The sequence below is a fragment of the Rissa tridactyla genome, unplaced genomic scaffold (genome assembly GCF_028500815.1).
Source record: "Rissa tridactyla isolate bRisTri1 unplaced genomic scaffold, bRisTri1.patW.cur.20221130 scaffold_29, whole genome shotgun sequence".
NCBI classification, from domain to species: domain Eukaryota; kingdom Metazoa; phylum Chordata; class Aves; order Charadriiformes; family Laridae; genus Rissa; species Rissa tridactyla.
Genome location: NW_026529507.1, coordinates 1,985,143 through 2,126,383, shown reverse-complemented (window position 1 = coordinate 2,126,383; position 141,241 = coordinate 1,985,143). Strand labels below are relative to the sequence as shown.

The 141,241-nt window shown below is 52.4% G+C and overlaps 5 protein-coding genes across 5 annotated transcripts; 3 read left to right on the top strand and 2 right to left on the bottom strand.

Moving 5' to 3' along the window:
- Positions 1-28,018: 28,018 nt before the first annotated feature.
- LOC128903323 (olfactory receptor 14J1-like) lies at positions 28,019-28,876 on the top strand (the record flags this gene model as incomplete). The annotated part of the gene is made up of 1 exon (XM_054187338.1): positions 28,019-28,876. A coding segment is annotated over one exon (858 nt), but the record flags the coding sequence as incomplete, so codon positions are not given.
- Positions 28,877-34,551: 5,675 nt separating this feature from the next.
- On the bottom strand, positions 34,552-45,972 carry LOC128903260 (olfactory receptor 14J1-like; the record flags this gene model as incomplete). The annotated part of the gene is made up of 2 exons (XM_054187274.1): positions 34,552-34,572; positions 45,478-45,972. Coding segments are annotated over 2 exons (516 nt in total), but the record flags the coding sequence as incomplete, so codon positions are not given.
- A 25,398-nt stretch (positions 45,973-71,370) lies between these two features.
- LOC128903259 (olfactory receptor 14A16-like) lies at positions 71,371-98,811 on the bottom strand (the record flags this gene model as incomplete). Its single annotated transcript, XM_054187273.1, has 2 exons — positions 71,371-72,255; positions 98,170-98,811. Coding segments are annotated over 2 exons (1,527 nt in total), but the record flags the coding sequence as incomplete, so codon positions are not given.
- A 24,746-nt stretch (positions 98,812-123,557) lies between these two features.
- On the top strand, positions 123,558-124,463 carry LOC128903376 (olfactory receptor 14J1-like; the record flags this gene model as incomplete). The annotated part of the gene is made up of 1 exon (XM_054187394.1): positions 123,558-124,463. A coding segment is annotated over exon 1 (906 nt), but the record flags the coding sequence as incomplete, so codon positions are not given.
- Positions 124,464-135,562: 11,099 nt separating this feature from the next.
- On the top strand, positions 135,563-135,940 carry LOC128903304 (olfactory receptor 14I1-like; the record flags this gene model as incomplete). Its single annotated transcript, XM_054187320.1, has 1 exon — positions 135,563-135,940. A coding segment is annotated over exon 1 (378 nt), but the record flags the coding sequence as incomplete, so codon positions are not given.
- Between the last annotated feature and the right edge of the window lie 5,301 nt (positions 135,941-141,241).

Below are 141,241 nucleotides of genomic sequence, written 5' to 3'. Positions count from 1 at the left end.
TCCCCACGGGGATCCACTGTCACTGTGGGGAGGAGGGGACGGTCACCCAGCATGGCGGTGGCAGGGGGGGAAGGGGGAGTGAGGGGTCGGCATACATCCCTGACGCCGTGGGAGAGGGCCTGGCAGGAGCAGGCGTGACGGCCAGAGTCACGGAGCAAGAGGTGGGTCCTGCTGTAACCCAGGAGGAAGAGGTGCTGCTGGGCAAGCGCCAGCTTGTGGTAGCCATGAGAGGGGGGAGACAGGATGGAGGCCATCAGTGCTCGCTGCCAGCCGCGGCCCAGGCTCTGCAGGTACGGCCCCTTGGTGTCTGGAGGGGGGGGACGCCGGCACGTTGTTACTGGCTGTGGGACAAAGGGCCACCACCCCCACGCCCCCGTGGCAACAGCCGACTCCCAGTTGAGGATGGCGGCCCTCTTGCAGGGCCAGGCACTGGCGGGGGAGAGGGGTGCGGAGGGGAGGCAGCGGCACGTCGGGTCCAGGCTCAGCAGGTCGGGCAGCGTCAGGAAGGAGATGATGAGCAGTAGCTGTGGGGAGAGGGGGGCGGAGAGCATCAACCCTGGGCACCCCCGGCTTTGAGGGGGAGGCCCCAGCACCGCCATCTCCCCCTGCTCAACGCACCGTCTCGGGGACGTGTCCCCCCCTCCTCACAAGCCTTCAGGCTACTGAGGCGTCACTTGGGCTGGAGGGAGGGGAGTGGGTGAGGTGATGGCGGGCGGCCCCACAGCCAGCATCCCCCTCCTCCTCCTGGGTGCTCAGGCTGCACAGCAGCAGCACCCGCCCTTCCCCTGAGGTGATGCTGCCTCCGATTGGTCCCCTCGGCTGTCACTCTGCCCTGGGTTGGGGCCTGCCCTGCCTGGAGGCGGCTCCTGATTGGCTCCCAGGTGGTCAGGCTGCCCAGGCGCAGGTCACCTGAGGTGGTGCACTCTCTGATTGGCTGTCTGGGCTGTCACTCTGCCCAGGATCTTTTCTTTCATTGGCTCTACTTCTGCCTTGCTCCTCCCATCAACTGATGGGTCAGACGCTTATCAATCATCTGTGTGCTGCTCGAACTCCAGCTGTGATTGGTGGAGCCCACGTGCCCCGCCCCCACAGGGTGCCAAGGGTTGTTTTTGACTCCTGCCACCTTCCCTGCACACCTTGAAGATTGATTGGTTGTTTACACATCAATCTTGTGCCTTGCTCCCGCCTCCTCAAAGGCGATTGGCTCTTTCGGGCAGATAGGCGGGACAGAGAGGGGAGGGCGGACGTAGCCAGGCGACAAGCTGCGCCTTTGGGTTCAGACCCTCAGGTTGGAACTGTGGGCCCTGAAGAAATGTTCTGTGTCGGAAAAGATGGTTTTGAGTCCCAAAACTGAGGATTTCAGCCTTAAACATGGGGCGTTGGAAATGAAATGGAAGCTTTGAACCCCGAAATCAGGTTTTGTGCCTTCAAATGACGTTTTTCTACCAAAACCTGAGGCTTTACACCCTAAAAATGGGGCTTGGGAGGCTCAAAATGAGGTTTTCGGCCTTCCAAATTGTGGACTGAATCCTAAAAAGGGAGATTTCCTCCCTGAAAATGAGGTATTGGAAGCTAAAAATGAGGATTTGGTCCTGGAAATGAAATTTGGATTCTGATAATGAGGCTTTGGCCCTCCAAAATCAGACTTTGAGCCTTAAAAATGGTGCTCTCGGCCCTTCAGATGAGTCATTGGACCTAAAAGTGGGTCATGGAACGTATAAATGAGGTCTTGGACCCTAAAAGGGAGGGTTTGGACCCAAAAAAGGAGCCTTTCAGGCCTAGAATGAAGGTGTTGGACTCTAAAAATGAGGCTTTTGAGCCTAAAAAATGTGGCTTTGATCTTTAAAGGAGGGTTTTGGCCCATAAAGATGAGGGTTTAGACACTTACAGTGCAACCTGGACCCTAAAAACGACTGGCTGGATCGTCAAGACCATGCTTTGGGGCCTGAAAATGAGGCTTTGGACACTTAAGATGCAGCTTTGGACTCTGAAAAGGAGCTTTTGCAAACTGAAACGGAGCCTTTGGACCATGAAAATGGTGCTTTAGAGCCTACAATGAGGCTTTGGAATCCCAAACTAAGACTTTGGAAAACAAAAATGAGGCTTTGGACACTGTATGTGTAGCTTTGGAGCCTAAACCCTCTCCCCTGCTCCTTTTGCTCTGGCAGGGCTCCAGCCAGGCTGGAGGGGACAAGAGGATAAAAGGAGTTCCCCGGGCATAGAGAAAGGCAGCGGGAGGGCTCTGGGTGGCACCCAAGGGCACACGGAGGGCCGTGGTGGGTACCCAGAGGCACGCCAAGGGCTCGGGGTGGGCATCGAGAGGCAGCCAGAGGGCTCTGGGCTGCAGCAAAGGGCACATCTAGAGCCCAGGGCCGCACCAAGGGGCAAGCAGAGGGCCTTAGGAAGCACGCAAAGAGAAATGGAGGTCCTTGGGAGGCAGCCAAAGGCCATTTGGTGGCCCCTCAGCTGCCCCGAAAGGCCCACACACTGGTCCCGGGGGGACAGGGGAAGGAAACAGGCCTTGAGAAGACAAGAGGAGGGGTCCCGTGGCAAAGACAACAAGCTGAAGCCCATCCATTGGCAGGACACCAAAAGGCCCAGCGAGGGCCCTGGGTGGGAACCCAAAGGCCCATCAGGGCTCTTGAGGGGACCAGAGGATAAAGGCACAGAAGAAGGCGCAGCCTTCAGCAGCACCTGCAGATGGGACTCGCCTACGGCATGAGTAGAGCTTTGCAGGGCTGGACCAGCCCCTCAGAGAGCCCAGCCGCAAAGCTTCCTACACAAGGCTAAAACCTTGGCTGCTTTTCTCTTCCCTACTTCACATTCCCTGTAAAACTGGGTCTTAGCCTGACCAGGGCTGTAGGAGGGAGGAAGACGAGGGAAAACGTTGCAGGGAAAATGCCCAGACACGGTGTGGCCTGGCGTGACTCCTGTAGGTACAAGCAAGCCCTTGGGAGCGTCCTGGTTTGAGGTAAAGCAGAACCAATTTTGTGTTCAGTAATTTTACTCTGCAGCTAAGCCTCTTCTAACCAACTGAACTCTCTGACATTAACAGCGTATTGTCCAGACGCTGTTCGCTCCCAGAGTGATAAGGCCTGGTTGTTTCTAATTTATGCCAAGGAACGGTGTGCAGAGAGGCTCCTGCTCATCCTTATTGCTGTCACAGCCAAGCTCAGCTCACTGTGTTATTTGCCCCGTTGGAGGGGGGGAAGCGGAGAAGCGTAGAGGGGCGGCACCTGCGGGGAGGAGGGGACAGGACGGGGGATCCCAAACTGACCCACGGGGTATTCCATCCCACCTGCCCCACGCTCAGTATAAAAGCTGAGGGATCACATGGGGCAGTCTCTTCTTTCGACGGCCGACGTCCCAGGAGGACTCTGTCAGTTCATCTGACTTTAATCCTGAACCGTGCATTCCCAAACCCAGATCGGGAATCCAGCTCCCGTCCATCACTGAGTCCAGTCTGGGACTTTCCCAGTGCCTGCCGGTGACGTGATCGTCATCCTGGGAGTCTGATACAGTTTTGTGCATATCGTATAGATTTCAATAGTTTCTTTTTATTTTATTATTCATATTTTATTAAAGTAGTTAGTTGCTTCTGTGACTCCAGAGGTGTAATGCCGGGACTGCTGAAGGCCTTCTGTTGGCCGGGGAGCATCTCGCTCAGCGCCTCAGGGGAGGGCTGGGAGGAGAGTCTGTGAGATCTGCTCTTTGATTTCTCCTGCTTCCTCTGCAGGTGGGACTGTTGGAGGGAGGCTGAGAGGTGGCAAGACCTTCCTTGGTTGAAGCTTCTCTGAATTCTGCTCTGACATCCTTTCTTCCTCTGACTTCTTCTTCAAGGTTTCCAGAACTTCAGGGTCAATGGTTTTGGCATACCCGACCGATTCTGCACCCAGCTGCTGAATTCTGGAGATGGCTTTTTGCATGCTCTCCTTGGCAGTCTCACGACTCACTCGGGAGATATCAACAGCCTTTTGCAGTGGCTGCAAGATGAGCAGCTTTGCCCAAGAAGAAGTGTCCAAAGGATCTGCCCCTCTGGCACTGGCAACCGAGCTTCCGCTGACCTCATCGGGAGCCCTCCTTAAGACGTGGATGGACTGGTCCAGCGCCTTCACCTGCTCCAGCACTTCCTCGACCATGGTCTTGGCCTTCTCTTTAACCTCCTGGTCTTCGTCCAGCGTAGCCTGCAGCAGCGTAGGCTGGATGCTTTTAGGCACCTCTTCTTCGGCCTCCTTCTTCGGCACACTTTGGAGACTAGAATGTTGCAGGTTGTTGCAGGGGATGGAAGGCCGGCAGCATTTAATGGGCCCCCTGCTAATGAGAACTGGGCTAATCAAAGACCGCCTTGAAGAGAAAACCAACCCACGAATGGCCAAGCACCGGCACTGTCAGGTTCAGGGACGCTGCATCTTTGGATGCAGAAGTCTTTGGATGAAAACCAGAGGTTTTCAACCAGACGCGAAACCAGCACCATGAACCATGCGGCCATTTAGTGCAGCTCACAGGTTCGTGCTAAATGTGCGAGTCCACGCGCAGAAGTGGCCACTGAGAGTGCCCAGGCACACTTTTGTGTCAGAAGGGGCTAGTGCCTCCTGTCCGAGATACACGGGAAGGAAAGCGCCCACTTCTTGGTCTCTGACAGCCACCTTCAAACGACAACAGGACACACACCAGCCAGGCACCACTTCCTCAGCAACCAAGCACGGCTCACAAGCCCCGAGGAGCTGCATCTGTGTGTGTGGCAGCACCCTCTCCCAAGGCCCGGGTACCAAGGCACTAGCGCACAGCGGAGGCGGCCCCCAGACCGACCCCCACCTCTGTACACCCTCCTTTCAGGGAGTTGCAGAGAGCGAGAAGGTCTCCCCTCAGCCTCCTTGTCTCCAGGCTAAACAGCCCCAGCTCCCTCAGCTGCTCCTCATCAGACTTGTTCTCCAGACTCCTCACCAGCTTCATTGCTCTTCTCTGGACCTGCTCCAGCCCCTCAGTGTCTTTTTTGTGGTGAGGGGCGCAAAACTGGACACCGCACTCGAGGTGGGGCCTCACCAGTGCCCAGTACAGGGGGACGGTCACTTCTCTAGTCCTGCTGGCCACACTGTTCCTGAGACAGGTCAGAACGCTGTTAGTCCAACCTGGCCTTGCGTCCCGGGATTCTGGGTTTGTTGGGTTGGAGTTTGGGGTGGATTTTGGGTTTTTTGATTTGGCTTTTGGATTGGATGTTGAGTTTCCTGGACTGGATTCTTTTTGTTGGACATTTCCTGTTGGATTTTTGGGGTTGTTTTTTTTATTTATTTAAGTTGTTTTTTGGGATTCACGTTTTGGGGTTGGATTTTGGGTTTAATTATGGGTTGGTCGGTTGGAATTTTGGGGTTTGATTTTTACCCCTGTGCGGGCGTGTCAGGCAGCCATTGTGACATGAGGGCGGCAGGGCCAGCGCTGAGCGTCTGGCGGTGGTGGCATGGCAACCGCTGATGTGCTGCCCGCAGTGGTGGGGCTGCCATCGGCAGGGACATGTTCAAGCAGGTCAGGTTCCTCCAATGCCATCCAAGCTGGCCTTGAGCCCTGGGATTTTGGGTCGTTTAGGTTGGATTTGGCATTTTTTGCGGTTTTTTTTAGGGTTGGTTTTTTTATGTTGGATTTTTTGGTTGAGTTTTCCATTGAGTATTTGGGTTTTTTGGGGTTGGATTTTTTAGATTGGATTTTGTATGGTTTTTTTGTTGTTGTTGTTGTATTTGGGGTTGGATTTGGGGTTTTTCGGGTTGGATTTTTAAGGTTAGATTTTTTCTGTTAACCGAGCTGAATTTCGGGTTGGATTTTGGGTTGGGTTTTTAATTTTTTTCGGGTTGGATTTTTCGGGTTAGAAATTTTGGGTTGGATTTTTTCGGATTGGATTTTTTGGGGTGGATTGTTGTTTTTTTTCAGTTAGATGTTGGGTCATATTTTGGGTTTTTTGGGTTTGATTTTTCGGGTTAGAAATTTCAAGTGGGTTGGGTTGAATTTAATGTTGGGTTTTTTGGGGTTGGATTTTTCTGGGTTCAGGTTTTGGATTTTTTTGGGTTTGAATTTTTGCGTTGGATTTTGGGTTGGATTTTTGGGGTTAGATTTTCACCCCTGCACGGGCGTGTCAGGCAGCCATTGTGACATGACAGTGACAGGGCCAGCGCTGAGTGTCTGGCGGTGGTGGCATGGCAACTGCTGATGTGCTGCCCGCAGTGGTGGGGTTGCCATCGGCAGGGACATGTTTAAGCAGGTCAGGTTCCTCCAACGCCGTCCAAGCTGGCCTTGAGCCCTGGGATTTTGGGTGGGTTGGGTTGGATGTTGGGGTGGATTTTGTTTTGTTGGGTTGGATTTTGGATTGGATTTTGGATTTTTTTGGGTTGGATGTTTGGGCTTGGGTTTTTTGGGCTTGGATTTTTTGGGGTGGATTTGGGGTATTTTTCAGTTAGATTTTGGGTTGGATTTTGGGTTTTGGGGTTGGATTTTTGGGGTTGGACTTTTTGGATTGGATTTTTGCAGTTGGTTGGGTTGAATTTTGGGTTGGGTTTTTTGGGGATTGGGTTGTTTGGAGTTGGGTTTTGGACTTTTTTGGGTTTGATTTTTTGGGTTGGATTTTGGGGTTGGGTTTTTTGGGTTTGATTTTTACCCCTGCATGGGTGTGTCAGGCAGCCATTGTGACATGACAGTGACAGGGCCAGCGCTGATTGTCTGGCGGGGGTGGCATGGCAACCGCTGATGTGCTGCCCGCAGTGGTGGGTCTGCCATCAGAAGGGACATGTTCAAGCAGGTCAGGTTCCTCCAACGCCGTCCAAGCTGGCCTTGAGCCCTGGGATTTTGGGTCGGTTGGGTTGGATTTGGGTTGGTTTTAGTTGCTTTTTTAGGGTTGGATTTTTTGGGTTTGGATTTTTTGGCTGAGTTTTTCGGTTGTGTTTTTGGGCTTTTTGGGGTTGTATTTCTGGGATTGGATTGTTTGGATTGGATTTTTTGTAGGTTTTTTTTTTTTTTTTGGTTGGATTTTGGATCAGATTTTGGGTTTTTCGCATTGGATTTATAAAGTTAGATTTTTTGTGTTGATTGGGTTGAATTTTGGGTTGGGTTTTTTGAGGTTGGGTTTGTTGGGGTTGGCTTTTGGATTTTTTTGGGTTCAGTTTCTGGGGTTGGATTTTGGGGTGGTTTTTTTGGATTTAGTTTTTGGCCTTGATTTTTGCCTTTGCGTGGGCGTGTCAGGCAGCCATTGTGACATGAGGGCGGCAGGGCCAGCGCTGAGTGTCTGGCGGTGGTGGCATGGCAACCGCTGATGTGCTGCCCGTAGTGGTGGGTCTGCCATCAGAAGGAACATGTTCAAGCAGGTCAGGTTCCTCCAATGCCATCCAAGCTGGCCTTGAGCCCTGGCATTTTGGGTCGGTTGGGTTTGAACTTGGAGTGGGTTTTTTTTTAATGGTTGGATTTTGGCTTGGATTTTGGAATTTTTGGGCTTTACCTTTTTTTGGCTTGGATTTTTTGGGCTTGGATTTTTTGGGGTGGATTTTATGTTTTTTGAGTGATATTTTGGGTTGCATTTTGGGTTTTTCAGGTTGGATTTTTGGGGTTTGGTTTTTCAGGTTGGATTTTTCGGGTTGGATTTTTCGGGTTGTTTGGGTTGAATTTTGGGTTGGGTTTTTTTGTTTGGGTTTTTTGGGATTGGGTTTTTGGGGGTTCGGTTTATGATTTTTTGATTAGATTTTGGGTTTTGGGGACTCGATTTTTGGGGTTGGGCTTTTTGAACCCTGGGATTTTTAGTTGTTTGGAGTGGATTTTGGGGTGGTTTTGGTTGGGTTTTTTTGGGTTGGGGGTGTTTGGGTTGGGTTTTTCTTTTTGGGCTAGATTTGTTGGGGTTGGATTTTTGGACTGGGCTGTCCCCAGGGCCCTGCATCCCCCATGCATTTAAACTTGGCTGTCTGATACCAACCAAATCCCTTTGATTTGGCTGAAAATAAAAGTATTCCAGTGCTTGACAAACCTTTCAGTGAAGAAATGTTTTTCCTACTATCCAATCTAAATCTTCCCTGGCACAACTCCTGGCCATTTCCTCTTGTCATGTAACTCGTTACTTGGGAGAAGACACCAACAGCCACCTCGCCACTTCCAAGCCTGTAGTGCTGCATTGGGTTTTCGTGACCCAAGTGTAGGACCCGGCACTTGGCTGTGTTGAACCTCAGGCCACTGGCCTCTGCCCATCGATCCAGCCTGTCCAGATCCCTCTGCAAAGCCTTTCTACCCTCAAGCAGGTCGACACTGCCAACCAACTTGGCGTCGTCTGCAACCTTATTGAGGGTGCACTCGATCCCCTCATCCAGATCATTGATAAAGACATTAAAAGGAACTGGCCCCAGTTGTAGGCCCTGGGGAAAACCACTTGTGACCAGCTGCCACCTGCATTAAACTTTGTTCACCACCACTTTGGCCACTCTTTGGCTCAGCCATCCAGCCAGGTTTTCACCTGGCATAGAGTACTCCCGTCCAAGCCACGGGCAGCCAGTTTCTCAGGGAGAATGCTTTGGGAAATGCTGTCAAAGGCGTTTCTAAAGTCCAGGTAAAGAACATCCACAGCCTTTCCCTCATCCACTAAGTGGGTCACCTTCTCATAGAAGGAGATCAGGTTTGTCAAGCAGGACCTGACTTTCATGAACCCATGCTGACTGGGCCTGATCACCTGGTTGTCCTCATGTGCCACATGATGGCACTCAGGATGATCTGTTCCATGATCTTCCCCACACCGAGGTCAGACTGACAGGGCGGTAGTTCCCAGGATCCTCCTTCTGGCCGTTTATGTTGATGGGTGTCACCTTTACTAACCTCCACTTAACTGGCACCTCCCCGCTTTGCCAGGACTGCTGAAAAATGATGGAAAGCGGCTTGGTGAGCATCTCCGACAGCTCCCTCAGTAGCTGTGGGTGGAACCCATCTGGCCCCATAGATTTGTGTATGTCTAAGTGCTGTAGCAGGTCCCTCACTATTCCCTTTGGATTATGGGGGCTTCATGCTGCTCCCCATCCCTGTCTTCCCGCTCAGGGGCTGAGTACCCAGAGAACTGCTGGTCTTACTAGTAAAGACGGAGGCAAAAAGGGTATTAAGTACCTCAGCCTCTTCCTCATCCATTTTCACTATGTTTTCCGCCATATCCAATAAAGGATGGGGATTCTCCTTAGCTCTCTTTGTGTTTCTAATGTAATCATAGAAACATGTTTTAGTGTCTGTTATGACATTAGCCAGACAAAGACCTAGTTGGGCATTGGCCTTTCTAATTTTTTCCCTGCATAACCTCACAACATCCTTGTAGTTCTCCTGAGTTGCCTCCCCCTTCTTCAAAATGTCATAATCTCCTTTTTTCCCCTGAGTTTGAGACAAAGCTCTCTGTTCGGCCAGGCCAGTCTTCTTCCCCACCAGCTTGTGTTTAGGCACATGGGGATGGCCTGATCCTGCGCCTTTTAAAATTCCTTCTTGAAAAACGTCCTGCCTTCCTGGACTTCTTTTGCCCTTCAGGACTGCCTCCCAGGGGACTCTGTCAACCAGGCCTCTCAAAAGGGCAAACTAAGATAACCAGGTCCGAAGCCCAGAGAGTTATTGCCATTAGGCACCTCCTGATGGTGGAGGGAGGGGAAGCCCAAAAGAAGGAACTCCGTGACACTGGTATGGTTCAATAGTTTGCATCCAAGCTGCAGTGTTCAAGGGCAGATGGTCAGTGGAGGAAACAATGCTTCAGGAGGTTAAAAGAAGATGAGACAGAGCGAAAGAACGTAGAAGGACGAGAAAAGAGGTTCATGGGGACAGTCGGGCACAGGCTGGAAGGAAAACAGAAGATAGGAGAGGAGAATCATCTGAGAGCAAGAAGACATCCTTTGATGTACAGAGAACAAACTTGCTAAGTGAGTCAGAGTAGGACTGCACTATAAAATGTATGCCAGTTACTGGATTCGAGCTCTTTACCCAAGAGCCTCTTTACAGTCGATGGAGAAAAAAATTGGTGTTTCTCAGTCGTTCTTACTCTAGTCTATTTAAATATATCTTTTAGGATGGGCTAAAAGGAATTCTACTGAAAGATAAAACACCTCAGCAAAGTAGCTTTAACCTTTGTCTCCTAACCTTAGGAGAGAAACAGAGAAAGCAGCGTGGAGATGGTGACAAATGAGGAGAGATGTGGGAAGTAAAGGTAAGCAGGACAGCCAGAGAAAAGGGGAAGGTTTGGTTTTCAGGGAAAACCAGAGCCAAAGAGGGCAAAGAGGAAAAGCCTGTGTTAAAACTATTCTCTTTTCAGGACTGTCTTTCCATCCATGCTTGAACTTTGCCAGGTAGAACAGAAAGCTTTGTAAACAGACTCCTCCTCAGTCACTGACCACTTTCTCGCTGAAAACCAGTTTTGGCAAATCATTCTGGCAGTGAGGGGGAAAAACAAAAGACGATTTCAAAAGCAACACAAAAGAGGGGAAGAACCAAAAGTGATGGCAGGGAGGAAGGCCCCTCCTGTGCAAACCAGGGATGAGAACAGCTGTTTCCAGCTTGTGTGCATGCCTCAGCCTGGCAAATGGGGAATGCCCACGGCTTGGGGTAGCCGTGCCCAAGGAGCTGACCTTGCTTGCCCAGGGAGAGAGCAGTGTAGGGGCAGCAGTGAGGGACTTAAAGGCAGAAAGAAGAAAGGAAATATCAGGGGGTGTCATGCAACAGTGAGCTAAGTTGAGTTTTGATCCTGAGGCAGAAGAAGAAGAAGGGGGATGTGCTCTTTGGTGCTGGGATGTGGAGCGACATACGGGATTCCAGGAACTCTGGGGCTTGGAAATCTTGCGCAATAAGTGAGCATTAGCAAGGATTTGGAAGAAACGGGATGGGTTGTGGGGAGCTCACAGGCACTGGCAAATCCTCAGAAACCCACAGCTTGGTGTTGGAAGCAAGGGAGCAGACCCAGGCACAGGAGAGTGTAGCTGTGTTTTGGGGATGGCCAAGGGCCTTGGTGGGGCTTTGACACCCCGAGAGAACGGAGATCCTTGTCTGCTCAGCTGTGGCTTCTGTCTCTTCCACTGAGCTCAATGAGAGGACACCAAGTCCTTACAGCTCCAGCGCCTTGTTGCCTCCTCACCCACCCTCCCCAGAGCCTGGGAGGTTCCTACTGCTGACCTGCACCTGGCACCTCATCACTGCCACATCACCCAAACAGAGCCCAGAGCATCTCAAGAGGCAATGGACATCCCTCCCCAGGGGATGGGAGTCCAGGCTTGGCCGTCCTGTTTGGTGAAGCACATCAAGGCCTTTCACAGTGATTTCCACATTTAAATTTCTTCCTGGCCCATGTGTCTCCGACTTCCTGCTTCACCACACCACAGGGACAGGAACTTTGTCTGCTCCTTCCCTGCATGGTCTGTGCAGTGAGGGACTTCAGCAGGGTCTGATAACACCCTCAGAAAGCTGGAGGTTTGCTGCTTTTACTTCTCAAGAGGACTAGTCAATCTTTCAGGATCTGCAGTTCAGGAACTCGGCACCAGAGCGCTCCTTACCACAAAAAACACACGAAGGAGCCAAGTCTGGGCATAAGTTTCCTTTAGTCTTCAGCTCTTCTCTGGCTCATTAGAGAGATTTCAGGAGCGCAGTCAAAATGAAAAGATCTCCAAGCAAAGAGGCCAAGTCAATTTAACGCTTGATTTTGAAGAGCCAGTTCTGCATTGATCCCAACACATTTGGCTTACAGAAATGTCTTCGGGAAGAGTCTGCCCCGTCTAGACCCATGTGGATGGACTGGCACAGCCACCCCCAGCAGGCGGAATCCCCATCTCCTAGGCTGAGGCGCAGTCAACATGCAAACCTCTGCAGTGCCCACTTGTTACAGGCCTCCAGGCGGAGTGTGACTCATTCCACCTGACCCTCTGAGCCTCTGTCAGCTCATTGTGCTTCCTCCACCCATCCCTGCAACTCTCAAGCCTCTGGGAGCTTTGGCTTTGGCATCCTCCCGACATCCTGGGGCCAGGTTTCTAAATGCCTCCTCTGCAGCTTCCCCGCCTTCCACCTCCTGTGTGCTGCCTTTTTGCCCTGCAGCCCAGTTCGTTTATACCAGCAGCCTCCTGAGATGAGTGTTTCTCTTCATGGTATTCCAAGACATCATTCCTGTGCTTGGAGGAGGCCGTCCTGTAATGCCTGTACGATTTCCCGAGCTCCTTCACCCTTCAAAGCTGCTTGCCATGGCACCGCTTGTATCAGTCCCCCGAGTACATCAAAGTCTTCTCCTCTGGAGCCACCCACGTGTGTTCCTCTGCTGGCCTTCCTCACTCCTCTTTGGCCTCTGGGACCCCGCTATTTCCTGGTCACTCCAGCAAGGCTGACACTAATTGTCACATCCCTGACCAGCGCTTCCTTGTTGGCCAGGACCAGGTCTAGGTGAGCATCGCCCTTCCTGGCCCACCAGGCAGCTCTGCTAAGAAGTCGTCTCATGATGCTCCAGGCTGCTGGCACCTTGTTTCTCTGCCTGGCCAGTGAATGCCTGGGCAATTACTGTTCCCCATAGGAATCTCCTCATTTACCTGGAGACTTCTTTGCGTTCCTATTTAAGACTTGTTCTGCCTACTGTGCCTGATCACGTAGTTTATAACTGCCAAGACAGTGTCACGCTTACTGGCTTCTCCTCCCATCCTCACTCACACAAGCTACTCACCCTATTGCCCATCTCATAGAGGAGCTCCATAGGTCTGAGCTGCTCCTTCACACAGGCGGCATCCCCCCATCCTCATCCTCCCTGCCGCTCCTTCCAGCAGAGCCCGTGTCCTTCCATTGCAGCACCACAGCTCAGCAAGCTGTGCCACCACACCTCATTGAATCCAAAATCATCACAGGGCTGGGACAAGACACGGGGATCCTCCTGGAAGGGCACAATTGGGCGGCAGCAGCTCAGCTGTGGCACCAGGGTGGAGCGCAGACTCCTCACAGGGAAACCTGAGCACCGATCCTGACCAGAACAACCATTGTCCATCGAGCAGTTTGTGCTGGGCTGGGCTGTGCTGCACGTACAGCGTGGCCTTCACACCCGTGCTGTGCTGCACAGGTCCCTTGGCTGCAGGACAACCTCAGCAGCATGTTGTCACACAGGAGCCTGCAGACAGGTCCCACTCTCTGCCGGACATTACGCCTCCTGCGAGGCCTTGCCTGTATGCGACCCTGCAGCAGGAGCTTCTCATGGAAACTTCCTTTCTGTTTGAGTGTAGAGATGGTGAATAGTGTTGTTCCCTGTAAGAAAATCCTACAGTAGCTTGAAAAACAGGAGACTGTCTTCTATGGGTGGGGTCTGCATGGTGTCCTGCACTCAGTTCAAAGCCCATTTAATGCACACATCCTGGAGTCCCCACAATCTAAAATGTCATAGGATTGCCCCTGGGATACTCTCCGTACAGTGCTAGACCACATGAACAGCGTTTCAAAACATACATTATGAAGTCGGAGTGCCTTTCTTACTGGGATCATAACAGACCAACACTTCCTAGTGAAAAATCACTCTCTCAGCACCCCTGGATGCAAACCTCTGGACCCGTGGACTGGTAAGGGTGTAGTTTGCTCCAGTAACCCTTGACTTGATCCCCACCCACTGCTGGTTGCTCTCCTCCAGAGTCCTGCCTCAAAGCACCAAGGCCTGGGAGACCTCGCTGCTGGTAACTGAGGCAAAGAGGACATTGAATATCTCAGGTCTAGTCCTACTCCTACTGAATTCGACAGTGCTCCTACATTATTCCCTTTTCTTCGTTTAACTATTTCTGAATTACCTAAAGCTCATCTCGGTGCCCTGGAATTCCTATTTGAGTTTCAGTTGAGTTTTGATATGGACCACTGCTGGATCTGGAGGATGCTGCCCTGGAGGACAAGATGTATCCAGGCACACTGTGAAATCTATTGGTCTTTTCATTGATTGTATCATCAGGGCAGTGAGTAAAGATCCCCGTGTGACGTGCTCCGTGTCCATGCAATGCCTGCAGCTGTTGTGTGGAGAAGGGACAGCCCTCGCCTCTCTGATGACACCTGATGACTGATGCCTCTGACTGAAGGCACCAGTCAAGGGAACAGACACCCAGCTGCACTCTCTGCGATGCCATTAGAGGCACTGGAGATCTGGTAAATTGAGCTGATGGAAAAGAGAGAGACCAAGCTCTCCCTATGGCCCAGGACGGCAGTTGTACATAGGAATTCCTCTAAAAACTGCCATGAACACAAAGAGGAGAAGATTCTTATGGCCCTTGTTTAGGCATCAGCTGTCATTTCACTTGGCCAAAGGGCTTTCCCACCAGGCTCATTCAGGATCCCTGAGACGATGCCCTGTCTCTATGAACGGCTCCAGCAGAGCTTGCGGTTATCTAATAACAACACCAAAAAAGGTGATATTTCGATGTAACTTTGAGAGGAGAATTAAAAGTTCTGGAAAGAAGTGTCTCTGCCCAGCTGAGGGAGGGAACATCAGTGGTGACTTCATCCTGTTTCCCAGCAGGTTCCCCTGGAGCCCCAGGGACACCTGGAGGGAGCCCCGAGGGGGCAGAGAAAGGGCTGCCTTGGGCTGGTCCTCTGCGTCTGAGCTGGGCTGGGCTCCTGGCATGGAGGGAGCTGATGGCAAGCGGGCAGCGCTGCAGAGAGACAGCTCTGCCCAGGAGCAGCTCCTCTGCCAAGCGCAGCAGGGCTGAGGGCACTGCCTGCAGGCACCCGAGAGGAGCCAGGCACAGAGAGGATAAAGGCAGCTGGGAGTGGGAGGAGAGTTCTGAGCTCGTTCTCGGGGAAATCTTCACCCCTGTTGACACAGTCAGTCTCTGGCTGTGGGGCAATGCAGGGGGGTCTCCTGGAGGGATGTTCTAGGGCTGGCTGAGAGGAGCTGTCAGGATGGCTCTCCTGGCTTCTCTGGTGTGGAGAAGGAGGCCGTGCTTCCGAGCAGGGATGCCCTGCTGCACCATGGCAGCGACAATGAAGGAGGGCTGCCTTCTGCGAGGGACTGTGGCAGGGTTTTGAAGACAGGTGGGTGTGCAGGCAGGGGTGCCCAGGGCTGTCCTTGAGAGCAGGGTCCCTGCAGCCCAGGGCTCTGTGTGCCGGGGCAGGGACTCTGCTGCTTGCCAGGGTCAGCTCTCAGCCTGCCCAAGGAGTTCCCCCCCGAGCGTCTGTGGGGAGAAGCTGTGGGGAAAAGGAGAGACTCCCCTCAGGGCAGGGTCCTTTGGCTCTTTTTCGAGTGTGTGCTGTGTGGGTCAGGGCTGCCCACAGCTGCAGATCTCCCCCAGAGCACTGGCAGAGGCAGCATTTACAGAGGAAAGGCAAGGCAGGGGCTGCCTGGAAGATGAAGACATTGCAGGGTCTGTGCTCTCAGCTGTCTCCTGAGGGAAAGGAGCTGTCACTGTTCCACTGAGGGATCAGCAGATCTGCCAGAAAGCTCACAAAGTGCCTTCAGCCCCTCCTCTCCCTACACACAGCACCAGCAGCACCTTTGCTTCCAGCATCAGGCTTTCTCTCCTCTCCTCCTGAGGAGCCACAAAGAGGGAGATGGCCCTGGGCAGTGCCCTGCTGCCAGGAGGGGTCTGCAGGGCAGAGCTGAGCCCCCAGCGGGTGGGATGGGCTGTGGGAGCAGGGACAGGGAGGAGACGTGGGCACAGAGCAGCAGCTCCTGGCAGGGGCAGCTCCAGGCAGCAGAGAGCCACTCCACCCGGCTGCATCCCTCTCTGCTCCGCTGCACAGGGACAGAGAAACCAGACGGGAGAAACCGACTTTGAAACTGGAGGTTACGGTTGGACTCGGTGATCTTGAAGGTCCCTTCCAACCTAAATGATTCTATGAGTCTATGACTCTTTAAACCTTCCACACTCACAAAAGGCGAATTTCATCTTCAAGTACGTTGTCAGGGAGACCATTCTTACAGGGAGAGCAGTGCAAGCACAGGACACCTGGGTGGTGCCCAGCAGGTCACTGGTGAGCAGAGCAGCTCTCCTGACTCTGCACTAGGGCACAGAGAGCCCTTTTGTCCCTCAGGGCTCAGCAGTGTTCAGGCTAAAGGCAATGGGAAAGAGAAGGATTTGTGCTCCTGCAAAGAAAGTGCCCGCAGCAGCACAAGCCTGATCTCACAAAAAGGAACTGAATGAAATTATTCCAAAGGAAGAGAAGTCATTTTGCAGGGATTTTTTGGGAAAGAGAATAGGATTGGCTCAACGAAGCCTTCCTTATCTTGTCAACTGCTCTTTCTTGTCATGCTCAGAGTGAACAAATGTCCAACAGCAGCTCCATCACCCAGTTCCTCCTCCTGGCATTCGCAGACACACGGGAGCTGCAGCTCTTGCACTTCGGGCTCTTCCTGGGCATCTACCTGGCTGCCCTCCTGGCCAACGGCCTCATCATCACCACCATCGCCTGTGACCACCGCCTCCACACCCCCATGTACTTCTTCCTCCTCAACCTCTCCCTCCTCGACCTGGGCTCCATCTCCACCACTCTCCCCAAATCCATGGCCAATTCCCTCTGGGACACCAGGGACATCTCCTATGCAGGATGTGCTGCTCAGCTCTTCTTTTATATCTTCTTTGTCACAGCAGAGTTCTGTCTTCTTACCATTATGGCCTATGACCGCTACGTTGCCATCTGCAAACCCCTGCACTACGGGACCCTCCTGGGCAGCAGAGCTTGTGTCCACATGGCAGCAGCTGCCTGGGGCTTTGTTTTCCTCTACGCTGTGCTGCACACGGCCAATACGTTTTCCCTACCCCTCTGCCAGGGCAATGCCCTGGACCAGTTCTTCTGTGAAATCCCCCAGATCCTCAAGCTCTCCTGCTCAGGCTCAGACTCCCTCAGGGAAATTGGGCTTATTGTGGTTAGTGCCTTGGTTGCTTCTGTTTGTCTTGTTTTCATCGTGCTGTCCTATGTGCAGATCTTCAGGGCCGTTCTGAGGATCCCCTCTGAGCAGGGACGGCACAAAGCCTTTTCCACGTGCCTCCCTCACCTGGCCGTCGTCTCCCTGTTTCTCAGCACTGCCATGTTTGCCTACCTCAAGCCCCCCTCCATCTCCTCTGCAGTTCTAGATCTGGTGGTGGCTGTTCTGTACTCGGTCATACCTCCAGTAGTGAACCCCCTCATCTACAGCATGAGGAACCAGGAGCTCAAGGATGCCATGTGGAAATTGATGACCAGATGATTTTCAGAAGCAATAAACAGTCATCTTCTGCAAATCTCTCATCATGTTTCTCATTGCCAGCAAAGCCCATCTCAGCTTGGCAAGCAAAGTTATTGTAATATTCGGTTTTGGTTTGTGGTTTGGGTTTTGGTGGTTTTGTTATGGTTTTTTTTTTCTTTTCTTTGTTTGCTTTGTATAATGTTGTCTACAAAGAAATATTGTCATTTGTGCTGCTTCTAATTATGCATCTTTGTAAATTTGTGAGTCCCACAGTCTCTGTAAATGAGGCCCCGCGCTCTCTGTGTATTTAAAAAAAGAAAGAAAGCACCTTCCAGCGACTTGTTTGCTCAAGATCCTTCGTTTGAAGCCCTCTCTGGAGCTGCAGGGCATGCCTGTGTGCAGAGGTGGAGGGGAAAGAACAGGACAGAGGAGAGGGAAGAAGAGGAGGGAGAACCAGCCTTGGTCTTCTCACAGCTGCTCTCTTCCCATTTCCACATTCTCCATTCTGATCCCTTGCGCTGTTGGAAGGCCTGATTGCTCTGGCAGCTCTCTCCTACTGCTGTGGTGTGGCAGCCCTGTGACCACAGGCAGGGGCAGGGATGGGTCAGTTCTCTGACAGAGCTGGCCTCCCTAACAGCACCTCCATCACAGCAGGGAATGTCCTCAGGGCAGTGCCTGAAGGCCTTCAGGCAAAAACACCTTTGGAAGGTCGTCTCCCAATGTTGCTGTCAAGAACATGCCCAGGAAAGTTCCCCACAAATGGCACCACCAGCGTAGAACTTAATTGTGTAAAGTGTGCAGGGGGGGACAAGCAGCAGGTCCCTCACCCAGCCAGGGTTCCTGGGAAAGACATGAAGGACCAGCAGAGCAGGTTCTTGTCAGGTCCTGTGTGTGCAGGACACCCCAGGGAAGCTGCCACAGGGCAATGGTCACACACCTGGGCAGTAACAACCACAGGCCTGAGCATAATGTGTGTGTGGTGAGATTAACCTGAGTGAGAACAAACACCATCCGCTGTTCCTGGGGGTTCCATTAAGGGCTGTGGGACAGACAGTGTCTGGAGGTGACTTCACTTGGAGAGTAACGTCCCCTGGGAAACCCCCTGAATGCAGCACTGGGATGGGCTTCCTTGACCCCAGGTCCCTGTGTCCATTCCTCACGCCGTGGGGCATCTCAGAGAGGTGCCGAGCAGGGAGACACAGCGCGGGGCTGAGGTGCTGCCGGCCTCTGGGAGTGGCAACAGGAGGCCATGGAGTCTGCTGCAGGGCCTCTGCCCGTGCCAGGGAAGGACTCGTGTCTCTGAGCAGCCCTGCCAGAGCCCTGACAGTGCCGTGTGTGTCTCCAGGAACACCTGTGTGCTACCTCACCCTCCCCTCTCTTCATGGCCTGTCCCTTTGATTACACGGTGTGACAGAAGCACCTCTGTGGAGCATCTCCCCTGTGCAGTCCGAAAGGGTTCTGCAGGCGTGAGCGGCATTGCCCTCTAGAAGATGGCATTTCTCACCTCTCACAGAGCACAGAGCACGTCTAGGGAGTAGGAATGCAGTGAGAGGCACACACCCTCCATGTTTCACCTCTCTGAACGTCCTTCACGATATTTTTAAGCACCTGACAGAGAAGCAAATGTCTTCAGAAATAGGTGGGCTGGGCTGTTTGCACCAATGCTGAAACTCTCCTGATGTGAAACCATTACATTCATCATGGACTTTGTTTTCATAACCTCTTTTTAGACCCAATCTTCCCCTTCCTGTTCATGCTGGAATCCTGTGTGTGCAGCAGAGCTGCACTTGGGGGCAGCTCTCCTGCCCAGCATGGGCAGGCAGAAGGCCTTCTCCACCGGCTCCTCTGCCCTCCCTGGAGCCACTCCTTTCTGCGGCACCCCCACCACTGTCAGTGGGATGCCCAGAACAGCCCTCCTGAGAGAGTTTAACAAAGCCCTGTTTCAACACGCACCTCACCCCTGCTCGATCCTCTCATCTACAGCCTGAGGAGAAGGAAGGATGGGGGTTGGGAGGAACTGACAGAAACAGCTTAGGAAAGCTGTCGGCTGCCGAGAGATCCCGTTGGAGTCGTGGGCTTGTAGGAAGAAATCACTTCTGGTTTTCTTCTGAAGCGGCCCCCAAGGATCTGGACAGCGAGTATTGTGTCCTGGGCACTCCTCTGGCAGCGTGTCATAGTGAGAAGACTTTTGGTGTCATGGAGATGGAGAAGGCTGGCCAGTGCCATTGTGAGACCTCTCTCCAACACCTTGGAAAGGCCAGAGCCATCTGAGAGCCTTGGAAAAAGCAGAAATAAACCAGTTTTCAAAAAAGCAGGAAGGAGGATTGGGCCAATGACAGACTGGCCAGCCTCACCAGGGAAGGGGATATGACAAGTCCTCCTGCAGCCATCTGCAGGCGTTTGAAGGACAAGAAAGGGATGGCAGAAGACATGTGGGAGGGAATAGAAGGGGTTGTTGTGTACCCAGATTTTAGCAAGGCCTTTAACATGGTCTTCTGTAGTCTCCTTATAGCCAGGTTGTTGACAGCCGGGCTGAAGAAGTGGACGATGTGGTTGGTGGAAAGCTGTCTGAATAATGACAGAGGGACATCATCTGTGGTACAAAGTCCTTCTGGAACCCACTTACTAGTGGCATCCATCAAAGACCAGCCCTTGACACCTACTATGGAACATTATTATCTCTCCATATGATGGCAGACAATGCACTTTCACCTCCTTTGTAGATGATGCCAAGCTGGGGGAGCCCTTGAGGAATCCCACCCTGTTAGCACTGTTGGTGGCAGGAGAGTTGGGAAGGATGACTGTGGTGGGTTAAACATGGCAGGGCACGGAGGGTCGGAAGGGAGAAGCGTAGAGGGATGGCACCTTTGGGAATGAGCGCACAGGAGAGGTGACCCAAAGCTGACTAACAGAGTACTCCATCCCACCTGCACCTTGCTCAGTATAAAAGCTGAGGGATCACAGGGCTCAGGCTCTTTTTTCAGTGTCAGATGCCAGCTGGAGGAGCGGTGCTAGAGGAGGCTGGGAAGCAAAAGCGTGGTTGTGATGTGACAATTCAGGGCAGCACTTGGCCAACGGCTGATCCCAGGGAAATGGTGCTGGAGCCCCGGTGGTCTCGCTGTGGCCAGGACAATAATGGCCCCTCCGAGTGGGGTGGGGGCCTGGGCTGGGGCACAACGAGATGCCCTGAGCAGGACAGGGACAAAACTGAATGCCCCAAGTGGGGCAGGAGGCAAACTCCCTGTCCTGAGCTGAGCAGGAGGAACTCAGTGCCCCGAGCAAGAGTGGGGAAAACTAGAGGACGCAGGCGGTGCAGGGGCCCAACTGGCGAGCTCAAGGGGGGCAGGAATAGCAACCAGCTGCCTCGTTGGGGCAGAAGCAACACTTATTGCCCTCCAGGCAGGTCGTGGGGTAAAATGAGATGCTAAAAAGCCACCCACAAATGGCTATTGGAGCAGCAGGGTGGGAGAGCAGCTGGGTGGGGGCCTGGCAGCCACCCAAGGTCCACCCAGCGCAGTTGCTCAAGGGGGTTCTTTGGTAGCACTAGTTCAGAGTCAGTCTGTGGCTGTATCTTTGGGGGTAAATAAAATTCATTGGAAACGAACTTATAAGACACCAAGTGCTTTGCTGCAGGAGTCTCACAGACGCAGTGCTGTACCTGGGAAGAGTGGAAAAGAAGTCCTCAGCCCCCTGACTGTGCCAGCCAAAGCTGTGAAGGGGCTCGCTGACAGCCCTGGGCAGGTTTTTATGCCTGGGGCTGGTGCGGCTCCAGGCAGAGGCGGGAGCTCTGTGGGCAGATGAGCAGCCCTTGGCCAGCAGTGCCTGGGGCAGCCCAACAGCTGCCGGCTGGTGGCTGCAGGAGGTGCCCCAGCTGTGGTGGCTGAGGGGCCACAGTGTGTCCCCGTGCATGTGGGGGTGGCCCCTGTCACAAAGGGGCAGTGATGCGGCACCCACCCACTGCTTGTGAGCTCACCTGGCCAGGGCTTGGCATCCTCAAGAGCGCGCCAGCCAAAGCTCCTTGGGCTGAGCTGGCCTTGGGAACACTCGGCTCCTTCCTTTGCCACTTGCTTGGCTGCTTTTTCCCAACCATTCATCGTTTACTGCCCTCTTCTCCTCACCTTCCATCCTCTTCTGAAGGTAATGATGATTTGACCTTCAGGACAGATCATACAGGAGGTAAATATGGGATCAAAGTATCATCTGGTCTATGCCTTCGGAGCTTTAGGATGAGCTGTTACAGCTTTATAGGCTGGCCAGATACGCACTGTGGGTAGAGTTCCTATTTGCTAATTGTTATTTCTTCAGCACATCCCAGGGTGGGTAAGTAGGGGGTGGCAGTGTACTCTGAGGCTTTGGGCTCCGTCTGGAATGAGAAGAAGCCCATCCTGACGGATGCGGTAGGAAGAGAGACAGAAAAGGAGCACAGCGAAGGCAGCTGTTAAGGCAGCGGCTGAAAGCCAGTCCCTCCTGTGTCCAAGGGGGCAAAGTGTGGGGTGGAGAACCAGAGGGCTCTGCTGCTAATGGCAGCCAGAGGGAAGCAGCAGGTCCTCTTCAGAGAAGGTGACACCCAGTGCAGTCTTCCCAAAGGGCCTTGGTAACTGCTGTCAGTTGGATTCCTGCGACAGGGACAGCAGGGCCGTCAGCTGCAGCTCTGCAGCGGCTGGAACTACCACTGAAACGGTGCTGGTGGCGGATGCTGTTCTCTGGGTTTAGTTTGGGATTTTTTGTAATTTATTTTGTTGAGGTGCAACTATTTCTTTGCACTCAGGTGTCAGGATTAGCACTGATCTTCTCTTTCTGGAGTATGTCCTGGCATCCTTCATCATCCAGAGCTTTCCCTGCTGTTCCTGAAGAGGAGCGATGGCCTCAATGGGGCCACCCATCACTCCTGTGAGTGCCGACTTCACCATCAGGCTTGGACTTTGTGAATCCCCAAAGGCAAGGGACGTGGCTGGTGCTCCGTCCCTGAATGGTGATGTACCGGCAATCGAGAGGGAATTCTGGGGTGAGTCAGTCATGACTTATGAGCCAGTTTTGACATCTCATGTCATGACTTCTCATCATGATGAGACGTGAGGGATGCCCCCATCCATCCCCCATGTCCATTCAGCACCCAAGCACATCATCAAGGCCTTTCAGCCTTCAGTTCCCTGAGTGTGTTCTGCACTCCAGTTTGGGAAGAAAAGGCCTATTTTCACCCATGGCACTGAGGAAACTCCCTTTTATTGCAGAGATACCACAAAGGAGGCCAGCATTACCATGGTTCCATCCCATCTCCTGAGTGTTCCATCCCATCTCCCATGCTCAGTGTAAAAGATGAGGAATCAAAAGGTCGGCTCTTTTCTTCAATGGCTCTCTTTGTTCAGTGACTGATGTCTGAGGAGGACCCTGTTTCTCTGCCTTTGATCCTGACCTGTGTGTTCCTGAATCTATATCCGATATCCAGTTCCTATCTGGTGCTGAGTCCAGTCCTTGACTTCCCCAGTGCCTGCCATTGACATCTCCCTGGGAGCCTGAAACGGTTTTGTGTGCATTGTATCTATTTCATTATTTCCTTTATATTTTATTATTAATATTTCATTAATGTAACTACTTTAATGAACTCTTACTTTTTTATTGCAGTAACCATTTTTTTCTAAACTCATAAATCTTTTCTCTCTTTTCTGTGTCTCCTTGGAATGAGAGGTGGGGGAGAGCATCTGTCATCTCACCATTGGCCAATCTGCCCCAAACCACGACAGCCCTCCTGTCCAGCTGGTTTTTACCCATCTATTTATCCATCCATGCAGACCATAGTGTGCTGACATTGAACATTGTGGGGGATGATGCTGAAAGCCTTGCTGACTTCCAGGTAGAAGACAATCATTGCTCTTCCTTGCCCAGAAATCCTCTCCTTTCTTCAGAAAACGTAAAAAGGATGGCCAGGAAGAAGCTACCTTGGGTAAATCCAGGGTAAATCACCTTCTCTTTCAGACACCCAGAAAGGGGTGTCACAGTGGGGCACAGCCTTCTGTTACCCTGCTCATCCTTTGGGCCTTTTTGCAAGGTGCATGCAATGTTTGGGTTCTTACAGTAATCAGGGAGTTCCCTCAGACTCCGTGACCTTTCAAAGATGATGGAGAAGGGCCTCACGGTGACACTGTCCTGCTCGCTCAGGTCCTTGGGAGCCTGCCCCTCCAGCCCCATAGGCTGGTAAGGACTATGTTTGCCCAAGTGACACCTGAATTGATCCGCATTCACTGCTGGTTATTTTCTTCCAGACTCCTGCCTTGAGGAGCAAAGGGCTGAGAGACCTTGCTGGGGAAGACTAAGGCAAGGGGGATACAGTATCTCATATTTCTCTGCACCTGTTCTTACTAAATTCTGCAGTGGCCACAGATAATCTTTGGGTTTTTTCTTGCATTGGTCTGGAAGTACTAAGAGATCCTCTTGATGTCCTCGAAGCTCTTGCAAGGGTCAACACTAGGGAAGCTTTGGCTCCTCTAAAGCCATCCCTATTTCTAAATTCCTGCTTGAGTCCCTGCATCCACGTTCCTTCCTTAGCCAAGCTGCTCTCCTGAAATGTCTGGTTGTTTTCCGGCTTATGAATGTCGACAGTTCTTATGCTTGGAAGATGCTTCTCTGAAAGACCAACTGTACTGAGCTCTGCTGCCTTTGAATACTGCTGCCCATGGGCCTACCACTGAAAGTCCCCTGAAGAGGCTAAAATCTTCTCCCAGTATTTCATGGTCCCTACAGCCAAAGCTGACACTGGTTTTCGCATCCCTGATCAGCACTTCCTCTTTTGCAAGGACTGGATTGGAGTGAGCATCACCTTTGTTGGTCTGCGCCTGTGCAAAGAAGTTGTCCAAAGAGACCCCAACACCAGCTGGACAGTATGCATCCTGCCATGCTCACCTGCCAGTGAGTGTCATTAAAGTCTCCAATAGCACTTGGGGTCATGGATCTGAGGACTTCCATGGCTTGCTTAAGCAAACCTTTCTCCACTTCCTTACCCTGATTGCAGGTGCTTTGTCTCCAATGAGGGTGTCACACTAACAGGCCTCTCCTTTGACCCTCACTCACAAGGGCTCACGCAACCTGCTGCACATCCCATAGAGGAGCTCCACACATAGAACAAGCTCCTGCACATGGAGGGCATCTCCCTCCTCATCTTCCTGGCCCGTCTCTCCTGAAAAGCCCCTATGCACCATGGCAGCACCACTGTGAGCTGTCCCACCACCCCTTGCCACTTATTCCACCAACGTACAAACTCTAGGATGGCACATGGGACTCCAGCTCCTCCGGTCTGTGCCCCAGGCTGAGGGCACTGGTGCACATTTGGTCTGCAGCACCTGAGCTGGAGCACTGGGGCCAAGCTTGGACTTGTCCCAGGCAAACCCAGTACCAAGTGCCCAAGACCCCACACCTGCTAATGCTGTGCTCGAGACCAGAGACATACTGGATGCGACGGCAGGCGGCAATGTGAAGGCACTAAACGAGGAAACGCTGCTCCCTACAACACCAGAAAAGCCAGGCTGGGCTCTGTAGCCCTGGAAGAAGCAGGCTTTGTTGTCTGTAGTGTTGCTGAAGACCTGTGCTGGAGGTGAAGCTGATCTCCAGGATGACAAGGTGCTGCTCAAAATGTCCTTGCGTGTGGATAAGCTGTGATCCAGGAACACTGTGAAAATCATTCACCTGTGTCGACTGTCTCATCAAGGCCTCAGGAAAGGATTGTTGAAAGAAGAACTGGGAGAGTTTGGGAGCAGCCAAATCATTTGAGGCCCCAGTGTGATAGGCTTCCTGTTCATGACCTTCTCTGCATCAGCTGAATGGAGATGGGTGAGACCGTGCCTCACTGCAGTGGTGGGTTTCAGTCGCTGATGCACGGAAACTGAACGTGCCTGAGATGCCACATAGGCTTGCACAAAGGAACCAAATCGGCCTGCAGTGCCCTCTGAGGTGTTCCTCAGGCATCTGCTCTGAACACCAATGGCTTTCCCATAGGTCCTGTGCGGTCCCTGCCAGCCTGTGCTGGAGAGCGCTGGCATCTCACTTAGCACCACAGGCCTGTGTTTGGCCATTGAGAAGCTTCCTGAATTGGGTTAAGCCATGTAGGGATGTCCCTGAAACAACTGCCATTACAGTCAGTGGAGAGCTAGGAACTACAGCTGATGGAGAAGAGAAAGAGAGGGACTTAGGTCTGTTTGCTCAGCTGATGACCTCTGTAGGCTGCTGTAGATATAAGGAAAAGGAAAGTTTTTAGTTGTCTTAAATGTAAACACCTCCTGTCATTTCCATCTGCCAAAGGAATTCCTCACAAGGCTCCAGGATGGTGCCCCCCGATGCTGCCTTGTCTCTCAGCATTGCCGCATTAGAGCTTGCAGTCACCTGCAAATGTCTTGGACAAGCTCTGGTGTCACCTCCAATGTCACCAGGTGTTTCCACCTGAACAACACCCTCAATCTCCATGAAGTAGCCTGAGAGCTGAGACAAGGAGCTCCCATACAGCTGCCTGTGTTTGTGCACTCCTGAACTGAGGCAAGAAGAATCCCACCTCCTGTGGGTTTGTGGAAGGAACAAGAGGGAGTCCTCTCCTAGCCCAGGACTTCAAACCCAGGATGAGATGCCTCAAATGATTCAGCTGCATCACTGCACCCACCAGGGGTAAAGAGCTGTCTGGGTGTCCTGTCTAATGGTGAGACAAGGAAAGGCTATTCTCATGCCTAACTCTGTCTCTGGGAATAGAAATGACACAGCTGGAAAGAAGTGTCTCTGCCCAGCTGAGGAAGGGAACCTCAGTGCTGACTTCAGCCTGTTTCCCAGCAGGTTCTCCCGAAGCCCCAGGGACACCTGAAGGGAGGCCAAAGTGGGCAGAGAAAGGGCTGCCTTGGGCTGGTCCTCTGCTGCTGAGCTGGGCTGGGCTCCTGGGACAGAGGGAGCTCATGGCAAGCGGGCAGCGCTCCTTCCACAGCACTGCAGAGAGACAGCTCTGCCCAAAGCGCAGCAGGGCTGAGGGCACTGCCTGCAGGTGCCAAGGGGAGAGGAGCAAGGCAGAGATGTTAAAGGCACTCTAGGAGCGGGGGGATAGCTGAGCTCTCACTGCGGGAGGAATCTTCACAGCCCTCTATATGGTAAGTCTCTGGCTGCAGGGTACTGAGTTTGGTGTTCTTTGGAGGACATCCTAGACCTGGTTCATCCCGCAGCCTGCAGGACCTGGCAGGAGGATTCTCAGAGATTCCCAAGTAGAGGAGGAGGACGTGCTCTGGAGCAGGGCTTCCCTGCTGCACTTCAGTAGGTCGGGGCACGGTGGTTTCCTTGTCTTTGGGATGACTGCAGGGGTACCAAACTGGGTGTGCAGCCAGAGGAGCCCAGGGCTGTCCTTCCGCAGACGGTCCCTGCACCCCGGGGGATCACTGCCAGGGCATTTCCAAGGAAGCTTTTCAAGAGGCTGGTCAAAGTGGGGATTACGTGAAAGGGAAGGAGTCTGTGCTTTGAGATGAGTCACCTTGTTTGGCTGGGTGGACAGTGGGAGATGGGACTTTATTTTCCCACTCTTGCGAAGGCACGGGGTCGCCCACTCCCTTTGAGTTCTCTGAGCCGCCCCTTTGCCCCTCTGCAGGCAGAGATGCCCTGGAGCAGTTCCCTGCTGCCAGGAGGTGTTTGCAGGGCAGAGCTGAGCACATCGCAGGTGGGATGGAGTTCTCTTTGTGTGAGCACTGCAAAGGAGGAGACCTGGGCACAGAGAAGCGGTTCCCAGCAGAGACAGCTCCAGGCAGCAGAAACATTGTCAGAGAGGGAGGAGATCCCAGAAACGTGAGGGGAGGGGGGATTCGGGCACCCCCCTGCCATCCGCTGCAGTGCAAGCACCTTTCCTGCAGCAGCTCCCAGGTCTCCTCTCCCACACAGTGCAGCCCCCCACTCTCAGCGTCACAAACACTCGGCCATCACTTTCTTTCCCAACAGCTCAACCAACAAAGAGGGAGATGGGGATTCAGCTTCAGCTGAGACACAAGCACTTGGGTCCTGCCATGCAGATGTTTCCATGGAGGAAAAGCAGCCAAATCCCCTCGCGGACTTTGGAGCCAGGCACCAGAGTGTGCCTGACTGGAAAAGACCTTTTAGGACACCCCATCTTAAAGACATTTGGCTCTTTCCCTGAGGGGGCCCTGCTGAGCTGCAGGCTGCCCTCCAGAAGGTCACAACTCTCCCATGGCATCTCTGTGTTTTCTAAGTACCCGACAGAGAAGACACCACAGCGCTAAGGCCAAGGAGATGCCACGGGACGGCTGTAGGTCGGCAGCTGCAATGAGGCCTCTGTGTCCCTGGCTGGGAGGGGAGAGATGAGATTCCTCTGCTCTCAGCAGTGTCCTGGTCTTCTGGGGGGAACACCTGGGTGTTACTGTCCTCAAGCTCAAAAAGGTGCCTGCCTAGGGCAGCTGGGAGCAGGGCTGAGGGACAGGTCAGCTCTCCACACTCTTCACTGAGGGACAGTCCCTTTGCCTGCCAGCACCCACAGGATTTCACTTGGAGTGCAGCAGGAATGCTCCAAAACTCCTCAGCTCTTGTGTGACAACTGGAACAAAATCCACAGAACAAATTCCCCTCAACTTTGCTCTGCCGTCGGGTGAATTAGGAGTGACAATGCTGGAAAGCTCTTCGATATCAAAAGTGGATGTAGGCTAAGATCACCCCGTCTTCCTATCGACCAATTGCTGTAGGCAGGACTGAATCCTGCAGAGCCCCCTGCTCCCAGCGGCACCCTCAGCCAGCACCAACAACAGCTCATGAAAGGGACCTGCCAAAGGTCTGCTTGAAAGGGGAGAGGAACTTTCAGAAGTTTTTCTGAGAAACTGAATAGACTTTGGTCTCTTCTTCGAACAGGTCCCCATGTCCAGAGGACAAATATCCAATGGCAGCTCCATCACCCAGTTCCTCCTCCTGGCATTCGCAGACACGCGGGAGCTGCAGCTCTTGCACTTCGGGCTCTTCCTGGGCATCTACCTGGCTGCCCTCCTGGCCAACGGCCACATCATCACCACCATCGCCTGTGACCACCGCCTCCACACCCCCATGTACTTCTTCCTCCTCAACCTCTCTGTTCTTGACCTGGGCTCCATCTCCACCACTGTCCCCAAATCCATGGCCAATTCCCTGTGGGGCACCAGGGACATCTCCTACACAGGATGTGTGGCCCAGCTCTTATTCTTTTTCTTTTTCATGTCAGCTGAGTATTTTCTTCTTACCGTCATGTCCTATGACCGCTACGTTGCCATCTGCAAACCCCTGCACTACGGGACCCTCCTGGGCAGCAGAGCTTGTGTCCACATGGCAGCAGCTGCCTGGGGCAGTGGGTTTCTCTATGCTCTCCTGCACACGGCCAATACATTTTCCCTGCCCCTCTGCCAGGGCAATGCCCTGGACCAGTTCTTCTGTGAAATCCCCCAGATCCTCAAGCTCTCCTGCTCACACTCCTACCTCAGGGAAGTTGGGCTTCTTGTGGTCAGTGCCTGTTTAGGCTTTGGTTGTTTTGTGTTCATCGTGCTGTCCTACGTGCAGATCTTCAGGGCCGTGCTGAGGATCCCCTCTGAGCAGGGACGGCACAAAGCCTTTTCCACCTGCCTCCCTCACCTGGCCGTGGTCTCCCTGTTTGTCAGCACTGCCGTGTTTGCCCACCTCAAGCCCCCCTCCATCTCCTCCCCAGCTCTAGACCTGGTGGTGGCAGTCCTGTACTCATTGGTGCCTCCAGTACTGAACCCCCTCATCTACAGCATGAGGAACCAGGAGCTCAAGGATGCCCTATGGAAACTGGCTCAATGGACGTTGTTTCACCATTAATAAATTGTCTCCCCTTCTCCGCATGTTTTCTAGACTTTCTGTTAGGCAATAAGCCTGCTTTTTTCTCTTGCAGTCATCCTGCTTCTGTATAATTTTCTGGGTTTGTACCACTTGTCTTGAGGTTTGTTCCAGTTGTGTCTGAGCCTTGCACAACACTGTGTCAAAGGTGACCTGCCTAATAGCAGCTCTTCAAGAAAAAGGCATCTCCCAGGTGCAGTGCCTGGATGCTAGGTGCTTCCTCCAAAGGTGCTGCCAATAAAATGTCCAACGAACTGGTCTTTCAAAGAGTCTCTTCTCCCTGTGTTCTCCCTGTGTTTGGGGTTAAGCTCACTGTACTATTGGGTTCCGTGGACCAAATGTTCTGGTTTGAAAGGCTCTCTTCTTGTCTCCAGTGGTAGTGGAGATGGTGCATGAGCTCCCGATTACCTCCTCAGGCTGCTTCACATGTGTCAGGACTTATGGCATACAGCAGGCTCTATGGAAATGAATTTGGACGTGTGAGGAGAGGATGGGGACTCACCACGTGCCCTGAGCTGGGAGTGAATGAAGACACAGGAGATGAAACATCCACAGAGGTGAAGTCCCCCACAAGCAAAACACTAAACTGAGGTATGCACAAACAAGGACTCTGCAATGCCCAGAAAGTCAGTGTGGATCCGGTAGGCGTGGGAAAGGGAGGCTGGAGAGGTGTGGGAGCTGCCGGAGGACCCTCAGGGCCAAGGAATGTCGTGCTGTCCTGGGGAGCGGGGCTGATGTGAGCAGAGGAGGGGGCAAATTCACTCAGGGTTGGGGGTCACCTCAAAAGGCTATCAGGAGAGGCAGAGAGTGACTAGCCTGTTTTCCTCATTGCCTTGAGGCCAGCACTAGCCTGGGGCTGATGGGGAGGCTGAGCTCCTTGTCTGCCCCCCAGGGGCTGTGTGCCCTTCAGAGGAGCTGGGGCTGTGGAGTGAGTGCCGAGAGCTCTGCAGCAACTGTGGTGGGCACTGCTGTGGGACCAGCCCAGACCGGGCAGCTGTGCTTGGCTGGGCAGAGGAGAGGGCAAGGGCTCTGGAGAGAGATGAGGAACAGCTGGGATGGGCTGGTAAAAGCCTGGGAGAGGAAAATGTCAGTGTAGAGCTAAGTTGTGTGAGTGTGCAGGGTGTGGGCACTCCAGGTGTGGCCTCACCAGTGCCAAGGAGAGGGGAAGGTCACCTCCCTCCATCTGCCAGCAATGCTTTTCCTGATGCAGCCCAGGAGGCTGTTGGCCTTTGTCATGGTGGTGCATTGCTGGCTCATGCTCAGCTGTTTGTCCTCCAGGACCCCAAGGTCCTTCTCTGCAGAGCCACTATCTAGCCAGTCAGCCCCCAGCATGATGCCCACAGTGTGCCTAGATCACAAGCTGTCCTCCCCCAGGGACTTTCTCAGCAGCAGCTTGTCCTTCTTGCAGATCAGCTCCACCTCTGCCATAGGTCCCACAGTGCTTCAGAGTAACCTGGGACAGCAAACCCCTCTCCTGCCAGGGCTGCGCAGCCAAGGCCTGTTTCTCTCTGGCCTTGGGGACTGCAGCTTTTACTCTCGTTGTGGGAATCTCATCCATCGTTTTGTGTCCACCTGCCATCCACTCCAGCATGCCTCTGCAGGGTTTCTGGCAGGAAGTGTGGCCTGTGGGGGACCCACACCGGAGCAGGCTGCGAGTGCACGTTGCTGGCTCACGTTGAGCTTCTCATCCACCAGCACACCCAAGTCCCTCTCCTCAGGGCTGCTCTCAAGCCATTCTCCACCCAGCCTGTATTTGTGCCTGGGATTGCCCCGACCCACGTGCAGGACCTTGCACCTGGCCTGGTTGAACTTCATGAGGTCCACACAGGCCCATCTCTCAAGCCTGTCCAGGTCCTTCTGGATCGCATCCCATCCCTCCAGCTTGTCAACTGCTTCACACAGCTTGGTGTTGAAACAAAGAACTCTACACAACAGCACTTGGATACTGTGAAGTCCGTGTTCTTTATTCGGCTTTCTTGTTGCCCTTGATGCCTCTGGCCAGATTTGACTCTCTCTGGGCTTTGGCTCTCCTGACATGATCCATGGCTGCTTGGACAATTTCTCTGTATTCCTCCCAGGCTACCTGTCCTTGCTTCCACCTTCTGTAGGCTTCCTTTTTCTTTGATTTACCCATGGTAAGTCCATGCTGATGGTTCTTAGCACAGCTGCCAAATGGGCCACACTGATGCTCAAGTGGAGCTGGTACTGCCAAGAGGCAGAGCTGGTCAGAGATGTGAAGACCAGTCTCAGCCTTGGCTGTAGTGACCATCAAATGGTGGTCTCCCAGATCTCCAGGGGAACAGGGAAGGAGAGGAGCAGAGCACAGACCCTGGACAGTACGGAAGGAGGCCTACTGAGGGCACTGGCAGGTGGGCTCCCATGGAAACCATGTCAGGGCCCTGAAAATATCCACAGGCCTTCATGGCCCTGAGCAGCTTCACCTGGGGCCTCCTCCCAGCCCTCTGTCCCTCAGCTCAGGATCCCCTTTAAGCCCAGGCCTGAGGTTCAGCCCCAGCTTGATCTACGCTGTAGGTGTAAAGGTTCTCCAGACACAGCCTTGCCTGTCCATGGACCTTGTTGGTTTGCTCTTGCAGGCTGACGTCCCAGCTTGATTCTTTATCGGGTGGACCACGAAAGAACTGCCATTCACTGAGCGGCCCTCCAAGTGCCAGACCCCAGCTGATTCACAGGGGCCTAGGGCCTTTCTGCTTTCTTTCTTCATGTCACTTGGTCAGGTTTGGGGAGGAGAGGAAGAAAAGCATGTGAGGTTTCTGGGTGCCAATGACTGAAAGTGGGAAGCAGAAGCATCCCATGTGAAGTGATTTAAAGGCTAGGCTAGTTCAACACTCTTATTTTCAACTCCTTTCTTGGAGGCCTTCAACCTTCCACAGGAATCTGGAAGCTCTGAGATCCCTCCATCTCACTCTCTTTTAGCAATTAAGTTGATAGTAACCAAGCCAGAGGCTTTGTTTCCATTCTCTTTACAGCCTAAATCACCACTTGGTCTGGAGATGTGGAGAAGTTTGTAGAAGAACAAGAAAGACAAGAAAGTGGCTGCTCCCAGGAATCTCAGGAGGCATGGCATACTGATAGCTTTGTTCAGGAAGCTGGTCAAATGCCTCAAGGCATGACCAATGCTGGTCAAATGTTGCTCAAGGCTTTATCCCGTAGGAGATGGAAAACATCCAAGGACAGAGATGGCACAATGTCACTGGGAAACCTCCTGCAATGCTTGGATGCCCCCACAGAGAAAAAGATTTTCATTTTCTTTGTCCTGAACCTTCCTTATTTCAACATCTGACCATTGTCTATTAACCTCCTGCCAAGCACCACTGTCACAAGCCTGGCTCCATGGCCCTGAAAATGTCCCCATAGGGACACACAGGCTGCAATGAGCTTCCCAAGGCCTTCCCTTCTCCAGGCTAAAGAAGGCCCTTCCCCTTCAGCCCCTAAGCATCTTGGTGGCCAACCGCTGAACTCGCTCCCAGCTATCACAATCTTCCTTGCTGTGATGTGTTGACCATGGCCAATAGCCAATAGCCCAGCAGCCACACAGTCGCTCACACTTTCTTCCCCCTTCACAAGTGGGACAAGGAAGAAATAAAGTGTGAAAAGTTTGGGGTCAACATAACAATTTAACTGGTGAAGAGAAGAGGTTAAAAAAACCTCAACAAGTGAAACGGAGACCATCACTCAACACCTCCCACAAGCAGACTAATGCCCAGCCAGTCTCCAAGCAGCAGACTCCTTAAACAATAAAAAACCCCACCATCTTCCTCCTGTGCCTCAAGCTTTTATTCCTGAGCATGAGGTCATATGGTATGGAATATGCCTCTGGTCAGTTTGGATCAGCGGTCCTGGCTGGGTCCCCTCTCAACTTCTTTCTCACCTCCCACCTACTCACTGGAGGGAGCAGAACAAAGAAACAGAGAAGGCCTTGACACCATGCAAACTCTGTTCAGCAATACCCAAAACACTGGAGTCTTCTGAGTTTTCTCAAGTCCCACGGGCATAGGAAACAGCCATCCTCCGGGACTTCTTGTGGTCTGGTCCAGAAGAGAAGCCGTGCTGGGCTGGCCTTTTTCCTTTAGGAGAGTTAGACCAGCAGCCCATGGAGGACCCCGGTGGAGCAGGCTCCTGGCAGGACCTGCTGCCCAAGGAGAGGAGCCCATGCTGGAGCAGGTTTTGCAGCAGGACCTGTGGCCTGTGGGGGACCCACACTGCAGCAGTCCACGCCTGAAGGACTGTACCCTGTGGAAAGGATCCACGCTGGAGCAGTTTGTGGAGAACTGCAGTCAGTGGGAAGGACCCACATTTGGGCAAGGTCAGAAACGAAGTGTTATGAACTGACGGCAACTCCCATTCCACAAGCCCCCTGTGCCACTCGGGGCAAAGGTAGAAGAGTTAGGAATGAAGTTGAGCCTGGGAAGAAGGGAGGGAGGGAGGGGGGAAGGTGTTTTGAATTGTGTTTTATTTCTCACTGTCCTATTCTGTTACAATCAATTGGAAATACATTTAATGAATTTTCCCAAGTTGGGTCTGTTTTGCCCATGGCAGTAATTGGTAAATTAATTGGTAAACAAATGATCCTCCGAGCTTATTGCTATTGACAAACGTGGCAAGAGTGCCCTCATGCACAAATGCAGTTACTACATCGTGAAGGCAGTCAGGTTGGCGAGGCATGATTGACCCTTGGTAAGTCCATGCTGATGGGTTTTGGACACGTTCTGCTGTTGGTGCCCACAGATGTCACCCAAGAGGACTCCAACTGATGGCCCGCTCCTCACCGATGTGAGCCTGTGCAGCCTCTGGTTCCCTGGGGTGCAGTGTTGGATTCTTCCAAAGACGGGTGCACCACTTGCTTGTCCTCTCTCACAAGAGACCTCTGCCAATCCCATGACCTCTCAGAAAGGATATTCCAAAGAAATATTGATCTTCCCTGTGACGCCATTACAACTATTCTCCCTGTTACACAGTGCAGTTAGTTTCTCTAATTTTTTGTCTACTTGTCCTGATACAGTGACCATTTCTAAAGTCACCTTTTCAGATCCAGACTGTCTAGGCAAAGGCCCTTTCCATAATTCTTCAGTTTTCTTCTCCATTTACTCTTTGTTCATCCAGGTACCTCTCGCCCACGCTGCTGCTTTCACCTTCAGGGACTGAACAGCCTGACTGTCTCTCAACAGTCTAATTGCCTCCTTAGCCAGCTCTTTAATTATGTTTATATCTATCGTTTTTTATCTAACTACCTAAGTTTATCCCTTGTAGAAATCAACTTCATTAGTGGTAGCTTGTACTTAGCATATGATTACAGAATATCATTTATTGTTTATGAAAACTGATTGTGCTTTACTTTTCTTTTCTGAAGAATGGGGAAAATTCTCCTGTGCCTGGGTGCAGCCAGGTCTCTAAGGGGCTCAGGTGGGAGATGGTGCAATGGAGCTGTAACCTGCAGCTGCAGAGACCAGTGGAGAAGTCTGATGCAAGGAGCAGTGATGCAAGTCCCAGGTGGGCAATGTCAGAAATGGTGAGGTTGGGGAGGTGAGGAGCAAGGCTGTCTATCCAGCGATGGACATCAAAGGACTGCTTTAAGTAGGTGTCCAGACTTCCTGAGGAAACACTCTGCACCAATATCAATCAGAGAATGCTTCTATCACCTCTTCTGCAAAGTGAAAGGTAATAAAATATATCCTTTAACAGAAAAGATCATTTTTATCAGATGCATTTTGAAATCTTCCTACTTCATTACACTATGAAACCTCTCCAATTAGCTGTACAAGTCTTGAAGAAAATTACAAAAAGAGAAGCTTGTTAAGGCTTTCTGTCTTTTAATGAGCCCCATGGGGTATTTGCTGCTGAGTCCACAGACCTCAGATACTGAGAGAAGGTTGAACAGAGTGCTCAAGAAATCAGAAGTCAAACTCCAAGTACCTGGAAGCATTAATGAGCCCCACTGAGGGCCATTCCTGACAAAGCCTCCCCAGGGACTCGTTAGAGCAGATAATTGGAGGCTGTGATTGCAGGTGGGCAAAGGCAGAGTGCAGGTGGCTGTAATGCTGAAGAAACCCTTGGTTGGTTTGATGCAGCAGAAAGGCCAAGCCCTCAGCCCCAGGCCCTGGCAAGGCAGATCCTGTCCCTCACTTGTGGCCCAGGGCTCTTCCTGGGGCAGAGGGATGTGAGGGGGAGCAATGCCAAGTGCAGGAAAATTCTGTGACACCTCCTGGCCTCCCAGAGAAGGGGCGAGGAGGAAACAGAGTCCTGAGGCTCAAAACAATCACAGACTCATGGAATCATCTATGTTGGAAAGGATCTTTAACATCATTGTGTCCAACTGTAAACCCAACCCTGCCAGGTCCACCACTAAACCACGTCCCTGTGTGCCGCATCTTGTGGCGCTGCGCTCTCCCGCTTCTGCCCCTCCCCAGCTCCTGCTCAAGCCATAACCATCAGTGGGAGGTGTGATGAGTGTCACCTGGACTTTGGGGGATGGCTGGCAACACAGCCAACACACTGTCTGGAGTGGGGGCCTAGGTATTTTGTTCCCATGCGAATATGACTGGAGGTCAATTCTCTTACTCTATAAATAGTGGACAGCCCAAGAGTGCTTGGAGCTCTCCTGCACGGCAGTGGGCTGCACGCCAGGATCTCCCCTTGAGCAGGGATGCTCGCTTAAGGTTCTCCTCCTAGACGTCGAGAGATTCCTTGCCACAACAGATTCTCAGTAGGTGATTAATAGAACGTTAAACTGTGAAATCTTAGCTAAGTGATAGAAAGGATTGATTGCACATATATAATCCTTTAGACATAAACGGTTAACCAAGGCTGGGACTAGCATTGGATCCAGCCTCAGGCAGACTCCTCTCCGAGAAGGAGTTTAGAAAGCAAGTTGAGCCTCATGACTCAACGGGAGGGTCTCCCTGACAGCTTGTCCGACCCTGTCCTCTATGCAATAAAGAATCAAGTGTACCTTGTCATCACATCCCATAAAACACTGTCGCGTTCACTACTAATTTTGTTAAATCACTGTTTGCATATTAATAAATATTTCACTCTTCACGCCCAGGCATCTTAGCTTTGTTGGACGCCCTACCAGTGAGCCCAGAAACCTCAACCCATGGAAGAGAAATCCCAAGACATTTCACTGCTCAGAAAGTAAAAGCTGGAAGAAGCCTTGGGACCATTAGTGTGGATGTCCCACCACCTATGTTAGAGTCCAGAAAGTTTCCAAGATGAAGAGACCACACAGGCTCCAAACACAGCCACAAGCCTCATTTTGGCCTACAAAGGTATTCAGAAGGAAATGACTTCACAAACACAGACGCCAGTCATGAGCCTGCTGCTGGATAATCATGTGCCCAAGCAGCAGTGATCCCACAAGCGACCTCTAGCTGCTGGTGTGTTCCATACATACTGGCGTGTCCCATACTGTGTCTTGCATTCATACGCATGCTGCTGGCATGTCCCATACTTGGGGCCTCACAAGAACCAAGCCTGGTCTTCAACCTGCTGGCCTAAGGGGTGCTCTGGAACACAGGGCTTCAAACACCCACGAGCTTGCTGATGGTCTCTCAGGTCCTCAGGCAGCAGCAGCCTCACAACTGGCATTCAGGCCATTTGCCTGCTGCGGGGCTATCAAGGACTCAGGCAGAAGTGACCTCCAAATCAATATCTGCCTGCTTCTGGCCTATCAGAGATTGTGGCAGCACTGACCTCATAACCAACATCCACACCACGTGCCTGCTGCTGGCCTGTCAGGTACTCATGGAGAAATGACCTCGTAGGCACTGAACCCAGCCTTGAGCCGGGGTTGGCCTGCCGCCAGGTTCCTGCCATTATAGCAGCGGTGACCTCACAATCAACACGCCAGGCCTTGGCCTGCTGCTGGCCTGTTGGGTTCTCAGGCAGAAGGGACCTCACAAGCATCTACCCTAGATGTTGCTGGACTGCCATGTCCTCACAGAATCATGTAGATTGAAAGGGATCTTTGGAGATCGTCTAGTTCATTCCTGCTGCCCTAGAGGGAGTCAGCCAGAGCAGGTCACTTAAGAAGATGTCCAGGCTGGGTTTTAGTATCTCCACGACAGGACACTCCACAGCCTCTCAGGGCAGCCCGTGCCAGGGTTCTTGATGCCAAAACCTGTTTTCTTGAGTTCAGTTGGAATTTCTTAGTTTTGAGGATTGGGGCTTAGCGCATAAGCCCTGTGTGGGGACGATGAGGGACATGGGCTTCTTCAACCTGGTGAACCTCCTCCAGCGAGGGTCACCAACCAAAAGGAATAACCTCACTCCAAGTATGGGAGAGATGGATGGGATATGACAGATATAAACACATGGAAGGATTTGGCTGAAGAGATTATCAGACTGCTGAAAGACCAGGGCATTCTTCCAACTGCCTGAAGCTCAAAGCAGCACCTGGGGAGTTTAGAGGGATGTGACTGAGCGAGGAGTAAGGGGATGGGAAACTGGAGAGCAATGGGAAGGCCGTCCTTGCTGCCCCATTAACGGTCCAATGGCCCCACCGTGCTGGAACCACATGGGACAGGTGTGCTCAAGGGTGGGGAGACATCTCCCTGGCAAAGTACTCCGGCAGCCCTAAGGGCTCTGTCCCCCTCAGCCCTCCTGTTTTGGTGGCCTCCCGCAGTGCCTGGGCCACAGATGGTCTGTGTCCCCTCAGTGCCAGCCCCTCTCCCCAGGCCAGCACAAGAGTCCTGCTCCAGGCACAGAGCAGCCTGCCCAGAGTGGGGGCCTGCAGGAAGAGGTTTCTCCTTCTCATGGATTCCTCCCTGCAGGCACAGAAATGCTCCCTTGCTCTTCTCCCTGGTCACCCTTTCTCCCCAGAAAGCCTTTCCCCAGGTGAGTGTGTCCAGGCTGGCCTGGCTGGACATTCCTGGTTCCCACCCCATGCTTCCTGCAGGGACCTGAGCTGGCGGTGCTGCTCTGCAGAGGGAGGGGGCTGTGGTGCCCTGGGGCCATGGGGTGACCCTGCACTCGCCATGCTGGTCAAGGTGGGGAGCAGCCCCAGCCAGAAAGGGATCACTGCTGCTGAGTCCCCTTCCATCTTCCCTGATTGCTCAGTAGACAAGGACGGGGCTTGGCAGGACAATGGGGTGTCTTTAGTGTCACAAAGGGCAGGGAAGGGCTGCCCTAGATCGGTCCCACAGGGTCTCCAGGACAGTGGGCTGAACCATTGTCTAGTCTTTTGTCCCTTTGGCCTGCTGGCTCCTGGCATTGCAGGGGCCTTGTTAGCCCATGGGCTCTTTAGGTTCACCTTTCCTTCAAGGACACTCCACCTTGGATGGTCACTCATTTGATGAGGTGCCACTCACTGCTCACCCAGACTCACATACTTTTCCGGGCGATCCCATGAGCTCTCCTGGCAACTCCAAGTTCCTCTCCAGGATAGCAGTGGCCATCACCCATACCACAAGCGGGACAGTACCAGGAAGAATAATCGAAGACCATGTGCACTCTGCTTGGACATGTGCCACCAAGAAGGGAACTCTCTTCGTCCAGCCCTTGGTCCCTAACAGATCCCCCTGCAACTCTGACCCTGTCCCCCTGAGTCTGTGGAGAACCCCAGAACACCATGAGGACTTTTCATGGAACAGTTCCTTGGGTGTGCTCCTGATACCAGCTTTGGGAGAGGCATCCAGCCTTCTGGCCCTGCCTTTCACACCTTTCATCAGTAGATGACAACTCATTGTATGAGGGTGCCACCGGGGCATGAGCCACCTCCTCATGAGATGCTCCAAAATCTATGCCCTCTGGAAAGTCCGTAATCTCTTCAAGGGTTCCTGGAGGTTTGGTTTCCCTGGTCGAGCTCACTGTGTGATCAGCACTACCCGCTTAGTCCATGTAGCGTCAGTCGCGTGATGTGTGGAGGGGATATCCAGTGTAGCACAGGCAACTGCTGTGCCAGGAGGAGCCGTGCTTGCCCATCAACAACTTCTGAAGTGGCTCAAACCCCCTCATACGCTGTCAGGATCTCTTTTTCGGTTGGGGTGTTGAGGGCTTCCGATCCTCAATACCCTCATCTCCAAAGCCTAGAGGTTGACCTCAGGTTTCTCCCGATGATTTCTGCCAGAGGCTCCAGGTGAGACCACGTGCCACAGCTGCACTGTAGAGACCATTACGCACGGCTGGTCCTGTCTGGACAGACCCAAGAGCTACCACACGAGCTATCTCCTGTTTGATCTGCTCAAAGGGTTGCTGTTGCTCAAGGCCACACTCAGAATAGATCTTCTTTCAGGTTACTCCATAGAGAGGGCTCACAAGCTGATTACAACCTGGAATATGCATTCTCCAGCATCCCACAAGGCCTAAGAAAGCTTGTGCTTCCTTCTTCTTAGCTGGTGGAGACATAGTTGCAATCTTGTTGACCGCATCCATAGGGACATGATGGCATCCATCCTGCCATTTTATTCCCAAGAACTGAATCTTCTCTGCAAGTCCCTTGACCTTGCTTCTTTTATGGCAAAACCAGCTTTCAGAAGAATCTGAATTGCTCTTTTCCCCTTTTCAAACACTTCTGCTTTGTTGCCCCACATGATGAGATCATGGATGTATTGTACATGTTCAGGGGTATCACGCTGTTCCAGTGCAGTTTGGATTAGTCCATGGCAAACCGTAGGATAGTCGATTACAGAATCACAGAATGGTAGGGGTTGGAAGGGACCTCTGGAGATCACGTAGTTCAACCCCCCTGCCGGAGCAGGTTCATCTAGAGCACGTTGCACAGGAATGCGTCCAGGCGGGTTTTGAATGTCTCCAGAGAAGGAGAGTCCACCACGTCTCTGGGCAGCCTGTTCCAGTGCTCTGCCACCCTCAAAGTCAAGAAGTTCCTCCTCATGTTTAGATGGAACTTCTTATGTTCAAGTACCTCTTGTCCTGTCACTGGGGGCATTCCAGGTGCATTGGACACCACGTGAAAGCAAACTGTGGCCTGCACCCTGCTGCCAAAGGGATTGAAAAAGAAGAATGCATTGGCAATGTCAGATGTAGCACACCACTTGGCTGCCTTTGGCACCAGTTCATATTGGAACTTCCACCAGAAGGTTCAAGCAAGTCGGGGGGCTAAGGCATCTTCTGTGCGAGGGGAACATTATCAGGGCTTTGGAAGAAGGTGGGTGAACTGTTGGAATCTCACAGGCTCTGGCAAATCCCCAAGGGACAGGGGACACGGTGTAGCTATCTCCATTGATGAAGTGCATCAAAGGTTTTCAGAGCCACCTCCACATTTGATTTTCCACCTATAACCAGTGCTTCTCACTTTCTGCTTCACCGGTCCCCAGGGACAGGAATCTTGTCCGGTCGTTCCCTCCATGGTGTCTCCAGTGATGGGCATCAGTGGGGCCTGGTAACACCCTCACCATCTTGGGGTTTGCTGCTGAGTTTTACTTCTCTAGAGGCTTGCCCAGTGTTTGAGGGTCTACAGGATCTTGGCCGGAGAGGACTCATTTCCATACAAAATGCCATAACCAGCCAAGTCTCTGTGCATAGACTTCCCGGATTCCTCAGTTCTTCTGTGCTTAATTAGAGAGTTCTCAGATGAATACATTTCAATACTAAACAACCATAAGAAAGGATTGCTTCCTTCTTATTTTGTTCTTTATTTTTTCTTCTTACACATGAAATGATGCCAGCAATCTCCAGTTCATATTGGTCCTGAATTTCTGCTAATGGAGCCTCAAGACCCTTTAAGGCAAGACTCTTTATTGCAAACACTCCATGGACAGGCTTTGTCTCAATCTCACCATGTCTCTCACCTGGCAACCAGGACTGACAGCAGCCTGTTCAAACCTGAGCTTTCTCCACTCCAGTCCGTAGCTGCGTGTTTCCACTCCTTGGCACCGGTTCCCACCTGCTTTACCTTGAAAACGAGCTGACACAGAATGGTGTTTCCTAATGGCCAACAAAGGAAATCAAAGGCAGGCAGAGTTCAATACAGAGAAGACATGCCTCAGCTGTATGTCACGTCCCCATTCCCTGCCCTGAAGTTCACTTTCCATTCTGGATGGCCTTAGACCAATAGAAAACACATTTTCCTGTCAAGCACAGATCCCAGACTGTGTTCCGAGGACATGTTTATTTTAATATATTTCACATCTGTATCTCCTATCTAAAAGAGGGTGGGCGCAATGAAGGTTGGATACGTTGGATAGATCCTGTCTTTATCTCTTTGCAGTCAAGCAATGGTCCCACCTGCTAGCACTTCCCTCCTATCGTCCCTTTTTTGAGATGGCCAAATCTTTATGGGGCGTACAATGGCATAACACCATGGCCCTCCAAGTGCCAAACCGTAACCGGTGTACATGTTCCCTGAGTTCATCCAGGCACCGTCTCCTTCAGGCACCCAGAAATGCAGTGCGAGAGAACATGCTTTGGGACATGTTCCTCATCTAAAGGGAAGCTAAGCAGCCTTTAGCTCCCCACCTCCTTCTCTGGACCCTTTTGAAAGATGCATGCAGCATTTACTTTTTGCCAGATGGCAGGGAGTCCCGCCAGCCTCCAGGACCTTTCCAAGATGATGGAGAGTGGCCTCACTGTGACATTCTCTTACTTTCCAGCACCTCTGGATGTACCCCGTCCATTCCCATGTACTGGTAGTGGTTGAGTTTGCTCCAGTAGATCCTGATTTCATTCCTATCCGCCATTGGCTGTTCTTGTCCAGAGTCTTGCCTCGAGGCACAAAGCCCTGAGAGACCTTGCTGGGGAAGCCTGAGGCAAAAAAGGCATAGAGTATCTCGGAACTCTCTCTCCCTACTCTAACTCAATACAGCAGTGTCCAACTAATATCTTTGTTTTCTTCTGTAAGAATTCCTGAAGTTGGAAATCTCGTTATGATTCCCCTGAATTTACTTTCAGGTTTCAAACTGAGTTTTGATACAGGCCAATGTTCTTCTTGGAGGACGCTGTCCTTGAAGACCAGCTGTACAGAGCTTTGCGCCACCTTCAATGCTCCTGACCATTGGATCCCCACGAAAACTCCTCAGCGTAGGCCAAAGGCAAAAGGACCTCTGAGGTCCAGCGTCTGCAGTCTTCTGTTCTGCTTCCTCACTGCCCTGGAGTGCTGGGACCCCACTACTTCAGGGTCACGACAGCCAATCTTCACGTCTCTGACCAGCTCTTCCTGCATTGCAGGTATCACATCAAGGTTGGCATTATTTTTGTTGGCCCATCTGGCAGCTGTGCTAAGACGTTGTCCTAAGACACTCCAGAAACCACCTGGACTGTACGTGCTGCTGTGCTCCTCTTTCAGAAGCTGCCAGTATCATGGCAGTCCCCAGCGAGACCCAGGCTCGTACAGCCAGACGCTTCCCTGGGATCCTTCAGAAAGACTATACCCTCTTCCTCATCCTGACTGTGGGTTCCTTATCTCCCACCATGACAGGACACTTCTACTGGCCTCTCCTCTCACCCTCCCCCACAAAGGCTCACCAAACTCTTCACCTGCCCCAAGGAGTTGCACCATACATCCAGTTAACGGCTTCACTTTCAGGAAACCCCACTCCTGATCCTTCCAGCCTGTCTCTCCTGAAAAGCCTGTAGCCATCCATTGCAGCACCCCAAGCTGTGTGCCTTGTCCCACCACGCCTTGGCAGTTCCTCTGTCAAAGTCAAAAAGCACAGGCTCTCTCTCAACTTGTCTCTTCCCCTGGCTGAGAGTTTTGGTGCACATCTGGGCTGTGGCACCTCAGGTGTAGCTCCAGGCCAAGCTCGGACGTCTCTTAAAGGAAACCTGGTACCAAGCATTGAAGACCTTCTGTGTGCAAAGGCTTTGCTTCACGGCAGAGACACGGTCAAGTGGACGGCACCTGGAAGCTTAAAGCTGAAATTGGATGTTGATGGTGAGCAAAGCCTGCTGTCTGCAAGAACAGAGAGAAACAGGGCTGGGAAGGGCGGCCCTGGCAAGAAAGAAGGTTTTTGTCAGTGGTGTCTCTGCAGCCCTCAAGGGCCTTTGACAAAGGTGAAGGTGATCTCCATGAATGACAAGGTGCTGCTGACAGGTCCCCCACGAGATTTTTTGGCCTGTTCCTTGACTGTATTATGAAGAGGGCGAGTAAATGTTGGGCATGAGAAAAAACAGCAGTTTGAGAGTGCAACACATGAGTGGAGACCCTGGTGTGACGTGTCTTGTGTTCTAAACTGCCTCACATCTACTGCATGGAGAAGGGAGAGACCTTGCCCCACTGCAGTGGCAATCAGTCACTTGTGTTATGAAAATTTGCAAGTGGCCCGTGCTGACCGAGCAGAGAGGCTAGGACACAAAGTACAGAGGTGCAAGTGTAAATATTTAGTCATGTGCATGAGGCGTCCGAGCTCAATTGGGGTACCTCAAATGCGGTTAAACACAGGGTTCTTATGCCATTCAAGCATTCAGGTACCTTATTATTTGACTAATGACTAACTAACACACACACGGAGTATCAATTCCTAATCACAGTAAAACTGCACAAAGTAGCTATATCTCTGCAGCTCCATCAGCCATCAGCCTTCTCGCGGCTTGTCTATTGATCCAGACATCCCCGGAGTTGGTCTATTGCTAATTACTTGTCTGTGATGCTGGACACTGGGAGAGTTTCAAAGGTGTGTAAGAGGGACGAGGATACTGGCATTATCTCGGTTCTCCAGGGGTATCTTTTATCCTTCATGGACAGCTGAATGATTCTGAGAAGTCCTTATTTTGAGGGCAGGGCTGTTCTTCTGCTCCTTGTGATGAGCTGACCTCCTTTAACTCACTTACGCAAGCATGATAAATCAGTACACAATGGGAGCTAGCTAGATATATATCTTAAGAAAGTTAATTCATTCTCATACGATAAAGACTGATGGGCATAACAGTTAGGGAGGTAGATTTTGATACCCTTGGATCAGAGGATGTCTGTGGCCAGGTGGGTCCTGCAGAGAGCTTTTTGGTGGTCAAGGATCACCTCTTCGTCATCCAGAATGGTCCATGCCAACATGCAGGAAGTCATGCCAAGGTGGCAGGAGGCTGGCATGCATGAGAAAGGAGCTCTGAGTAACATCAAGCCTGAAGAGGAAGCACAGAGAAGGTGGAAGCTGGCTGCCTTCCAGCCTCCGGGGTTCCGTGGTTCTGTGCTGGAGTTGAACTTTTGGTTTTCCTTTTTCCTCTTTCCCCTTCCCAAGTTCTTTTCTTTAACCATTGTCGTAGATTCCTCTACAAACAGCCCAGCTTCTCTTTCCCCACAGGCCCTACATTTGCTTGCTTTGTGCCCTCTCTACGGGGCACAAAGATGTTTCTAACATAGGTGTTGTGACAATTCCTCTGCTGGACAGTACAAAATTAGGAATGTCTTTAATTCCCTGTAGTGCCCTGCAACTCCTCGTGCTGTTATCTTGTGCTGATGCATCACCACAACCATGGTGAGCTGTCTGCACGCAAACATGAAGAACGAACAAAATGGATCTTCAGTCCAGGGGGACCTTGGGAAATTCTGGGAGTCAGCCAGAAGAAACTGCTGAAGTTTTACAAAGAGAAGTGGCCAGTCCTGCATCAGGGGGAAGAAAAACACCGTATTACAGTGCCAGGTGGGACGTGACAGGATGAGCAGTGACCTTGAGGAGAAGGGCCCACGCATTATGAGGGACACCACATGAGGCAGTGGCGCATGCTGACCATGAACGAGGCCAGCTGCACACAGGGATGGATTAGGAGGAGAGGGCTACCCAGACAGCTTGACTTTTCATGCCCTTTCAGTGAGCCGTGGTGTGGCCACACCTGGACGTGTCTGTCCCTCTGTGGGAATTCCTGCTGTAGACAGGTGGGGAGGAACGGGAGAGTGCCCAGAGGAGGTCTGCACATGGCCTCTGCTTGAGGCCCCAGACCCCATCCTTCTGACCTCTGCCATCCCAGCACAACCCCAGGAACATGCTGTCCCTGGAGAAACACCAGCCTCTCCAGACAGCTCCAGATTCCCCTCCCACAGGATGGGTGGCTTTTATGTCATCTGTGTGAAGGGCTGGGGTACGTCCCTCAGTTAAACCCACGATCTTACCTCTCACCAGACACCGACTGGTGACTCCTAAATCCAGTCCAATATCTCTAAAATGTTACAAACGGACAGTCAGCTTTTTATTCCTGGACACATGGAGGAGGAAGAAGACCTTCAGGGGTGAATTTCCTCAGGCATGTTTGGAGAAAGACCCCAGCATTAAAGCACTGCACCAGGGAGATCTTGCTTTGTTAACAGAGACTCTGTGAAAGAGGCCAGCTCTGAGCCACTGTGAAATACATTTTTAGAAGGGAACCAGGTGAAACTAAGACGTAAATGTCTCAGGTGTAGTGACACAAGTGAAACCTTTGTGTAGGAGCATAAAAACCATAAATGACAATATCAACAGCAATGATGAGAAATGTAATCATTAAAAACACAAAGCCAATAACAAAACACACAAAAAAGCAGATGGAATCAAATAGTGCGGGAGTCATTTGTGGAGAGAGGTGGAACATTTCTCCCTCTTGAAAAAAATCCATGAAATCAGATACCTAATGGCCTCCTTGAGCTCCTGGTTCCTCATGCTGTAGATGAGGGGGTTCAGTGCTGGAGGCAACACTGAGTACAGCACAGCCACCACCAGGTCGAGAACTGGGGAGGAGATGGAGGGGGGCTTCAGGTAGGCAAACATGGCAGTGCTGACAAGCAGGGAGACGACGGCCAGGTGAGGGAGGCACGTGGAAAAGGCTTTGTGCCGTCCCTGCTCAGAGGGGATCCTCAGCACGGCCCTGAAGATCTGCACGTAGGACAGCACGATGAACACAAAACAACCAAAGCCTAAACAGGCACTGACCACAAGAAGCCCAGCTTCCCTGAGGTAGGAGTGTGAGCAGGAGAGCTTGAGGATCTGGGGGATTTCACAGAAGAACTGGTCCAGGGCATTGCCCTGGCAGAGGGGCAGGGAAAATGTATTGGCCGTGTGCAGGAGAGCATAGAGAAACCCACTGCCCCAGGCAGCTGCTGCCATGTGGACACAAGCTCTGCTGCCCAGGAGGGTCCCGTAGTGCAGGGGTTTGCAGATGGCAACGTAGCGGTCATAGGCCATAATGGTGAGAAGACAATACTCTGCTGTGAGAAAGAAGACGAAGAACAAGAGCTGTGCAGCACATCCTGCATAGGAGATGTCCCTGGTGTCCCAGAGGGAATTGGCCATGGCTTTGGGGAGAGTGGTGGAGATGGAGCCCAGGTCAAGGAGGGAGAGGTTGAGGAGGAAGAAGTACATGGGGGTGTGGAGACGGTGGTCACAGGCAATGGTGGTGATGATGAGGGCGTTGGCCAGGAGGGCAGCCAGGTAGATGCCCAGGAAGGTCCAGAAGTGCAAGAGCTGCAGCTCCCGTGTGTCTGCAAATGCCAGGAGGAGGAACTGGGTGATGGAGCTGCCATTCGACATTTTCTTCCCCTGGGCTTGGAGACCTGTGAATGGAAAGAAAAGCAGTGAGAAGTTAGGGAAGATTTCTCTCAAACTAAAGTATTCAATTGGTCTTAGAAACCCACCAAACTGGCTCTCGCCTTTCAGGAAGACCTTTTGCAGGTCCTTTTTGTACACTCTGGTTGGTGCTGGCTGATAGTCCACCAGAGAGCTGAGATCTCTGCAGGATTCAGTCCTGCCCTACAGCCATGGGTAAAAAGGAACACGGGGTGATCTCAGATTAAATCCACTCCTGGCATCAAAGGGCTTTTCAGCATTGTCACCCGACTGCAGGGCAGAGCTCAGGGCACCTTGTTGTTGGTGTTGTTCTGTTGTAGTTTCCCCACCACACCTGAGGAGTGTTTTTAAGGCAGAAATCCCTGGCATTTCTGTTGTGCTGCAAGTGAAACCTTGTGGGTCCTGCGAGCCAAGGGGACTGTCCCTCAGTGCAGAGCGAGGACAGCGAGTTTGTCCATCGGAATTGCTCTCAGTTGCCCTGTGCTGCTGCCTCTTTGAGCTGGAGGATGATCCCAAGCAGACATTCCCCTGAGAAGAACCTGGACACTGCTGAGAGCAGAGGAGTCCCATTTACAAGCGCAGTTCTCCCAGCCCCTCACCTGAGCTCACTGGACCCGAGGAGGATCTCAGCTCTCCCCTCCCAGCCAGGGACACAGGGGGCTCACTGCAGCTGCCTACATTCAGCCCTCCAGCTGGATTTACGTGGCCTTGGCACTGACATGTCTACTCCGTGGGGCTGCTAGACGACACAGGGATGCCACGGGAGAGCTGAGCCCTTCTGGAGGGCAGCGTGCAGCCAAGCAGGACACTCCTGGGAAAGAGCCAACTAGCCTAAAGATGGGGTGGCTTACTCTCGGCCCCACACACTGCAGTCTCCAGAGCCCAAAATATTAAAGGCATTTGGATGCTTTTCCTCCCTGGATACACAGGCATGACAGGACGTGCAGCGTCAGTGTCTGAGCTGCACCTGAATCCTCACCCCCACCACAGTGGAAGAAGGGAAGGAACAAGGACAGCAGGGGTGAGAGGGGAACAGGTGAAAATTCTTCTTCAAAAAGAGTCAGGACAGGGAGACACTTGAACATTTCTCCTCCAGGATGTGGGAGAGGAGACGAGGGAGTGTCTCCAGGGAATGTATGTGTGGTGGTGCCATCCTAAATGGAAAAGGAAATTCCTTTCTCCCACTCCCCATGCATCCCACTAAAGGTGGAAAATTCAAAACATGGGCTCCATTTCTTTCAGGTGAATGCTGCCTTGAAGTCCTTCTCCAAAAGGATCCTCTGCAAATGTCCTGGGGGTGATCTGGAGCTGGGAGGAAACACGACCCATGCAGCACCCTCACGACTGCAGAAGGACCCTGCCATGACACGACTGGGGTCACTCCTTCCACCCACAGCTTCTCCCCGCAGCGCCATGGGGAGCTCCCCGGGCAGGCTGAGAGCTGACCCTGGCAGGCAGCAGAGTCCCTGGCCCAGCACACAGTTCCCTGGGACACGGGGACCCTGCTCTGAAGGACAGCCCTGAGCACCCCTGCACGCACACCCACCTTCACAGCCCGGCAGCCGTCCCTGGGAGAAGGCAGCCGACATGCCCTGTGCCTTTGGTGATGTGGTAGGGGTGCCCTGCTCTCGAGCACATCCTTCTCAACACCGACGGAGCCTTGAGAGCCTTCCTGACAGATCACATTAGCCATGGGCTATGCCAGCTTTAGGAGACTGCTCCAGGGAGCCTCTCTGCATTATACTGCAGCAGAGACACAGCATGCCCTGTCCCTCTGACGGTGCAGCAGGGAAGCCCTGCTCCACACGTTGTCCTTCTCCTCGAAACTAGAGAAACTGTGAGAGTTGTACTTGCAGATCCCGTAGGCTGGGGGTTGGTCCAGCTTCTGGAGATGCCTCCAGCAGCTGCAGATTCAATGCCCTGCAGCCAGAGACTGTGCAAAGGCTGTGAGGATTTCTCCCAGTGAGCTCTCAGCACTCTCCCACCCCAGGCTGCCTTTAAGATCCGCTGGCCTCACACGTCTCCCCTCGTTACCTGCAGGCAGTGCCCTCAGCCCTGCTGCGCTTGGCAGAGGAGCTGCTCCTGGGCAGAGCTGTCTCTCTGCAGCGCTGCCCGCTTGCCACGAGCTCCCTCCATGCCAGGAGCCCAGCCCAGCTCAGACGCAGAGGACCAGCCCGAGACGTCACTTTCTCTGCCTCCTCGGGGCTCCCTGGAGGTGTCCCTGTGCCTCCAGGGGAACCTGCTGGGAAAGAGACTGAAGTAATACTGTGTGGTCTCTCTTGCACCTCTGGAGAGACGCTTCTTTCCAGCCGGGTAATTTCTGCTATCAGAGAGAGCTGCGCACGAGAAAGGTCTTGTTCCTTCTGGTATGAGACAGGAAACCTGGACAGTGCCAGATCTCCTTTGCCCCTGCTGAGCGAAGGCAGTCGGCTTCGTCAACTGAGGCATCTCCTCCTTGGTTTGTAGTCCTGGGTGTGAAGTGGACTCAGCTCTCACTTAGGGCTGCCACAATCCCACAGGAGGGGGGATTCCTCTTGCCTCTCTTCAGGTGGGCACAAAATAGGCACCTGCTGCATGGGAGCTGCTGGTCTCAGCTCCCAGCGTCATTCCTGGAGATGGAGGCCAGCAGTGAGCTCTTCAGACTCAAACACCTACTGACATTTCAGGTCTCAGACGTGGTCCAAGATACGTGCCGGTAACTGCAAGATCTAACGGAGCAGTTTATAGAGAAAGGGCAGTATCTGCTGCCACCATCTTTGAGATTCATGAGGAATTCCTTTGGCCACCAGCACGTGCCCACATTTTGGACAACTGAACTTTTCCCTACTCTTTCAACCCAGGGCAGCCTTCTGAGGTAGACAGGGGACCAGATGTACTCATTGCCATTGACATCATCCATCTTCTCCATCAGGCGTGTATACTAGATCCCCACTGACTGTAACGGCAGATGTCTCATGGACATCCCCACACCACCTAACCTAATTCAGGGCAGCTACTCGATGGCCATGGACAGGCCTGTTGTGCTACAGGAGGTGCCAGGGCTCTCCAGCACAACTGCAGGTGGCCGGCAGGGACTGCACAGGACCTACGGGAAAGGCATCGCCTTCAGAGTGGGTGCGAGACACACACTCCAGATGCCATGTCTCATAGATTCAGTTTCTGTTGGCCGGCAACTGAATCCCACGAGGGCAATGAGGCAGGGTCTGACCCACCTCCATCCAGTGGATGCAGAGCAGTTCAGGAACAGGAAGCACATCACACTGGGATCTCCACTCATTTGCCTATTTAAGCAACACAAGGAAGTCTCAGGAACTTGCTTCAGTAACAGTTAAAGAAGAAACAAAGAGAATGAGTGGCCACTGCTGGAAATTAGTAAGAGCAGGTGTAGATGAATCTGAGATTCTCTGTGTCCTTCTTGCCTTGGTCTCCTCCAGCAAGCTCTCCCAGGCCTTTGTGCCTTGAGGCAGGACTCTGGAGGGAAAAAAAACAGTGGTGAATTTGGATAGAGTCAGGAGTTACTTGAGCAAACACAATCCTTACCAGTCTATGGGACTGGAGGGGTGGCATCCGAGGGAGCTGAGAGGGCAGGACGATGCCACAGTAAAGCCACTCTCCATCATCATTGAAAGGATCTGGAGTTTGCGGGAACTCCCTAACAACTGGCAGCACCCAAATGCTGCAGGCACTTTCTGCTGTGACCCTGCTTTGCGTAGAATGTTGGTCTATAGAAATCTTGCAAGGTCACTTCCAGCCTGAACGGAAAGTTCCCAGAACAGGCCAATGTCTGCCACCCTGAGACCTGGAATCTGCACTCTGCTCTTCGTCCTCACTCCCTCGGGAGCTGAGACTCCACTCTTTCTTTGCTACTAGAGCCAAGGCTGACAAGGATGACACAGGTTTTCTGATCCAGGTGAGCATCGCCTTGCTTGGCCCATCTGGCAGCTGTGCTAAAAAGCTGAGGCAAAGAGCCTCCAGACACCTAAAGGAGCATTTGCACTGTGCTCTCCTGGGAATGTCAGGGGGTGCTGGGCTGACTTTTGGCTGCCAGGTGCCCACCCAGCTTCACTCCCGCTCCCCCTCCTTCTCCACTCGCCTTGCTGTCTGCAGGGCTGTTTCTCTCCATGTGTCTCACTCCTCTCTCTTACAGTGACTGCACACTGCTGTTTAGCCTTGCTTCAATATGCTATCACAGAGGTGCCACGAGAATTGCTTACTGGCTCAGCTTTGGGCACTGGCATGTCCCCTTTGGAGCCAGCTGAAAGTCGCTCTCTCTCACATGGAGTCACCTCTTGATCCCTTTTCTCCTAAGCCACCTCTGCAGCCCCCTCACCCCTACCAAAAGCTAGCCATGCCAACTCAATACACAGGGTCATTGATGTCCCCGGTAAGACGTTAAGTCGTTGGTGAGCCCAAGACTTCCTCAGGTTGGTTAAATAAGAGTTGGTCCCCTTCCTCTCCTTCATTATAGGTTCTTTGTGTCAGAGCAGAGATGTGCTGGACCTCAGTCGTGGCACCAGGGCCAAGCTCAGGCGTGCAACAAAGCCAGCTGTTACCAAGTGCCCAAGTACCGTGCAGGCAAAAGGTTTGCGTCAGAGCATGCTGGGGGGGATGGCAGATGGCAATGTAAAGGGGAAAGGAGGAGATCAATCCCTGCTCTCCTCAGGACGAGAGAGAAGCAGGGCTGGACTCTGCAGCCCCGGCACGAGAGGGCTTTGCTGTCTGCGGGGTCTCTGCAGCCCCAGAGGGCCTGTGGTGCAGGTGAAGCTGATCTCCAGGCAGGACAAGGGGCTTAGCAAGTGTCCTTGGCTATGGGTATCCTGAGATCCAGGAACACTGTGAAAATCATTGCTCTGTTCCTTGACTGCATCATCAAAGGGATGACTGAGGGATGTGGGAGAAGCACTCCCTGCATCTACTGGATTGAGATGGGACAGCACTTGCCTCACTGCAGTTGCTTGAAGGAAAGCACTGACCGCCTCAGAAGGTCTCTTGGGGTCTCTTACACGGCTGCTCTGAATGGGGATGATGTTCGCGCAAGTCCTGTGCTGTCCCTGCCGGCTGCACGCAGTTGTGCTGGAGAGCCCTGGTGCCGCGATTGAGAGACGGGACGCTGCTTGATGCAAGCAAAATGTCGGTTTATTAGAGGCGTCGGAAAGCTTTTTATACAGCTACTTAACAGTTACATAAATTACACAAATTCTATCATTTCTAATTGGCTTAGCTCTAAATGTTTCATTACAATAATCCCTCCTACTTGCGGTTTCGCTACATGCTAGAAGCTACAGTTTTGGATTGTGCTAAAAGCTACAGTGATAACTTGTTGCCTACTCCCTACTTCTTCAAGGTTATTTATCTCAGACCTGCAAGGCCAGTTGTTCCCTGGCTCCTCAGAGTTATTTGTCTCAGGTCTGCAAGGTCGGCATGCCCTCGAATTTCTTGCATATTTGTACTTTTCTGCTAGCCGCCCCCGACATCTCCCCCTTTTTTGTTTCTTTAAAGGCAGAACTGAGGCGCGGGTTTAAAGGTCATCATACTCAGTGAGCTGGACAGAACTAACACTAGCGTAAATCTTCGGAATATCGCCGTTTTGAATAAACCACGTATGTCGAACAACTTTATTCACCATAGACCTAACACAGGAAAGAGCGCAGCTTAGAATCGAAAGGCCTACCAATATAATAACTAATATGAGCACAGCAGATTGTACCAGGCTCCTAAGCCAGCCCTTTAGCCCAAACCAATCACCCGAAGCACCCAATCCGAAGAAGTCCGTATCAGATTGCACCTTTTGTGAATGCGCGAGGAGTTGTGTAATTTGCTTATGTATCGAAGAAGAGTGGTCCTCTAAGTCCATGCAGCACATTCCGTCAAAGTCCTCACAGCCATGTCCGTGGGCTAGTAGCAAGAAGTCAATAGCGGCTCTGTTTTGCAGGACTGCGTGTTGTACCGTGGACAAGTCTTCAGCCATCTCAGATAGTATGCGGCTGGTAGCATTTGCTTGCTTAACCACCCAACAGGCAATTGCATCTAAGTTTCTGTGGGCTCTCGCTGCTGCCACCCCAGGGGTAAATCGCGAGGCGAAAAAAACCTCCCAGCGATTCCATAGCTTAACATTATCGTCGCAAGTATTATCTAATGCTTGTGTTGTGTCACGAGTAAAACGTAACCGCTTTTTTGGGCTTGGATGATAGTGAGGAGTGACAAGACTAAGCTGTCCAATAGTACACGGGCCTCCTCTAGGGTTAGAAGGGATCCCAGATCAAACTCTATTTCCGCAAATAAAAAAGAACCCCAAGGGGAGCCGCCTAGGGAGCGTGGTACCGGGGGCTGAGTGAGTGGCGTCTCGAGCAATGCTCAAACACCATTGTTGTTGCCAGAGGGTAGCATTACCAATAGGTGAGATGGCGGTCGGTGGAGAATCCTTTACTAAGCGCCCCTCTTTTTGGGCCCCCGACCATGACCTAAGGCCAATAAACAAACAGTGAGAAGCATTAAGAGAATCTACTAAGTCAATTTCCTGCGGCTCGGGCCCTATTGGCAATTTATCATCCCAATTATCGTATTTTTCAAAAAGGTCCTTAAGATTTTTCCATGAAAAAGGAAGCCTTCCAGAAATACTGTACTGCTTCCGTAAGGTTGTCATAGAGTTATTAAACAGTAAAAAGGTCGAGTTATTCAGTGGTACCCCTACTAAGCAGGTGATGAAGGGCGAGCTGGGCGTAGCAAGACTGGCACAAAAGCTAGTTGTATTGAGCGACCTGGCCAGAGTAACCCAGACATTTTGACGGGGGTCAAAAAGGTGAGGATGGTACCCTGGCAAAGGATTGGCATGTGTCCAGGCCGCACATATACAAAAAGGTGTTAACAGGATCATAATGTTTGACGGACTCTTCCCCCCACCCCCTTTTTTTTTTTTTTTTTTTTTTTTTTATTTTTGCAATGCTAAATTCTTACAATGCTAACTTCATATATTAGGCAACTGTCACACCATCTATTGGCCAATGTTAACCATCGCTACCATCTCTTACCACAGCGATAGCAGTCACATAAAACCTAAGGGTCACAATCACCACAGGCGACACAATGAATATGTTCTACTGGCGTCTCTGCTCTATTGTCCATAAGAGCACTGCATCAGTCCTCCGAATGTTCTCCGGTATGCTGTTCAGGGGAATGATCTAGCTGTGGATTGGTGTTGTGGCCGTCCGACTGTGGTAGGGGTTCACGGAAAGGTCGCACGCTCTTCGCTGGGATCCACCTGGGGCCGCGTTCTGTGGAGACACAAGCATAGCCTCTGCCCATGTGACAAGGGGGTATGGCCCCAAGACCTTACCTGTCTCAGGGTCGCGGATCAGGACTGGAGCTTTTACGCTGGCTTCGAAAGAAGTGTTTGTGTTAAAGTGGCGAACGATCGGAGGGTTGTTATCTATTAAAGAACAATTTAAAAAGTTAAAAACATACAGGGCTTTCTGTAGACGTTCTTCAGGGGTGGCTGTCCCTACTCCCCCTTTCTGTTGCTGCAACAAGCGCTTTAAAGACTGATGAGAGCGTTCAATCAGGGACTGGCCCGTAGGGCAATGCGGGATCCCAGTGATGTGAGTGATCCCCCAAGAGATAAAAAAGGTTTTAAGTGCAGCCGAGATATAAGCAGGGCCATTGTCTGTTTTGGTTTGTGCAGGGATGCCTAAGGTAGCAAAAGCACGCAGCAGATGCCTGCGAACATCTTTCACCGCCTCCCCCACATGGCAGGAGGCAAATAGAGTGCCTGAAAAGGTGTCAATAGAGGAATGGACGTATTTTAATCTCCCAAAGTCTGGATAGTGTGTGACATCCGTCTGCCATAATTGCAGGCTTTGTAAGCCTCTGGGATTAACCCCACCTGGTGCCGTAGGAAAAGAATGTTTTTGACAATCAGGGCAGACAGCGATAATGTTCGCCGCTTGCTGAGAAGTGAGGCCAAACTGACGTTTGAGGCCCCCTGCATTCTGATGGAAAAAGGAATGACTAAGCTTAGCTTGTGCAATACGGTCAGGTAAAACTTGTACCGGCAGAGTGAGCATATCGGCCCGTCGATTGCCCTCTGCAATAAACCCAGGTAAAGAGGTGTGCGATCTAACATGTAAAACAAAATAGGGATGTGTTCGAGAGGTTAAAAGGAAAACAAGTTCCTGCAACAAAGCAAACAAATCAGCATGCGAAGTATGACGCAGCACCGAGGCCTCTGCCCGTTCAACGACGCCTGCAACATAAGCAGAATCAGTAATAAGATTCAGTGGTGTAGACCACTTACAAAAAGCTCGAACAACAGCGGCAAGCTCTACGATTTGAGGGGACCCGGAGACCGTCTCAACGTCCGACTCCCATTGTTGAGAGCGGTCATCCCACCAGACAATCACCGACTTGTGTGTTTTTCCAGACCCATCGGTGAACACAGTAAGGCCTTGGAGGGGCTGGTGACATCTCTTTGGTATGGATATTAAGTTAAAATGAGCATGTAGAAGCTTGTGGGACGGAGGATGTGAGGTTAGTTGACCCGAATAATCTGTTAAGGCAAACACGAAAGCATCAGACTGTTGGAATAACCATTGTAGGTACATATTAGTTACAGGTAAACAGATAGAAGCAAAGTCCATCCCTGACAGGGCAAGCAAGCGCTGCCGTGCTTTAATTATCAAGGAAGCAAACATTTCATGTTGCGTCCAAATTGTTTTAGTGGGCTGGTTGGGTAAAAAGACCCACTCAATGATTAATAAGGGATCAGGATTGTTAGGGTCCCATTGAAAAATCAAAGCATATGGCTGACGTGCAGGGTTCAAAATAATTAAATTGAAGGGCAATTCAGGCGCACAGCGGTGTGCTTGCCGTGAGGCAATGGCTTCCGCTACTTTTTGTAATGAGGCAGCGGCTTCAGGACCAAGTCGACGAGGGGAGCGTAAATCGGAATCTCCCTTGAGGAGTTCAAACAAAGGGCTTAAGTCTGAATTGGAGATTCCTAGCAAGGGTCGGACCCAAGTAATGGTCCCTAATAATTTTTGAACATCGTGCAAATTTTTAATGTCCGCCTGTATATGCACAGGTTGGGGAACTATCGTCTGGGTCCTGATGCGCCAACCCAAGTAGGTCCAAGGGGGCATTTTCTGGACTTTTTCGGGCGCAATACAGAGGCCTGCCGAATTGACAGCAGCCATAACAAGGGCTACGGCCTTTTCCATGAGCTCAAGGTGAGGCGCAGCCATCAAGATATCATCCATATAATGATATAACAGAACTTGAGGCAACGCAACCCTGACAGGGCTAAGTACCTTAGCGACACACCATTGACAAATTGTCGGGCTATTTTTCATTCCCTGTGGCAGTACAACCCACTGATATCGTTGCATAGGGGCTTGCATATTGACACTTGGGACTGAAAAAGCAAATTTGGCAGCGTCGTCAGGGTGTAGTGGAATATTAAAAAAGCAATCCTTAAGGTCAATAACGGTGAGATGCCAATTGCGGGGGATCATAGTTGGAGAAGGGAGCCCTGGCTGCAGAGCTCCCATATCTACCATAGCATCATTGATTTTTCTGAGATCATGGAGCAGGCGCCACTTGCCAGATTGCTTCTTAATAACAAAGACAGGTGAATTCCAAGGACTAGTAGTAGGTACTATATGTCCTTTTGCTAATTGTTCCGTAACCAGTTCTTGGAGAGCGCGAAGCTTTTCGAGTGGTAGGGGCCATTGATCTACCCAAATGCGCGTCTGAGTTTTCCAAGTCAGTTTCAGGGTGTCGCGCACCTCAATGGCCCCTCCTAAAAATGCGACTGAATGGAAGTTCCCCATTGTGACAGCACATCATGTCCCCATAAGACCATAGGAACAGACAGCACAAAAGGCTTGACGGAAGCCACTCGTCCTTCTGGGCCTTTGATTTGGATCAATTCCGAGGATTGGTGGCTTCTACCAACTCCTCCGATTCCGGCTAGTGCCTGAGGCACAGCTGCCAAAGGCCATTGTGGAGGCCACTTCGCCTGTGAAATTACAGTAACATCGGCCCCTGTGTCAATAATCCCATTCAGGATTACTTGCTGAGTGCCGTGAATAAGAGTACATTGACAAAGTGGTCACTTCTGGGAAATGGACTGTACCCAGAGAATCTGTGGATCCCCAGTAGATCCAAAACCTCCTTGTCTTTGCTGCGGAGGTGGGTGAGGCGAAAGAGAGCTTGCGTTCTGCGGGATCAGTAGTAATTGTGCAATGCGGCTTCCTTTGGGTACTGTGCAAGGGGGAAATGGGGTCCAGGCCATGATTTTAATTTCCCCAACGGTATCCGCATCAATTACTCCAGGCAATACAAAAAGTCCGGCTAAGGTTACCGATGATCTCCCTAATAGTAGCCCTTGTGTTTTCGGGGGTAAAGGACCTGAAACATTAGTTGCTAATAAATGAACAGAGGAATCAAGCAACGTTACTGCGTGTGAGGTTGCCAGGTCCAATCCGGCGCTACCGGCTGTTGCTGGGTGAAGACTTGTGGCGAGGTCACACCCATCTGCGTGGCTCGATTCACCGGTGACGATACTTGTGTCTGTGTGCGTCGCTGCCCCGCGCTCCGCAAGCGGTTCCCCTGTATCGGCTGCCCTTGAAAATTATACTTAGAACGACATTGATTAGCATAATGACGCCCCTTCCTGCATCGGGGACAGATCCCAGGGGCTTGGGCTTTAGCCCCCCCATTAGAAGCGGGACAATTTCGTTTGATATGGCCTGGTTTACCACAACCGTAGCAATTTCCTCCTCCAGACTTGTCTCTCATAGCTGCGAAAGCAGCTGCCATCGCTTCAAATTTGTGGTCCACAGTACCAATACGATTACAAGCCTCCACCATTTCGACCAAGGTCGGAGCTGGGTTAGGGAGAGATTTAAGTAATTTTTTACAGTCGGCGTTAGCATTTTCAACTGCTAATTTTAATAGCAAAATCTCTCGAGCTTCGGTATTATCTATTTGGCGTTCTAAAGCTTGCTTAAGTTTATCAATAAATTGCATGTACGGTTCCCAAGGTTCCTGCGTAATAGAGGTGAATGCCTTTTGAGGTTTACGGGAATCGGGTATTTTGAGTAAAGCCTTTTTTGCTTCTTCGCGGATCGCTTCCAGGGCCTCTCGTGGACAATCTCGAGCCTGTGCCGCTGGATCAGAGTGCTGACCCGTACCCATAAGGTGCTCCATGGTCAGTGCGGCAAGAGCAGCATTATTATGACCTACGTAGCTGGTGAGGAGAGTTTGAAGGCCCCCTCTCCAATGCGACTCCCAGAGGGAATACTGGGGAGGGGTTAATAACAATTGCGCTAGCGATTTTAAATCATGGGGAGTCATAACGTACATAGCAAAGACAGAAGACAGCAGGCTAGCAAAATATGGGGAAGAGAGCCCGTGTTCTGTGACGGTACGGCGCAGCTCTTTAATCACAGGGAAGGACAAAGCCTCCCACTGCACTCCCCGGCCTTGATAAATAACAGGGGCGACTATCGTTCGCGCTATTTCCAAGTCACCTTCTTTTAAAGCTTGACGTCTAATATTCGCCCATGTATCATGAGGGTCAGGGGGATACAAGTCAGGCTCTTTATCGGGATCAACGGGCCCCGGGTCAAGCGGATCTTCCTGAGGAGGGTAGCCTGCGGCACAGACCTTTAAGGGTCCGGGCAACTTAGCGCGTCGCGGACGTAGCGGAGGGGGAAGCAAAGGCTGAGCTGGTGGAGGTTCCCCCTTAGTATCTGGAGAGTCTTTATGTGATTTAACAAAATTAGTAGTGAACGCGACAGTGTTTTATGGGATGTGATGACAAGGTACACTTGATTCTTTATTGCATAGAGGACAGGGTCGGACAAGCTGCCAGGGAGACCCTCCCGTTGAGTCATGAGGCTCAACTTGCTTTCTAAACTCCTTCTCGGAGAGGAGTCTGCCTGAGGCTGGATCCAATGCTAGTCCCAGCCTTGGTTAACGGTTTATGTCTAAAGGATTATATATGTGCAATCAATCCTTTCTATCACTTAGCTAAGATTTCACAGTTTAACGTTCTATTAATCACCTACCGAGAATCTGTTGTGGCAAGGAATCTCTCGACGTCTAGGAGGAGAACCTTAAGCGAGCATCCCTGCTCAAGGGGAGATCCTGGCGTGCAGCCCACTGCCGTGCAGGAGAGCTCCAAGCACTCTTGGGCTGTCCACTATTTATAGAGTAAGAGAATTGACCTCCAGTCATATTCGCATGGGAACAAAATACCTAGGCCCCCACTCCAGACAGTGTGTTGGCTGTGTTGCCAGCCATCCCCCAAAGTCCAGGTGACACTCATCACACCTCCCACTGATGGTTATGGCTTGAGCAGGAGCTGGGGAGGGGCAGAAGCGGGAGAGCGCAGCGCCACAAGATGCGGCACACAGGGACGTGGTTTAGTGGTGGACCTGGCAGGGTTGGGTTTACAGTTAGACACAATGATGTTAAAGATCCTTTCCAACATAGATGATTCCATGAGTCTGTGATTGTTTTGAGCCTCAGGACTCTGTTTCCTCCTCGCCCCTTCTCTGGGAGGCCAGGAGGTGTCACAGAATTTTCTTGCACTTGGCATTGCTCCCCCTCACATCCCTCTGCCCCAGGAAGAGCCCTGGGCCACAAGTGAGGGACAGGATCTGCCTTGCCAGGGCCTGGGGCTGAGGGCTTGGCCTTTCTGCTGCATCAAACCAACCAAGGGTTTCTTCAGCATTACAGCCACCTGCACTCTGCCTTTGCCCACCTGCAATCACAGCCTCCAATTATCTGCTCTAACGAGTCCCTGGGGAGGCTTTGTCAGGAATGGCCCTCAGTGGGGCTCATTAATGCTTCCAGGTACTTGGAGTTTGACTTCTGATTTCTTGAGCACTCTGTTCAACCTTCTCTCAGTATCTGAGGTCTGTGGACTCAGCAGCAAATACCCCATGGGGCTCATTAAAAGACAGAAAGCCTTAACAAGCTTCTCTTTTTGTAATTTTCTTCAAGACTTGTACAGCTAATTGGAGAGGTTTCATAGTGTAATGAAGTAGGAAGATTTCAAAATGCATCTGATAAAAATGATCTTTTCTGTTAAAGGATATATTTTATTACTTTTCACTTTACAGAAGAGGTGATAGAAGCATTCTCTGATTGATATTGGTGCAGAGTGTTTCCTCAGGAAGTCTGGACACCTAGGTAAAGCAGTCCCTTGATGTCCATCGCTGGATGGACAGCCTTGCTCCTCACCTCCCCAACCTCACCATTTCTGACATTGCCCACCTGGGACTTGCATCACTGCTCCTTGCATCAGACTTCTCCACTGGTCTCTGCAGCTGGAGGTTACAGCTCCATTGCTCCATCTCCCACCTGAGCCCCTTAGAGACCTGGCTGCACCCAGGCACAGGAGAATTTTCCCCATTCTTCAGAAAAGAAAAGTAAAGCACAATCAGTTTTCATAAACAATAAATGATATTCTGTAATCATATGCTAAGTACAAGCTACCACTAATGAGGTTGATTTCTACAAGGGATAAACTTAGGTAGTTAGATAAAAAACGATAGATATAAACATAATTAAAGAGCTGGCTAAGGAGGCAATTAGACTGTTGAGAGACAGTCAGGCTGTTCAGTCCCTGAAGGTGAAAACAGCAGCGTGGGCGAGAGGTACCTGGATGAACAAAGAGTAAATGGAGAAGAAAACTGAAGAATTACGGAAAGGGCCTTTGCCTAGACAGTCTGGATCTGAAAAGGTGACTTTAGAAATGGTCACTGTATCAGGACAAGTAGACAAAAAATTAGAGAAACTAACTGCACTGTGTAACAGGGAGAATAGTTGTAATGGCGTCACAGGGAAGATCAATATTTCTTTGGAATATCCTTTCTGAGAGGTTATGGGATTGGCAGAGGTCTCTTGTGAGAGAGGACAAGCAAGTGGTGCACCCATCTTTGGAAGAATCCAACACTGCACCCCAGGGAACCAGAGGCTGCACAGGCTCACATCGGTGAGGAGCGGGCCATCAGTTGGAGTCCTCTTGGGTGACATTTGTGGGCACCAACAGCAGAACGTGTCCAAAACCCATCAGCACGGACTTACCAAGGGTCAATCATGCCTCGCCAACCTGACTGCCTTCACGATGTAGTAACTGCATTTGTGCATGAGGGCACTCTTGCCACGTTTGTCAATAGCAATAAACTCGGAGGATCATTTGTTTACCAATTAATTTACCAATTACTGCCATGGGCAAAACAGACCCAACTTGGGAAAATTCATTAAATGTATTTCCAATTGATTGTAACAGAATAGGACAGTGAGAAATAAAACACAATTCAAAACACCTTCCCCCCTCCCTCCCTCCCTTCTTCCCAGGCTCAACTTCATTCCTAACTCTTCTACCTTTGCCCCGAGTGGCACAGGGGGGTTGTGGAATGGGAGTTGCCGTCAGTTCATAACACTTCGTTTCTGACCTTGCCCAAATGTGGGTCCTTCCCACTGACTGCAGTTCTCCACAAACTGCTCCAGCGTGGATCCTTTCCACAGGGTACAGTCCTTCAGGCGTGGACTGCTGCAGTGTGGGTCCCCCACAGGCCACAGGTCCTGCTGCAAAACCTGCTCCAGCATGGGCTCCTCTCCTTAGGCAGCAGGTCCTGCCAGGAGCCTGCTCCACCGGGGTCCTCCATGGGCTGCTGGTCTAACTCTCCTAAAGGAAAAAGGCCAGCCCAGCATGGCTTCTCTTCTGGACCAGACCACAAGAAGTCCCGGAGGATGGCTGTTTCCTATGCCCGTGGGACTTGAGAAAACTCAGAAGACTCCAGTGTTTTGGGTATTGCTGAACAGAGTTTGCATGGTGTCAAGGCCTTCTCTGTTTCTTCGTTCTGCTCCCTCCAGTGAGTAGGTGGGAGGTGAGAAAGAAGTTGAGAGGGGACCCAGCCAGGACCGCTGATCCAAACTGACCAGAGGCATATTCCATACCATATGACCTCATGCTCAGGAATAAAAGCTTGAGGCACAGGAGGAAGATGGTGGGGTTTTTTATTGTTTAAGGAGTCTGCTGCTTGGAGACTGGCTGGGCATTAGTCTGCTTGTGGGAGGTGTTGAGTGATGGTCTCCGTTTCACTTGTTGAGGTTTTTTTAATCTCTTCTCTTCACCAGTTAAATTGTTATGTTGACCCCAAACTTTTCACACTTTATTTCTTCCTTGTCCCACTTGTGAAGGGGGAAGAAAGTGTGAGCGACTGTGTGGCTGCTGGGCTATTGGCTATTGGCCATGGTCAACACATCACAGCAAGGAAGATTGTGATAGCTGGGAGCGAGTTCAGCGGTTGGCCACCAAGATGCTTAGGGGCTGAAGGGGAAGGGCCTTCTTTAGCCTGGAGAAGGGAAGGCCTTGGGAAGCTCATAGCAGCCTGTGTGTCCCTATGGGGACATTTTCAGGGCCATGGAGCCAGGCTTGTGACAGTGGTGCTTGGCAGGAGGTTAATAGACAATGGTCAGATGTTGAAATAAGGAAGGTTCAGGACAAAGAAAATGAAAATCTTTTTCTCTGTGGGGGCATCCAAGCATTGCAGGAGGTTTCCCAGTGACATTGTGCCATCTCTGTCCTTGGATGTTTTCCATCTCCTACGGGATAAAGCCTTGAGCAACATTTGACCAGCATTGGTCATGCCTTGAGGCATTTGACCAGCTTCCTGAACAAAGCTATCAGTATGCCATGCCTCCTGAGATTCCTGGGAGCAGCCACTTTCTTGTCTTTCTTGTTCTTCTACAAACTTCTCCACATCTCCAGACCAAGTGGTGATTTAGGCTGTAAAGAGAATGGAAACAAAGCCTCTGGCTTGGTTACTATCAACTTAATTGCTAAAAGAGAGTGAGATGGAGGGATCTCAGAGCTTCCAGATTCCTGTGGAAGGTTGAAGGCCTCCAAGAAAGGAGTTGAAAATAAGAGTGTTGAACTAGCCTAGCCTTTAAATCACTTCACATGGGATGCTTCTGCTTCCCACTTTCAGTCATTGGCACCCAGAAACCTCACATGCTTTTCTTCCTCTCCTCCCCAAACCTGACCAAGTGACATGAAGAAAGAAAGCAGAAAGGCCCTAGGCCCCTGTGAATCAGCTGGGGTCTGGCACTTGGAGGGCCGCTCAGTGAATGGCAGTTCTTTCGTGGTCCACCCGATAAAGAATCAAGCTGGGACGTCAGCCTGCAAGAGCAAACCAACAAGGTCCATGGACAGGCAAGGCTGTGTCTGGAGAACCTTTACACCTACAGCGTAGATCAAGCTGGGGCTGAACCTCAGGCCTGGGCTTAAAGGGGATCCTGAGCTGAGGGACAGAGGGCTGGGAGGAGGCCCCAGGTGAAGCTGCTCAGGGCCATGAAGGCCTGTGGATATTTTCAGGGCCCTGACATGGTTTCCATGGGAGCCCACCTGCCAGTGCCCTCAGTAGGCCTCCTTCCGTACTGTCCAGGGTCTGTGCTCTGCTCCTCTCCTTCCCTGTTCCCCTGGAGATCTGGGAGACCACCATTTGATGGTCACTACAGCCAAGGCTGAGACTGGTCTTCACATCTCTGACCAGCTCTGCCTCTTGGCAGTACCAGCTCCACTTGTGCATCAGTGTGGCCCATTTGGCAGCTGTGCTAAGAACCATCAGCATGGACTTACCATAAGTAAATCAAAGAAAAAGGAAGCCTACAGAAGGTGGAAGCAAGGACAAGTAGCCTGGGAGGAATACAGAGAAATTGTCCAAGCAGCCATGGATCATGTCAGGAGAGTCAAATCTGGCCAGAGGCATCAAGGGCAACAAGAAAGCTGAATAAAGAACACGGACTTCACAGTATCGTGTTGCCTGGGGTTGGCGTGGCGACCTGGTTCAGGAACAGCACAGCGACCAATCACAGGCCGCTCGGTCCATCGACTCGCAGACACCAATGTGGTGGACGGCAAATGGCGTTTATTAGTAAGTGACACAGCCTTATATAGCTCGAGTTTACAACGTCCCTTCCATCTGCTCACATCATAAACTAACCACTATTGGGAGAGGGGCTCTATCTTTCCGTACAGCGCGATATCTTCCGGCCGCCAGGCCCTAACTACCTACATTTCCCCCCTCCCTATGGATAACCAAACTAGCTAAAATAGAAAAATAGAAAACTTGAATAAAAAACATCTTCCTGAAGAAGAACGATGGCTGCAATGGGGCCACCCATCACTCCCACTCCATGACCCCAAGTGCTATTGGAGACTTTAATGACACTCACTGGCAGGTGAGCATGGCAGGATGCATACTGTCCAGCTGGTGTTGGGGTCTCTTTGGACAACTTCTTTGCACAGGCGCAGACCAACAAAGGTGATGCTCACTCCAATCCAGTCCTTGCAAAAGAGGAAGTGCTGATCAGGGATGCGAAAACCAGTGTCAGCTTTGGCTGTAGGGACCATGAAATACTGGGAGAAGATTTTAGCCTCTTCAGGGGACTTTCAGTGGTAGGCCCATGGGCAGCAGTATTCAAAGGCAGCAGAGCTCAGTACAGTTGGTCTTTCAGAGAAGCATCTTCCAAGCATAAGAACTGTCGACATTCATAAGCCGGAAAACAACCAGACATTTCAGGAGAGCAGCTTGGCTAAGGAAGGAACGTGGATGCAGGGACTCAAGCAGGAATTTAGAAATAGGGATGGCTTTAGAGGAGCCAAAGCTTCCCTAGTGTTGACCCTTGCAAGAGCTTCCAGGACATCAAGAGGATCTCTTAGTACTTCCAGACCAATGCAAGAAAAAACCCAAAGATTATCTGTGGCCACTGCAGAATTTAGTAAGAACAGGTGCAGAGAAATATGAGATACTGTATCCCCCTTGCCTTAGTCTTCCCCAGCAAGGTCTCTCAGCCCTTTGCTCCTCAAGGCAGGAGTCTGGAAGAAAATAACCAGCAGTGAATGCGGATCAATTCAGGTGTCACTTGGGCAAACATAGTCCTTACCAGCCTATGGGGCTGGAGGGGCAGGCTCCCAAGGACCTGAGCGAGCAGGACAGTGTCACCGTGAGGCCCTTCTCCATCATCTTTGAAAGGTCACGGAGTCTGAGGGAACTCCCTGATTACTGTAAGAACCCAAACATTGCATGCACCTTGCAAAAAGGCCCAAAGGATGAGCAGGGTAACAGAAGACTGTGCCCCCCTGTGACACCCCTTTCTGGGTGTCTGAAAGAGAAGGTGATTTACCCTGGATTTACCCAAGGTAGCTTCTTCCTGGCCATCCTTTTTACGTTTTCTGAAGAAAGGAGAGGATTTCTGGGCAAGGAAGAGCAATGATTGTCTTCTACCTGGAAGTCAGCAAGGCTTTCAGCATCATCCCCCACAATGTTCAATGTCAGCACACTATGGTCTGCATGGATGGATAAATAGATGGGTAAAAACCAGCTGGACAGGAGGGCTGTCGTGGTTTGGGGCAGATTGGCCAATGGTGAGATGACAGATGCTCTCCCCCACCTCTCATTCCAAGGAGACACAGAAAAGAGAGAAAAGATTTATGAGTTTAGAAAAAAATGGTTACTGTAATAAAAAAGTAATAGTTCATTGAAGTAGTTACATTAATGAAATATTAATAATAAAATATAAAGGAAATAATGAAATAGATACAATGCACACAAAACCGTTTCAGGCTCCCAGGGAGATGTCAATGGCAGGCACTGGGGAAGTCAAGGACTGGACTCAGCACCAGATAGGAACTGGATATCGGATATAGATTCAGGAACACACAGGTCAGGATCAAAGTCAGAGAAACAGGGTCCTCCTCAGACATCAGTCACTGAACAAAGAGAGCCATTGAAGAAAAGAGCCGACCTTTTGATTCCTCATCTTTTATACTGAGCATGGGAGATGGGATGGAACACTCAAGAGATGGGATGGAACCATGGTAATGCTGGCCTCCTTTGTGGTATCTCTGCAATAAAAGGGAGTTTCCTCAGTGCCATGGGTGAAAATAGGCCTTTTCTTCCCAAACTGGAGTGCAGAACACACTCAGGGAACTGAAGGCTGAAAGGCCTTGATGATGTGCTTGGGTGCTGAATGGACGTGGGGGATGGATGGGGGCATCCCTCACGTCTCATCATGATGAGAAGTCATGACATGAGATGTCAAAACTGGCTCATAAGTCATGACTGACTCACCCCAGAATTCCCTCTCGATTGCCGGTACATCACCATTCAGGGACGGAGCACCAGCCACGTCCCTTGCCTTTGGGGATTCACAAAGTCCAAGCCTGATGGTGAAGTCGGCACTCACAGGAGTGATGGGTGGCCCCATTGAGGCCATCGCTCCTCTTCAGGAACAGCAGGGAAAGCTCTGGATGACGAAGGATGCCAGGACATGCTCCAGAAAGAGAAGATCAGTGCTAATCCTGACACCTGAGTGCAAAGAAATAGTTGCACTTCAACAAAATAAATTACAAAAAATCCCAAACTAAACCCAGAGAACAGCATCCGCCACCAGCACCGTTTCAGTGGTAGTTCCAGCCGCTGCAGAGCTGCAGCTGACGGCCCTGCTGTCCCTGTCGCAGGAATCCAACTGACAGCAGTTACCAAGGCCCTTTGGGAAGACTGCACTGGGTGTCACCTTCTCTGAAGAGGACCTGCTGCTTCCCTCTGGCTGCCATTAGCAGCAGAGCCCTCTGGTTCTCCACCCCACACTTTGCCCCCTTGGACACAGGAGGGACCGGCTTTCAGCTGCTGCTTTAACAACTGCCTTCGCTGTGCTCCTTTTCTGTCTCTCTTCCTACCGCATCTGTCAGGATGGGCTTCTTCTCATTCCAGACGGAGCCCAAAGCCTCAGAGTACACTGCCACCCCCTACTTACCCACCCTAGGATGTGTTGAAGAAATAACAATTAGCAAATAGGAACTCTACCCATAGCGCGTATCTGGCCAGCCTATAAAGCTGTAACAGCTCATCCTAAAGCTCCGAAGGCATAGACCAGCCATCACTTTGATCCCATATCTACCTCCTGTATGATCTGTCCTGAAGGTCAAATCATCGTTACCTTCAGAAGAGGATGGAAGGTGAGGAGAAGTGGGCAGTAAACGATGAATGGTTGGGAAAAAGCAGCCAAGCAAGTGGCAAAGGCAGGAGCCGAGTTGTCCCAAGGCCAGCTCAGCCCAAGGAGCTTTGGCTGGCCCGCTCTTGAGGATGCCAAGCCCTGGCCAGGTGAGCTCACAAGCAGTGGCCAGGTGCCACATCACTGCCCCTTTGTGACAGGGGCCACCCCCACATGCACGGGGACGCACTGTGGCCCCTCAGCCACCACAGCTGGGGCACCTCCTGCAGCCACCAGCCGGCAGCTGTTGGGCTGCCCCAGGCACTGCTGGCCAAGGGCTGCTCATCTGCCCACAGAGCTCCCGCCTCTGCCTGGAGCCGCACCAGCCCCAGGAATAAAAACCTGCCCAGGGCTGTCAGCGAGCCCCTTCACAGCTTTGGCCGGCACAGTCGGGGGGCTGAGTACTTCTTTTCCACTCTTCCCAGGTGCAGGACTGCATCCACGAGACTCCTGCAGCAAAGCACCTGGTGTCTGACAGGTTTGTTTCCAATGAATTTAATCTACCCCCAAGATACAGCCACAGACTGACTCTGAACTAGTGCTACCAAAGAACCCCCTTGAGCAACTGCGCTGGGTGCACCTTGGGTGGCTGCCAGGCCCCCACCCAGCTGCTCTCCCACCCTCCAGATCCAAAAAACATTTGTGGGTGGCTTTTTAGCATCTGGTTTAACCCCACGACCTGCCTGGAGGGCAATGAGTGTTGCCTCTGCCCCAAGAAGGCAGCTGGTTGTTATCCCTGCCCTCCTTGAGCTCACCAGTTGGGCCCCTGCACCTCCTGCGTCCTCCAGTTTTCCCCACTCTTGCTCGGGGCAGTGAGTTCCTCCTGCTCAGCTCAGGGCAGGGAGTTTTCCTCCTGCTCCACTTGGGGAGGCTTTCTTCTTTATATCCTTCCCTTGGGGCATCCAGTGTGGCCTCAGCCTTGCTTGGGTGGCTTCTTTTCATCGTGTCCCCCTCAGGACAGCTGGTTTTTCCCCTCTCTTGCCTGGGGAGGCTCCTTTTGCCCCTGCCCTACACCAGGTGCCTGGATTTACTCCTGCCCTGCTCAAGGTGGCTCTTTGTGCCTCTGCTGAAATCAGGGTGACTCGCTTTGCTCCTGCCCCACTTGGGGCATTTAGTTTTTTCCCTCTCCGGCTCAGGGCATCTCCTTCTGCCCCTGCCCCCGCCCCGCTCGCAGGGGCCATTAATGTCCCGGCCACAGCAGGACCACCGGGGCTCCAGCGCCATTCCCCTGCCACCAGCCCCTGGTCAAGTGCTGCCCTGAATTGTCACATCACAACCACGCTTTTGCTTCCCAGCCTCCTCTGGCACCGCTCCTCCAGCTGGCATCTGACATTGAAAAAAGAGCCTGAGCCCTGTGATCCCTCAGCTTTTATACTGAGCAAGATGCAGGTGGGATGGAGTACTCTGTTAGTCAGCTTTGGGTCACCTCTCCTGTGCGCTCATTCCCAAAGGTGCCATCCCTCTACGCTTCTCCCTTCCGACCCTCCGTGCCCTGCCATGTTTAACCCACCACCGTCATCCTTCCCAACTCTCCTGCTACCAACAGTGCTAACAGGGTGGGATTCCTCAAGGGCTCCCCCAGCTTGGCATCATCTACAAAGGAGGTGAAAGTGCATTGTCTGCCATCACACGGAGAGATAATAATGTTCCATAGTAGGTGTCAAGGGCTGGTCTTTGATGGATGCCACTAGTAAGTGGGTTCCAGAAGGACTTTGTACCACAGATGATGTCCCTCTGTCATTATTCAGACAGCTTTCCACCAACCACATCGTCCACTTCTTCAGCCCGGCTGTCAACAACCTGGCTATAAGGAGACTACAGAAGACCATGTCAAAGGCCTTGCTAAAGTCCGGGTACACAACAACCCCTTCTATTCCCTCCCACATGTCTTCTGCCATCCCTTTCTTGTCCTTCAAACGCCTGCAGATGGCTGCAGGAGGACTTGTCATATCCCCTTCCCTGGTGAGGCTGGCCAGTCTGTCATTGTCCCAATCCTCCTTCCTGCTTTTTTGAAAACTGGTTTCATGTCTGCTTTTTCCAAGGCTCTCAGATGGCTCTGGCCTTTCCAAGGTGTTGGAGAGAGGTCTCACAATGGCACTGGCCAGCCTTCTCCATCTCCATGACACCAAAAGTCTTCTCACTATGACACACTGCCAGAGGAGTGCCCAGGACACAATACTCGCTGTCCAGATCCTTGGGGGCCGCTTCAGAAGAAAACCAGAAGTGATTTCTTCCTACAAGCCCACGACTCCAACGGGATCTCTCGGCAGCCGACAGCTTTCCTAAGCTGTTTCTGTCAGTTCCTCCCAACTCCCATCCTTCCTTCTCCTCAGGCTGTAGATGAGAGGATCGAGCAGGGGTGAGGTGCGTGTTGAAACAGGGCTTTGTTAAACTCTCTCAGGAGGGCTGTTCTGGGCATCCCACTGAGAGTGGTGGGGGTGCCGCAGAAAGGAGTGGCTCCAGGGAGGGCAGGGGAGCCGGTGGAGAAGGCCTTCTGCCTGCCCATGCTGGGCAGGAGAGCTGCCCCCAAGTGCAGGCAGGGGAAGAATGGGTCTAAAAAGCAGGTTATGAAAACAAAGTCCATGATGAATGTAATGGTTTCACATCAGGAGAGTTTCAGCATTGGTGTAAACCCACAGAATCACAGAATCATAAACAGGGTTGGGTTTTAAGGGACCTTTAAAGACCACCTAGTCCAACCCCCTGCAGGGAGCAGGGACATCTTCAATTAGATAGGTTGCTCAGGGCCCTGTCCAACCTGACTTTGAATGTCTCCAGAGACTGGGTACATACAACCTCTCTGGGTGACCTGTTCCAGTATTTCACCCCCACAAAGAAGTGTTCCAGGACATCTGGACCAGATCTGGTCCAGACATCTGTCCAGGACAACTGGGACAAGAAGGATATGATTGCTGTAGATGACAGAAATCCCCCTAGCCAAGGTGCAGCCGCCTTCTGGAGACAACCCTTCCAGTTCCTGAGCCTTGCAGAGAGCAGGGGGTGGCACAGAGCCCAGTCGTCATCGTAGGATGGGGCCACCAGCAGGAAACACTCTGTACATGCCAAAGGTGCAGGAAAGAGCACTACCATTGCTGTGAGCAGAGATTGTGCTGTCCCCAGCCAGGGGACAGTCAGAGTGGTGGAGCTGGAGCAGGTTTACAAGTTTTCCAGAGGCAGCCCCATGATGAGGAGGGTGTTCCCAACCACAGTCACAAGGCAGGTCATGAGAGAGAAGAGGACGAGAATTTTTCTGAAGGTTGAGGACATCTCGTACTAAAGGCATTTGCTTCTCTGTCAGGTGCTTAAAAATATTGTGAAGGACGTTCAGAGAGGTGAAACATGGAGGGTGTGCGCCTCTCACTGCATTCCTACTCCCTAGACGTGCTCTGTGCTCTGTGAGAGGTGAGAAATGCCGTCTTGTAGAGGGCAATGCCGCTCACGCCTGCAGAACCCTTTCGGACTGCACAGGGGAGATGCTCCACAGAGGTGCTTCTGTCACACCGTGTAATCAAAGGGACAGGCCATGAAGAGAGGGGAGGGTGAGGTAGCACACAGGTGTTCCTGGAGACACACACGGCACTGTCAGGGCTCTGGCAGGGCTGCTCAGAGACACGAGTCCTTCCCTGGCACGGGCAGAGGCCCTGCAGCAGACTCCATGGCCTCCTGTTGCCACTCCCAGAGGCCGGCAGCACCTCAGCCCCGCGCTGTGTCTCCCTGCTCGGCACCTCTCTGAGATGCCCCACGGCGTGAGGAATGGACACAGGGACCTGGGGTCAAGGAAGCCCATCCCAGTGCTGCATTCAGGGGGTTTCCCAGGGGACGTTACTCTCCAATGAAGGGACACGGCCTGTCCCACAGCACTTTCGGGCATTTCTAAGAACAGCTGCTGGTGTTTGTGCTCTCTCGGGTTCATGTCCCCACATGCACACGGTGTGCATGCCGAAATCTCCTCTGAACCATGCAAACAGGGACTTCTGACCTCGTTATTCGGTGTCTCTCCACAGGCAGACAAACATCCTCTCTGGGTTTGCGTAGGCGTCCAGTTCTGCAAATGGTGGTTTCAGGTGTCTGTTCTGTGACGATTGCCCTGGGACAGCTTCCCCGGGGTGTCCAGCAAACAAAGGCACAGACCAGACCCCGCTCTGCTGGTCCTTCAGTCCTGTCCCTGGAGGTGTGGCTGTGCAAGGACACTGTTGTGTGTGCCCTCACCCTGCACACGCACACTCTTTACCTCTTTACTGGGCATCCCTCACCAGGGCACGTTTGAAGGAACGCTCTTGACAGCAACTGTGGAAGAAGACCTAATCCTTCCTGCACTGCCCTGAGCAGATCCCCTTTCATGGTGGAAACTCTGTTATGCAGACGAGCTTTTTCTCAGAGGTGCCCATTGCTTCTCCGTGCCTGTGATCACAGAGCTGCTACACAGCAGCACCATGACCAAGCTGCCAGAGCACTCAGGCCTTAGATCAACACAGGGGCTCAGAAGGAGAGTGTGGAAGTGAAAATAGAGCAGCCCCAGAAAGAACAAGTGCTGGTGCTCTGCAAGTACTGGGATTCTTTCCCCTCCGCCTTGGCGCTCAGGCTCTACCCCTGCAGCTCTACCCGTGCAGAAAAGGCCTGAGAAGAAGGATTTTGGGCATGAGTCTGTGAGTCTCAGAAATTTGGATAGATAGGTAGTAAAAAAAAAATCTCAAATAATGACATTTATTTGTGGACAAAAGTATATAATTTAAAAAAAAAAAAGTAAGAAAAAGCCAAAACCCTCAACCAAACCTAACACACAGTTACCTAACCCCTAACCAAACCTACAGAAGACGGGCTTGGCGTATAATGAATTACATTATGAGTGATTTGCAGGAGACAGTTTATTGCTGCAGAAAATAACCTGGTCATTAATTTCCAGAGGGCATCCTTGAGCTCCTGGTTCCTCATGCTGTAGATGAGGGGGTTCACGGCTGGAGGCACCACGGAGTACAGCACAGCCACCACCACATCCAGGGATGGTGAGGAGATGGAGGGGGGCTTCAGGTAGGCAAACATGGCGGTGCTGACAAACAGGGAGACCACGGCCAGGTGAGGGAGGCACGTGGAAAAGGCTTTGTGCCGTCCCTGCTCAGAGGGGATCCTCAGCACGGCCCTGAAGATCTGCACGTAGGACAGCACGATGAACACAAAACAACCAAAGCCTAAACAGGCACTGACCACAAGAAGCCCAGCTTCCCTGAGGTAGGAGTGTGAGCAGGAGAGCTTGAGGATCTGGGGGATTTCACAGAAGAACTGGTCCAGGGCATTGCCCTGGCAGAGGGGCAGGGAAAATGTATTGGCCGTGTGCAGGAGAGCATTGAGAAACCCACTGCCCCAGGCAGCTGCTGCCATGTGGACACAAGCTCTGCTGCCCAGGAGGGTCCCGTAGTGCAGGGGTTTGCAGATGGCAACGTAGCGGTCATAGGCCATGACAGTGAGAAGATAAAACTCTGCTACAGCACAGAAAAAGAAAAAAAAGACCTGTGTAACACATCCTTTGTAGGAAATGGCCCTGGTACCCAAGAGGGAATTGGCCATGGATTTGGGAAGAGTAGCAGAGATGGAGCCCAGGTCGAGAACAGAGAGGTTGAGGAGGAAGAAGTACATGGGGGTGTGGAGGCGGCTGTCACAGGCGATGGCCGTGATGATGAGGCCGTTGGCCAGGAGGGCAGCCAGGTAGATGCCCAGGAAGAGCCCGAAGTGCAAGAGCTGCAGCTCCCGTGTGTCTGCGAACGCCAGGAGGAGGAACTGGGTGATGGAGCTGCTGTTGGACATTTGGTGCCTTTTGGTGTGGAGCACTGAACAAGGAGGAAAGCACAGTGACAAGTTAGGGGAGACTTTTCTGAGAAAAATCAACACCAGTTCTCATACCTCACACTCTGCTCTGCTTTTCCATTTCTGTCAGATCTTCATTCAGCTCTGTGGCTGGAGCTCTGGTTGGTTCTGTCCAGGTGTGCCAGGAGGAGCGGGACCTCTGCCCGCCGGATGCCCAGGAGTCAGCCCTGCTCTGCAGCAGCAGATTCGTGGGAATGGGGTGGGCAGTCCTGGTGTCCCAATTTCTCAGATAAACCTCTCCTCGTGAAAAAAGGGCTTGTCAGTCTCTGCACTCCCATTGCCATGAAACCACAGTTGCAAGAGTGTTGGAGAGAGGTTCTTATACAGCTCTCTCCCGTCTCAGCAGGAGATTCTCTTGGATTTCAGAAACCCTCACCATTTCTGCTGCGTTCAGGGACAGCAAAGGGAGTCCTGCCAGGCCAGGGGATTGTCTGAGGGTTAGTGCAGAGCGAGGGGAGCTGGCCTGTCCCTCTGTCTTGTTCCCAGCTGCCCTCTGCTTGTGCCTTTCTGAGACAGAGGGGAATCACACTCACATGTAGACCTGAAAAGACACCAGGCGCTGCTGAGAGCAGAGAAACCCACTGCCGAGAGCTCAGCGTCTCACCTTTTCTCAAGGTCTCAGCACCCCACTTCTCGCCAAGGACACACATGGCTCGTTTCACAAACCCAGCAGCCTTTCCTTGGTCGTAGCGTCTCTGCGCTTCTCCACTGGGCATTCAGGTAACACCAGGATGCTCCAGGACAGACTGGCATCCTGGAGGGCAGCGCAGTGCTTGGAAGGACACCCCAAGGAGACACCCAAGTGTCCTAGTGATGGTATCTCAGAAGGGGAGAGTCAGCTCATTCCCCAGCCACATAGACTACTTTGCCCACAGCCCCACGGGTTAGAGGAGAGCTTGGACACTTCATTCCCATGGAGACACTTGCTCAGGGGAAGGGGTCTGCATTGGAGGGGATCATACAGAGTTTTCTGAATCCTTCCTCCCACAGCATTTCTGGTTTCTCTTTCCTCTCATTCCCTGATCATAGCTCTGCTGCCGGGAGATTTTCCTCCTGGGAGGTGTTTCCCTGTCCCATGTCTTTTCCCTGTCAGCTCTCACAGACCCCATCCCAACCCCTGTGCGCTCCCCTTGGCCCCACAGAAACCTGCCTGTTTGCCGGGCACTGGCCGGGTTCACGTTCCTGTTTGCAGGTGGAAAAGGGCAGGTCAGAACAACCCCGATGGGTCCAGCAGAGCTGATGCTGGTGCTGCCCATGGGCAGAGGAGTGGCTGAAGGCACTCCAGGAGGTTCCTGGCAGACCTACTGATCACTCAAAGCTACAGCTCAGGAGTCTCACTGACTTCTTCCCACTTGAGAGCTCCCTATACATGTATCCCTTGTTCTACCTCCCCACCCTCTCACTAGGAAAATAAAAACACAAACGCAGGAAAGCTCCTTATCTGTAACGTAATTCCTGCCTTGAGCTTTCCCTCAAACAATCCCTTGGGAAATGTCCTGGGGGTGAACTGCAGCTGAGAGCAGCCCTGCCCCACGCAGCACCCCCTTGACAGCAGGACACTCTCCTGCCAGGAGTTGCCTCTTCCCCCCACAGCTTCTCCCCGCACTGCTGTTGGGAGCTCCTCAGGTAAACGGAGAGCTGATCCTGACAGGAGATAAGTCCCTGCCACGGCACAAAGCACCCTTGGGTGAAGGGACCCTGCTCTGAAGGACAGCCCTGGGCACCCCTGGCTGCACACCCACCTTCACACTGCAGCCATCCCCGGGTGAAGGCAGCTGATGTGCCCTGTCCCTTTGACAGAGCCACAGGGAAGCCCTGCTCCAAAGCAAGTCCTTTTCCTCTACGCTGGAGAAACTGTGAGAGACCTCCTGGTAGATCCCAGAGGCTGTGGGATGTGCCAGCTTTGGGAGATCATTCCAGGAACCGCAGCTGCATTGCCCTGCAGCCAGAGACTTACCCTGTTCAGGGCTGTGAAGATCTTTCTCCAAGCGAGCTCTCCTCTCTCCTCCCACCCCAGACTGCCTTTACACTCTCTGCCTCCCTCCTCTGCCCTCGCTGCCTGCAGGCAGTGCCCTCAGCCCTGCTGCGCTTGGCAGAGGAGCTGCTCCTGGGCAGAGCTGTCTCTCTGCAGCGCTGCCCGCTTGCCATCAGCTCCCTCCATGCCAGGAGCCCAGCCCAGCTCAGACGCAGAGGACCAGCCCAAGGCAGCCCTTTCTCTGCCCCCGCGGGGCTCCCTCCAGGTGTCCCTGGGGCTCCAGGGGAACCTGCTGGGAAACAGGATGAAGTCACCACTGATGTTCCCTCCCTCAGCTGGGCAGAGACACTTCTTTCCAGAACTTTTAATTCTCCTCTCAAAGTTACATCGAAATATCACCTTTTTTGGTCTTATTATTAGATAACCGCAAGCTCTGCTGGAGCCGTTCATAGAGACAGGGCATCGTCTCAGGGATCATGAATGAGCCTGGTGGGAAAGCCCTTTGGCCAAGTGAAATGGCAGCAACCTCCAGATCCAGCAGTGGTCCATATCAAAACTGAACTGAAACTCAAATAGGAATTCCAGGGCACCGAGATGAGCTTTAGGTAATTCAGGAACAGTTAAACGAAGAAAAGGGAATAATGTAGGACCGCTGTCGAATTCAGTAGGAGTAGGACTAGACCTGAGATATTCAATGTCCTCTTTGCCTCAGTTACCAGCAGCGAGGTCTCCCAGGCCTTGGTGCTTTGAGGCAGGACTCTGGAGGAGAGCAACCAGCAGTGGATGGGGATCAAGTCAAGGGTTACTGGAGCAAACTACACCCTTACCAGTCCACGGGTCCAGAGGTTTGCATCCAGGGGTGCTGAGAGAGTGATTTTTCACTAGGAAGTGTTGGTCTGTTATGATCCCAGTAAGAAAGGCACTCCGACTTCATAATGTATGTTTTGAAACGCTGTTCATGTGGTCTAGCACTGTACGGAGAGTATCCCAGGGGCAATCCTATGTCTTTTTAGATGGTGGGAACTCCAGGATGTGTGCATTAAATGGGCCTTTGAACTAAGACCCCACACAGGTCACGTGCACGAGGTCCCGAACCCCACCTTGGCAGACCTCCACTCAGCACTCTCTAGTTCATCACTACTTCTCAGAAATGGGGAGCGACACACTGGGACACAGCCACATGTGTGGGGCCACACCGGTGCTGAGTTGAGGGGGATGAGAACTCAGGTTCTCTGGGTGGCCCACACTCCTCCTAATGCAGCCCCATATGCAGCTGGCCTTGTTCATAGTGTCCCTACTCTACGGGCTCGTAGGGCATCCCTCGTAGTGCCCAGGCCCTTCTCCTCAGAGTCTCTGCTCAGCCCGTCAGGTCCCAGCCTGTGCTGATGTATGGGCTTATTCTCCCCCTTCCCCCCCGGCACCCACCAAGGCAGGACTGACCACTTCTCCTTGTAAAACTTCAAGTGACTTCCACTGCCCGAATCGCAGTTTCTCAAGGAATCCATGGACTGAAGCACCATTTACTCAGCTTTTAATGTTTGCACGCAGCTGGCTCATCTTGACTGGGGTGTCTCTCACAAGAGAACAGCATGAGGAGTTGCAGGGCACTACAAATACTCCTTCCTAGAGAAACTGTGGGTCTGGTACTGGTCAAGCCATAGGTCTGGACCCAGAGGGGAAGTTGCCCTTTCTGGGAGAGAGCAGCAGGAACACGTGGGGCTCTGCCTGGGGGGAGGTGATGAGTCAACTGAGAGCTGAAGGGCCAGCACGAGAGGGCAGGACATGGGCACCGCTGTGGTGGGTGGATGTCTGCTATGGATCCCCTGACCAGGAAGAGGAAGCAGATGAGGCCTTCTTCAGACACCTGGAAGAAACCTCATGTTTGCAGGCCCTGGTCCTCATGGCCGACCTAAACTATCCCAGCATTTGCTGAAGGGGCAAGAGAGTGAGGTGCAAACCACCCAGGAGGGGTTTGGAGCTCATTGGGGATGTCTTCCTTACAAGGGTGACTGTGATGCCATGAGGTGAAGTGCCCTGTGGGACTTCCTCCTTACAAACAGGGAAGAGCTGGTCAGGGCTGTAACAGTCAGGGACGGGAAGGTAAAGGTGAGGCTCCTGAAAGAAGCAAGCCCATAGCTTTTCCCTTTTGGTCCTTCCCCTCTTTTGTGTTGCTTTTAAAATCTTCTTTTGTTTTTCCCCCTCACAGCCAGAATGATTTACCAAAACTGGTTTTCAGCGAGAAAGTGGTCAGTGACTGAGGACCTTTCCCTCCTCCCTGTCTTGCTTACCTTTACTTCCCACGTCTCCTCATTTGTCACTCTCTCCATGCCACTTTCTCCACTTTCTGAGGTGTTTTCTCTTCCAATAGAATTCCTTTTAGCGTATCCTAAATGATGTATTTAAATAAGACTAGAGGAAGAACTAGAGGAAAAAGACTAGCTTGAGAAACACCAATTGTGGTCTCCATTTACTGTAAAGAGACTCTTGGGTAAAGAGTGCATGTGCAATAACTTACCTACTGTTTCTAGTGAAGTCCTACTCTAACTCCCTTAATAACTTTGTTCTTTGTACATCAAAGGATGTCTTCTTGCTTTCAGATGATTCTCCTCTCCATTCTGTTTTCCTTCCAGCCTGTGCCCGAATGTCCCCATGAACCTCTTTTCTCGTCCTTCTACACTCTTTCGCTCTGTCTCATCTTCTTTTAACCTCCTGAAGCATTGTTTCCTCCACTGACCATCTGCCCTTGAACACTGCAGCTTGGATGCAAACTATTGAACCATACCAGTGTCACGGAGTTCCTTCTTTTGGGCTTCCCCTCCCTCCACCATCAGGAGGTGCCTAATGGCAATAACTCTCTGGGCTTCGGACCTGGTTATCTTAGTTTGCCCTTTTGAGAGGCCTGGTTGACAGAGTCCCCTGGGAGGCAGTCCTGAAGGGCAAAAGAAGTCCAGGAAGGCAGGACGTTTTTCAAGAAGGAACTTTTAAAGGCGCAGGATCAGGCCATCCCCATGTGCCTAAACACAAGCTGGTGGGGAAGAAGACTGGCCTGGCCGAACAGAGAGCTTTGTCTCAAACTCAGGGGAAAAAAGGAGATTATGACATTTTGAAGAAGGGGGAGGCAACTCAGGAGAACTACAAGGATGTTGTGAGGTTATGCAGGGAAAAAATTAGAAAGGCCAATGCCCAACTAGGTCTTTGTCTGGCTAATGTCATAACAGACACTAAAACATGTTTCTATGATTACATTAGAAACACAAAGAGAGCTAAGGAGAATCCCCATCCTTTATTGGATATGGCGGAAAACATAGTGAAAATGGATGAGGAAAAGGCTGAGGTACTTAATACCTTCTTTGCCTCCGTCTTTACTAGTAAGACCAGCAGTTCTCTGGGTACTCAGCCCCTGAGCGGGAAGACAGGGATGGGGAGCAGCATGAAGCCCCCATAATCCAAAGGGAATAGTGAGGGACCTGCTACAGCACTTAGACATACACAAATCTATGGGGCCAGATGGGTTCCACCCACAGGTACTGAGGGAGCTGTCGGAGATGCTCACCAAGCCGCTTTCCATCATTTTTCAGCAGTCCTGGCAAAGCGGGGAGGTGCCAGTTAAGTGGAGGTTAGTAAAGGTGACACCCATCAACATAAACGGACAGAAGGAGCATCCTGGGAACTACCGCCCTGTCAGTCTGACCTCGGTGTGGGGAAGATCATGGAACCGATCATCCTGAGTGCCATCATGTGGCACATGAGGACAACCAGGTGATCAGGCCCAGTCAGCATGGGTTCATGAAAGTCAGGTCCTGCTTGACAAACCTGATCTCCTTCTATGAGAAGGTGACCCACTTAGTGGATGAGGGAAAGGCTGTGGATGTTCTTTACCTGGACTTTAGAAACGCCTTTGACAGCATTTCCCAAAGCATTCTCCCTGAGAAACTGGCTGCCCGTGGCTTGGACGGGAGTACTCTATGCCAGGTGAAAACCTGGCTGGATGGCTGAGCCAAAGAGTGGCCAAAGTGGTGGTGAACAAAGTTTAATGCAGGTGGCAGCTGGTCACAAGTGGTTTTCCCCAGGGCCTACAACTGGGGCCAGTTCCTTTTAATGTCTTTATCAATGATCTGGATGAGGGGATCGAGTGCACCCTCAATAAGGTTGCAGACGACACCAAGTTGGTTGGCAGTGTCGACCTGCTTGAGGGTAGAAAGGCTTTGCAGAGGGATCTGGACAGGCTGGATCGATGGGCAGAGGCCAGTGGCCTGAGGTTCAACACAGCCAAGTGCCGGGTCCTACACTTGGGTCACGAAAACCCAATGCAGCACTACAGGCTTGGAAGTGGCGAGGTGGCTGTTGGTGTCTTCTCCCAAGTAACGAGTTACATGACAAGAGGAAATGGCCAGGAGTTGTGCCAGGGAAGATTTAGATTGGATAGTAGGAAAAACATTTCTTCACTGAAAGGTTTGTCAAGCACTGGAATACTTTTATTTTCAGCCAAATCAAAGGGATTTGGTTGGTATCAGACAGCCAAGTTTAAACGCATGGGGGATGGAGGGCCCTGGGGACAGCCCAGTCCAAAAATCCAACCCCAACAAATCTAGCCCAAAAAGAAAAACCCAACCCAAACACCCCCAACCCAAAAAAACCCAACCAAAACCACCCCAAAATCCACTCCAAACAACTAAAAATCCCAGGGTTCAAAAAACCCAACCCCAAAAATCGAGTCCCCAAAACCCAAAATCTAATCAAAAAACCATAAACCGAACCCCCAAAAACCCAATCCCAAAAAACCCAAACAAAAAAACCCAACCCAAAAATCAACCCAAACAACCCGAAAAATCCAATCCGAAAAATCCAACCTGAAAAACCAAACCCCAAAAATCCAACCCCAAAAATCCAACCTGAAAAACCCAAAATGCAACCCAAAATATCACTCAAAAAACATAAAATCCACCCCAAAAAATCCAAGCCCAAAAAATCCAAGCCAAAAAAGGTAAAGCCCAAAAATTCCAAAATCCAAGCCAAAATCCAACCATTAAAAAAAACCCCACTCCAACTTCAAACCCAACCGACCCAAAATCCCAGTGCTCAAGGCCAGCTTGGATGGCATTGGAGGAACCTGACCTGCTTGAACATGTCCCTTCTGATGGCAGCCCCACCACTGCGGGCAGCACATCAGCAGTTGCCATGCCACCACCGCCAGACAATCAGCACTGGCCCTGTCACTGTCATGTCACAATGGCTGCCTGACACACCCATGCAGGGGTAAAAATCAAACCCAAAAAACCCAACCCCAAAATCCAACCCAAAAAATCAAACCCAAAAAAGTCCAAAACCCAACTCCAAACAACCCAATCCCCAAAAAACCCAACCCAAAATTCAACCCAACCAACTGCAAAAATCCAATCCAAAAAGTCCAACCCCAAAAATCCAACCCCAAAACCCAAAATCCAACCCAAAATCTAACTGAAAAACACCCCAAATCCACCCCAAAAAATCCAAGCCCAAAAAACCCAAGCCCAAACATCCAACCCAAAAAAATCCAAAATCCAATCCAAAATCCAACCCAACAAAACAAAATCCACCCCAACATCCAACCCAACCCACCCAAAATCCCAGGGCTCAAGGCCAGCTTGGACGGCGTTGGAGGAACCTGACCTGCTTGAACATGTCCCTGCCGATGGCAGCCCCACCACTGCGGGCAGCACATCAGCAGTTGCCATGCCACCACCGCCAGACACTCAGCGCTGGCCCTGCCGCCCTCATGTCACAATGGCTGCCTGACACGCCCGTGCAGGGGTGAAAATCTAACCCCAAAATTCCAACCCAAAATCCAACGCAAAAATTCAAACCCAAAAAAATCCAAAACCTGAACCCAGAAAAATCCAACCCCAAAAAACCCAACATTAAATTCAACCCAACCCACTTGAAATTTCTAACCCGAAAAATCAAACCCAAAAAACCCAAAATATGACCCAACATCTAACTGAAAAAAAACAACAATCCACCCCAAAAAATCCAATCCGAAAAAATCCAACCCAAAATTTCTAACCCGAAATATCCAACCCGAAAAAAATGAAAAACCCAACCCAAAATCCAACCCGAAATTCAGCTCGGTTAACAGAAAAAATCTAACCTTAAAAATCCAACCCGAAAAACCCCAAATCCAACCCCAAATACAACAACAACAACAAAAAAACCATACAAAATCCAATCTAAAAAATCCAACCCCAAAAACCCCAAATACTCAATGGAAAACTCAACCAAAAAATCCAACATAAAAAATCCAACCCTAAAAAAACCCGCAAAAAACGCCAAATCCAACCTAAACGACCCAAAATCCCAGGGCTCAAGGCCAGCTTGGATGGCATTGGAGGAACCTGACCTGCTTGAACATGTCCCTGCCGATGGCAGCCCCACCACTGCGGGCAGCACATCAGCGGTTGCCATGCCACCACCGCCAGACACTCAGCGCTGGCCCTGCCGCCCTCATGTCACAATGGCTGCCTGACACGCCCGCACAGGGGTAAAAATCAAACCCCAAAAATTCCAACCGACCAACCCATAATTAAACCCAAAATCCAACCCCAAAACGTGAACCCCAAAAAACAACTTAAATAAATAAAAAAAACAACCCCAAAAATCCAACAGGAAATGTCCAACAAAAAGAATCCAGTCCAGGAAACTCAACATCCAATCCAAAAGCCAAATCAAAAAACCCAAAATCCACCCCAAACTCCAACCCAACAAACCCAGAATCCCGGGACGCAAGGCCAGGTTGGACTAACAGCGTTCTGACCTGTATCAGGAACAGTGTGGCCAGCAGGACTAGAGAAGTGACCGTCCCCCTGTACTGGGCACTGGTGAGGCCCCACCTCGAGTGCTGTGTCCAGTTTTGCGCCCCTCACCACAAAAAAGACACTGAGGGGCTGGAGCAGGTCCAGAGAAGAGCAATGAAGCTGGTGAGGGGTCTGGAGAACAAGTCTGATGAGGAGCAGCTGAGGGAGCTGGGGCTGTTTAGCCTGGAGAAAAGGAGGCTGAGGGGAGACCTTCTCGCTCTCTGCAACTCCCTGAAAGGAGGGTGTACAGAGGTGGGGGTCGGTCTGGGGGCCGCCTCCGCTGTGCGCTAGTGCCTTGGTACCCGGGCCTTGGGAGAGGGTGCTGCCACACACACAGATGCAGCTCCTCGGGGCTTGTGAGCCGTGCTTGGTTGCTGAGGAAGTGGTGCCTGGCTGGTGTGTGTCCTGTTGTCGTTTGAAGGTGGCTGTCAGAGACCAAGAAGTGGGCGCTTTCCTTCCCGTGTATCTCGGACAGGAGGCACTAGCCCCTTCTGACACAAAAGTGTGCCTGGGCACTCTCAGTGGCCACTTCTGCGCGTGGACTCGCACATTTAGCACGAACCTGTGAGCTGCACTAAATGGCCGCATGGTTCATGGTGCTGGTTTCGCGTCTGGTTGAAAACCTCTGGTTTTCATCCAAAGACTTCTGCATCCAAAGATGCAGCGTCCCTGAACCTGACAGTGCCGGTGCTTGGCCATTCGTGGGTTGGTTTTCTCTTCAAGGCAGTCTTTGATTAGACCAGTTCTCATTAGCAGGGGGCCCATTAAATGCTGCCGGCCTTCCATCCCCTGCAACAACCTGCAACATTCTAGTCTCCAAAGTGTGCCGAAGAAGAAGGCCGAAGAAGAAGTGCCTAAAAGCATCCAGCCTACGCTGCTGCAGGCTATGCTGGACGAAGACCAGGACGTTAAAGGGAAGGCCGAGACCATGGTCAAGGAAGTGCTGGAGCAGGTGAAGGCGCTGGACCAGTCCGTCCACGTCTTAAGGAGGGCTCCCGATGAGGTCAGCGGAAGCTCGGTTGCCAGTGCCAGAGGGGCAGATCCTTTGGACACTTCTTCTTCTTGGGCAAAGCTGCTCATCTTGCAGCCACTGCAAAAGGCTGTTGATATCTCCCGAGTGAGTCGTGAGACTGCCAAGGAGAGCACGCAAAAAGCCATCTCCAGAATTCAGCAGCTGGGTGCAGAATCGGTCGGGTATGCCAAAACCATTGACCCTGAAGTTGTGGAAACCTTGAAGAAGAAGTCAGAGGAAGAAAGGATGTCAGAGCAGAATTCAGAGAAGCTTCAACCAAGGAAGGTCTTGCCACCTCTCAGCCTCCCTCCAACAGTCCCACCTGCAGAGGAAGCAGGAGAAATCAAAGAGCAGATCTCACAGACTCTCCTCCCACCCCTCCCCTGAGGCACTGAGCAAGATGCTCCCCAGCCAACAGAAGGCCTTCAGCAGTCCCGGCATTACACCTCTGGAGTCACAGAAGCAACTAACTACTTTAATAAAATATTAATAATAAAATAAAAAGAAACTATTGAAATCTATACGATATGCACAAAACTGTATCAGACTCCCAGGATGACGATCACGTCACCGGCAGGCACTGGGAAAGTCCCAGACTGGACTCAGCGATGGACGGGAGCTGGATTCCCGATCTGGGTTTGGGAATGCACGGTTCAGGATTAAAGTCGGATGAACTGACAGAGTCCTCCTGGGACGTCGGCCGTCGAAAGAAGAGACTGCCCCATGTGATCCCTCAGCTTTTATACTGAGCGTGGGGCAGGTGGGATGGAATGCCCCGTGGGTCAGTTTGGGATCCCCCGTCCTGTCCCCTCCTCCCCGCAGGTGCCGCCCCTCTACGCTTCTCCGCTTCCCCCCCTCCAACGGGGCAAATAACACAGTGAGCTGAGCTTGGCTGTGACAGCAATAAGGATGAGCAGGAGCCTCTCTGCACACCGTTCCTTGGCATAAATTAGAAACAACCAGGTCTTATCACTCTGGGAGCGAACAGCGTCTGGACAATACGCTGTTAATGTCAGAGAGTTCAGTTGGTTAGAAGAGGCTTAGCTGCAGAGTAAAATTACTGAACACAAAATTGGTTCTGCTTTACCTCAAACCAGGACGCTCCCAAGGGCTTGCTTGTACCTACAGGAGTCACGCCAGGCCACACCGTGTCTGGGCATTTTCCCTGCAACGTTTTCCCTCGTCTTCCTCCCTCCTACAGCCCTGGTCAGGCTAAGACCCAGTTTTACAGGGAATGTGAAGTAGGGAAGAGAAAAGCAGCCAAGGTTTTAGCCTTGTGTAGGAAGCTTTGCGGCTGGGCTCTCTGAGGGGCTGGTCCAGCCCTGCAAAGCTCTACTCATGCCGTAGGCGAGTCCCATCTGCAGGTGCTGCTGAAGGCTGCGCCTTCTTCTGTGCCTTTATCCTCTGGTCCCCTCAAGAGCCCTGATGGGCCTTTGGGTTCCCACCCAGGGCCCTCGCTGGGCCTTTTGGTGTCCTGCCAATGGATGGGCTTCAGCTTGTTGTCTTTGCCACGGGACCCCTCCTCTTGTCTTCTCAAGGCCTGTTTCCTTCCCCTGTCCCCCCCGGACCAGTGTGTGGGCCTTTCGGGGCAGCTGAGGGGCCACCAAATGGCCTTTGGGTGCCTCCCAAGGACCTCCATTTCTCTTTGCGTGCTTCCTAAGGCCCTCTGCTTGCCCCTTGGTGCGGCCCTGGGCTCTAGATGTGCCCTTTGCTGCAGCCCAGAGCCCTCTGGCTGCCTCTCGATGCCCACCCCGAGCCCTTGGCGTGCCTCTGGGTACCCACCACGGCCCTCCGTGTGCCCTTGGGTGCCACCCAGAGCCCTCCCGCTGCCTTTCTCTATGCCCGGGGAACTCCTTTTATCCTCTTGTCCCCTCCAGCCTGGCTGGAGCCCTGCCAGAGCAAAAGGAGCAGGGGAGAGGGTTTAGGCTCCAAAGCTACACTTACAGTGTCCAAAGCCTCATTTTTGTTTTCCAAAGTCTTAGTTTGGGCTTCCAAAGCCTCATGGTAGGCTCTAAAGCACCATTTTCATGGTCCAAAGGCTCCGTTTCAGTTTGCAAAAGCTCCTTTTCAGAGTCCAAAGCTGCATCTTAAGTGTCCAAAGCCTCATTTTCAGGCTCCAAAGCATGGTCTTGACGATCCAGCCAGTCGTTTTTAGGGTCCAGGTTGCACTGTAAGTGTCTAAACCCTCATCTTTATGGGCCACAACCCTTCTTTAAAGATCAAAGCCACATTTTTTAGGCTCCAAAGCCTCATTTTTAGAGTCCAACACCTTCATTCCAGGGCTGAAAGGCTCCTTTTTTGGGTCCAAACCCTCACTTTTAAGGTCCAAGACCTCATTTATATGTTCCAAGCCCCACTTTTAGGTCCAATGACTCATATGAAGGGCCCAGAGCACCATTTTTAAGGCTCAAAGTCTGATTTTGGAGGGCCAAAGCCTCATTTTCAAAGTCCAAAGTTTCATTTTTGTAACCAAATCCTCATTTTTAGCTTCCAATACCTCATTTTCAGGGACTAAAGCCCCCTTTTTCGGATTCAGTCCACAATTTGGAGGGCCCAAAGCCTCATTTTGAGCCTCCCAAGCCCCATTTTTAGGGTGTAAAGCCTCAGGTTTTGGTACCAATGTGTCATTTGAGGGCACAAAACCTGATTTCAGGGTTCAAAGCTTCCATTTCATTTCCAAAGCCCCATTTTTAAGGCTGAAATCCTCAGTTTTGGGACTCAAAACCATCTTTTCTGATCCAGAACATTTCTTCAGGGCCCACAGCTCCAACCTGAGGGTCTGAACCCAAAGGCGCAGCTTGTCGCCTGGCAACGTCCGCCCTCCCCTCTGTGTCCCGCCTATCTGCCCCAAAGAGCCAATCGCCTTTGAGGAGGCGGGAGCAAGGCACACGATTGATGTGTAACCAACCAATCAAGCTTCAAGGCCTGCAGGGAAGGTGGCAGGAGTCAAAAACAACCCTTGGCACCCTGTGGGGGCGGGGCATGTGGGCTCCACCAATCACAGCTGGAGTTCGAGCAGCACACAGATGATTGATAAGCATCTGACCCATCAGTTGATGGGAGGAGCAAGGCAGAAGTAGAGCCAATGAAAGAAAAGATCCTGGGCAGAGTGACAGCCCAGGCAGCCAATCAGAGAGTGCACAACCTCAGGTGACCTGCGCCTGGGCAGCCTGACCACCTGGGAGCCAATCAGGAGCCGCCTCCAGGCAGGGCAGGCCCCAAGCCAGGGCAGAGTGACAGCCGAGGGGACCAATCGGAGGCAGCATCACCTCAGGGGAAGGGCGGGTGCTGCTGCTGTGCAGCCTGAGCACCCAGGAGGAGGGCGGTGGGCTGCGCCGGGATGGGGGAGGGTGATGCTGGCTGTGGGGCCGCCCGCCATCACCTCACCCACTCCCCTCCCTCAAGCCCAAGCGACGCCTCAGTAGCCTGAAGGCTTGTGAGGAGGGGGGGACACGTCCCCGAGATGGTGCGTTGAGCAGGGGGAGATGGCGGTGCTGGGCCCTCCCCCTCAAAGCCGGGGGTGCCCAGGGTTGATGCTCTCCGCCCCCCTCTCCCCACAGCTGCTGCTCATCAGCTCCTTCCTGACGCTGCCCGACCTGCTGAGCCTGGACCCGACGTGCTGCTGCCTCCCCTCCGCACCCTTCTCCCCCGCCAGTGCCTGGCCCTGCAAGAGGGCCGCCATCCTCAACTGGGAGTCGGCCGTTGCCACGGGGGCGTGGGGGTGGTGGCACTTTGTCCCACAGCCAGTAACAACGTCCCGGCGTCCCCCCCCTCCAGACACCAAGGGGCCGTACCTGCAGAGCCTGGGCCGCGGCTGGCAGCGAGCACTGATGGCCTCCATCCTGTCTCCCCCCTCTCATGGCTACCACAAGCTGGCGCTTGCCCAGCAGCACCTCTTCCTCCTGGGTTACAGCAGGACCCACCTCTTGCTCCGTGACTCTGGCCGTCACGCCTGCTCCTGCCAGGCCCTCTCCCACGGCGTCAGGGATGTATGCCGACCCCTCACTCCCCCTTCCCCCCCTGCCACCGCCATGCTGGGTGACCGTCCCCTCCTCCCCACAGTGACAGTGGATCCCCGTGGGGAGCCCCCCCACGCCTGCATGCTGACGGAGCAGAAGCAGAGCGACACCCTGGAGGTGTTCGACCCAGCCGACGTCCAGCACATCTTCTGCATCAGCTTCCCCTCCTCCATCCGCGTCAAACAGGCGGTCGTCACCAGCACGGAGGTGACGTGGAGCCTTCTGCTGCTCACAGGTTTGGGGGGGACACCGAGGAGATGGGGAGAGCACCTTGGGGTGTGGGGACGCTGCAGGGAGGGGGACACACATGCCAGATTCAGCCCCCTGACTTCCCCGTGTGGGAGCGCAGAGGAGGGGCAGGTGTACAACCTGCAGCTGACCCTATCCCTGACCCCAGTGTCATCCCTGTAGGTGCCATGTCCCCATCGCTGTCCCCACAGGTGTCCTGGCCACACCACTGTCCCCAGCCCTGTCTCTGTCCCTCCAGGTCTCTTGTCCCCCTCCCTGTCCCCACAGGTGCCCTGTGCCCAGGGCTGTGGGGACAGCGGCCGCCTGCTGGGCTGGTTCCATGGCAGCATCAGTTTTGTCCACCTCCGTGTCACAGTGAGACCAGGGGACACTGTCGACCCCACTGGGGGCTGGGGAGGACCCCAAGGCTCAGTTGTGGTGTGTAATGTCTCCTTTCAAGAGTACAAAAACGCACTTTTAGTTTCCTAAGCCCTTTTTCAGGCTCCAAAGAGGCATTTTTAAGATTAAGCCAGTCAGTTTTAGGGTCCAAGGTGCATCTTGAATGTCAAAACCCTCATTTTTATGGTCTAAACCCCTCTTTTAGGCACCAAATTATCATGGGTTTGATCCCAAAGCTTTATTTTTAGGGTACAAACTCTCATTTACAAGTTCCAAAGCCCTTTTTAAGATTCAAAGACCCATTGTCAAGCTCTCAAACAGCATTTTTAGCATCCAGGCAGTCGTTTTTAGATTCACAGCCACATCTTGACTGTCCAAAGCGAGAGCGAGTGGCCCACACGCATGTCCAGATGGGCCTCCAGGTGGGCCCCGGGGTGGCTGGGCAGCAGCCGGGCAGCGGCGTGGCAACATGACGATGTGCAGTGCGGTGTCGTGGCAACGTGACGATGCAACAATGTGCGTCTGCTCTCTAGAGCCGCTTGCTGGGAGACTGGCTGTGGTGGCCGCAGCTGGGTGCCTCTGGAGCGAGAGGTGGCAGCGCAGGGTCACAGCTCCAGGAGAGCTCTTGCAAGGAGCCATGGAGCACCGTCTCACTGCTGGCGTCCCAAAGGTGGACACACTGCTGAGCACAGTGGGGAGGAGGGGAGAGGTGAGCAACGGGCCGATGGAGAGGGCTCAGCCCGGGAGCCGGGGACACGTGGGGCTGCTCTGGGGCCTCAGGGCATGTGTGGGGAGCTGGGAGGGATGGAAAGGTGGTGGTGCTGGGCAGAGTTGCGGGGAGTCGTGCCTCTCTGCCCAGCATGGCTCACGGCTAAGCAGGTGGCAGGGGTTGCTGCGACAGGAGGCGGATGTGGGTTGAGGAGAGGATGGGAGTTGTGGGGCCGGGGGCGAGGAAGCAGAGAGCAGCTTTTGACGGGGCTTGCTCTTGGCGCTGCCCCTGGTGGGAGTCTTGTGAGAGCCTTTCTAGCAAGTGCCGTGCAGGAGGCTTATGGAGATAGTGCCTGAGCGCCCCTGAGTGTGTGTCTCTTTCTAGCTCGGGAGCAGGAGACAGCCACTGGCAGAAGGACCTACAGCGTTGCTGGACCTCCCGCTCGGGGTCAAGGTCCCCGTGCTGTCTGGCTCCAAGCCTGTCTTCTGCAGGACAAAGCTGGGGGAAAAGGTAAAGGAAGTGGAAAGGGGTAGAAAAGCTCTCCTCTTTGACAGAGTCCCCCTGTCCTTCCCCCTTGTGGCCAGCTGCTCTACAGTGGGCGCTGCAGCCCTTCAACGTGGCAGCGCAGGGGAGGAGAGGGGAGCTCCTGGCTCCCTGGCACAGAGACAAAAAGGAGGACTTGCCAGTTTTCTGGGTTGGTTTCTGGCACCGTGCCAACGCGCGGCCGGGGCCCTGCCTGCAGCAGGCGTCTGTGTGTCCAGGTGCTGGGGCAATGTGCCCTTCTGGCTCATCCAGCAGCATTGAGCCGGGCCCCGGGGCACACTTGAGGGAGAATCATAGAATCATAGAATTGCCCTAGCTTGGAAGGGACCTTTCAGATCATCTAGTCCAACCATCAGCCTAACTCTAAGAAAAACCATCATTAAACCAAAGGTCTCTCAGCACTCTGTCTACCCGTCTTTTAATTACCTCCAGGGATGGTGCCTCAGCCACTTCCCTGTGCAGCCTGTTCCAATGCCTGAAAAACCTTTCAGGGGAAAGATTGTTCCTAATATCCAGTCTAAACCTCTGCTGGGGCAACTGGCGGCCGTTTCCTCTTCTCCTGTTGCTTGTTTCTTGGGAGAAGAGACCGACCCCCACCTCTGTACACCCTCCTTTCAGGGAGTTGTAGAGAGCGAGAAGGTCTCCCCTCAGCCTCCTTGTCTCCAGGCTAAACAGCCCCAGCTCCCTCAGCTGCTCCTCATCAGACTTGTTCTCCAGACTCCTCACCAGCTTCATTGCTCTTCTCTGGACCTGCTCCAGCCCCTCAATGTCTTTTTTGTGGTGGGGGGTGCAAAACTGGACACAGCCTCTTCTGGGTCGGTTGGGTTGGATTCTGGGTTGGATTTGGGGTTTTTTGATTTGGATTTTGGATGGATTTTGAGTTTCTTGGACTGGATTTTTGGGGTTGGATTTTTGGACCGGTATTTTTGTGGTTGGTTTTTGGGGGTTGGGTTTTTGGGGTTGGGTTTTTTTGGGGATGGATTTTGGGTTTAATGAGTTGGATTTTGGGTTTGATTGTGGGTTGGTCAGGTCGATTTTTTAGGGTTGGATTCTTTGCATTGGATTTTCACCTCTGTGCAGGCGTGTCAGGCAGCCATTGTGACGTGACGGTGGCAGGGCCAGCACTGAGTGTCTGGCGGTGGTGGCATGGCAACCGCTGATGTGCTGCCCGCAGTGGTGGGGCTGCCATTGGCAGGGACATCTTCAAGCAGATCAGGTTCCCCCAACGCCGTCCAAGCTGGCCTTGAGCCCTGGGATTTTGGGTGGGTTGGGTTGGATGTTGGGGTGGATTTTGTTTTGTTGGGTTGGACTTTGGACTGGATTTTGGATTAATTTGGGTTGGATGTTTGGGGTTGGATTTTTTGGGCTTGGATTTTTTGGGCTGGATTTGGTTGGTTTTTTTCAGTTAGATTTTGGGTTGGATTTGGGGTTTTTTGGGCTTGGATTTTTTGGGCTGGATTTGGTCGGTTTTTTTCAGTTAGATTTTGGGTTGGATTTGGGGTTTTTTGAGTTGGATTTTTTGGGTTAGAAATTTCGAGTTGGTTGGGTTGAATCCTGCCCAGCCCCATCCTTGGCTATTGAGCCATGAAGGAAGATGCAAAAGGGCTCAGCAAGCGTGAACATCGTACGGCTGGGGCTGCTCGGCACTATGACCAGCCCGGCCAGTGCAGGGTCTTTCCATGGCCACAGGGCACTGCAGCCCCCTCCTTCTACAGAGCAGCACCACCAGCTCGGGGCCCTGCAGGGCGCATGAGGAGGCAACCGTGAACGGCCAGCCAGGCCAGCAGAGACACACTCACCTGGGGAAAGGCTCTCTGGGGAGAAGGGGTGTCTCTGGAGAAGAGCAAGGGAGCATTTGTTTGCCTGCAGGGAGGAATCCGTGAGAAAGAGAAACTCTTTCTGCAGGCACACGCCTGGGGCAGGCTGCTCTGTCGCTGGGCCAGGGTGCTTGATCTGGCCTGGGGAGAGGGGCTGGGACTGGGGGAGCTCAGGCAGTCTGTGGTGGGGATCTCCTGGACTTGAGACCAGGGATCACGAAGTTTCACTAACCTCCTTTTCCTCCTGCTGTGTTCAGCCTCCAGCCCAGGGGCTCATGGGGAAACAGAGACCCCTCTCTGCCCCCCAGCAGCTGCTGAGCCCTGTAGAGGGGCTGTGGGGTGAGCTCCCCAAGTGTTGCTTCACCCTGTGGTGGGCTCTGCCATGGGGCCAGCCCAGAATGGGCTGCTCTGCTGGTCTGGGTTCAGCTGGGTGAGGGCGAGGGAGGTGAGGAGAGCTGGCCTGGACTGCAAAGTGACCAGGAGAGAAAAAAACCAAAGAGCATTAGCTGGGCGGTGTGACCATGCAGGGCGAGGACACGCTCCCGTGGGTGTGCAGTGCAGAGCCAGGTGTCCATGAAGGGAGCGGAGACACGTAGGTGCAGGAGAAAGGAGGCTGCTGTGTGCCCTTGGTGGCATGAACAGACCAGGAAGGTGTCCAGGACATTCATCACCCCAGCATGTCCCATAGGCCATTGCCAGCACCTGCCACTCGCCCCAGGTAATGGGTGAGGTTTGCTGGTCTCAGCGCCTTTGTCAGGGGAACACCCCACCGTGCCCAGTCTCTCTACTTGCCCAGACCTTGGTTGACCCCACAGCAGGACTGTCTGCGACCCTCCGTGTGGGACACGGCTGGGGCTGGGAAGCGGTCAGGCACTGAGGGTGCTGTCAGTGCAGGAGGGCAGACATGGACTGAGCACTGAGGGCTCTCAGGGCATTTTGCCCTGGTGATCTCTCCCCACCCCTGAACCGATGCATCCCACGGGGCTCCTGCACAGTGGGACCGAGCGTGGGGCTGGGGCTGGGTATGGAGAGGGCACTGGTATGGGCCACAAAGCAGGTGTCCAGGAGGTGAAAGTAAGGACGGGTTACAGAAAAGTACTTGGCATTTATTGTCTGTGTTGCACAAGAATGTTTTTAGGAAAGGCAAAGCTCACCTGGAGCTGACGGTTGCAAGGCAGTCTTGATGCCCTCCCCTCTGCCCCTAATTTTGCTCTGGTCACCCCCAGAGTAGACAGTACTGGCCACTCTTCTTGTTCAGCAGTCTCTAGGGCCAGTTGGATGGCTTTCACTTCTGCAAACTGCCTTCACACCCTTTCTCCTTCCGTGGCTTCAGCAACTTTTTGTGTGGGACTCCACACCACAGCTTCCGATGGTTTCCTACAACACGACAGGATCTTCAGTGAACGGAGCATAACACCTTTCATCAGTAGATGACAACTCATTGTATGAGGGTGCCACCTGGGCAGGAGCCACCTCCTCATGAGATGCTCCAAAATCTATGCCCTCTGGACAGTCCGTAATCTCTTCAAGGATTCCTGGAGGTTTGGTTTTCCTGGTCGAGCTCACTGTGTGATCAGCACTACCCGCTTAGTCCATGTAGCGTCAGTCGCGTGATGTGTGGAGGGGATATCCAGTGTAGCACAGGCAACTGCTGTGCCAGGAGGAGCCGTGCTTGCCCATCAACAACTTCTGAAGTGGCTCAAACCCCCTCATACGCTGTCAGGATCTCTTTTTCGGTTGGGGTGCTGAGGGCTTCCGATCCTCAATACCCTCATCTCCAAAGCCTAGAGGTTGACCTCAGGTTTCTCCCGATGATTTCTGCCAGAGGCTCCAGGTGAGACCACGTGCCACAGCTGCACTGTAGAGACCATTACGCACAGCTGGTCCTGTCTGGACAGACCCAAGAGCTACCACACGAGCTATCTCCTGTTTGATCTGCTCAAAGGGTTGCTGTTGCTCAAGGCCACACTCAGAATAGATCTTCTTTCAGGTTACTCCATAGAGAGGGCTCACAAGCTGATTATAACCTGGAATATGCATTCTCCAGCATCCCACAAGGCCTAAGAAAGCTTGTGCTTCCTTCTTCTTAGCTGGTGGAGACATGGTTGCAATCTTGTTGACCGCATCCGTAGGGACATGATGGCATCCATCCTGCCATTTTATTCCCAAGAACTGAATCTTCTCTGCAAGTCCCTTGACCTTGCTTCTTTTATGGCAAAACCAGCTTTCAGAAGAATCTCAATTGCTCTTTTCCCCTTTTCAAACACTTCTGCTTTGTTGCCCCACATGATGAGATCATGGATGTATTGTACATGTTCAGGGCTATCAGGCTCTTCCAGTGCAGTTTGGATTAGTCCATGGCAAACTGTAGGATAGTCGATTACAGAATCACAGAATGGTAGGGGTTGGAAGGGACCTCTGGAGATCACGTAGTTCAACCCCCCTGCCGGAGCAGGTTCATCTAGAGCACGTTGCACAGGAATGCGTCCAGGCAGGTTTTGAATGTCTCCAGAGAAGGAGAGTCCACCACGTCTCTGGGCAGCCTGTTCCAGTGCTCTGCCACCCTCAAAGTCAAGAAGTTCCTCCTCATGTTTGGATGGAACTTCTTATGTTCAAGTACCTCTTGTCCTGTCACTGGGGGCATTCCAGGTGCATTGGACACCACGTGAAAGCAAACTGTGGCCTGCACCCTGCTGCCAAAGGGATTGAAAAAGAAGAATGCATTGGCAATGTCAGATGTAGCACACCACTTGGCTGCCTTTGGCACCAGTTCATATTGGAACTTCCACCAGAAGGTTCAAGCAAGTCGGGGGGCTAAGGCATCTTCTGTGCGAGGGGAACATTATCAGGGCTTTGGAAGAAGGTGGGTGAACTGTTGGAATCTCACAGGCTCTGGCAAATCCCCAAGGGACAGGGGACAGGGCGTAGCTATCTCCATTGATGAAGTGCATCAAAGGTTTTCAGAGCCACCTCCACATTTGATTTTCCACCTATAACCAGTGCTTCTCACTTTCTGCTTCACCGGTCCCCAGGGACAGGAATCTTGTCCGGTCGTTCCCTCCATGGTGTCTCCAGTGATGGGCATCAGTGGGGCCTGGTAACACCCTCACCATCTTGGGGTTTGCTGCTGAGTTTTACTTCTCTAGAGGCTTGCCCAGTGTTTGAGGGTCTACAGGATCTTGGCCGGAGAGGACTCATTTCCATACAAAATGCCATAACCAGCCAAGTCTCTGTGCATAGACTTCCTGGATTCCTCAGTTCTTCTGTGCTTAATTAGAGAGTTCTCAGATGAATACATTTCAATACTAAACAACCATAAGAAAGGATTGCTTCCTTCTTATTTTGTTCTTTATTTTTTCTTCTTACACATGAAATGATGCCAGCAATCTCCAGTTCATATTGGTCCTGAATTTCTGCTAATGGAGCCTCAAGACCCTTTAAGGCAAGACCCTTTATTGCAAACACTCCGTGGACAGGCTTTGTCTCAATCTCACCATGTCTCTCACCTGGCAACCAGGACTTACAGCAGCCTGTTCAAACCTGAGCTTTCTCCACTCCAGTCCGTAGCTGCGTGTTTCCACTCCTTGGCACCGGTTCCCACCTGCTTTACCTTGAAAACGAGCTGACACAGAACGGTGTTTCCTAATGGCCAACAAAGGAAATCAAAGGCAGGCAGAGTTCAATACAGAGAAGACATTCCTCAGCTGTATGTCACGTCCCCATTCCCTGCCCTGAAGTTCACTTTCCATTCTGGATGGCCTTAGACCAATAGAAAACACATTTTCCTGTCAAGCACAGATCCCAGACTGTGTTCCGAGGACAAGTTTATTTTAATATATTTCACATCTATATCTCCTATCTAAAAGAGGCTGGGATCAATGAAGGTTGGATACGTTGGATAGATCCTGCCTTTATCTCTTTGCAGTCAAGCAATGGTCCCACCTGCTAGCACTTCCCTCCTATCGTCCCTTTTTTTGAGATGGCCAAATCTTTATGGGGCGTACAATGGCATAACACCATGGCCCTCCAAGTGCCAAACCGTAACCGGTGTACATGTTCCCTGAGTTCATCCAGGCACCGTCTCCTTCAGGCACCCAGAAATGCAGTGCGAGAGAACATGCTTTGGGACATGTTCCTCATCTAAAGGGAAGCTAAGCAGCCTTTAGCTCCCCACCTCCTTCTCTGGCCCCTTTTGAAAGATGCATGCAGCATTTACTTTTTGCCAGATGTCAGGGAGTCCCGCCAGCCTCCAGGACCTTTCCAAGATGATGGAGAGTGGCCTCACTGTGACATTCTCTTACTTTCCAGCACCTCTGGATGTACCCCGTCCATTCCCATGTACTGGTAGTGGTTGAGTTTGCTCCAGTAGATCCTGATTTCATTCCTATCCGCCATTGGCTGTTCTTGTCCAGAGTCTTGCCTCGAGGCACAAAGCCCTGAGAGACCTTGCTGGGGAAGTCTGAGGCAAAAAAGGCATAGAGTATCTCGGAACTCTCTCTCCCTACTCTAACTCAATACAGCAGTGTCCAACTAATATCTTTGTTTTCTTCTGTAAGAATTCCTGAAGTTGGAAATCTCGTTATGATTCCCCTGAATTTACTTTCAGGTTTCAAACTGAGTTTTGATACAGGCCAATGTTCTCCTTGGAGGATGCTGTCCTTGAAGACCAGCTGTACAGAGCTTTGCGCCACCTTCAATGCTCCTGACCATTGGATCCCCACGAAAACTCCTCAGCGTCGGCCAAAGGCAAAAGGACCTCTGAGGTCCAGCGTCTGCAGTCTTCTGTTCTGCTTCCTCACTCCCCTGGAGTGCTGGGACCCCACTACTTCAGGGTTACGACAGCCAATATTCACGTCTCTGACCAGCTCTTCCTGCATTGCAGGTATCACATCAAGGTTGGCATTATTTTTGTTGGCCCATCTGGCAGCTGTGCTAAGACGTTGTCCTAAGACACTCCAGAAACCACCTGGACTGTACGTGCTGCTGTGCTCCTCTTTCAGAAGCTGCCAGTATCATGGCAGTCCCCAGCGAGACCCAGGCTCGTACAGCCAGACGCTTCCCTGGGATCCTTCAGAAAGACTATACCCTCTTCCTCATCCTGACTGTGGGTTCCTTATCTCCCACCACGACAGGACACTTCTACTGGCCTCTCCTCTCACCCTCCCCCACAAAGGCTCACCAAACTCTTCACCTGCCCCAAGGAGTTGCGCCATACATCCAGTTAACGGCTTCACTTTCAGGAAACCCCACTCCTGATCCTTCCAGCCTGTCTCTCCTGAAAAGCCTGTAGCCATCCATTGCAGCACCCCAAGCTGTGTGCCTTGTCCCACCATGCCTTGGCAGTTCCTCTGTCAAAGTCAAAAAGCACAGGCTCTCTCTCAACTTGTCTCTTCCCCTGGCTGAGAGTTTTGGTGCACATCTGGGCTGTGGCACCTCAGGTGTAGCTCCAGGCCAAGCTCGGACGTCTCTTAAAGGAAACCTGGTACCAAGCATTGAAGACCTTCTGTGTGCAAAGGCTTTGCTTCACGGCAGAGACACGGTCAAGTGGACGGCACCTGGAAGCTTAAAGCTGAAATTGGATGTTGATGGTGAGCAAAGCCTGCTGTCTGCAAGAACAGAGAGAAACAGGGCTGGGAAGGGCGGCCCTGGCAAGAAAGAGGGTTTTTGTCAGTGGTGTCTCTGCAGCCCTCAAGGGCCTTTGACAAAGGTGAAGGTGATCTCCATGAATGACAAGGTGCTGCTGACAGGTCCCCCACGAGATTTTTTGGCCTGTTCCTTGACTGTATTATGAAGAGGGCGAGTAAATGTTGGGCAAGAGAAAAAACAGCACTTTGAGAGTGCAACACATGAGTGGAGACCCTGGTGTGACGTGTCTTGTGTTCTAAACTGCCTCACATCTACTGCATGGAGAAGGGAGAGACCTTGCCCCACTGCAGTGGCAATCAGTCACTTGTGTTATGAAAATTTGCAAGTGGCCCGTGCTGACCGAGCAGAGAGGCTAGGACACAAAGTACAGAGGTGCACGTGTAAATATTTAGTCATGCGCATGAGGCGTCCGAGCTCAATTGGGGTACCTCAAATGCGGTTAAACACAGGGTTCTTATGCCATTCAAGCATTCAGGTACCTTATTATTTGACTAATGACTAACTAACACAGACACGGAGTACCAATTCCTAATCACAGTAAAACTGCACAAAGTAGCTATATCTCTGCAGCTCCATCAGCCATCAGCCTTCTCGCGGCTTGTCTATTGATCCAGACGTCCCCGGAGTTGGTCTATTGCTAATTACTTGTCTGTGATGCTGGACACTGGGAGAGTTTCAAAGGTGTGTAAGAGGGACGAGGATACTGGCATTATCTCGGTTCTCCAGGGGTATCTTTTATCCTTCATGGACAGCTGAATGATTCTGAGAAGTCCTTATTTTGAGGGCAGGGCTGTTCTTCTGCTCCTTGTGATGAGCTGACCTCCTTTAACTCACTTACGCAAGCATGATAAATCAGTACACAATGGGAGCTAGCTAGCTATATATCTTAAGAAAGTTAATTCATTCTCATACGATAAAGACTGATGGGCATAAGAGTTAGGGAGGTAGATTTTGATAACCTTGGATCAGAGGATGTCTGTGGCCAGGTGGGTCCTGCAGAGAGCTTTTTGGTGGTCAAGGATCACCTCTTCGTCATCCAGAATGGTCCATGCCAACATGCAGGAAGTCATGCCAAGGTGGCAGGAGGCTGGCATGCATGAGAAAAGAGCTCTGAGTAACATCAAGCCTGAAGAGGAAGCACAGAGAAGGTGGAAGCTGGCTGCCTTCCAGCCTCCAGGGTTCCGTGGTTCTGTGCTGGAGTTGAACTTTCGGTTTTCCTTTTTCCTCTTTCCTCTTCCCAAGTTCTTTTCTTTAACCATTGTCGTAGATTCCTCTACAAACAGCCCAGCTTCTCTTTCCCCACAGGCCCTACATTTGCTTGCTTTGTGCCCTCTCTACGGGGCACAAAGATGTTTCTAACATAGCTGTTCTGACAATTCCTCTGCTGGACAGTACAAAATTAGGAATGTCTTTAATTCCCTGTAGTGCCCTGCAACTCCTTGTGCTGTTATCTTGTGCTGATGCATCACCACAACCATGGTGAGCTGCCTGCACGCAAACATGAAGAACGAACAAAATGGATCTTCAGTCCAGGGGGACCTTGGGAAATTCTGGGAGTCAGCCAGAAGAAACTGCTTAAGTTTTACAAAGAGAAGTGGCCAGTCCTGCATCAGGGGGAAGAAAAACACCGTATTACAGTGCCAGGTGGGACGTGACAGGATGAGCAGTGACCCTGAGGAGAAGGGCCCACGCATTATGAGGGACACCACATGAGCCAGTGGCGCATGCTGACCATGAACGAGGCCAGCTGCACACAGGGATGGATTAGGAGGAGAGGGCTACCCAGACAGCTTGACTTTTCATGCCCTTTCAGTGAGCCGTGGTGTGGCCACACCTGGACGTGTCTGTCCCTCTGTGGGAATTCCTGCTGTAGACAGGTGGGGAGGAACGGGAGAGTGCCCAGAGGAGGTCTGCACATGGCCTCTGCTTGAGGCCCCAGACCCCATCCTTCTGACCTCTGCCATCCCAGCACAACCCCAGGAACATGCTGTCCCTGGAGAAACACCAGCCTCTCCAGACAGCTCCAGATTCCCCTCCCACAGGATGGGTGGCCTTTATGTCATCTGTGTGAAGGGCTGGGGTACGTCCCTCAGTTAAACCCACGATCTTACCTCTCACCAGACACCGACTGGTGACTCCTAAATCCAGTCCAATATCTCTAAAATGTTACAAACGGACAGTCAGCTTTTTATTCCTGGACACATGGAGGAGGAAGAAGACCTTCAGGGGTGAATTTCCTCAGGCATGTTTGGAGAAAGACCCCAGCATTAAAGCACTGCACCAGGGAGATCTTGCTTTGTTAACAGAGACTCTGTGAAAGAGGCCAGCTCTGAGCCACTGTGAAATACATTTTTAGAAGGGAACCAGGTGAAACTAAGACGTAAATGTCTCAGGTGTAGTGACACAAGTGAAACCTTTGTGTAGGAGCATAAAAACCATAAATGACAATATCAACAGCAATGATGAGAAATGTAATCATTAAAAACACAAAGCCAATAACAAAACACACAAAAAAGCAGATGGAATCAAATAGTGCGGGAGTCATTTGTGGAGAGAGGTGGAACATTTCTCCCTCTTGAAAAAAATCCATGAAATCAGATACCTAATGGCCTCCTTGAGTTCCTGGTTCCTCATGCTGTAGATGAGGGGGTTCAGTGCTGGAGGCAACACTGAGTACAGCACAGCCACCACCAGGTCGAGAACTGGGGAGGAGATGGAGGGGGGCTTCAGGTAGGCAAACATGGCAGTGCTGAGAAACAGGGAGACGACGGCCAGGTGAGGGAGGCACGTGGAAAAGGCTTTGTGCCGTCCCTGCTCAGAGGGGATCCTCAGAACGGCCCTGAAGATCTGCACGTAGGACAGCACGATGAACACAAAACAACCAAAGCCTAAACAGGCACTGACCACAAGAAGCCCAACTTCCCTGAGGTAGGAGTGTGAGCAGGAGAGCTTGAGGATCTGGGGGATTTCACAGAAGAACTGGTCCATGGCATTGCCCTGGCAGAGGGGTAGGGAAAATGTATTGGCCGTGTGCAGGAGAGCATTGAGAAACCCACTGCCCCAGGCAGCTGCTGCCATGTGGACACAAGCTCTGCTGCCCAGGAGGGTCCCGTAGTGCAGGGGTTTGCAGATGGCAACGTAGCGGTCATAGGCCATAATGGTGAGAAGACAATACTCTGCTGTGAGAAAGAAGATGAAGAACAAGAGCTGTGCAGCACATCCTGCATAGGAGATGTCCCTGGTGTCCCAGAGGGAATTGGCCATGGATTTGGGGAGAGTGGTGGAGATGGAGCCCAGGTCAAGGAGGGAGAGGTTGAGGAGGAGGAAGTACATGGGGGTGTGGAGGCGGTGGTCACAGGCAATGGTGGTGATGATGAGGGCGTTGGCCAGGAGGGCAGCCAGGTAGATGCCCAGGAAGGTCCAGAAGTGCAAGAGCTGCAGCTCCCGCGTGTCTGCAAATGCCAGGAGCAGGAACTGGGTGATGGAGCTGCCATTCGACATTTTCTTCCCCTGGGCTTGGAGACCTGTGAATGGAAAGAAAAGCAGTGAGAAGTTAGGGAAGATTTCTCTCAAACTAAAGTATTCAATTGTTCTTAGAAACCCACCAAACTGGCTCTCGCCTTTCAGGAAGACCTTTTGCAGGTCCTTTTTGTACACTCTGGTTGGTGCTGGCTGATAGTCCACCAGAGAGCTGAGATCTCTGCAGGATTCAGTCCTGCCCTACAGCCATGGGTAAAAAGGAACACGGGGTGATCTCAGATTAAATCCACTCCTGGCATCAAAGGGCTTTTCAGCATTGTCACCCGACTGCAGGGCAGAGCTCAGGGCACCTTGTTGTTGGTGGTGTTCTGTTGTAGTTTCCCCACCACACCTGAGGAGTGTTTTTAAGGCAGAAATCCCTGGCATTTCTGCTGTGCTGCAAGTGAAACCTTGTGGGTCCTACGAGCCAAGGGGACTGTCCCTCAGTGCAGAGCGAGGACAGCGAGTTTGTCCATCGGAATTGCTTTTAGCTGCCCTGTGCTGCTGCCCCTTTGAGCTGGAGGATGATCCCAAGCAGACATTCCCCTGAGACACTGCTGAGAGCAGAGGAGTCCCATTTACAAGCGCAGTTCTCCCAGCCCCTCACCTGAGCTCACTGGACCCGAGGAGGATCTCAGCTCTCCCCTCCCAGCCAGGGACACAGGGGGCTCACTGCAGCTGCCTACATTCAGCCCTCCAGCTGGATTTACGTGGCCTTGGCACTGACATGTCTACTCCGTGGGGCTGCTAGACGACACAGGGATGCCACGGGAGAGCTGAGCCCTTCTGGAGGGCAGCGTGCAGCCAAGCAGGACACTCCTGGGAAAGTCAACTAGCCTAAAGATGGGGTGGCTTACTCTTGGCCCCACACACTGCAGTCCCCAGAGCCCAAAATATTAAAGGCATTTGGATGCTTTTCCTCCCTGGATACACAGGCATGACAGGACGTGCAGCGTCAGTGTCTGAGCTGCACCTGAATCCTCAGCCCCCACCACAGTGGAAGAAGGGAAGGAACAAGGACAGCAGGGGTGAGAGGGGAACAGGTGAAAATTCTTCTTCAAAAAGAGTCAGGACAGGGAGACACTTGAACATTTCTCCTCCAGGATGTGGGAGAGGAGACCAGGGAGTGTCTCCAGGGAATGTATGTGTGGTGGTGGGGAGGTGCCATCCTAAATGGAAAAGGAAATTCCTTTCTCCCACTCCCCATGCATCCCACTAAAGGTGGAAAATTCAAAACATGGGCTCCATTTCTTTCAGGTAAATGCTGCCTTGAAGTCCTTCTCCAAAAGGATCCTCTGCAAATGTCCTGGGGGTGATCTGGAGCTGGGAGGAAACACGACCCATGCAGCACCCTCACGACTGCAGAAGGACCCTGCCATGACACGACTGGGGTCACTCCTTCCACCCACAGCTTCTCCCCGCAGCGCCATGGGGAGCTCCCCGGGCAGGCTGAGAGCTGACCCTGGCAGGCAGCAGAGTCCCTGGCCCAGCACACAGTTCCCTGGGACACGGGGACCCTGCTCTGAAGGACAGCCCTGAGCACCCCTGCACGCACACCCACCTTCACAGCCCGGCAGCCGTCCCTGGGAGAAGGCAGCCGACATGCCCTGTGCCTTTGGTGATGTGGTAGGGGTGCCCTGCTCTCGAGCACATCCTTCTCAACACCGACGGAGCCTTGAGAGCCTTCCTGACAGATCACATTAGCCATGGGCTATGCCAGCTTTAGGAGACTGCTCCAGGGAGCCTCTCTGCATTATACTGCAGCAGAGACACAGCATGCCCTGTCCCTCTGACGGTGCAGCAGGGAAGCCCTGCTCCACACGTTGTCCTTCTCCTCGAAACTAGAGAAACTGTGAGAGTTGTACTTGCAGATCCCGTAGGCTGGGGGTTGTTCCAGCTTCTGGAGATGCCTCCAGCAGCTGCAGATTCAATGCCCTGCAGCCAGAGACTGTGCAAAGGCTGTGAGGATTTCTCCCAGTGAGCTCTCAGCACTCTCCCACCCCAGGCTGCCTTTAAGATCCGCTGGCCTCACACGTCTCCCCTCGTTACCTGCAGGCAGTGCCCTCAGCCCTGCTGCCCTTTGCAGAGGAGCTGCTCCTGGGCAGAGCTGTCTCTCTGCAGCGCTGCCCGCTTGCCACGAGCTCCCTCCATGCCAGGAGCCCAGCCCAGCTCAGACGCAGAGGACCAGCCCGAGACGTCACTTTCTCTGCCTCCTCGGGGCTCCCTGGAGGTGTCCCTGTGCCTCCAGGGGAACCTGCTGGGAAAGAGACTGAAGTAATACTGTGTGGTCTCTCTTGCACCTCTGGAGAGACGCTTCTTTCCAGCCGGGTAATTTCTCCTATCAGAGAGCTGCGCACGAGAAAGGTCTTGTTCCTTCTGGTATGAGACAGGAAACCTGGACAGTGCCAGATCTCCTTTGCCCCCGCTGAGCGAAGGCAGTCGGCTTCGTCAATTGAGGCATCTCCTCCTTGGTTTGTAGTCCTGGGTGTGAAGTGGACTCAGCTCTCACTTAGGGCTGCCACAATCCCACAGGAGGGGGGATTCCTCTTGCCTCTCTTCAGGTGGGCACAAAATAGGCACCTGCTGCATGGGAGCTGCTGGTCTCAGCTCCCAGCGTCATTCCTGGAGATGGAGGCCAGCAGTGAGCTCTTCAGACTCAAACACCTACTGACATTTCAGGTCTCAGACGTGGTCCAAGATACGTGCTGGTAACTGCAAGATCTAACGGAGCAGTTCATGGAGACAGGGCAGTATCTGCTGCCACCATCTTTGAGATTCACGAGGAATTCCTTTGGCCACCAGCACGTGCCCACATTTCGGACAACTGAACTTTTCCCTACTCTTTCAACCCAGGGCAGCCTTCTGAGGTAGACAGGGGACCAGATGTACTCATTGCCATTGACATTATCCATCTTCTCCATCGGCCGTGTATACTAGATCCCCACTGACTGTAACGGCAGATGTCTCATGGACATCCCCACATCACCTAACCTAATTCAGGGCAGCTACTCGATGGCCATGGACAGGCCTGTTGTGCTACAGGAGGTGCCAGGGCTCTCCAGCACAACTGCAGGTGGCCGGCAGGGACTGCACAGGACCTACGGGAAAGGCATCGCCTTCAGAGTGGGTGCGAGACACACACTCCAGATGCCATGTCTCATAGATTCAGTTTCTGTTGGCCGGCAACTGAATCCCACGAGGGCAATGAGGCAGGGTCTGACCCACCTCCATCCAGTCGATGCAGAGCAGTTCAGGAACAGGAAGCACATCACACTGGGATCTCCACTCATTTGCCTATTTAAGCAACACAAGGAAGTCTCCAGAATAATGACCTCAGGTCTTATTGGAGACATTAATGACCCTGACACCACTGGAAGGGGAACACAGCAGCATGCATACTGTCCAGCAGGTTTCTGTGTCTCTTGGGACAACATCTTTGCACAGGCGCAAGGTAGGCCAACAAAGGTGTTGCTGAGTCCAGTCAATTCAGAGGGAATTCTGATCAGGGGTGTGAAAATGTCAGCCTGGGCTGTAGCGACCATGAAATAGTGGGGTCTCAGCTCCCAAGGGGAGTGAGAAAAGACGGAAGCCAGACTACAGATGCTGGGTCTCTAGAGGAGAAATGGGGATGGCTTCAGGTAAGCTAGAGCTTCCCAAGTGTAGACCCTTGCAAGGCAAGGGTTCGAGGGCACCAAGAGGAGAGGCTGCTGCTTCAGGAACAGTTAAAGAAGAAACAAAGAGAATGAGTGGCCACTGCTGGAAATTAGTAACAGCAGGTGTAGATGAATCTGAGATTCTCTGTGTCCTTCTTGCCTTGGTCTCCTCCAGCAAGCTCTCCCAGGCCTTTGTGCCTTGAGGCAGGACTCTGGAGGGAAAAAAAACCGTGGTGAATTTGGAGAGAGTCAGGAGTTACTTGAGCAAACACAATGCTTACCAGTCTATGGGACTGGAGGGGTGGCATCCGAGGGAGCTGAGAGGGCAGGACGATGCCACAGTAAAGCCACTCTCCATCATCATTGAAAGGATCTGGAGTTTGTGGGAACTCCCTAACAACTGGCAGCACCCAAATGCTGCAGGCACTTTCTGCTGTGACCCTGCTTTGCGTAGAATGTTGGTCTATAGAAATCTTGCAAGGTCACTTCCAGCCTGAACGGAAAGTTCCCAGAACAGGCCAATGTCTGCCACCCTGAGACCTGGAATCTGCACTCTGCTCTTCGTCCTCACTCCCTCGGGAGCTGAGACTCCACTCTTTCTTTGCTACTAGAGCCAAGGCTGACAAGGATGACACAGGTTTTCTGATCCAGGTGAGCATCGCCTTGCTTGGCCCATCTGGCAGCTGTGCTAAAAAGCTGAGGCAAAGAGCCTCCAGACACCTAAAGGAGCATTTGCACTGTGCTCTCCTGGGAATGTCAGGGGGTGCTGGGCTGACTTTTGGCTGCCAGGTGCCCACCCAGCTTCACTCCCGCTCCCCCTCCTTCTCCACTCGCCTTGCTGTCTGCAGGGCTGTTTCTCTCCATGTGTCTCGCTCCTCTCTCTTACAGTGACTGCACACTGCTGTTTAGCCTTGCTTCAATATGCTATCACAGAGGTGCCACGAGAATTGCTTACTGGCTCAGCTTTGGGCAGTGGCATGTCCCCTTTGGAGCCAGCTGAAAGTGGCTCTCTCTCACATGGAGTCACCTCTTGATCCCTTTTCTCCTAAGCCACCTCTGCAGCCCCCTCACCCCTACCAAAACCTAGACATGTCAACGCAATACACAGGGTCATTGATGTCCCCGGTAAGACGTTAAGTCGTTGGTGAGCCCAAGACTTCCTCAGGTTGGTTAAATAAGAGTTGGTCCCCTTCCTCTCCTTCATTATAGGTTCTTTGTGTCAGAGCAGAGATGTGCTGGACCTCAGTTGTGGCACCAGGGCCAAGCTCAGGCGTGCAACAAAGCCAGCTGTTACCAAGTGCCCAAGTACCGTGCAGGCAAAAGGTTTGCGTCAGAGCATGCTGGGGGGGATGGCAGATGGCAATGTAAAGGGGAAAGGAGGAGATCAATCCCTGCTCTCCTCAGGACGAGAGAGAAGCAGGGCTGGACTCTGCAGCCCCAGCAGGAGAGGGCTTTGCTGTCTGCGGGGTCTCTGCAGCCCCAGAGGGCCTGTGCTGCAGGTGAAGCTGATCTCCAGGCAGGACAAGGGGCTTTTGCAAGTGTCCTTGGCTATGGGTATCCTGAGATCCAGGAACACTGTGAAAATCATTGCTCTGTTCCTTGACCGCATCATCAAAGGGATGACTGAGGGATGTGGGAGAAGCACTCCCTGCATCTACTGGATTGAGATGGGACAGCACTTGCCTCACTGCAGTTGCTTGAAGGAAAGCACTGAACGCCTCAGAAGGTCTCTTGGGGTCTCTTACACGGCTGCTCTGAATGGGGATGATGTTCGCGCAAGTCCTGTGCTGTCCCTGCCGGCTGCACGCAGTTGTGCTGGAGAGCCCTGGCACCTCAGGCAGCTCCACAGGATGGAGTTAACCTTGAAATTGGGCAGCTGCCCTGAATTAGGTTGGGCATTGTAGGGGTGCCAGTGAGAACCCAGCCCTAACTGCCAATGGAGATCTGGTAACGACGGCTGGTGGAGAAGAGAGAGAGACGTAGCTCTTCAGATGGCAATGACTCCATTTGCTCAGAGGAATAGCTCTATAGGCTGCCCTGTACATAGTGAGCAGGAACAGGTTTCATTGTCCTAAAGGTGGCCATCTGCTGTCACTTCAGCTGCCCAAAGCAATGCCCCAAGAGCCTCCAAAATGATGGCCCCAGACGCTGCCCTGTCCCTCTGAACTGCTCCATCAAAGTTTAGAGATACCTGCACATGTCTTGGGCCACCTCTGGCACTTCAAATGTGCACTGTGGTTTGCAGGGGTACAGGAGATTCCTCCCTTTCATTGTCTGGGTGTCCTGTCTCATAGGTGGAAAAGAAGAGGTCGTTCTGGGACCTAACTCTGCCTCTGATAGGGGAAATGATACTCCCAGAAAGGAATGTCCCCCCCAACAGCTGAGGGAGGAAACATCAGTCATGACTTCAGCTTGTTTCACAGGAGTTTCCCCTTGAGCTTCAGGGACATCTTTGATGGAGCCACAGCGAGCTGAGAAAGTGCCACCTGATTAGGTCAGAAGTCCTCGATTGCATTGCATGGAGGAGACTCAAGCATACAAATCATGTGCATGTGGGGAGAGGAACCCGAGTTGAGCACAAGTGCCACCAGCTATTCCCAGAGCGTCCACGAAGGCCTGTGGGACACACTCTGTCTTCGGGTAACTTGACTTTGAGAGGAACGTCCTCTGGGAAACCACCTGGATGCCGCACTGGGATGTGCTTCCGTGAACCAGGGTCCCTATGTCCATACCTCATGCCATGAGGCATCTCAGATGGGCACCACGCCACAGGGCTGAGGTGCCTCCCAGCATCTGGGAGTGGCAGCAGGAGGCCAGAGAGTCCCTACGCCTCTGCACGTGGAAGGGAAGGGCTCGCGGCTTTGAACACCCCTGTCAGAGCCCTGACAATTCTGCGTGTGACTTCAGGAACAACCCCACCGGCCCAATGAGATTTCTCTCACCTGCCTTTTCCGGTTCATCGCAAGTGCCTCTGTGTGCTGCCTCACCCTCCCCTGTCCTTATGGCCCATCCCTTGTTTCACACAGTCTGAAAGCAGCACGTCCACAGAGCATTTCGCCCGCGCAGTCCGAAAGCGTTCTGCAAGCAGGAGTGTCACTGCCCTCCAGAAGATGGCTTTTCTCACCCTTCACACACAACAGCGCACGTCTAGGGACTATGATGCACTCAGAAGCACAGGCACCTCCGTGTTTCACCTCTCTGAACTTCCTTCCCAATGTCCTTAGGCACCTAACAGAGAAACAAATGTTGTCACTCGAAGGCGTACCCACAAGGAGAGAGGGGACAGGAAGACCTAAAATTTTCCATGGAAACAGGGGATTAGGACAATTTGTCATCATCAATGGCGTTTCCCCTAATGGGAATGGGCAACGTCCCCAACCTTCAGAAAAATCTCTTCCTCCTCCCTCCCATGACCTGCCCCATAATTGCAGTTGGGAACAGCCTCAGCATGGGGCTGCTGCTGGAAAACCTGGAAACCTGCTACAGCTCCGCCACCCTGACTGTCCTCCCACTGGGCACAGCACCACCTCTGCTCACAGCGCTCTTAGGGCTATTTCCTGCACCTTTGGCAGGTACAGAGTGGCTCCTGCTGGTGGCCACATGCTATGAACAGTACTTGGCTCTGTGCCACCCCCTGCTCTCTGCAAGACTCCTGAACTGGAAGGGTTGTCGCTAGAAGACAGCTGCACCTTGGCTGGGGGGATTTCTGTCATCTGCAGTAATCATTTCCTTCTTGTCCCAGACACATTTGCTGGCCCTGATGTACTAGACCACTTTTGTGATTTTGCCCCAAGGCTGGAGCTCTCCTGCAGTGAAGCCATGACGCTCATGCTCTCAGCTTTGGAAACGTGCTGTTTAGATCCAGTCTTCCCCTTCCTGGTCACACCGGCATCTTGTGTGTGCATCAGAGCTTCCATGGCCACCGAATTAATTCGCATCAGGTGCAGGGATGCTTTACACGTGCCCTTATACAGCCCTGACCATATCAAGAATCCTTCAGTACTCCTTCAGGAGTTTGTTTGATTTCCCAAGGAGTATCAGTACCTATTAAAAAAAATTTAAACATACATATGTCCAATGCAGCAGTCTGCATCTCTGTTAGAAGCCTTGAAGCAGTGTCCGGGGGAGCAGGGCTTGAGGTGTGAGCATCCCGTGAGTTGACGGATCCCCTTTCCCAGCAGATGGGGTCAGGGCTTGGCTGTCCTGCTTGGTGACACACATCAAGGGCTTTCACAACCACGTTCCACGTTTGATTTTCCACCTCGAAGCAGCACCTCTGACTTCCTGCTTCACCAGCCTCCAAGGACTCTGGGAAGCTCTTGGAGGTTTGCTGCTGACTTTTACTTGTCTTGAGGCTTGTTCAGTCTTTCAGGATCTGCAGTTCAGGCACTTGGCACCAGAGGGCTCATTAACATGCAAAACGCCCTAACAAGTCAAGTCTCTCTGGGCATATTTTTCCTTAAAGTCTTCAATTCTCATGTGCTTAATTAGAGAAGTTGCAGGAATGTAATCAAAGTGAAATAATATGATTACTAAACAACAAGAAGAAAGGATTTCTTTTTTCTTTTTCCTACTTTTTCTGCTTATACATGAATGGAAATCAGCAGTCTCTACATGATACTGATCCTGAGCGTCTGCTAATGCAGTCTGAACAGATACGAAAATCAAGACCCTTTGTGTTCCACAACCTATGGCCAGTCTTCATCCTGCCCCCAACCCAGCATTTCTCTCATCAGCCCCCTGGGACTTACAGCAGCCCTGTTCCAATCTGAGCTTCCTCCACTGAAGCTGCGCGGTTCAGCCCATTGGCACCGGTTCCCACCTGGGTTACTTGGAGAACGAGCAGCACACGGACACAGAAGGGTGTTTGTCACTTGCCAACAAATGGAAACAAAGGAATGCATAGTTCAGTAAAAAAATGAGACATTCCTCAGCTATGTGTAAAGTCCACATTACCCCCACCGAAATCTGCTTCCTACAGCGGCTAACCTTAGACCAACAGAAAACATAATTTTTGTTAAATCACAGATCCCAAGACTTCCCAAAAGATTCCCTGTCCTGGACTTTCTTTCTTTGTCCATAATTGTTCTTTGCACGCAGTGAGGCTTACACTCACGTCACGAGCTCCCTCGATTCGCAGAGAGAAGCAAAGAGACAAAGTAAATCAAATGGTCTTTTGAATACACAAATCTGCCTAAAGGGGGCCCTGAGCAGCAACAAGCTTTTGGACAAATCATGGAATAACAGAATGATGGAACGTGTGGGGTTGGAAGGGACCTTTAAAGGTCATCTAGTCCAACCCCCCTGCAGTAAGCAGGGACACCGACAACTAGATCAGGTTGCTCAGAGGCTCATCAAACCTGGCCTTGAATGTCTCCAGGGATGGGGCCTCCACCCCGTCTCTGGGCAACCTGTGCCACTGTCTCACCACCCTCAGTGGAGAGAACTTCTTCCTAAACTCTAATCTAAACCTGCCCTGCTCTAGTTTAAAACCACTGTCCCTCGTCCTAAGGCTACATGCCCTTGCAAACAGCCTTGCAACAGCTTTCTGACAGGGCCCCTTCAGGTACTGGAAGGCTGCTATAAGGTCTCCCCGGAGCCTTCTCTTCTCCAGGCTGAACAACCCCAACCTCTCTCAGCCTGTCTTCACAGGAGAGGTGCTCCAGCCCTTTGATCATCTTCGTGGCCCTCCTCTGGACCCGCTCCAGCAGGTCCATGTCCTTCTTGTGCTGAGGGCTCCAGAGCTGGACACAGTACTCCAGGTGGGGTCTCACGAGAGCAGAGTAGAGGGGGAGAATCCCCTCTCTGGATCTGCTGGCCATGCTTCTTTTGATGCAGCCCAGGACACGATTGGCCTTCTGGGCTGCAAGCACACATTGTTGGCTCATGTCCAGCTTTTCATCCACCAGGACCCCCAAGTCCTTTTCCACAGGGCTGCTCTCTATCAAGTCATCCCCCAGCCTGTATTGGTAACGAGGGTTGTCCTGACCCAAGTGTAGGACCTTGCACTTGGCCCACCTTGATTGCCGTGTCCAGTTTTGCACCCCCCACCACAAAAAAGACACTGAGGGGCTGGAGCAGGTCCAGAGAAGAGCAATGAAGCTGGTGAGGAGTCTGGAGAACAAGTCTGATGAGGAGCAGCTGAGGGAGCTGGGGCTGTTTAGCCTGGAGAAAAGGAGGCTGAGGGGAGACCTTCTCGCTCTCTACAACTCCCTGAAAGGAGGGTGTAGAGAGGCGGGGGTCGGTCTCTTCTCCCAAGAAACAAGCAACAGGAGAAGAGGAAACGGCTGCCAGTTGCCCCAGCAGAGGTTTAGACTGGATATTAGGAACAATCTTTCCCCTGAAAGGTTTTTCAAGCATTGGAACAGGCTGCACAGGGAAGTGGCTGAGGCACCATCCCTGGAGGTAATTAAAAGACGGGTAGACAGAGCGATGGCACCTCTCGCTCCAGAGGCACCCAGCTGCGGCCACCACAGCCAGTCTCCCAGCAAGCGGCTCTAGAGAGCAGACACACATTGTTGCATCGTCACGTTGCCGTGACACCACATTGCACATGGTCATGTTGCCACGCCGCTGCCCGGCTGCTGCCCAGACACCCCGGGGCCCACCTGGAGGCCCATCTGGACACGCGTGTGGGCCACTCGCTCTCGCTTTGGACAGTCAAGATGTGGCTTGGACTCTAAAAATGACTGGCTGGATCCTAAAAATGCTTGTTTAGAGCTTGACAATGGGTCTTTGAATCTTAAAATGGGCTTTGGAACTTGTAAATGAGGGTTTGTACCTAAAAATGAGGCTTTGGGTTCAAAAGCATGATGATTTGGTCCCTAAAAGAGGGATTTTGACCATAAAAATTAGGATTTTGACATCCAAGATGCATCTTGGACCCTAAAACTGACTGGCTTAATCTTAAAAATGCCTTTTTGGAGCCTGAAATAGAAGCTTTGGAAAGAAAAAATGTGGTTTTGTACACTTGAAAGGAGACTTTACAAAACACAGCTGCGCCTGGGGGCCCCTCTCCAGCCCCCAGTGGGATTGCTAGTGTCCCCTGGTCTCACTGTGACACGGAGGTGGACAAAACTGATGCTGCCATGGAACCAGCCCAGCAGGCGGCCGCTGTCCCCACAGCCCTGGGCATAGGGCACCTGTGGGGACAGGGAGGGGGACAAGAGACCTGGAGGGACAGAGACAGGGCTGGGGACAGTGGTGTGGCCAGGACACCTGTGGGGACAGCGATGGGGACATGGCACCTACAGGGATGACACTGGGGTCAGGGATAGGGTCAGCTGCAGGTTGTACACCTGCCCCTCCTCTGCGCTCCCACACGGGGAAGTCAGGGGGCTGAATCTGGCACGTGTGTCCCCCTCCCCGCAGCGTCCCCACACCCCAAGGTGCTCTCCCCATCTCCTCAGTGTCCTCCCCAAACCTGTGAGCAGCAGAAGGGTCCACGTCACCTCCGTGCTGGTGACGACCGCCTGTCTGACGCGGATGGAGGAGGGGAAGCTGATGCAGAAGATGTGCTGGACGTCGGCTGGATCGAACACCTCCAGGGTGTCGCTCTGCTTCTGCTCCGTCAGCATGCAGGCGTGGGGGGGCTCCCCACGGGGATCCACTGTCACTGTGGGGAGGAGGGGACGGTCACCCAGCATGGCGGTGGCAGGGGGGGAAGGGGGAGTGAGGGGTCGGCATACATCCCTGACGCCGTGGGAGAGGGCCTGGCAGGAGCAGGCGTGACGGCCAGAGTCACGGAGCAAGAGGTGGGTCCTGCTGTAACCCAGGAGGAAGAGGTGCTGCTGGGCAAGCGCCAGCTTGTGGTAGCCATGAGAGGGGGGAGACAGGATGGAGGCCATCAGTGCTCGCTGCCAGCCGCGGCCCAGGCTCTGCAGGTACGGCCCCTTGGTGTCTGGAGGGGGGGACGCCGAGACATTGCCACTGGCTGTGGGACAAAGGGCCACCACCTCCACGCCCCCGTGGCAACGGCCGACTCCCAGTTGAGGATGGCGGCCCTCTTGCAGGGCCAGGCACTGGCTGGGGAGAGGGGTGCAGAGGGGAGGCAGCGGCATGTCGGGTCCAGGCTCAGCAGGTCGGGCAGCGTCAGGAAGGAGATGATGAGCAGCAGCTGTGGGGAGAGGGGGGCGGAGAGCATCAACCCTGGGCACCCCCGGCTTTGAGGGGGAGGGCCCAGCACCGCCATCTCCCCCTGCTCAACGCACCGTCTCGGGGACGCGTCCCCCCCTCCTCACAAGCCTTCAGGCTGCTGCGGCGTCACTTGGGCTGGCGGGAGGGGAGTGGGTGAGGTGATGGCGGGCGGCCCCACAGCCAGCATCCCCCTCCCCCATCCCGGCCTAGCCCACCGCCCTCCTCCTGGGTGCTCAGGCTGCACAGCAGCAGCACCCGCCCTTCCCCTGAGGTGATGCTGCCTCCGATTGGTCCCCTCGGCTGTCACTCTGCCCTGGGTTGGGGCCTGCCCTGCCTGGAGGCGGCTCCTGATTGGCTCCCAGGTGGTCAGGCTGCCCAGGTGCAGGTCACCTGAGGTGATGCCCTCTCTGATTGGCTGCCTGGGCTGTCACTCTGCCCAGGATGTTTCCTCTCATTGGCTGCCTGGCATTTCCCCCTAGCTTCTCCCATCAACTGATGGGTCAGACGCTTATCAATCATCTGTGTGCTGCTCGAACTCCAGCTGTGATTGGTGGAGCCCACATGCCCCGCCCCCACATGGTGCCAAGGGTTGTTTTTGACTCCTGCCACCTTCCCTGCAGGCCTTGAAGATTGATTGGTTGTTTACACATCAATCGTGTGCCTTGCTCCCGCCTCCTCAAAGGCAATTGGCTCTTTGGGGCAGATAGGCGGGACAGAGAGGGGAGGGCGGACGTTGCCAGGCGACAAGCTGCGCCTTTGGGTTCAGACCCTCAGGTTGGAACTGTGGGCCCTGAAGAAATGTTCTGTGTCGGAAAAGATGGTTTTGAGTCCCAAAACTGAGGATTTCAGCCTTAAACATGGGGCGTTGGAAATGAAATGGAAGTTTTGAACCCTGAAATCAGGTTTTCGGCCCTCAAATGACGTTTTTCTACCAAAACCTGAGGCTTTACACCCTAAAAATGGGGCTTGGGAGGCTCAAAATGAGGTTTTCGGCCTTCCAAATTGTGGACTGAATCCTAAAAAGGGAGATTTCCTTCCTGAAAATGAAGTATTGGAAGCTAAAAATGAGGATTTGGTCCTGGAAATGAAGTTTGGATTCTGAAAATGAGGCTTTGGCCCTCCAAAATCAGACTTTGAGCCTTAAAAATGGTGCTCTCGGCCCTTCAGATGAGTCATTGGACCTAAAAGTGGGGCTTGGAAAGTATAAATGAGGTCTTGGACCCTAAAAGTGAGGATTTGGACCCAAAAAAGGAGCCTTTCAGGCCTAGAATGAAGGTGTTGGACTCTAAAAATGAGGCTTTTGAGCCTAAAAAATGTGGCTTTGATCTTTAAAGGAGGGTTTTGGCCCATAAAGATGAGGGTTTAGACACTTACAGTGCAACCTGGACCCTAAAAACGACTGGCTGGATCGTCAAGACCATGCTTTGGAGCCTGAAAATGAGGCTTTGGACACTTAAGATGCAGCTTTGGACTCTGAAAAGGAGCTTTTGCAAACTGAAACGGAGCCTTTGCACCATGAAAATGGTGCTTTAGAGCCTACAATGAGGCTTTGGAAGCCCAAACTAAGACTTTGGAAAATAAAAATGAGGCTTTGGACACTGTAACTGTAACTATGTACCGTACAGCAAGGCTTCATGCCTGAGAAAATGAGGGTTTACACCCTGAAAATGAAACTGGTGGCTCTAAAAAAAAGCTATGGTCATTAAAGACGGGTTGTGACCCTCAAAATGAGGGTTTTGACCCTATACCAAGGGCTCGGGGTGGGCATCGAGAGGCAGCCAGAGGGCTCTGGGCTGCAGCAAAGGGCACATCTAGAGCCCAGGGCCGCACCAAGGGGCAAGCAGAGGGCCTTAGGAAGCACGCAAAGAGAAATGGAGGTCCTTGGGAGGCAGCCAAAGGCCATTTGGTGGCCCCTCAGCTGCCCCGAAAGGCCCACACACTGGTCCGGGGGGGACAGGGGAAGGAAACAGGCCTTGAGAAGACAAGAGGAGGGGTCCCGTGGCAAAGACAACAAGCTGAAGCCCATCCATTGGCAGGACACCAAAAGGCCCAGCGAGGGCCCTGGGTGGGAACCCAAAGGCCCATCAGGGCTCTTGAGGGGACCAGAGGATAAAGGCACAGAAGAAGGCGCAGCCTTCAGCAGCACCTGCAGATGGGACTCGCCTACGGCATGAGTAGAGCTTTGCAGGGCTGGACCAGCCCCTCAGAGAGCCCAGCCGCAAAGCTTCCTACACAAGGCTAAAACCTTGGCTGCTTTTCTCTTCCCTACTTCACATTCCCTGTAAAACTGGGTCTTAGCCTGACCAGGGCTGTAGGAGGGAGGAAGACGAGGGAAAACGTTGCAGGGAAAATGCCCAGACACGGTGTGGCCTGGCGTGACTCCTGTAGGTACAGGCAAGCCCTTGGGAGCGTCCTGGTTTGAGGTAAAGCAGAACCAATTTTGTGTTCAGTAATTTTACTCTGCAGCTAAGCCTCTTCGAACCAACTGAACTCTCTGACATTAACAGCGTATTGTCCAGACGCTGTTCGCTCCCAGAGTGATAAGACCTGGTTGTTTCTAATTTATGCCAAGGAACGGTGTGCAGAGAGGCTCCTGCTCATCCTTATTGCTGTCACAGCCAAGCTCAGCTCACTGTGTTATTTGCCCCGTTGGAGGGGGGGAAGCGGAGAAGCGTAGAGGGGCGGCACCTGCAGGGAGGAGGGGACAGGACGGGGGATCCCAAACTGACCCACGGGGTATTCCATCCCACCTGCCCCACGCTCAGTATAAAAGCTGAGGGATCACATGGGGCAGTCTCTTCTTTCGACGGCCGACGTCCCAGGAGGACTCTGTCAGTTCACCTGACTTTAATCCTGAACCGTGCATTCCCAAACCCAGATCGGGAATCCAGCTCCCGTCCATCGCTGAGTCCAGTCTAGGACTTTCCCAGTGCCTGCCGGTGACGTGATCGTCATCCTGGGAGTCTGATACAGTTTTGTGCATATCGTATAGATTTCAATACTTTCTTTTTATTTTATTATTAATATTTTATTAAAGTAGTTAGTTGCTTCTGTGACTCCAGAGGTGTAATGCCGGGACTGCTGAAGGCCTTCTGTTGGCCGGGGAGCATCTCGCTCAGCGCCTCAGGGGAGGGGTGGGAGGAGAGTCTGTGAGATCTGCTCTTTGATTTCTCCTGCTTCCTCTGCAGGTGGGACTGTTGGAGGGAGGCTGAGAGGTGGCAAGACCTTCCTTGGTTGAAGCTTCTCTGAATTCTGCTCTGACATCCTTTCTTCCTCTGACTTCTTCTTCAAGGTTTCCACAACTTCAGGGTCAATGGTTTTGGCATACCCGACCGATTCTGCACCCAGCTGCTGAATTCTGGAGATGGCTTTTTGCGTGCTCTCCTTGGCAGTCTCACAACTCACTCGGGAGATATCAACAGCCTTTTGCAGTGGCTGCAAGATGAGCAGCTTTTCCCAAGAAGAAGAAGTGTCCAAAGGATCTGCCCCTCTGGCACTGGCAACCGAGCTTCCGCTGACCTCATCGGGAGCCCTCCTTAAGACGTGGACGGACTGGTCCAGCGCCTTCACCTGCTCCAGCACTTCCTTGACCATGGTCTCGGCCTTGTCTTTAACCTCCTGGTCTTCGTCCAGCGTAGCCTGCAGCAGCGTAGGCTGGATGCTTTTAGGCACTTCTTCTTCGGCCTTCTTCTTCGGCACACTTTGGAGACTAGAATGTTGCAGGTTGTTGCAGGGGATGGAAGGCCGGCAGCATTTAATGGGCCCCCTGCTAATGAGAACTGGGCTAATCAAAGACTGCCTTGAAGAGAAAACCAACCCACGAATGGCCAAGCACCGGCACTGTCAGGTTCAGGGACGCTGCATCTTTGGATGCAGAAGTCTTTGGATGAAAACCAGAGGTTTTCAACCAGACGCGAAACCAGCACCATGAACCATGCGGCCATTTAGTGCAGCTCACAGGTTCGTGCTAAATGTGCGAGTCCACGCGCAGAAGTGGCCACTGAGAGTGCCCAGGCACACTTTTGTGTCAGAAGGGGCTAGTGCCTCCTGTCCGAGATACACGGGAAGGAAAGCGCCCACTTCTTGGTCTCTGACAGCCACCTTCAAACGACAACAGGACACACACCAGCCAGGCACCACTTCCTCAGCAACCAAGCACGGCTCACAAGCCCCGAGGAGCTGCATCTGTGTGTGTGGCAGCACCCTCTCCCAAGGCCCGGGTACCAAGGCACTAGCGCACAGCGGAGGCGGCCCCCAGACCGACCCCCACCTCTGTACACCCTCCTTTCAGGGAGTTGCAGAGAGCGAGAAGGTCTCCCCTCAGCCTCCTTTTCTCCAGGCTAAACAGCCCCAGCTCCCTCAGCTGCTCCTCATCAGACTTGTTCTCCAGACTCCTCACCAGCTTCATTGCTCTTCTCTGGACCTGCTCCAGCCCCTCAGTGTCTTTTTTGTGGTGGGGGGCGCAAAACTGGACACAGCACTCGAGGTGGGGCCTCACCAGTGCCCAGTACAGGGGGACGGTCACTTCTCTAGTCCTGCTGGCCACACTGTTCCTGATACAGGTCAGAACACTGTTAGTCCAACCTGGCCTTGCGTCCCGGGATTCTGGGTTTGTTGGGTTGGAGTTTGGGGTGGATTTTGGGTTTTTTGATTTGGCTTTTGGATTGGATGTTGAGTTTCCTGGACTGGATTCTTTTTGTTGGACATTTCCTGTTGGATTTTTGGGGTTGTTTTTTTCATTTATTTAAGTTGTTTTTTGGGATTCACGTTTTGGGGTTGGATTTTGGGTTTAATTATGGGTTGGTTGGTTGGAATTTGGGGGTTTGATTTTTACCCCTGTGCGGGCGTGTCAGGCAGCCATTGTGACATGAGGGCGGCAGGGCCAGCGCTGAGTGTCTGGCGGTGGTGGCATGGCAACCGCTGATGTGCTGCCCGCAATGGTGGGGCTGCCATCGGCAGGGACATGTTCAAGCAGGTCAGGTTCCTCCAACGCCGTCCAAGCTGGCCTTGAGCCCTGGGATTTTGGGTCGGTTGGGTTGGATTTGGGTTGGTTTTAGTTGCTTTTTTAGGGTTGGATTTTTTGGGTTTGGATTTTTTGGCTGAGTTTTTCGGTTGTGTTTTTGGGCTTTTTGGGGTTGTATTTCTGGGATTGGATTGTTTGGATTGGATTTTTTGTAGGTTTTTTTTTTTTTTTTGGTTGGATTTTGGATCAGATTTTGGGTTTTTCGCATTGGATTTATAAAGTTAGATTTTTTGTGTTGATTGAGTTGAATTTTGGGTTGGGTTTTTTGAGGTTGGGTTTGTTGGGTTTGGGTGTTTCGGTTTGGTTGGGTTGAATTTTGGGTCGGATATTTTGGGATTGGGTTTTTTGGAGTTGGCTTTTGGATTTTTTTGGGTTCAGTTTTTGGGGTTGGATTTTGGGGTGGTTTTTTTGGATTTAGTTTTTGGCCTTGATTTTTGCCTTTGCGTGGGCGTGTCAGGCAGCCATTGTGACATGAGGGCGGCAGGGCCAGCGCTGAGTGTCTGGCGGTGGTGGCATGGCAACCGCTGATGTGCTGCCCGCAGTGGTGGGTCTGCCATCAGAAGGAACATGTTCAAGCAGGTCAGGTTCCTCCAATGCCATCCAAGCTGGCCTTGAGCCCTGGCATTTTGGGTCGGTTGGGTTTGAACTTGGAGTGGGTTTTTTTTTAATGGTTGGATTTTGGCTTGGATTTTGGAATTTTTGGGCTTTACCTTTTTTTGGCTTGGATTTTTTGGGCTTGGATTTTTTGGGGTGGATTTTATGTTTTTTGAGTGATATTTTGGGTTGCATTTTGGGTTTTTCAGGTTGGATTTTTGGGGTTTGGTTTTTCAGGTTGGATTTTTCGGGTTGGATTTTTCGGGTTGTTTGGGTTGAATTTTGGGTTGGGTTTTTTTGTTTGGGTTTTTTGGGATTGGGTTTTTGGGGGTTCGGTTTATGGTTTTTTGATTAGATTTTGGGTTTTGGGGACTCGATTTTTGGGGTTGGGCTTTTTGAACCCTGGGATTTTTAGTTGTTTGGAGTGGATTTTGGGGTGGTTTTGGTTGGGTTTTTTTGGGTTGGGGGTGTTTGGGTTGGGTTTTTCTTTTTGGGCTAGATTTGTTGGGGTTGGATTTTTGGACTGGGCTGTCCCCAGGGCCCTCCATCCCCCATGCGTTTAAACTTGGCTGTCTGATACCAACCAAATCCCTTTGATTTGGCTGAAAATAAAAGTATTCCAGTGCTTGACAAACCTTTCAGTGAAGAAATGTTTTTCCTACTATCCAATCTAAATCTTCCCTGGCACAACTCCTGGCCATTTCCTCTTGTCATGTAACTCGTTACTTGGGAGAAGACACCAACAGCCACCTCGCCACTTCCAAGCCTGTAGTGCTGCATTGGGTTTTCGTGACCCAAGTGTAGGACCCGGCACTTGGCTGTGTTGAACCTCAGGCCACTGGCCTCTGCCCATCGATCCAGCCTGTCCAGATCCCTCTGCAAAGCCTTTCTACCCTCAAGCAGGTCGACACTGCCAACCAACTTGGCGTCGTCTGCAACCTTATTGAGGGTGCACTCGATCCCCTCATCCAGATCATTGATAAAGACATTAAAAGGAACTGGCCCCAGTTGTAGGCCCTGGGGAAAACCACTTGTGACCAGCTGCCACCTGCATTAAACTTTGTTCACCACCACTTTGGCCACTCTTTGGCTCAGCCATCCAGCCAGGTTTTCACCTGGCATAGAGTACTCCCGTCCAAGCCACGGGCAGCCAGTTTCTCAGGGAGAATGCTTTGGGAAATGCTGTCAAAGGCGTTTCTAAAGTCCAGGTAAAGAACATCCACAGCCTTTCCCTCATCCACTAAGTGGGTCACCTTCTCATAGAAGGAGATCAGGTTTGTCAAGCAGGACCTGACTTTCATGAACCCATGCTGACTGGGCCTGATCACCTGGTTGTCCTCATGTGCCACATGATGGCACTCAGGATGATCTGTTCCATGATCTTCCCCGCACCGAGGTCAGACTGACAGGGCGGTAGTTCCCAGGATCCTCCTTCTGGCCGTTTATGTTGATGGGTGTCACCTTTTCTAACCTCCACTTAACTGGCACCTCCCCGCTTTGCCAGGACTGCTGAAAAATGATGGAAAGCGGCTTGGTGAGCATCTCCGACAGCTCCCTCAGTACCTGTGGGTGGAACCCATCTGGCCCCATAGATTTGTGTATGTCTAAGTGCTGTAGCAGGTCCCTCACTATTCCCTTTGGATTATGGGGGCTTCATGCTGCTCCCCATCCCTGTCTTCCCCCTCAGGGGCTGAGTACCCAGAGAACTGCTGGTCTTACTACTAAAGACGGAGGCAAAGAAGGTATTAAGTACCTCAGCCTCTTCCTCATCCATTTTCACTATGTTTTCCGCCATATCCAATAAAGGATGGGGATTCTCCTTAGCTCTCTTTGTGTTTCTAATGTAATCATAGAAACATGTTTTAGTGTCTGTTATGACATTAGCCAGACAAAGACCTAGTTGGGCATTGGCCTTTCTAATTTTTTCCCTGCATAACCTCACAACATCCTTGTAGTTCTCCTGAGTTGGCTCCCCCTTCGTCAAAATGTCATAATCTCCTTTTTTCCCCTGAGTTTGAGACAAAGCTCTCTGTTCGGCCAGGCCAGTCTTCTTCCCCACCAGCTTGTGTTTAGGCACATGGGGATGGCCTGATCCTGCGCCTTTAAAAGTTCCTTCTTGAAAAACGTCCTGCCTTCCTGGACTTCTTTTGCCCTTCAGGACTGCCTCCCAGGGGACTCTGTCAACCAGGCCTCTCAAAAGGGCAAACTAAGATAACCAGGTCCGAAGCCCAGAGAGTTATTGCCATTAGGCACCTCCTGATGGTGGAGGGAGGGGAAGCCCAAAAGAAGGAACTCCGTGACACTGGTGTGGTTCAATAGTTTGCATCCAAGCTGCAGTGTTCAAGGGCAGATGGTCAGTGGAGGAAACAATGCTTCAGGAGGTTAAAAGAAGATGAGACAGAGTGAAAGAGTGTAGAAGGACGAGAAAAGAGGTTCATGGGGACATTCGGGCACAGGCTGGAAGGAAAACAGAATGGAGAGGAGAATCATCTGAGAGCAAGAAGACATCCTTTGATGTACAAAGAACAAAGTTATTAAGAGAGTTAGAGTAGGACTTCACTAGAAACAGTAGGTAAGTTATTGCACATGCACTCTTTACCCAAGAGTCTCTTTACAGTAAATGGAGACCACAATTGGTGTTTCTCAAGCTAGTCTTTTTCCTCTAGTTCTTCCTCTAGTCTTATTTAAATACATCATTTAGGATACGCTAAAAGGAATTCTATTGGAAGAGAAAACACCTCAGAAAGTGGGGAAAGTGGCATGGAGAGAGTGACAAATGAGGAGACGTGGGAAGTAAAGGTAAGCAAGACAGGGAGGAGGGAAAGGTCCTCAGTCACTGACCACTTTCTCGCTGAAAACCAGTTTTGGTAAATCATTCTGGCTGTGAGGGGGAAAAACAAAAGAAGATTTAAAAAGCAACACAAAAGAGGGGAAGGACCAAAAGGGAAAAGCTATGGGCTTGCTTCTTTCAGGAGCCTCACCTTTACCTTCCCGTCCCTGACTGTTACAGCCCTGACCAGCTCTTCCCTGTTTGTAAGGAGGAAGTCCCACAGGGCACTTCACCTCATGGCATCACAGTCACCCTTGTAAGGAAGACATCCCCAATGAGCTCCAAACCCCTCCTGGGTGGTTTGCACCTCACTCTCTTGCCCCTTCAGCAAATGCTGGGATAGTTTAGGTCGGCCATGAGGACCAGGGCCTGCAAACATGAGGTTTCTTCCAGGTGTCTGAAGAAGGCCTCATCTGCTTCCTCTTCCTGGTCAGGGGATCCATAGCAGACATCCACCCACCACAGCGGTGCCCATGTCCTGCCCTCTCGTGCTGGCCCTTCAGCTCTCAGTTGACTCATCACCTCCCCCCAGGCAGAGCCCCACGTGTTCCTGCTGCTCTCTCCCAGAAAGGGCAACTTCCCCTCTGGGTCCAGACCTATGGCTTGACCAGTACCAGACCCACAGTTTCTCTAGGAAGGAGTATTTGTAGTGCCCTGCAACTCCTCATGCTGTTCTCTTGTGAGAGACACCCCAGTCAAGATGAGCCAGCTGCGTGCAAACATTAAAAGCTGAGTAAATGGTGCTTCAGTCCATGGATTCCTTGAGAAACTGCGATTCGGGCAGTGGAAGTCACTTGAAGTTTTACAGGGAGAAGTGGTCAGTCCTGCCTTGGTGGGTGCTGGGGGGAAGGGGGAGAATAAGCCCATACATCAGCACAGGCTGGGACCTGACGGGCTGAGCAGAGACTCTGAGGAGAAGGGCCTGGGCACTACGAGGGATGCCCTACGAGCCCGTAGAGTAGGGACACTATGAACAAGGCCAGCTGCATATGGGGCTGCATTAGGAGGAGCGTGGGCCACCCAGAGAACCTGAGTTCTCATCCCCCTCAACTCAGCACCGGTGTGGCCCCACACATGTGGCTGTGTCCCAGTGTGTCGCTCCCCATTTCTGAGAAGTAGTGATGAACTAGAGAGTGCTGAGTGGAGGTCTGCCAAGGTGGGGTTCGGGACCTCGTGCACGTGACCTGTGTGGGGTCTTAGTTCAAAGGCCCATTTAATGCACACATCCTGGAGTTCCCACCATCTAAAAAGACATAGGATTGCCCCTGGGATACTCTCCGTACAGTGCTAGACCACATGAACAGCGTTTCAAAACATACATTATGAAGTCGGAGTGCCTTTCTTACTGGGATCATAACAGACCAACACTTCCTAGTGAAAAATCACTCTCTCAGCACCCCTGGATGCAAACCTCTGGACCCACGGACTGGTAAGGGTGTAGTTTGCTCCAGTAACCCTTGACTTGATCCCCATCCACTGCTGGTTGCTCTTCTCCAGAGTCCTGCCTCAAAGCACCAAGGCCTGGGAGACCTCGCTGCTGGTAACTGAGGCAAAGAGGACATTGAATATCTCAGGTCTAGTCCTACTCCTACTGAATTCGACAGCGGTCCTACATTATTCCCTTTTCTTCGTTTAACTGTTCCTGAATTACCTAAAGCTCATCTCGGTGCCCTGGAATTCCTATTTGAGTTTCAGTTGAGTTTTGATATGCACCACTGCTGGATCTGGAGGATGCTGCCATTTCACTTGGCCAAAGGGCTTTCCCACCAGGCTCATTCATGATCCCTGAGACGATGCCCTGTCTCTATGAACGGCTCCAGCAGAGCTTGCGGTTATCTAATAATAAGACCAAAAAAGGTGATATTTCGATGTAACTTTGAGAGGAGAATTAAAAGTTCTGGAAAGAAGTGTCTCTGCCCAGCTGAGGGAGGGAACATCAGTGGTGACTTCATCCTGTTTCCCAGCAGGTTCCCCTGGAGCCCCAGGGACACCTGGAGGGAGCCCCGAGGGGGCAGAGAAAGGGCTGCCTTGGGCTGGTCCTCTGCTGCTGAGCTGGGCTGGGCTCCTGGCATGGAGGGAGCTGATGGCAAGCGGGCAGCGCTGCAGAGAGACAGCTCTGCCCAGGAGCAGCTCCTCTGCCAAGCGCAGCAGGGCTGAGGGCACTGCCTGCAGGCAGCGAGGGCAGAGGAGGGAGGCAGAGAGTGTAAAGGCAGTCTGGGGTGGGAGGAGAGAGGAGAGCTCACTTGGAGAAAGATCATCACAGCCCTGAACAGGGTAAGTCTCTGGCTGCAGGGCAATGCAGCTGCGGTTCCTGGAATGATCTCCCAAAGCTGGCACATCCCACAGCCTCTGGGATCTATCAGGAGGTCTCTCACAGTTTCTCCAGCGTAGAGGAAAAGGACTTGCTTTGGAGCAGGGCTTCCCTGTGGCTCTGTCAAAGGGACAGGGCACATCAGCTGCCTTCACCCGGGGATGGCTGCAGTGTGAAGGTGGGTGTGCAGCCAGGGGTGCCCAGGGCTGTCCTTCAGAGCAGGGTCCCTTCACCCAAGGGTGCTTTGTGCCGTGGCAGGGACTTATCTCCTGTCAGGATCAGCTCTCCGTTTACCTGAGGAGCTCCCAACAGCAGTGCGGGGAGAAGCTGTGGGGGGAAGAGGCAACTCCTGGCAGGAGAGTGTCCTGCTGTCAAGGGGGTGCTGCGTGGGGCAGGGCTGCTCTCAGCTGCAGTTCACCCCCAGGACATTTCCCAGGGGATTGTTTGAGGGAAAGCTCAAGGCAGGAATTACGTTACAGATAAGGAGCTTTCCTGCGTTTGTGTTTTTATTTTCCTAGTGAGAGGGTGGGGAGGTAGAACAAGGGATACACGTATAGGGAGCTCTCAAGTGGGAAGAAGTCAGTGAGACTCCTGAGCTGTAGCTTTGAGTGATCAGTAGGTCTGCCAGGAACCTCCTGGAGTGCCTTCAGCCACTCCTCTGCCCATGGGCAGCACCAGCATCAGCTCTGCTGGACCCATCGGGGTTGTTCTGACCTGCCCTTTTCCACCTGCAAACAGGAACGTGAACCCGGCCAGTGCCCGGCAAACAGGCAGGTTTCTGTGGGGCCAAGGGGAGCGCACAGGGGTTGGGATGGGGTCTGTGAGAGCTGACAGGGAAAAGACATGGGACAGGGAAACACCTCCCAGGAGGAAAATCTCCCGGCAGCAGAGCTATGATCAGGGAATGAGAGGAAAGAGAAACCAGAAATGCTGTGGGAGGAAGGATTCAGAAAACTCTGTATGATCCCCTCCAATGCAGACCCCTTCCCCTGAGCAAGTGTCTCCATGGGAATGAAGTGTCCAAGCTCTCCTCTAACCCGTGGGGCTGTGGGCAAAGTAGTCTATGTGGCTGGGGAATGAGCTGACTCTCCCCTTCTGAGATACCATCACTAGGACACTTGGGTGTCTCCTTGGGGTGTCCTTCCAAGCACTGCGCTGCCCTCCAGGATGCCAGTCTGTCCTGGAGCATCCTGGTGTTACCTGAATGCCCAGTGGAGAAGCGCAGAGACGCTACGACCAAGGAAAGGCTGCTGGGTTTGTGAAACGAGCCATGTGTGTCCTTGGCGAGAAGTGGGGTGCTGAGACCTTGAGAAAAGGTGAGACGCTGAGCTCTCGGCAGTGGGTTTCTCTGCTCTCAGCAGCGCCTGGTGTCTTTTCAGGTCTACATGCGAGTGTGATTCCCCTCTGTCTCAGAAAGGCACAAGCAGAGGGCAGCTGGGAACAAGACAGAGGGACAGGCCAGCTCCCCTCGCTCTGCACTAACCCTCAGACAATCCCCTGGCCTGGCAGGACTCCCTTTGCTGTCCCTGAACGCAGCAGAAATGGTGAGGGTTTCTGAAATCCAAGAGAATCTCCTGCTGAGACAGGAGAGAGCTGTATAAGAACCTCTCTCCAACACTCTTGCAACTGTGGTTTCATGGCAATGGGAGTGCAGAGACTGACAAGCCCTTTTTTCACGAGGAGAGGTTTATCTGAGAAATTGGGACACCAGGACTGCCCACCCCATTCCCACGAATCTGCTGCTGCAGAGCAGGGCTGACTCCTGGGCATCCGGCGGGCAGAGGTCCCGCTCCTCCTGGCACACCTGGACAGAACCAACCAGAGCTCCAGCCACAGAGCTGAATGAAGATCTGACAGAAATGGAAAAGCAGAGCAGAGTGTGAGGTATGAGAACTGGTGTTGATTTTTCTCAGAAAAGTCTCCCCTAACTTGTCACTGGCCTTTCCTCCTTGTTCAGTGCTCCACACCAAAAGGCACCAAATGTCCAACAGCAGTTCCATCACCCAGTTCCTCCTCCTGGCATTCGCAGACACACGGGAGCTGCAGCTCTTGCACTTCGGGCTCTTCCTGGGCATCTACCTGGCTGCCCTCCTGGGCAACGGCCTCATCATCACCGCCATCGCCTGTGACCACCGCCTCCACACCCCCATGTACTTCTTCCTCCTCAACCTCTCTGTTCTCGACCTGGGCTCCATCTCTGCTACTCTTCCCAAATCCATGGCCAATTCCCTCTTGGGTACCAGGGCCATTTCCTACAAAGGATGTGTTACACAGGTCTTTTTTTTCTTTTTCTGTGCTGCAGCAGAGTTTTATCTTCTCACCATTATGGCCTATGACCGCTACGTTGCCATCTGCAAACCCCTGCACTACGGGACCCTCCTGGGCAGCAGAGCTTGTGTCCACATGGCAGCAGCTGCCTGGGGCAGTGGGTTTCTCCATGCTCTGCTGCAAACGGCCAATACATTTTCCCTGCCCCTCTGCCAGGGCAATGCCCTGGACCAGTTCTTCTGTGAAATCCCCCAGATCCTCAAGCTCTCCTGCTCACACTCCTACTTCAGGGAAGTTGGGCTTCTTGTGGTCAGTGTGTGTTTTGGCTTCGGGTGCTTTGTTTTCATCGTGCTGTCCTATGTGCAGATCTTCAGGGCCGTGCTGAGGATCCCCTCTGAGCAGGGACGGCACAAAGCCTTTTCCACGTGCCTCCCTCACCTGGCCGTCGTCTCCCTGTTTCTCAGCACTGCCGTGTTTGCCTACCTGAAGCCCCCCTCCATCTCCTCCCCATCCCTGGATGTGGTGGTGGCTGTGCTGTACTCCGTGGTGCCTCCAGCCGTGAACCCCCTCATCTACAGCATGAGGAACCAGGAGCTCAAGGATGCCCTCTGGAAATTAATGACCAGGTTATTTTCTGCAGCAATAAACTGTCTCCTGCAAATCACTCATAATGTAATTCATTATACGCCTAGCCCGTCTTCTATAGGTTTGGTTAGGGGTTAGGTAACTGTGTGTTAGGTTTGGTTGAGGGTTTTGGCTTTTTCTTACTTTTTTTTTTTTTAAAATTATAAACTTTTGTCCACAAATAAATGTCATTATTTGAGATTTTTTTTTTTACTACCTATCTATCCAAATTTCTGAGACTCACAGAGTCATGCCCAAAATCCTTCTTCTCAGGCCTTTTCTGGAGCTGCAGGGGTAGAGCCTGAGCGCCGAGGAGGAGGGGAAAGAATCCCAGTACTTGCAGAGCACCAGCACTTGTTCTTTCCGGGGCTGCTCTATTTTCACTTCCACACTCGCCTTCTGAGCCCCTGTGTTGATCTAAGGCCTGAGTGCTCTGGCAGCTTGGTCATGGTGCTGCTGTGTAGCAGCTCTGTGATCACAGGCACGGAGAAGCAATGGGCACCTCTGAGAAAAAGCTCGTCTGCATAACAGAGTTTCCACCATGAAAGGGGATCTGCTCAGGGCAGTGCAGGAAGGATTAGGTCTTCTTCCACAGTTGCTGTCAAGAGCGTTCCTTCAAACGTGCCCTGGTGAGGGATGCCCAGTAAAGAGGTAAAGAGTGTGCGTGTGCAGGGTGAGGGCACACACAACAGTGTCCTTGCACAGCCACACCTCCAGGGACAGGACTGAAGGACCAGCAGAGCGGGGTCTGGTCTGTGTCTTTGTTTGCTGGACACCCCGGGGAAGCTGTCCCAGGGCAATCGTCACAGAACAGACACCTGAAACCACCATTTGCAGAACTGGACGCCTACGCAAACCCAGAGAGGATGTTTGTCTGCCTGTGGAGAGACACCGAATAACGAGGTCAGAAGTCCCTGTTTGCATGGTTCAGAGGAGATTTCGGCATGCACACCGTGTGCATGTGGGGACATGAACCCGAGAGAGCACAAACACCAGCAGCTGTTCTTAGAAATGCCCGAAAGTGCTGTGGGACAGGCCGTGTCCCTTCATTGGAGAGTAACGTCCCCTGGGAAACCCCCTGAATGCAGCACTGGGATGGGCTTCCTTGACCCCAGGTCCCTGTGTCCATTCCTCACGCCGTGGGGCATCTCAGAGAGGTGCCGAGCAGGGAGACACAGCGCGGGGCTGAGGTGCTGCCGGCCTCTGGGAGTGGCAACAGGAGGCCATGGAGTCTGCTGCAGGGCCTCTGCCCGTGCCAGGGAAGGACTCGTGTCTCTGAGCAGCCCTGCCAGAGCCCTGACAGTGCCGTGTGTGTCTCCAGGAACACCTGTGTGCTACCTCACCCTCCCCTCTCTTCATGGCCTGTCCCTTTGATTACACGGTGTGACAGAAGCACCTCTGTGGAGCATCTCCCCTGTGCAGTCCGAAAGGGTTCTGCAGGCGTGAGCGGCATTGCCCTCTAGAAGATGGCATTTCTCACCTCTCACAGAGCACAGAGCACGTCTAGGGAGTAGGAATGCAGTGAGAGGCACACACCCTCCATGTTTCACCTCTCTGAACGTCCTTCACAATTTTTTTAAGCACCTAACAGAGAAGCAAATGTCTTCAGAAATAGGTGGGCTGGGCTGTTTGCACCAATGCTGAAACTCTCCTGATGTGAAACCATTACATTCATCATGGACTTTGTTTTCATAACCTCTTTCTAGACCCAATCTTCCCCTTCCTGTTCATGCTGGAATCCTGTGTGTGCAGCAGAGCTGCACTTGGGGGCAGCTCTCCTGCCCAGCATGGGCAGGCAGAAGGCCTTCTCCACCGGCTCCTCTGCCCTCCCTGGAGCCACTCCTTTCTGCGGCACCCCCACCACTGTCAGTGGGATGCCCAGAACAGCCCTCCTGAGAGAGTTTAACAAAGCCCTGTTTCAACACGCACCTCACCCCTGCTCGATCCTCTCATCTACAGCCTGAGGAGAAGGAAGGATGGGGGTTGGGAGGAACTGACAGAAACAGCTTAGGAAAGCTGTCGGCTGCCGAGAGATCCCGTTGGAGTCGTGGGCTTGTAGGAAGAAATCACTTCTGGTTTTCTTCTGAAGCGGCCCCCAAGGATCTGGACAGCGAGTATTGTGTCCTGGGCACTCCTCTGGCAGCGTGTCATAGTGAGAAGACTTTTGGTGTCATGGAGATGGAGAAGGCTGGCCAGTGCCATTGTGAGACCTCTCTCCAACACCTTGGAAAGGCCAGAGCCATCTGAGAGCCTTGGAAAAAGCAGAAATGAAACCAGTTTTCAAAAAAGCAGGAAGGAGGATTGGGACAAGGACAGACTGGCCAGCCTCACCAGGGAAGGGATATGACAAGTCCTCCTGCAGCCATCTGCAGGCGTTTGAAGGACAAGAAAGGGATGGCAGAAGACATGTGGGAGGGAATAGAAGGGGTTGTTGTGTACCCAGACTTTAGCAAGGCCTTTAACATGGTCTTCTGTAGTCTCCTTATAGCCAGGTTATTGACAGCCGGGCTGAAGAAGTGGACGATGTGGTTGGTGGAAAGCTGTCTGAATAATGACAGAGGGACATCATCTGTGGTACAAAGTCCTTCTGGAACCCACTTACTAGTGGCATCCATCAAAGACCAGCCCTTGACACCTACTATGGAACATTATTATCTCTCCGTATGATGGCAGACAATGCACTTTCACCTCCTTTGTAGATGATGCCAAGCTGGGGGAGCCCTTGAGGAATCCCACCCTGTTAGCACTGTTGGTAGCAGGAGAGTTGGGAAGGATGACTGTGGTGGGTTAAACATGGCAGGGCACGGAGGGTCGGAAGGGAGAAGCGTAGAGGGATGGCACCTTTGGGAATGAGCGCACAGGAGAGGTGACCCAAAGCTGACTAACAGAGTACTCCATCCCACCTGCACCTTGCTCAGTATAAAAGCTGAGGGATCACAGGGCTCAGGCTCTTTTTTCAGTGTCAGATGCCAGCTGGAGGAGCGGTGCTAGAGGAGGCTGGGAAGCAAAAGCGTGGTTGTGATGTGACAATTCAGGGCAGCACTTGGCCAGGGGCTGGTGCCAGGGGAATGGCGCTGGAGCCCCGGTGGTCCTGCTGTGGCCAGGACATTAATGGCTCCTGCGAGCGGGGTGGGGGCGGGGGCAGAAGGAGATGCCCTGAGCCAGAGAGGGAAAAAATTAAATGGCCCAAGTGGGGCAGGAACAAAGCGAGTCACCCCGATTTCAGCAGAGGCACAAAGAGCCACCTTGAGCAGGGCAGGAGTAAATCCAGGCACCTGGTGTAGGGCAGGGGCAAAAGGAGCCTCCCCAGGCAAGAGAGGGGAAAAACCAGCTGTCCTGAGGGGGACACGATGAAAAGAAGCCACCCAAGCAAGGCTGAGGCCACACTGGATGCCCCAAGGGAAGGATATAAAGAAGAAAGCCTCCCCAAGTGGAGCAGGAGGCAAACTCCCTGCCCTGAGCTGAGCAGGAGGAACTCACTGCCCCGAGCAAGAGTGGGGAAAACTGGAGGACGCAGGAGGTGCAGGGGCCCAACTGGTGAGCTCAAGGAGGGCAGGGATAACAACCAGCTGCCTTCTTGGGGCAGAGGCAACACTCATTGCCCTCCAGGCAGGTCGTGGGGTTAAACCAGATGCTTAAAAGCCACCCACAAATGTTTTTTGGATCTGGAGGGTGGGAGAGCAGCTGGGTGGGGGCCTGGCAGCCACCCAAGGTGCACCCAGCGCAGTTGCTCAAGGGGGTTCTTTGGTAGCACTAGTTCAGAGTCAGCCTGTGGCTGTATCTTGGGGGTAGATTAAATTCATTGGAAACAAACCTGTCAGACACCAGGTGCTTTGCTACAGGAGTCTCGTGGATGCAGTCCTGTACCTGGGAAGAGTGGAAAAGAAGTCCTCAGCCCCCCGACTGTGCCAGCCAAAGCTGTGAAGGGGCTCGCTGACAGCCCTGGGCAGGTTTTTATTCCTGGGGCTGGTGCGGCTCCAGGCAGAGGCGGGAGCTCTGTGGGCAGATGAGCAGCCCTTGGCCAGCAGTGCCTGGGGCAGCCCAACAGCTGCCGGCTGGTGGCTGCAGGAGGTGCCCCAGCTGTGGTGGCTGAGGGGCCACAGTGTGTCCCCGTGCATGTGGGGGTGGCCCCTGTCACAAAGGGGCAGTGATGCGGCACCCACCCACTGCTTGTGAGCTCACCTGGCCAGGGCTTGGCATCCTCAAGAGCGGGCCAGCCAAAGCTCCTTGGGCTGAGCTGGCCTTGGGACAACTCGGCTGCTTACTTTGCCACTTGCTTGGCTGCTTTTTCCCAACCATTCATCGTTTACTGCCCACTTCTCCTCACCTTCCATCCTCTTCTGAAGGTAATGATGATTTGACCTTCAGGACAGATCATACAGGAGGTAGATGTGGGATCGAAGTATCATCTGGTCTATACCTTCGGAGCTTTAGGATGAGCTGTTACAGCTTTATAGGCTGGCCAGATACGCACTGTGGGTAGAGTTCCTATTTGCTAATTGTTATTTCTTCAACACATCCTAGGGTGGGTAAGTAGGGGGTGGCAGTGTAGTCTGAGGCTTTGGGCTCCATCTGGAATGAGAAGAAGCCCATCCTGACGGATGCGGTAGGAAGAGAGACAGAAAAGGAGCACAGCAAAGGCAGCTGTTAAGGCAGCGGCTGAAAGCCGGTCCCTCCTGTGTCCAAGGGGGCAAAGTGTGGGGTGGAGAACCAGAGGGCTCTGCTGCTAATGGCAGCCAGAGGGAAGCAGCAGGTCCTCTTCCGAGAAGGTGACACCCAGTGCAGTCTTCCCAAAGGGCCTTGGTAACTGCTGTCAGTTGGAGTCCTGCGACAGGGACAGCAGGGCCGTCAGCTTCAGCTCTGCAGCGGCTGGAACTACCACTGAAACGGTGCTGGTGGCGGATGCTGTTCTCTGGGTTTAGTTTGGGATTTTTTGTAATTTATTTTGTTGAGGTGCAACTATTTCTTTGCACTCAGGTGTCAGGATTAGCACTGATCTTCTCTTTCTGGAGCATGTCCTGGCATCCTTCGTCATCCAGAGCTTTCCCTGCTGTTCCTGAATGGCAGCGATGGCCTCAATGGGGCCACCCATCACTCCTGTGAGTGCCGACTTCACCATCAGGCTTGGACTTTGTGAATCCCCAAAGGCAAGGGACGTGGCTGGTGCTCCGTCCCTGAATGGTGATGTACCGGCAATCGAGAGGGAATTCTGGGGTGAGTCAGTCATGACTTATGAGCCAGTTTTGACATCTCATGTCATGACTTCTCATCATGATGAGACGTGAGGGATGCCCCCATCCATCCCCCACGTCCATTCAGCACCCAAGCACATCATCAAGGCCTTTCAGCCTTCAGTTCCCTGAGTGTGTTCTGCACTCCAGTTTGGGAAGAAAAGGCCTATTTTCACCCATGGCAATCAGGAAACTCCCTTTTATTGCAGAGATACCACAAAGGAGGCCAGCATTACCATGGTTCCATCCCATCTCCTGAGTGTTCCATCCCATCTCCCATGCTCAGTATAAAAGATGAGGAATCAAAAGGTCGGCTCTTTTCTTCAATGGCTCTCTTTGTTCAGTGACTGATCCCTGAGGAGGACCCTGTTTCTCTGACTTTGATCCTGATCTGTGCGTTCCTGAATCTATATCCGATATCCAGTTCCTATCTGGTGCTGAGTCCAGTCCTTGACTTCCCCAGTGCCTGCCATTGACATCTCCCTGGGAGCCTGAAACCGTTTGGTATACATTGTATCTATTTCATTATTTCCTTTATATTTTATTATTAATATTTCATTAATGTAACTACTTTAATGAACTCTTACTTTTTTATTACAGTAACCATTTTTTTCTAAACTCATAAATCTTTTATCTCTTTTCTGTGTCTCCTTGGAATGAGAGGTGGGGGAGAGCATCTGTCATCTCACCATTGGCCAATCTGCCCCAAACCACGACAGCCCTCCTGTCCAGCTGGTTTTTACCCATCTATTTATCCATCCATGCAGACCATAGTGTGCTGACATTGAACATTGTGGGGGATGATGCTGAAAGCCTTGCTGACTTCCAGGTAGAAGACAATCATTGCTCTTCCTTGCCCAGAAATCCTCTCCTTTCTTCAGAAAACGTAAAAAGGATGGCCAGGAAGAAGCTACCTTGGGTAAATCCAGGGTAAATCACCTTCTCTTTCAGACACCCAGAAAGGGGTGTCACAGGGGGGCACAGCCTTCTGTTACCCTGCTCATCCTTTGGGCCTTTTTGCAAGGTGCATGCAATGTTTGGGTTCTTACAGTAATCAGGGAGTTCCCTCAGACTCCGTGACCTTTCAAAGATGATGGAGAAGGGCCTCACGGTGACACCGTCCTGCTCGCTCAGGTCCTTGGGAGCCTGCCCCTCCAGCCCCATAGGCTGGTAAGGACTATGTTTGCCCAAGTGACACCTGAATTGATCCGCATTCACTGCTGGTTATTTTCTTCCAGACTCCTGCCTTGAGGAGCAAAGGGCTGAGAGACCTTGCTGGGGAAGACTAAGGCAAGGGGGATACAGTATCTCATATTTCTCTACACCTGTTCTTACTAAATTCTCCAGTGGCCACAGATAATCTTTGGGTTTTTTCTTGCATTGGTCTGGAAGTACTAAGAGATCCTCTTGATGTCCTCGAAGCTCTTGCAAGGGTCAACACTAGGGAAGCTTTGGCTCCTCTAAAGCCATCCCTATTTCTAAATTCCTGCATCAGTCCTTGCATCCACGTTCCTTCCTTAGCCAAGCTGCTCTCCTGAAATGTCTGGTTGTTTTCCGGCTTATGAATGTCGACAGTTCTTATGCTTGGAAGATGCTTCTCTGAAAGACCAACTGTACTGAGCTCTGCTGCCTTTGAATACTGCTGCCCATGGGCCTACCACTGAAAGTCCCCTGAAGAGGCTAAAATCTTCTCCCAGTATTTCATGGTCCCTACAGCCAAAGCTGACACTGGTTTTCGCATCCCTGATCAGCACTTCCTCTTTTGCAAGGACTGGATTGGAGTGAGCATCACCTTTGTTGGTCTGCGCCTGTGCAAAGTTGTCCAAAGAGACCCCAACACCAGCTGGACAGTATGCATCCTGCCATGCTCACCTGCCAGTGAGTGTCATTAAAGTCTCCAATAGCACTTGGGGTCATGGATCTGAGGACTTCCATGGCTTGCTTAAGCAAACCTTTCTCCACTTCCTTACCCTGATTGCAGGTGCTTTGTCTCCAATGAGGGTGTCACACTAACAGGCCTCTCCTTTGACCCTCACTCACAAGGGCTCACGCAACCTGCTGCACATCCCATAGAGGAGCTCCACACATAGAACAAGCTCCTGCACATGGAGGGCATCTCCCTCCTCATCTTCCTGGCCCGTCTCTCCTGAAAAGCCCCTATGCACCATGGCAGCACCACTGTGAGCTGTCCCACCACCCCTTGCCACTTATTCCACCAACGTACAAACTCTAGGATGGCACATGGGACTCCAGCTCCTCCGGTCTGTGCCCCAGGCTGAGGGCACTGGTGCACATTTGGTCTGCAGCACCTGAGCTGGAGCACTGGGGCCAAGCTTCGACTTGTCCCAGGCAAACCCAGTACCAAGTGCCCAAGACCCCACACCTGCTAATGCTGTGCTCGAGACCAGAGACATACTGGATGCGACGGCAGGCGGCAATGTGAAGGCACTAAACGAGGAAACGCTGCTCCCTACAACACCAGAAAAGCCAGGCTGGGCTCTGTAGCCCTGGAAGAAGCAGGCTTTGTTGTCTGTAGTGTTGCTGAAGACCTGTGGCGGAGGTGAAGCTGATCTCCAGGATGACAAGGTGCTGCTCAAAATGTCCTTGCGTGTGGATAAGCTGTGATCCAGGAACACTGTGAAAATCATTCACCTGTGTCGACTGTCTCATCAAGGGCCTCAGGAAAGGATTGTTGAAAGAAGAACTGGGAGAGTTTGGGAGCAGCCAAATCATTTGAGGACCCAGTGTGATAGGCTTCCTGTTCATGACCTTCTCTGCATCAGCTGAATGGAGATGGGTGAGACCGTGCCTCACTGCAGTGGTGGGTTTCAGTCGCTGATGCACGGAAACTGAACGTGCCTGAGATGCCACATAGGCTTGCACAAAGGAACCAAATCGGCCTGCAGTGCCCTCTGAGGTGTCCCTCAGGCATCTGCTCTGAACACCAATGGCTTTCCCATAGGTCCTGTGCGGTCCCTGCCAGCCTGTGCTGGAGAGCGCTGGCATCTCACTTAGCACCACAGGCCTGTGTTTGGCCATTGAGAAGCTTCCTGAATTGGGTTAAGCCATGTAGGGATGTCCCTGAAACAACTGCCATTACAGTCAGTGGAGAGCTAGGAACTACAGCTGATGGAGAAGAGAAAGAGAGGGACTTAGGTCTGTTTGCTCAGCTGATGACCTCTGTAGGCTGCTGTAGATACAAGGAAAAGGAAAGTTTTTAGTTGTCTTAAACGTAAACACCTGCTGTCATTTCCATCTGCCAAAGGAATTCCTCACAAGGCTCCAGGATGGTGCCCCCCGATGCTGCCTTGTCTCTCAGCATTGCCGCATTAGAGCTTGCAGTCACCTGCAAATGTCTTGGACAAGCTCTGGTGTCACCTCCAATGTCACCAGGTGTTTCCACCTGAACAACACCCTCAATCTCCATGAAGTAGCCTGAGAGCTGAGACAAGGAGCTCCCATACAGCTGCCTGTGTTTGTGCACACCTGAACTGAGGCAAGAAGAATCCCACCTCCTGTGGGTTTGTGGAAGGAACAAGAGGGAGTCCTCTCCTAGCCCAGGACTTCAAACCCAGGATGAGATGCCTCAAATGATTCAGCTGCATCACTGCACCCACCAGGGGTAAAGAGCTGTCTGGGTGTCCTGTCTAATGGTGAGACAAGGAAAGGCTATTCTCATGCCTAACTCTGTCTCTGGTAATAGAAATGACACAGCTGGAAAGAAGTGTCTCTGCCCAGCTGAGGAAGGGAACCTCAGTGCTGACTTCAGCCTGTTTCCCAGCAGGTTCTCCCGAAGCCCCAGGGACACCTGAAGGGAGGCCAAAGTGGGCAGAGAAAGGGCTGCCTTGGGCTGGTCCTCTGCTGCTGAGCTGGGCTGGGCTCCTGGGACAGAGGGAGCTCATGGCAAGCGGGCAGCACTCCTTCCACAGCACTGCAGAGAGACAGCTCTGCCCAAAGCGCAGCAGGGCTGAGGGCACTGCCTGCAGGTGCCAAGGGGAGAGGAGCAAGGCAGAGATGTTAAAGGCACTCTAGGAGCGGGGGGATAGCTGAGCTCTCACTGCGGGAGGAATCTTCACAGCCCTCTATATGGTAAGTCTCTGGCTGCAGGGTACTGAGTTTGGTGTTCTTTGGAGGACATCCTAGACCTGGTTCATCCCGCAGCCTGCAGGACCTGGCAGGAGGATTCTCAGAGATTCCCAAGTAGAGGAGGAGGACGTGCTCTGGAGCAGGGCTTCCCTGCTGCACTTCAGTAGGTCGGGGCACGGTGGTTTCCTTGTCTTTGGGATGACTGCAGGGGTACCAAACTGGGTGTGCAGCCAGAGGAGCCCAGGGCTGTCCTTCCGCAGACGGTCCCTGCACCCCGGGGGATCACTGCCATGGCATTTCCAAGGAAGCTTTTCAAGAGGCTGGTCAAAGTGGGGATTACCTGAAAGGGAAGGAGTCTGTGCTTTGAGATGAGTCACCTTGTTTGGCTGGGTGGACAGTGGGAGATGGGACTTTATTTTCCCACTCTTGCGAAGGCACGGGGTCGCCCACTCCCTTTGAGTTCTCTGAGCCGCCCCTTTGCCCCTCTGCAGGCAGAGATGCCCTGGAGCAGTTCCCTGCTGCCAGGAGGTGTTTGCAGGGCAGAGCTGAGCACATCGCAGGTGGGATGGAGTTCTCTTTGTGTGAGCACTGCAAAGGAGGAGACCTGGGCACAGAGAAGTGGTTCCCAGCAGAGACAGCTCCAGGCAGCAGAAACCTAGTCAGAGAGGGAGGAGATCCCAGAAACGTGAGGGGAGGGGGGATTCGGGCACCCCCCTGCCATCCGCTGCAGTGCAAGCACCTTTCCTGCAGCAGCTCCCAGGTCTCCTCTCCCACACAGTGCAGCCCCCCACTCTCAGCGTCACAAACACTCGGCCATCACTTTCTTTCCCAACAGCTCAACCAACAAAGAGGGAGATGGGGATTCAGCTTCAGCTGAGACACAAGCACTTGGGTCCTGCCATGCAGATGTTTCCATGGAGGAAAAGCAGCCAAATCCCCTCGCGGACTTTGGAGCCAGGCACCAGAGTGTGCCTGACTGGAAAAGACCTTTTAGGACACCCCATCTTAAAGACATTTGGCTCTTTCCCTGAGGGGGCCCTGCTGAGCTGCAGGCTGCCCTCCAGAAGGTCACAACTCTCCCATGGCATCTCTGTGTTTTCTAAGTACCCGACAGAGAAGACACCACAGCGCTAAGGCCAAGGAGATGCCACGGGACGGCTGTAGGTCAGCAGCTGCAATGAGGCCTCTGTGTCCCTGGCTGGGAGGGGAGAGATGAGATTCCTCTGCTCTCAGCAGTGTCCTGGTCTTCTGGGGGGAACACCTGGGTGTTACTGTCCTCAAGTTCAAAAAGGTGCCTGCCCAGGGCAGCTGGGAGCAGGGCTGAGGGACAGGTCAGCTCTCCACACTCTTCACTGAGGGACAGTCCCTTTGCCTGCCAGCACCCACAGGATTTCACTTGGAGTGCAGCAGGAATGCTCCAAAACTCCTCAGCTCTTGTGTGACAACTGGAACAAAATCCACAGAACAAATTCCCCTCAACTTTGCTCTGCCGTCGGGTGAATTAGGAGTGACAATGCTGAAAAGCTCTTCGATATCAAAAGTGGATGTAGGCTAAGATCACCCCGTCTTCCTATCGACCAATTGCTGTAGGCAGGACTGAATCCTGCAGAGCCCCCTGCTCCCAGCGGCACCCTCAGCTAGCACCAACCACAGCTCATGAAAGGGACCTGCCAAAGGTCTGCTTGAAAGGGGAGAGGAACTTTCAGAAGTTTTTCTGAGAAACTGAATAGACTTTGGTCTCTTCTTTGAACAGGTCCCCATGTCCAGAGGACAAAAATGTCCAACAACAGCTCCATCACCCAGTTCCTCCTCCTGGCATTCGCAGACACATGGGAGCTGCAGCTCTTGCACTTCGGGCTCTTCCTGGGCATGTACCTGGCTGCCCTCCTGGGTAACGGCCTCATCATCACCGCCATCGCCTGTGACAGCCGCCTCCACACCCCCATGTACTTCTTCCTCCTCAACCTCTCCCTCCTCGACCTGGGCTCCATCTCCACCACTGTCCCCAAATCTCTGGCCAATTCCCTGTGGGGCACCAGGGACATCTCCTACACAGGATGTGTGGCCCAGCTCTTATTCTTTTTCTTTTTCATGTCAGCTGAGTATTTTCTTCTCACCGTCATGTCCTATGACCGCTACGTGGCCATCTGCAAACCCCTGCACTACGGGACCCTCCTGGGCAGCAGAGCTTGTGTCCACATGGCAGCAGCTGCCTGGGACAGTGGGTTTCTCCATGCTCTCCTGCACACAGCCAATACATTTTCCCTGCCCCTCTGTCAGGGCAACACAGTGGACCAGTTCTTCTGTGAAATCCCCCAGATCCTCAAGCTCTCCTGCTCACACTCAGACTCCCTCAGGGAAGTTGGGCTTCTTGTGGTTAGTGTCTCTTTGTTTTCATTGTGCTGTCCTACGTGCAGATCTTCAGGGCCGTGCTGAGGATCCCCTCTGAGCAGGGACGGCACAAAGCCTTTTCCACGTGCCTCCCTCACCTGGCCGTCGTCTCCCTGTTTCTCAGCACTGCCGTGTTTGCCCACCTCAAGCCCCCCTCCATCTCCTCCCCAGCTCTAGACCTGGTGGTGGCAGTCCTGTACTCATTGGTGCCTCCAGTACTGAACCCCCTCATCTACAGCATGAGGAACCAGGAGCTCAAGGATGCCCTATGGAAACTGGCTCAATGGACGTTGTTTCACCATTAATAAATTGTCTCCCCTTCTCCGCATGTTTTCTAGACTTTCTGTTAGGCAATAAGCCTGCTTTTTTCTCTTGCAGTCATCCTGCTTCTGTATAATTTTCTGGGTTTGTACCACTTGTCTTGAGGTTTGTTCCAGTTGTGTCTGAGCCTTGCACAACACTGTGTCAAAGGTGACCTGCCTAATAGCAGCTCTTCAAGAAAAAGGCATCTCCCAGGTGCAGTGCCTGGATGCTAGGTGCTTCCTCCAAAGGTGCTGCCAATAAAATGTCCAACGAACTGGTCTTTCAAAGAGTCTCTTCTCCCTGTGTTCTCCCTGTGTTTGGGGTTAAGCTCACTGTACTATTGGGTTCCGTGGACCAAATGTTCTGGTTTGAAAGGCTCTCTTCTTGTCTCCAGTGGTAGTGGAGATGGTGCATGAGCTCCCGATTACCTCCTCAGGCTGCTTCACATGTGTCAGGACTTATGGCATACAGCAGGCTCTATGGAAATGAATTTGGACGTGTGAGGAGAGGATGGGGACTCACCACGTGCCCTGAGCTGGGAGTGAATGAAGACACAGGAGATGAAACATCCACAGAGGTGAAGTCCCCCACAAGCAAAACACTAAACTGAGGTATGCACAAACAAGGACTCTGCAATGCCCAGAAAGTCAGTGTGGATCCGGTAGGCGTGGGAAAGGGAGGCTGGAGAGGTGTGGGAGCTGCCGGAGGACCCTCAGGGCCAAGGAATGTCGTGCTGTCCTGGGGAGCGGGGCTGATGTGAGCAGAGGAGGGGGCAAATTCACTCAGGGTTGGGGGTCACCTCAAAAGGCTATCAGGAGAGGCAGAGAGTGACTAGCCTGTTTTCCTCATTGCCTTGAGGCCAGCACTAGCCTGGGGCTGATGGGGAGGCTGAGCTCCTTGTCTGCCCCCCAGGGGCTGTGTGCCCTTCAGAGGAGCTGGGGCTGTGGAGTGAGTGCCGAGAGCTCTGCAGCAACTGTGGTGGGCACTGCTGTGGGACCAGCCCAGACCGGGCAGCTGTGCTTGGCTGGGCAGAGGAGAGGGCAAGGGCTCTGGAGAGAGATGAGGAACAGCTGGGATGGGCTGGTAAAAGCCTGGGAGAGGAAAATGTCAGTGTAGAGCTAAGTTGTGTGAGTGTGCAGGGTGTGGGCACTCCAGGTGTGGCCTCACCAGTGCCAAGGAGAGGGGAAGGTCACCTCCCTCCATCTGCCAGCAATGCTTTTCCTGATGCAGCCCAGGAGGCTGTTGGCCTTTGTCATGGTGGTGCATTGCTGGCTCATGCTCAGCTGTTTGTCCTCCAGGACCCCAAGGTCCTTCTCTGCAGAGCCACTATCTAGCCAGTCAGCCCCCAGCATGATGCCCACAGTGTGCCTAGATCACAAGCTGTCCTCCCCCAGGGACTTTCTCAGCAGCAGCTTGTCCTTCTTGCAGATCAGCTCCACCTCTGCCATAGGTCCCACAGTGCTTCAGAGTAACCTGGGACAGCAAACCCCTCTCCTGCCAGGGCTGCGCAGCCAAGGCCTGTTTCTCTCTGGCCTTGGGGACTGCAGCTTTTACTCTCGTTGTGGGAATCTCATCCATCGTTTTGTGTCCACCTGCCATCCACTCCAGCATGCCTCTGCAGGGTTTCTGGCAGGAAGTGTGGCCTGTGGGGGACCCACACCGGAGCAGGCTGCGAGTGCACGTTGCTGGCTCACGTTGAGCTTCTCATCCACCAGCACACCCAAGTCCCTCTCCTCAGGGCTGCTCTCAAGCCATTCTCCACCCAGCCTGTATTTGTGCCTGGGATTGCCCCGACCCACGTGCAGGACCTTGCACCTGGCCTGGTTGAACTTCATGAGGTCCACACAGGCCCATCTCTCAAGCCTGTCCAGGTCCTTCTGGATCGCATCCCATCCCTCCAGCTTGTCAACTGCTTCACACAGCTTGGTGTTGAAACAAAGAACTCTACACAACAGCACTTGGATACTGTGAAGTCCGTGTTCTTTATTCGGCTTTCTTGTTGCCCTTGATGCCTCTGGCCAGATTTGACTCTCTCTGGGCTTTGGCTCTCCTGACATGATCCATGGCTGCTTGGACAATTTCTCTGTATTCCTCCCAGGCTACCTGTCCTTGCTTCCACCTTCTGTAGGCTTCCTTTTTCTTTGATTTACCCATGGTAAGTCCATGCTGATGGTTCTTAGCACAGCTGCCAAATGGGCCACACTGATGCGCAAGTGGAGCTGGTACTGCCAAGAGGCAGAGCTGGTCAGAGATGTGAAGACCAGTCTCAGCCTTGGCTGTAGTGACCATCAAATGGTGGTCTCCCAGATCTCCAGGGGAACAGGGAAGGAGAGGAGCAGAGCACAGACCCTGGACAGTACGGAAGGAGGCCTACTGAGGGCACTGGCAGGTGGGCTCCCATGGAAACCATGTCAGGGCCCTGAAAATATCCACAGGCCTTCATGGCCCTGAGCAGCTTCACCTGGGGCCTCCTCCCAGCCCTCTGTCCCTCAGCTCAGGATCCCCTTTAAGCCCAGGCCTGAGGTTCAGCCCCAGCTTGATCTACGCTGTAGGTGTAAAGGTTCTCCAGACACAGCCTTGCCTGTCCATGGACCTTGTTGGTTTGCTCTTGCAGGCTGACGTCCCAGCTTGATTCTTTATCGGGTGGACCACGAAAGAACTGCCATTCACTGAGCGGCCCTCCAAGTGCCAGACCCCAGCTGATTCACAGGGGCCTAGGGCCTTTCTGCTTTCTTTCTTCATGTCACTTGGTCAGGTTTGGGGAGGAGAGGAAGAAAAGCATGTGAGGTTTCTGGGTGCCAATGACTGAAAGTGGGAAGCAGAAGCATCCCATGTGAAGTGATTTAAAGGCTAGGCTAGTTCAACACTCTTATTTTCAACTCCTTTCTTGGAGGCCTTCAACCTTCCACAGGAATCTGGAAGCTCTGAGATCCCTCCATCTCACTCTCTTTTAGCAATTAAGTTGATAGTAACCAAGCCAGAGGCTTTGTTTCCATTCTCTTTACAGCCTAAATCACCACTTGGTCTGGAGATGTGGAGAAGTTTGTAGAAGAACAAGAAAGACAAGAAAGTGGCTGCTCCCAGGAATCTCAGGAGGCATGGCATACTGATAGCTTTGTTCAGGAAGCTGGTCAAATGCCTCAAGGCATGACCAATGCTGGTCAAATGTTGCTCAAGGCTTTATCCCGTAGGAGATGGAAAACATCCAAGGACAGAGATGGCACAATGTCACTGGGAAACCTCCTGCAATGCTTGGATGCCCCCACAGAGAAAAAGATTTTCATTTTCTTTGTCCTGAACCTTCCTTATTTCAACATCTGACCATTGTCTATTAACCTCCTGCCAAGCACCACTGTCACAAGCCTGGCTCCATGGCCCTGAAAATGTCCCCATAGGGACACACAGGCTGCAATGAGCTTCCCAAGGCCTTCCCTTCTCCAGGCTAAAGAAGGCCCTTCCCCTTCAGCCCCTAAGCATCTTGGTGGCCAACCGCTGAACTCGCTCCCAGCTATCAGAATCTTCCTTGCTGTGATGTGTTGACCATGGCCAATAGCCAATAGCCCAGCAGCCACACAGTCGCTCACACTTTCTTCCCCCTTCACAAGTGGGACAAGGAAGAAATAAAGTGTGAAAAGTTTGGGGTCAACATAACAATTTAACTGGTGAAGAGAAGAGGTTAAAAAAACCTCAACAAGTGAAACGGAGACCATCACTCAACACCTCCCACAAGCAGACTAATGCCCAGCCAGTCTCCAAGCAGCAGACTCCTTAAACAATAAAAAACCCCACCATCTTCCTCCTGTGCCTCAAGCTTTTATTCCTGAGCATGAGGTCATATGGTATGGAATATGCCTCTGGTCAGTTTGGATCAGCGGTCCTGGCTGGGTCCCCTCTCAACTTCTTTCTCACCTCCCACCTACTCACTGGAGGGAGCAGAACAAAGAAACAGAGAAGGCCTTGACACCATGCAAACTCTGTTCAGCAATACCCAAAACACTGGAGTCTTCTGAGTTTTCTCAAGTCCCACGGGCATAGGAAACAGCCATCCTCCGGGACTTCTTGTGGTCTGGTCCAGAAGAGAAGCCGTGCTGGGCTGGCCTTTTTCCTTTAGGAGAGTTAGACCAGCAGCCCATGGAGGACCCCGGTGGAGCAGGCTCCTGGCAGGACCTGCTGCCCAAGGAGAGGAGCCCATGCTGGAGCAGGTTTTGCAGCAGGACCTGTGGCGTGTGGGGGACCCACACTGCAGCAGTCCACGCCTGAAGGACTGTACCCTGTGGAAAGGATCCACGCTGGAGCAGTTTGTGGAGAACTGCAGTCAGTGGGAAGGACCCACATTTGGGCAAGGTCAGAAACGAAGTGTTATGAACTGACGGCAACTCCCATTCCACAAGCCCCCTGTGCCACTCGGGGCAAAGGTAGAAGAGTTAGGAATGAAGTTGAGCCTGGGAAGAAGGGAGGGAGGGAGGGGGGAAGGTGTTTTGAATTGTGTTTTATTTCTCACTGTCCTATTCTGTTACAATCAATTGGAAATACATTTAATGAATTTTCCCAAGTTGGGTCTGTTTTGCCCATGGCAGTAATTGGTAAATTAATTGGTAAACAAATGATCCTCCGAGCTTATTGCTATTGACAAACGTGGCAAGAGTGCCCTCATGCACAAATGCAGTTACTACATCGTGAAGGCAGTCAGGTTGGCGAGGCATGATTGACCCTTGGTAAGTCCATGCTGATGGGTTTTGGACACGTTCTGCTGTTGGTGCC